The sequence below is a fragment of the Molossus molossus genome, unplaced genomic scaffold (assembly GCF_014108415.1).
Source record: "Molossus molossus isolate mMolMol1 unplaced genomic scaffold, mMolMol1.p scaffold_m16_p_24, whole genome shotgun sequence".
Classification (NCBI taxonomy): Eukaryota; Metazoa; Chordata; class Mammalia; order Chiroptera; family Molossidae; genus Molossus; species Molossus molossus.
The window spans coordinates 2,758,263-2,880,158 of NW_023425360.1; the positions used below are offsets into that span (position 1 = coordinate 2,758,263).

Consider the following 121,896-nt stretch of genomic DNA (forward strand, 5'->3'; position numbering starts at 1 on the left):
TAGTACATCAGTCTTTTGGTTACTATGTACATGCAGACCCAACCCACCTAGAGGGAGAGGAGACTGTCTTCCTGTGGCTGGTGGCAGTGAGGACTTGGCTTAGAATCATTCCCGCAGACTTTTCTCTGTGGTTTATTGGGCAGAATAGGGCCCACATGTCCATTCCAGGAGCAGCGTCTGGTAGTATAAGGAGAGTCAAGCACAGGGTCAGGGAAGCGGAGATGGTGGCCTTCCTGTAGGCAATGAGGCTCAGCATTAAGCATGACCTGGGAGCTTTGTTCTAAGAGTCTTAATATTATAGTGCAAGTTAGTCGAAAGCAGCAGGACTGTTTTACAAAGTATCCCACAGGAGAAATGTGCTCGTCTCTATTAAGAAAAGATGTCTAGCCCTGGCCACGTGGCTCAGTTGCTTGGGTGTCCCCCTAAACCAAAAGGTTGCAGGTTTGGTTCCCCGTCAAGGCATGTGTGAGAGGCAACTGATGGAGGTTTTTCTCTCCCATCGATGTTTCTCTCTCACTCTCCCCCTGCCCCGATCCCTCGCTCCTTTTCTCGCTCTCTGAAAATCAATAAAGACATATCCTTGGGTGAGGATTTTAAAAAAAAGAAAGACTTCTAGACAAGCAGCTTATTTTGTCATTGAACTGGTCTTATTCTATTTTTACTTTGGCTGCTAGGAAACAGCTAAATTTGCTGCTCACTTGTAGCAGTTATGGGACATTGTAGCTCCTTTTATCCTTGCATTAGCTTGTCTTCTCATCCTTTTCCTCTTATTTTAAATTCTGGAAATGACTAGTTGTGGGAATGGAACATATTACAAATAATGCTTTTAATTTTTAAAAGTTAATTTTAAGGGAGACTTGAGTCTTTACCCTTAATAAAGTAATTTGGGAGGGAAATCATCTTTATTTCTTCTGAAATAATTTTCCTTCTGGGATTTCCTGTGGGAAGTAGGGCTTTACATCAGGTCTGTGGACAAATCACTAGGTATTTTGGGGATGATTCGACCTGAACATGATCTGAGGCCAGTCTCTGTGTCCGGGAGGAAACTTAATTTTAATATCTGAAAATCCTCAGATGAATTCTTAAACCATCCCTTCTGCTTCTAGAAACACTGCACCGTCCGCCCTCCAGCGACGTGATTCGTACTCGGGCCCCTCCCTCCCTCTGCCCACACCCCCGGGCCAAGCTGCTGCGTCGGTGTAACAGGCACGTTCCAGGCAGCAGGGCTGGGCCAAGAGGCTGGTCCACTAACCGCTTAGAGAAGCGAGGGGCGCAGGGCTGAGGGAGGGAGCAGACACGTCCGTCTCTCTCTCTCTCTCTCTCTCTCTCTCTCTCTCTCTCTCTCTCTCTCTCTCTCTGGCAGACCACGTGAGTGGCGTGAAGGGCACGTGATTAACTGTATACAGTGGTGGTTCCTAACGTTCTGAAGTTTCCTCTCTTTACAGCAGGATGAGACACATTGTTCAAAGTTTATTTAGCTTCTTCCTGAGCTGATGGTGAGCTGATGGGTGTAATCATTCCTTCCTCCATTGTTTCTGATCCCAGCCCTTGGGGAAAAGGTTTCCTTGTGACTCAGAAGCCAGTTTGCACACATCTAAGGATGTCTTTGTGGAAGACTGGGGAGCGCTTCCTCCTCTCTGGTCATTCCCTGCCCTCTTTGGAAAGGTTGAGCTCAAGCAAGGTAGGCAGACAAACCTGTCTTTTTCCAGGGTGGTCACTTTTGCTCCGATTTAAAATTTCATGGTTCTGCCTCTCATTTCCTGAGGGACACCCTAGCAGAGATCATTCACCACTGTCCTTTCCAGGTGGGGGATGAGCGTCCTCTGTGAGGTGGACACTCATGGCAGAGTTCCTTTCCAGCCTCGGGGGCCCTTGGGCCTCGGGCCTCATCCAGGAGCAGCAGCCAGGGATCCACCTGTGTCCTGAGCTGTCTCCTCCCCACCTTTCGCTTGACTAGTTCAAGGCTTGTGTCATGTCCTGGAGCTAAGCGGCACGGTGTCCAGGGTCCATTTCCAGCTGGCTCCTGTCCTCAGATGTCCACAGACCCTCAGACTCAGTTTTTACGTAAAAACGCAGCCTTTGGCCCTGGCCAGTGTGGCTCAGTTGATTGGGCGTCATCCATGCACCAAAAGGTCCTCCAGCCTTCAGGGCACATTCCCAGGTCCGAGCCCCAGTAGGGGGCATGCAGGAGGCGGCTGATCTAGGTTTCTCTCCTCCTCTCCCTCCCTCTAAAAATCAGTAAGAAAAAAAAAAAAAAATATATATATATATATATATATATTTATTTATTTATTTTATTTTTTTAATCCTCACCCGAGGACATTTTTCCATTTTTTGTTCAGATACAGTGGGAGGGAGAGAGAGGTAGAGAGAGAGAAACATCGATGTGAAAGGGACACATCAAGTGGCTGCCACCCGCACGACCAACCAGGGCTGGGGACAAACTACAACCGAGGTACGTGCCCTTAGTGGAAACCGAACCCGGGTCTCTCTGGACCGCAGGCCGACGCTCCAACCGCTGAGCCAAACCGGCCAGGGCAGAATATATATATATTTTTAAATGCAACCTTGAGGTTACCCATTTTATTGAATGAGTTCCTAAGTCATCATTTTTAGTGACTGCAAAGAACTCAAAAGTTTGGAATCATACCAAACTTTTCTTCTTTTTTTTTTTTTTGATATTTTATTCAGATAGAGTAGGAGGGGGAGAGAGAGAGAGAAACATCGATGTGAAAGGGACACATCGAGAGGTTGCCACCCACACGACCCAACCAGGGCCGGGACAAACTGCAACCGAAGTACGTGCCCTTAGCGGGAGCAGAACCCGGGTCTCTCTGGACCGCAAACCAACGCTCTAACCGCTGAGCCAAACCGGCCAGGGCCCAAACTTTTCTTCTTAAAAGTCACCTATTGTTGGGTATTTTGGTTGGTTCTAATTTCTCAGCCTCATCAAGAGCTGTGATGTGCACCTGTGACACTCCCTCGCGGTCGCATCTGGCTGACTGTGGTTTGGGTTAGTGCTGGTCCAACTCCAGCACCCTCTCCACCGTCCAGGCTTGGCCAGGGCCCATGGTCTTTTTTCTTAAACGTCGGCAAAATTAGCAGGGTTTTATGTGCCTGAACTCTGGGTTTATGTCAGCCCTTTCTCCCCCGTGAGATGATAAAGCCTTTTTCTTCATGGTTTCTTCTAGTACTTTTATTTTAAACCATTGGCACATCAAGAAGTTATTTCTCAGGTGGCTGCCTACTTGTCCCAATGCCATTTGTTGAAACCCACCTTTCCCCCAGTGACGTGAAATAGGACCTTCTATCATCTGCTAAACCCGTGTGTGTGTGTGTGGGGGGGGGGTTACTGCCAGGGCTCACTGTCCTCATGGCCGGGTCAGAATGTTTTCTCACCTTGGAGCAGTCTTCTTTCTTTTCTCTTCATTTTCAGGATTTTCCTGACTTTCCTTCACACATACTCTATGAACATTAGGATGAGTTGACTAGATTGAACATATTTTACTTCCAGCTGGGAATCATGCTAAACTTGTAAACTAATGTAGGGGAAAAAGTGACACTTTTACAAAACTAACTCACCCTGAAAGTGGGGCTCGGCTCTTCACTTTTTCAGATCTTCTGTGTCCCCAAGAGCGCTGTTCAGATTCATAAGGGATGACCAGACACACCCCCAAGTCTCCATCCAGCCGTGTCCCCCAGTCACTGGTTCCGTCTCCACAGACCACCCGTTTGTGTTGTTTCTTCTGTGCACATCCAGGGGTTTTACGCTTACTTAGCCCTTAAAGGCTAGCATCGGTGTGCATCGTTTTGTGTTCAGCTTTTTCCCACCTACCAGCGTACGCCGGCGTTCTCTTCATGTCAGCACTCGAAGGACTTGCTCGTTCTTTTCCACACCTCCATCGGGGCATAGCACCGATTTACTTAACTCTTCCGAAGTCTTAGACGTTGAAGGCGTTTCCAGTCTTTCGCTATTGCAAGCAAGGCTGTCATAAATAACTCTGGCTATGTACCATTTCCCACATGTGTGAGGATACCTTTAGGAAGGTGTTTCTGGAAGTAGAATTGTGGGTCACAATGTACACACATGTGTGGTCTGCATGGGTTTGGCAACGTCGCCCTTCATCGAGGCTGTGCTGAGTTGTGCTCAGCTGCCATCGTAGGAGGGTTGCCTGTTTCCACACATTCGCAGTGTTGTCCGATTTTCTGTTCTTGACTCATCTTAGTGGTGAAGAATGATATCTCAGATCGGTTCTGAATTACGTTTCAATCACTCAATGAAGTTGAGCGTAAACTTCAGTTTAATAAACTTTCATAGTTCTTTTTTCTATGAATTTTCTCTTCGTATCATTTTATTCTACTGAATTGCTTATTTCCTTTTATGAAAAGTTTCCAAAAATTAGTATTGTGGAAGTAAGCTTTTTTTTTTTTTTCAATCCTCACCTGAGGATAGTTCTGCTTTCTTTCTTTCTCTTCTTCCCTCCCTCCCTCCCTCCCTCCCTCCCTTCCTTCCCTTCTTCCTTGCCTTTTCTCCTTTCCATTCTATTCCATTGAGTGTGAAGAAGGGAGGGGGAGAGAGAGAGAAACACTGATGTGAGAGACACATTGATTGGTTGCCTCTGGCGCGACCCCGACCGGGGGATGGAACCTGCAACCCAGGTACATGCCCTTAACCAGGAATCAAACCCATGACTCTCTGGTCCTCAGCCTGACGCTCTAACCGCTGACCCAAACTGGCCAGGGCTGGAAGTAAGCTTTTTATAAAATGAATGACATTTTCCTGTTTCTTTATAAGTGTTGTGGTTGGTTTATAGAAGATTTTCATTTTTATGGCTGAGTTATTTTTTTTTTTTTCATATGGCTTCCTTGCTCTGTATCCTACTGAGAAAGGCTTTCTCTACTTAAAGAAGTTCTCCTAGCTGCCCTATCACCGGGCATGCTCTCCACATTAAAAAAATATATACTGTGAACTATCTCAACATATACAGAAAAGTGTAATAATATATATTTTTTAAAACTCGATATAGCCTACACTAGAATTAATAAATGTTAATATTATGCTGCGTTTGCTTTAGGTTCTTTCCTGTAAACACAATGCATAGTTTCCTTTGAAAGTCTCCCTACTGCCCGTGCTCCCCCGGCCCAGTGGTGACGTGGTGCCGGCCTCGGTGAAGCTGGAGTCTACCCGCTCTCGGTCAGAGCCCTTCACTGCAGGCGGAGGAGGCCCGGGGCTGGCGGAGGGGCTGCAGAAACGCTGTGACCCAGGGTCCTGGACAGTCTCCCTCACTGAGCCTGCTCCCCATCACAGACAGACAGTTGCCGCTAAAGCATTTCAGGTGCTCAAACTGGATGCTCTGTGCTGGTGTCCATTTATGACTCGGTTCTTTGTTGTTGTTGTTAATCCTCACCCAAAGATATTTTTCCATTATATATTATGAATTATTTATAGTTTTTTAAAGACCGAGTGAAGGGGCAGGGGGGGACATCGGTTGCCTCAACAATCCCGACCGGGACCGGGATCAAACCTGCAACCCAGGTACGTGCCCTTGACTGGAATCGAACCCACCACGCGTTGGTCCACTGGCCGACACACTAGCCACTAAGCCAAACCCACCAGGGCAACTCAGCTTTTTTTTTTTTTTTTTTAAATAAATTTATTGTGATAACATTGGTTAACATATAAATTTTAGGTGTACAATTCTATAATTCATCATCTGTAAATTCTGTTGTGTGCTCCACACTCAGAGTCTAGTGTCCTTCCATCCCCATATATTTGATCCTTCCAGTTACAACCATTCTGTTGTGTCTGTGAATTGGTTCCATTTCTTACTTTTTGTTTCATATCCCACATGTGTGAAATCCTGTGGTTCTTGTCCTTTTTCATCTGACTTGCTTCATTTCACATGATACACTCAATATCCATCCGTGTTGTGGCAAATGGCAATATTACATCAGTTTTTATGGCTGGGTAGCAGTCCATTGTGTCTGTCTGTCTGTCTATCTATCTATCTATCACATCATCCAACGAGGGACATTTAGTTTTCATGTCTTGGCTACCATGAAGAATGTTGCAGGGATACATACATATTTATGGGGTGTTTTTTAATTTTTCAGGTAGATACCCAGCAGAGGGGTTGCTGGGTCATATGGTAGCTCTATTGTCAATTTTTTTAGGAACCTTCATACTGTTTTCCGTAGTGGCTATAACAGTGTACATTCCCACCAGCGATGTGTGAGGATTCCTTTTTCTCCAAATCATCTCCAACACTTATTTCTTGTCTTATTGCTAATAGCCATTCTGACAGGTGTGAGGTGGTCTTTCATTGCGATTTTGATTTGTGTTTGCCTTATAGCTAGTGAAGTTGAGCATCTTTTCATATATCTGTTGGCCATTTGTATGGCTTCTTAGGAACTGTCTGTTTAGGTCCTCTGCCCATTTTTATGTACTTATTTTTTTTTATTCTCACCGAGGACATTTTTGCATTTATCTTCAGATAGAGTGGGAGGGAGGGAGGGACAGAGAGAAAGAGAGAAACATCGATGTGAGAAAGACACATTGAGTGGTTGCCACCCACATGACCCCATCCGAGGCAAGGACAAACTGCAACGGAGTTATGAGGTACGTGCCCTTAGCAGGAACCAAACCTGGGTCTTTCTGGTCCGCAGGCCGACACTCTAACTGCTGAGCTAAACCGGCCAGGGCTCTCTGCTCATTTTTAAAATTGCATTTTTGTTGTTGTTATGAGTTCTGTATATATTTGGATATTAGCCCCTTATTGGAGGTATTGTTAGCAAATATTTTCTGTTGTTTGGTTGTCTTTTTGACTTGTTAATGGTTTCTTTTGCTGTGCATTTTTTTTTTTTCTTTAAAGATGTTAGTAGAGAGAGGGAGGGGAAGGGAGAGGGAGAGAGAGAAACATCAATAGGAGAGAACATTGATTGGCCGCCTCCTGCATGCCCCCTACTGGGTTTCAGGCCCACAACCTGGGCATGTGCCCTGACCAGGAATGCAGCCAGTGACCTCTTGTTGCAGGGTCGACGCTCATCCATGAGCCACACCGGCCAGGCTGTGCAGTAGTTTTCTTAGTTTAATGTAATCCTATTCATTTATTTTTGCCTTTACTTCCCTTATCTTTGGGATCAAGTTCACAAAAACATAGTACTTATGTTTTCTTCTATGTATTTTATTGTTTTAGGTCTTATTCAAGTCTTTCATTCTCTTTGAGTTAATTTTCGTGTGTGGTGTCAGACTGCAGTCTACAGTTTCATGCTTTCACAGTGTCGTATTGCATGTCAGCCTTTTTAGTCGATGTCATTGGTAAGCTTTTTCCCAGTTGACATCTGTATGTCTAGTTCATTCTTTTTGACTGTGATGTATAATACATGTATTAGTTAGTATTACTATGTAAAATATTACCCTAAATTTACTGGTTAAAACAACATTTAGTGTTTCACAGTGTCTCGGTCTCTCAGAGGGCTGGAATCAAGGTGTCTGCTAGAGCTGTGGTCTCATCCGTGTCCGGGACACGCTGTCTGTAATTCAGCTCATAGTGGCTGTGGGCTGGAGGCTCCCTTCACCTCCACGCCACATGGGCGTCTCCACAGGGCCTTTCACAGCATGGCAGGGCTTCGTCGGAGCCACGGAGGAGGCCATATGGAGGTGGAGCACGAAATGGAGCCATGTCTCTGCGGGAGGAGAGGGTCGGACTGCTAGCAGCTGCCAGGCGCTAGCGCGGGGTGGTTTCTCCCTCAGTCTGCAGAAGGAACCACCTGTTGACATCTTGATTTCAGACCTCTGGCCCCGGAATTATGAGAAAAGAAATTTGTTGTTTTCAGCCATCCGTGGTAATTTATTACGGCAGCCCTAGGAAACGAATACCTTTCGTAGCCATGTTCTTGGATGTGACCCTCCTCCTCCACTGTTGCCATGCGCAGTGGGTCAGAAGCAAGCTGGAGGCCCAGCCCCCGCGGTGCTGCCAGAGGCAGGGATCGCTGGGAGCCAGCCTGAGACTGCTCCAGGAACCACAGTCTGAGTGTAAGGCTACAATTTCTTTTTTTTCTTTTAAGCATTTTTATTGAAATATAATTCACATAACCATACAATTCACCCATGTAGAATATACAACTCAGTGGCTTTTAGTATGTTCCTCGGGTTTGTGCGTTTATCACCACAATGTAGTTTTAGAGCATTTTTGTCACCCCCAAATGAAGTCCTGTACCCACTAGCTGTCACTCCCTATTTTGTAGCCCTAAGCAACCAGTTAGGTACTTTCTGTCCAGATATTTGCCTATTCTGGACATTGAACATTGTTTCTTTGGGGGAGAGGGGGAAATCTTATAACAGGGGTTTGTGGTTTACAGACTTCCAAGGCTTATCCTGTGTGACAATTTTTTTTTAAATTTATTTTTCAATTACAATTGACATTCACTATTACAATAGTTTCAGGTGTACAGCGTAGTGGTTAAGACATTTATATACCTTACTGTGTGATCCCCTGAGAAGTCTAGTATCCACCTGACACTGCATATAGTTATTACAATTATTATCTTTTTTAAAAATGTTTTTTTATTTTTCAAAGAGAAACATCAATTGGCTGCCTCCTCTATGCCCCCTACTGGGGATCGAGCCCACAACCTGGCATGCGCCCTGACCAGGAATCGAACTGGGGACCTCTCCGTCCATGGGACTGACGCTCAATCCACTGAGCCACACTGGCCGGGCACAGTATTTTTGACTGTATTCCCTCTGCTGTATTTTACATCCCTGTGACTGTTTCCTAACTGCCAATTTGTACTTCTTAATCCCCAATCCGCATCCCATCTGGCAGCCATCAATTAGTTCTCTGTAGCTGAGTTTTAGTTTATATTTTAGATTCCACATGTAAGTGAACTACGATATTCATCTTTCTGTGTGACTTATTTCACTGAGTGTAATACCTTCTATGCCCATCCATGTTGTTGCAAATGGCAGGTTTAGTCCTCCTTATGGCTGAGGAGTATTCTCTTATGTATATATGTACCACATCTTCCTTATCCATTCATCCATCAATGCACACTTAGATTGGTTCCATGTCTTGGCTGTTGCAGATAATGCTGCACTGAACATAGGGGTACATACATCTTTTCATATTAGTGTTTTGGATTTCTTGGGATAAATGCCAAGAAGTAGAATTGCTGGGTCATAAGGTTATTCTGTTGTTTTAAAAACATTTTTTCTTTATTGATTTTAGAGAGGGAGAGAGAGACAGAGATATCGATCAAAGAGAACATCGATTGGCTGCCTCCTGCATGCCCCCCACTGGGGATCGGGGCCACAACCTGGGCAGGTGCCCTGACCGGGAATCAAATCAGTGACCTCTTGGTGCAGGGGCCGACACGCAGCCACTGAGCCACACCAGCTGGGCAGGTCATTCTATTTTTAAAAGCCTCCATGCTGTTTTCCTTAGTGGCTGCATCAATTGACAATTCCATCAATGGTGCATGAGGGTTCCTTTTCTCCACATCCTCGCCAGTACTTTAAATTCCGTATTTTTTTGTTCCTTTGACAGTTCCCCTTAACTTGTAAGTCATTGCACTGAAGGTCTGATCTGCACTACGTGAATCTCTTCTGCCCCCTGAACATGTAGCAGGTCCTTGTTTGGGCACCTTCTCCTTCTCCTCCGCCACTCAATTCCCTTTTTGCCCTTGTGCTTACCAGTCTCTTCATTTGCCACTGGTTTCTTGAACCACCTCCTCTTTCAGCATTTCTTCCTGCAGGGTCTGTGTATAATGAGCTGTGTGCATGTCTGGAATTACAGCTACCTTCTCTCTGAAGGCTGGTTCAGTTAGGTATGTAATTCCAAGCTCGTGGTCTCTTTCGGTATTTTGAAAACATTATTCCTTTGTCTTCTGCAGATGAGAAGTCTGCTGACAGTCTAACACTAGTTCCTTGTAAGTGGTCTGTCTCTTCTCATAGCTTTTAGGTTACACTCTGAACTGAGTGCTCTAGTTTGTGTGTCATGGATTTATTTATTTGTTCAGATAGAGTGAGGGAGAGAGAGAAACATTGTGAAAGGGACACATCGAGTGGTTGCCGCCCGCACGACCCAACCAGGGACAAACTGCAGCCGAGGTACATGCCCTTAGCAGGAACCGAACCCGGGTCTCTCTGGACCGCAGGCCGACGCTCTAACCGCTGAGCCAAACCGGCCAGGGCTGGATTTATTTTATTAACCCTACTTGGGACTGGCGTGCCCTTTAACTCTGGGGAGTTATGCGTGTCAAATCCTGAGGGCCCCTTGGGCTTTCTTTGGATGGTGTCTCTCTCTATATATATTCTCCCTTCCGGATCTCCTAGTATAGACATTTGGAAACATGTCATTCTATCTTCCCTATTTTAACTTTCCTCTTATTTTCCATTTTTAATCTCTCTGCTGCATGATGACTACTTTAAGCCTTCCGATTCACTAGTTTTGTGTGTAGTCGAGTCTGGTCTTCTGTTAAACCTACAGAGCTTTGTTTGTTTTGACAGTGATGTTCTTCATATCTAGAGTGTCTATTTGGTTCTTTTTGTAATCCACGTCGGCTCACCTTACATATGTTCAGCATACTCGTGCTGTGTTCCAGATACTGCCTGAACTGCTCTCACCTCACGATGGCTGAGCCCTTGTTTCAGGAGGAGGGGAGAGGACTACCTCCCCACCTCAGGCAGCATGTCTTTCCATAGACACAGAGGTCCCAGAAGGGTGCCCAAAATCCATGTGGTGAGTTAAGGTAGTTCTGAGAATTTTTCAACATATTCATGACCTTTTGTGAAGTTGAAATAGTCATTTAACTGTTAACCTTTTCTATCAGTAAAGGACTTTGCTTCATTGAGAGGGAGAAAAAGAGGAAATAAAGTCTTATAAAAACCAAAGAAAAGGTAACACATGAATTCTTAAAAAGTTTAATTTCATTTTTATCTTTGAAAAAAAGCAATGTAACTTTGATATGTCATCATGTGTCATTTTTTATGGTACTACATTTATTGAAAGTGTGAAGATACAGAACCTTTATAAATATCTGGAATTTAAAACGACCACTTACGTGGGAGTGGGGAAGGACGGACATCTATAATTCTTTCAACAATAAAGATACATTTTAAAAAATTACCACTGAAGGTGAAAACAGATTGGTCTTAAAAAGTCAACTTAGGGGATCAATGGGACATCTGTAATACGTTCAATAATAAAGATAATTTTTTTAAAAGTCAATTTAGTAAATATTCCATGTTTGCTGTTTGTTTCTATGAGAATATTCTGTATAAACACTCTACAAAGTAAGGCAAACTTTTGGAAAAGTCATTAATAAAATTTTACGAAAACAGTGTTCAGTCTTAATTTCTTTTAATTTGCAGAGTCATTGGCAAAGCACATCAGGTGGGTAGAGTGGTTTCAGAGGCCCAGTTTCTATACAGGAGGAGCTCTTCCCCTGTAGAAAACAGGTTTTCTTGATTAGCATAAATTTAAAAAATGAACATATACAAATATTTCTATAGTGCCCTGGCTGACGTGGCTTAGCTGGTTGGAGCCTCGTGTGTACACTGAAAGGTTGTGAGTTCAATTCCTGGTTGAGGCACATATGGGAAGGCAACAGATAGATGTTTCTCTTTCCCTTCCTCTCTAAAACCAATCACATCCTCAGGGGAGGATTAAAAAATATATATATATCTTTAGTGCAGTAAAAATGTCATTTTATATTTTTAATTTGCATTATGAAAATAAGTGTACACTAAGTATTACATATTTAATGAACATGAATCATGTAAATTTGGTCATGGCATTTAAAGTTGACTTTGAAGTATTTTTTTTATCCTCACCCGAGGACATTTTTCGTTCAGATAGAGAGAAACATCGATGTGAAGGGACACATCGAGTGGCTGCCACCCGCACGACCAACCAGGGCCGGGGACAAACTGCAACCGAGGTACGTGCCCTTAGCGGGAACCGAACCCGGGTCTCTCCGGACCGCAGACCGACGCTCTAACCGCTGAGCCAAACCGGCCAGGGCGACTTTGAAGTATTTTTAAAGTCATAGAAAATGTTGAAGTTGTAATAAAACATTTTAATGATTGATATTGTAATCAGTTCCTTCTCCATTTACAAATTTTGAGGCTATCAGTACTGCTCCAAAGTTAGTGATTATACCTTCTAGGAGGTGGAGAAAGGTTAGAATGCCATACATTGTTCTCAGTGCTGAACCATAATTGTGAGACACTTTGCCAGAATGCAGGATTTAAGGTGAGTTTTCACTTCCTTCACCTTTTACCTGCTTCACCTTGACCAGCACAATCAACGCCGCCAAACCATTGCAGCCTTCACACTCACTTTCTTTTTTATCCTCACCCGAGGACATTTTTCCATTTTTTGTTCAGAGTGGGGGAGAGAGAGAAACATCGACGTGAAGGGACACATCGAGAGGCTGCCACCCGCACGACCAACCAGGGCCGGGGACAAACTGCAACCGAGGTACGTGCCCTTAGCGGGAACCGAACCCGGGTCTCTCTGGACCGCAGGCCGACGCTCTAACCGCTGAGCCAAACCGGCCAGGGCCACACTCACTTTTAACTTCACCACCTTCTCCTACCTCGACTTTTCCCTACTTCCACCCACCTCTGTAGCTCACCTTGCCCTGCACCTTCATGCACACTCTCCACTTCTCCACTCTGGCCGCCTCCGCATTCTCGCACCTACTTCACACCTCACCTTCAGCCCTTTAACCCTCCTCACGCTGACTCTGACCAGGTCCGCGCCGCCTCCAGCCCTGCACACTCCACTCGGCCTTTTCACTGCCCACCCTGCTTCCTAGTTCACCACCTCTCACCCTTCACTCCTCCACCTCTGCCTGGACCTTGACCTGCACACCCTTCGTCTTTGCCACCTCGACCGCTTCACACTCAGCCTCACTCTGAATTTGACCACTTTCTTCTTGAACTTCTCCGCCTGGACCACCTGCCTACACCTTCTCTTACCACTTCGCCTTCCCCACGTGCACCTTCACACACCTTTCTCCAGCGCAGTCTCCCCTGTGGCTTCCTTCACCCTCAGCCCCCTGACCTTCAACACAACTTTCAGCATCCTTGAGACACACCATCTTTACCTCCTTGGCCTGAACCACTTCATCACCATTACCCTCACTTTGAGCTGTATCACCTACACCCCTTTCACTACGACCTTCTCCACCTTGGTCACTGTGTTGATGAAGGCAGTGAGAGTCAAGGTGGCAGAGGTGTAGGAGGTGGGTGAAAGTAGGGACCCTCTGCCCGGCACACTCAAGTGTTGGCTACAGAACGTGGCTCCGCACAGCTGCCTACTCTTCTCATTCTGTGTCGCAGAACCGACAAAACCAAGGAACAGGGTCACGTACTATTTTGGTTCCGGGGGTGGAGGTGGTCGGAGGCTCCGCAGCTTCATCTTGTCGAGTCCTTCCCAGTATTTGAAGTTGTTGTCCAGATGCTGCAGTAACTCTGGCAGGTTGACAAAGGCTGGAGAAACAGAAGAGGATGTGAAATGTTTTCACAGCCTCGGTTCAGAGGTTTGGGCTTTCTAAGGAGAGAGCCTTCAGAAGAAAAATGGGATAGGAGTAGGCATTACAGATCACTAAGAAACACTAAGTTACATGAGGGGGCACACGGCATGAACCCAGGTTTACTGAAGGGAAGTCCTGTATTTATGCCAGCAGCATCTCCAGGAGCTGTTCAGCTGACAACTCTGACGAATAAAACAGACGAGCACATGTGCTTCATTCCCATCATCAGGAACTGATGGTATCAGGAACAAGGTATGGTGAGCCCCCGACCCTACGGCACTGCCAGGAAGAAGCAGGCTGTGCGCGCCCCTCCCCCCTTGCAGTGCGGACCACATCTGCAGTCTATCTGCCTTGCAGCTCTTCCCGAGTGCGGTCCCACGGCGGGCAGGACAGGGTCCCAGGGCGAGGTCGTGGGGCCTCCTTCCTGAGAAACCTCCACCTGACAGGCCCCTTGGCTGGCACTGGAGGTTAAGGAGAGTGATGTGCGTGTCCGTCAGGGATGAGAGCTAAGCCTGGGAGCAAGTGGCTCCCAAAGGAACACTGGGTGTGGAGTCCATGTTAACTTCTCCACTACCAGCTGTGTGGCCCCAAGTTCAATTCTCTCCCCTATGAAACGAGCATACAACATCCACGCGGGAGGGGGTCAGTTAACGAGGAGATGCACAAATAGCCCAGCCTTCAGGGGCTCTGGGTGATAGCTTTTCTCAGTCTTCCTGGAAAGTCTCGGCCCCAAGCATAATCTGGAGTCAAGTGCAGGTTTTGCGACCCCCGCGCCCTCTGTTCGGAAGTCTTACCGTCCCAAGCATCGAACATGCCTGTGATGAAGTAGTCCATGAAGGAGATCTGGGCCTTGGGGATGCTGCAGGTCTTTCTGTCAAAGGCCGGCATCACCACCGGCAGGTCCCGCTGCTTCTCTTCCTCGGTCTGCAGAGCAGAAAACGCCAGAAGCGCAAGGTTCAGCATCGGCTCCATCTCTGAGCACCAGACACACACCAAGTTGTTCCCAGGGTGGGGACTGACGACACCCCACCCACATTTTCGACACCTGGAAGCCTCCTGCTGAAGCTCCTCAGTTAAGATCCCGCATGGCACCCACAGCACACCCACGAGCTGCCACCGCCCAGGCCACTTTGTCCTATTTGGAAAGGTTCTGAACACCCTTGAGATCCTTGAAAGAAAACAAACACTCGGGAATGAAGAGCTTGTATGCACTGCTTTATGATGGGGATACACGCCTTGGCCAGTTTGGCTCAGCAGTTAGAGCGTTGGCTTGCAGACCAATGAGTCACGGGTTCGATTCCAGTTAAGGGCGCGTACCTCGGTAGCGTTTGTCCCTGGCCAGGTTGTGTGGGAGGCAACCAGTAAATGTGGCTCTCATCATGTCGATGTTTCTCTCTCCCACTATCTGATGATAGATAAAAAGTGATGGAGGTATGTTCTGAGACAGGCATTGCTGGGTGAACATCCGAGTGCACTTACCCAAACCTCGATGACATAGCCTATTGCAGTGCTCCTATGCTTACGCGCCTGGGCAGCACGTTGCTGTCTGAATTGTAAGGCAATGGTAACTACTTGTACATCTAAACATAGAACTGGTACACTCGTACAGGGCACTTAACCATGAATGGAGCTAGCAGGACTGGGCATTGCTGTGAGTGAATATGAAGGCCTAGGACATTACTCTTCAAGACTACAGATTTTATAAACACATCCACAAGCCCTTCTCCTGTTTCCTTTCCACAGGATCAGAAATAGAGTGTGGAAGTGGACTGGATTTACCGGAGTACTGAGGGGAAACTGGCTGGGAGAGGCAGAGCACCATAATACTGACTGTCGGGAAGGAGTGAAAGGGGGTCTGAGGATCAGGAATAAAAAATCAAGAGAGCCCTGGCTCAGCGGTTAGAGCGTCGGCCTGCGGTCCGGAGAGACCCGGGTTCGGTTCCCGCTAAGGGCACGTACTTCGGTTGCAGTTTGTCCCCGGCCCTGGTTGGTCGTGCGGGTGGCAGCCACTCGATGTGTCCCTTTCACGTCGATGTTTCTCTCTCTCTCTCTCCCACTCTATCTGTACAAAAAATGGAAAAATGTCCTCAGGTGAGGATTAAAAAAAAAAAGAGAGAGAAAGAAATACAGGGGGCTGTCGTGGCAATGTGTTTCTTGGCTATTGCATGTTGGAAGAGTGTCAGATTAAGGAATTTTATGTTACTCATAAAAAAGAGGGTGTTTAACATGGACAGGGTATAGGACTGAGGACCCAATATTTAGACTTTGGAAATTTACTTTTAGTTCCATTGACCCTATCATGCATAGGGGTTCTGCCCGGTACTGAACTGATGGAAGAAATGAACCTTATCCATGCTTTACAGCGTTACATCCGGAAAGTATTTCGGCCGTCTCCGAACTACCACAGGAAGCTTTTACTAAAGTGGCAGTGGCATTTAGTTCTTGTCCAAGATCACAGGTCCTCAACAAAGAATTACGGCAATGTACCCTGAGGACCATCCAGCTAGACGTCGAAGGGCTATGGCAGCAACTGAATGAGTAGCACTGGGAGGACAGGCTCCTCTGTGCTGAGTGAACGGGACGTAATCTGTGCTCAGAATTGAGGTGGTGAGCGGCATCGATTGCCAACCCCCCAGATATTGCTTCCATCAGAGAAAAAAAATTAAGAAACTTAAGAGGCCATGACTAACCTGAGAAAAATATTCTTCTGAGATGCGTGCGGCCCACTCAATACACTGCTCCAAGGGTCTGCAGGGATTGGACACATCAGCACACTTAATCAGCATTCGTTTGATCAGAGTTCGGTTCTCCGGAGTCCTGAGCACAGTGTTTATGGCTGCTTGGTCTTTGTCAGTTACCTAAAATATATAAGTGAAATTTAAATCAAAATGGATCCCCTAGTGCCCTGCCTTGTCTTACTGGTGTGGTCCCACCGTAAGCACGGAGAGGCACCGCCTGGGGTCCACAAAACAGTGCGGGGGAGGGACTGAGCACTGAGTGGGGCCCCTCACTTTTCAAAGGGGAAAACCAAGGCCAGTGAGGTCCCAGCAGGACCTAGGAGTAGAGCGTAGCCCTGCAGGGTGATGTATCTACTCCTGACCTTCTTCTTGGCTCTTTCTTCTTCTTTCTCACTTTACATATTTCTCACACTTGCCTTTTCTTTCTATCTTATCACTCTCCCTTGGTAAGAACTCAAAGACTGGCTTTATCTTTTAATATTTTTTCAGTTCACTTTTTTTCAGTAAATAAGAGTTTTCTGCCCTCACAGCAGAGTCTGCGGCCCATCCGGCTCCCTGCTTCTCCGACTCTGCCCTGCGGCAGCTGAGATCTTGGGAACAGCAGTCAGTGTACCAAGGTTGCGTCTGGTACTTCTTTAACACTGTCTAACATTTCGTGGTGTACAAAAAAGGACTTAACCGTCATTCTCTTTTGATCTGCATGAAAAGCAGTATTATTTACTTTGACATTTCACAGTTGAAGACCCTGGGAATCAGGGGTGAGAGGCTCACCCCAAGCTACCCAGCTGAGCTAGGGTAAGAACCTAAGTCCTACCCCCAGTCCTGGGCTCTGTGCACCCACAGAGCTATCGGATTCACAAGGAGCCCCTCTGGAGATGAACTCTCAATCCATGGAGTGATGACCTCCTGAAGCAAATTCAGGTTGGAAGAGGGAGTACTGGGCAAAGAACACCCTCAGAGAGAGAAAGCAAGTCTCATTCTGATTTTGCACCTGTCAAAGCAACCTTTCAAAGTAGTTGTGTGATTTCAGTCAGTACTCACAGTGGTCTAAGAAGGCCTTCATGGTCCCATCTCAGTGGGGACAGCTGCCACTAAGCTGGGTCGGGGACGTCCTGAGCCTAGGCGCTGGTCTGCTGGAGAGGGCCGGAGTGCCAGCCAGCACGGCTGCCCAGTTCTCCCTGCTCCATGTTCCAGCACCGACCAGCTGTGTGCTGACCCTTCTCTCTCCAGATTAAGGCTTCAGTGCGCTCCAGTTCTGCCGGCTGGAACTGATTCTTCCCTGTTACTGCCCCTGCTCTGACCCACTGCATCAGAAGTAACTAGTCTCCCAAAAGTAATTATAAGTACTGACAACAGAGGCGAGAAATGTGACGGTCAAGTGGAACAGGGGACTGGCTGGGTCTGAGAGTATGAGGCTTCCTTGGCCTGAGCGGTGGTTCAGGGGACAAGCAGCTCTACCAGGGTGGCAGGGGGATGTCTGCACCTGACACCCTTGGGGAGGGAGTGAAGTCGAAGGTAGGCCGACAGACAGGGGGAGCAGGGGGAAGGGAGCCGAGTTCTCAACAGGATGTGAGAGGTGATAAGCTAGACAGCGACCAAGGCCATGGTCAAACACAGGAGCTGCAGAAGAACTGTGGTCCTAGCCTAGGAGCACAGGTCATCCCCGTGCACACCAGAGACCCCCGGGGAGGAGGAAAGCAGTGAGCGAGTGTCTCGATGCACGCGGGCAGGCGGTGGGCAGACAGGTGGGCCTCAGGGGAGATGGCCCATGGCAGCGCCCTCGGTGCTGCCCTCGCCGTGGGCCTAGTATCACAGACGCACTTGTGAAGCGCCCGCCTGTGCCTTGAGATGAACTATGTCCATTCTCTAGGCAAGGGAATGGTGAGCAGAATTAAGTGGGAACTTAGATCTGTCTGCTTCCGCAGCTGTGGATTCCGTACCTCAAATCTAGAAACGAGGGGCAACCATGTCGCCCTCCTGTGACAAAGCCAACAGAGGATGGTGCTGGCACCACAGAGTGTGCCCGGTGGCAAATGGCTGGTGGGAGACCCCACGGGCTCCAACCCCCCCCAGAACATCCAAGACGGGAAAATAGACCTCCCTTCTATTTTTGGATGTCCTTTTTTTTTTCCTTCCAAAATTTTATAAGTAATTTTTTTTAATCCTCACCGAGGACATTTTTCCATTTTTTGTTCAGATAGAGTGGGAGAGAGAGAGAGAAACATCGACGTGAAAGGGACACATCGAGTGGCCGCCACCTCATGACCAACCAGGGACAAACTGCAACCCAGGTACGCGCCCTTAGTGGGAACTGAACCCGGGTGTCTCTGGACCGCAGGCTGATGCTCTAACCACTGAGGTAAACCAGCCAGGGCTATAAATAATTTAACCAATGGAAATTAAAGTCAATGAACTAACAACACATAAGGATAAGGGCCCCAAACGCAGTCAGTCTCCCTTACCATATTTTCTTCTAGTTCTGCCAAAGGCTTGTTGACGCTGTTGATAAACTTGTTGACATGCTCGAAGTGCTTTGTCATCTCTGTAGCCAAGACCATGTCAATAATAGTGTGGCGCAGTGTCCAGTAGTCATTCCTGTTTCAGATGACAAACGAGGCTGTTGAAACCACAAATCCAGACCAGACAGGTAGAGACTCCTGAAAACTATGTTATTTGGAATGTGTGTCTACTGTGGCTGAAGTTCTAATGTCACTTGAAGGTGCACTTTAAAAGAAGATGGAAGTGCCCTGGCCGGTTGGCTCGGAGGTTAGAGCGTCGGTCCAGAGAGTCCGGGTTTGGTTCCCACTAAGGGCACGTACCTCGGTAGCAGTTTGTCCCCAGCCCCAGTTGGGGTTGTGTGGGTGGCAGCTATTCAGTGTACCTCTCTCTTTCTCCCTCATGCTCTATCTGAAGATAAATGCAAAAAGGTCCTCGGGTGAGGATTTAAAAAAAAAGAATATCAAAGTTACAAAAGACATATGACACCAAGATCTGACAGAGCTTAAGAATTAAATCAGCCCTGGCTGGGAAGTTCCGATACAACCAAGGCTGCAGGGTCCATCCCTGGTCAGGACACACACACAAAAGTCAGCCGATGAATGCATAACTAAGTGGAACAACAAATCGATGTTTCTCTCTCCCTTCTAAAATCAATACATAAAAATTTTTAAAAATAATCAAATCACACAAATAATAAAAAATGGTTACTTAAAAATGTAATAAGTACTACAAAGGAACTTGAGACTGAATAATGAGTGTGAGGGGTCAGGAGAGCAGCGTGGACAGAGACGGTGAGAAATGTGCTGGGCACAGGAGAGCAGAGGGGAGTGCTCTATGCAGACGACAGGTTCTCTGAAGCTCTCAAAGCTCAAGATGTCGGCATTGTATGTCCTTGCCTTAAAGTGTCAAGACACAAAGGAATTATGCGCAATGAAAGAACCAGTCATAAAAGACCACATACTGGGTATGCTTCCATTTTTATGAAATGTCCAGAACTGGCAAATCTATGGAGAAAGAAAGCAGGTCAGTAGCCTAGGGCTGAAGGAACTGGGTGAGTGAAGGGTGGCTGCTAATGTGTGATATTTTGGGAGGGTGATGAAAATGTCCTAAAACTGATGGTGGTCAGGGCTGCACTACTCTGAATGAAGAGCACTGTACACTTTAAATGGGTGAAGAGTATAGTATGTGAAGTCATCTCAATAAAGCTGTTAAAAAAGAGACAGAGGGACCGACCCTTTCCCAGCTATCCCCACCTGGCCATGTGCTTGAAGATGTTGCACTTGTCATCGCCAGTGGTGAGCTGGAAGGCCAAGGCGGCGTGGTGGCTCTCCAGCACGGCGATGTCGTTGTACAGGATGGCCAGCTCGCTCCCGGCGTTGCACAGGAAGGCGCTGGTCCTCCCGGGGTGGTCCACGTCATGGATCGTGGCTGCAATGAGGGCAGCGGCCTCGTCGACGGAATCTAAAGTTTGCTGAAAACAAGAGGCCTTTTAAAAACGGGCCCTCTGAGAGCAGGGCCGCTGTGCACTTTCCTTTCGGCCCTATTGCTTTAAGGCAGGGGTGTTTCAGATTTCTGAGAAAAGTATTTCCGTTTAGTAAATCCAGCTTCCCTAGCTCTTCTGTGAGCATTGTATCTTTGCATGTCTTTAGGAAACATTACCAGATTGTCGGTCTCTCACAAGTTAAGGACTTACCAAAATACAGGGTGTCCTCAACACAGAAGAGTAAATGGCTGAATTGTATGATGTGAATTATCTTAGTAAATGCTGTTGAAATTGTTTTAAGTTAGCTTTCTGAATATCTATATTTGTATGTTACAAAGTAGTTCAGAAACAATAAATTACAGCAAAATCTTGGTCGTCTCTATATGCTGATCCGTATTGACACAGACATCTCGCCTGCCATGTTGTGCTTTTTCAATCAGTCCTTGCCCTTATTCTGTCTAAGTCTTGGGAATGATCTTTCTTTAAAAACAAAACAAAAACCCTGGAGGGAGCAAGGAAAAGACCCAGCTCTGAGGTTTGCCCCATAGGGAGGGGAACTAACATTTGCTCAGTATGTCCATGTTTTAGCCATGACCTCATCCTGCCCCTGACATCGGGGGGATAGGCCAGGGCCCTAAAACAGTAATAGCCAACATTTAGTTGGCTGTACTTGTAAATTCAGAATGACACCCCCAGAAACACAGCCCCCTCCTATTCCTACTGGCTTCCCCCCGGGGACACCTCCTGTTCTTCGTACTCCCACAGGCTGGCTGGGCTCATGTCCTGAATGAACGTAACTCCCAGCGCCATGCCTGGGCCAGGCCACACACGTGGGGGCACTCGGAGCAGTCGCGCTCACTGTGCGGCACCTTGGCGAGGGCGGAAACGCAGCTCACCTTTACCCTTTCTCTGCAGAGGAAGTAGGCAGTGGCGTGAAGCACGTCGGCAGCATGCGTAGAATTGTGGTAGGGGTTAGAAGAATGGTAATGGGCTTCAATAATTTGTAACCATGATCTCAGTGTTGTTTCGGAGCAGTTTAAGAATTCACAGATTCCAAAGCGAGCAAAGATTTTGAGACCGAGATAAATTAAAGGCCTGTAAGGAAAAACATTCATAGCATTAAAGCAAAGTAACAGGCAAGGTGGAGCCCCGAACAGGTTCAGCTCCACAAGCAAACCCGAGGCAGACTTCAGAGAGTGCGGGTGGCAAGGTGGTGCTTGCGCCTCCCTTTCTCTTGGGAGCCAGCACCCCGACTGGCTGGAGCCCGTTCTAGTTCTGATGTCAGAGCTCCTGTCTACTGCTCCTCACTGGCTGAGGGTTCAGACTCCTGCTTCTGGCCAAGCTAAACTTGTGCCTGAAGAGAGTAACAGTTTCTAATGACTGCACATGAGCAAGACACTGTCACAGGCCATGTGATGGTCTCGACAATCTGGAGGTGGGGGTTGGATATGAGGAGGTCCCCCCTTGGAAGGTGACCAACCAGCCACCAAGTCCACGACCTGGCTGTTGGCTTGGAAGTCAAGAGATTTGGCTCTGTTGAGGCGGTATCCACAGGGATCAGGCTCACAGAACTTGAATGGACCTGCCCTGATTCACGTAAATGCCTTGTCACTACTATTTCAACCAGGAGCTCAAAGATTTGTCTGCATGGGCCCTGGCCGGTTTGGTTCAGCGGTTAGAATGTCAGCCAGCAGACCAGAGAGTCCCGGGTTCAGTTCCTGCTAAGAGCACGTACCTCGGTTTCAGTTTGTCCCCAGCCCCTGCTGGGGTCGTGTAGGCGGCGACCACTCAATGTGTCTCTTTCGCACTGATGTTTCTCTCTCCCCCTCCCTCCCACTCTAACTGAAGATAAATGCAAAAATGTCCTTGGGTGAGGATAAAAAAAAAAGATTTGTCTGCATGGGGTATTTTTTCCCCACGGTCTTTGCCCATGCCAGGGACATGGGAGTAGAATGTACCAGAAGGCTGACTCATGGTGCACATGAGCAAGGGCCGGGCTACCTTTGGGACAGTTCTCCCAGATTGGGATGAGACCTGATGAATTACCCCACGGTGATCCCAAGCGAGCACACCTCTGCTGTCCACAGTACAACCGTCCATGCTCAAGGGCAGTCTGACCAGTGTCAGCTCCGGAACATCCCTCTCCTTTGTGCCAAGTCAGCCGCTCCCCTTGGTTGACAGTTCTTTTCCAGCAAGATACAATATTAAAGGTATAATCCACTCCTCCCCACGTCTGCAGGACACCCAGTCCAGGATGACTCGAGTTTTGGGTGTCCCCATGCCTGTTACCCACACAGCAGCCGAGATCTGGGGAGAGCTCTTCTTAAATGTGTTGGTATGTTTGTAATTTTTCGTTCTAGGTTCTGAGTGGGGCTCTTTGCTGCTATCTCAACATATTACTACCTACAGGAGAAATCAATATCTGTATTTTACAGGAAAAAACTCCCCTGCTATTTGGAGACACTTGCTCAATTTCATGCTTCCATGAGTCTACTGTCTCCTCGGGTGGTGACCAGGCAGACTCTTCCCCTGGCTTCTTATGGGTTCCCTCCCTGGGGCCTCGGCCCTGGTGAGTCAGGGGCACTTGCTGCTCTTACTCTTTCCTGAGCCTCCTCCCCAGGGGCCAGGGACCAGGGACCAGGGACCGCCACAGTCCTCGGGTGGCTTTCTGCACACAGGCCGCTGGCATCGAGCTCCTGCTGAGCTTCATGTGAACTCACCTCTTCTGAGTGGCTGCCTCCAGCTCAAAAATGTCAAAGTCCCAGTAGTCCTCGTGTTCCATGGCCTGAGCTATCTGCAGTGGGACGTCGTGAAGGGATATGGGGGTGGCTGCATTGCTCGGAACTTGAAGGTCTGGAGAGAGATGTAATTTGGAGAACAGCATTAACACTTTATGGTATTAACTGTTCCTGAGGGAGGACAGTGATTAGTTTCTGAGGTTTTACGACATATCAAGAAACTGCTTATAGATGAGAAAAACAATTTGAAAAATTTTCTCAAATGTATTTTCATCACTTAAGCTTGATTATGTTACTAGTGATCCAAAAAATTAAAAAGAAAAACTTACTTTTTGTTGAAAGAGCATGTTCATTCCCAGATAGTCTTCGCAAACCATCCTGATAAAAATCAAGGACACAAGAAAAAGAAGTCACAGCTATTCTTTACATCTCGATGACCCCAAGGCAGTGGGTCCGAGAGGATAGTTAAGGGCCACACTCTCCATCATGCACCCCAAGGATGCCTTGTCCCTTCCTGGGGAGCAGGGAGAGCAGCTTGAGAGAGGACCCAAGGCCCAACATTCTTGCTGGGACAACGCCCTCCGCCCTCTCCCCTTCCCTCCCTTTTCCGGCCACCCTCCTCACCCTAACGGACACCAGGCTTCCGTGTCCTCTGGAAGCCCAGCTCTTCCTTGCCCTCTGAGCACCTTCACTCTGCCCAGCAGCATCTGGGGTGACAGCTGCCCCCAGACCGCTGCCCCCTTTCTACCCTTCGGTAGAAACTCCCCTGCCGCTCTTCTCCTCGCCCCGGGACACTCCCGCCTGTCCCACGTTATTCTCACCCTCACCTACAGGACCTCTGTCTCCATAGTTAGATATCAGCGTCACTGGGAACCACACTACCCTTTCTGAAGTCTTAATACCTTAACAATTAGGTTTTAGGCAGGCACCAGAATCTGCCTACAACCTAATTTTCAAGACATCAAGTTACATCAGAAATTGGGAACTGGGAGGGAAGGCGAATTTTATTTCTGACCAACACAAAGATGACAGAAAGCATTGGATTGATGTGTTTCCCACAGAGCTGTTGTTGCCTTGTTGGACCTCTGTACTAGATGGGCTGGAAGAGGCAGCTAGGACCCTCAAGAGCCCACGGCACAAAGCCCCCTCTAACGAAATGACTCCCGAGCCCTTCTCCCCCATCAAGTCACCGAATCTGTGTAGGATGTGTGGATGGGAACTAGGCCCCATCTCCTAGGGGCCTCTTTAAACATATATATTCTTTTTGTTTCAATACAATATTGAGCATTTCATTTTTTTTTTTTTTCCTTCCCCCATTTTCAAAATCTTTAAATCATGTTACCTAAGCAAAAATGGAGCCCTGGCTCAGCAGACTTCTAGAACATGCTCCTCCCTCTCTGCTCCAAGCTGAGGTCCCCGGGTGGGAGGCAGCAGGTGGACAATGGCTCTGGACAGAGCAGCCAAGCCCGGCGATGGAAGGGGTGAGGCCTGGACTAAGCCCAAGGACAAGTACCCGGAGACAAACAGAAACAGCAGGCTCCAGCCAGCGGCCTGGTCAATACACTTACAGACATCAGGCCCCCAACGAGGTCACTGCCGTGAGGATCATCATCCTTAGCACCGAACTGTGGTGAGTATAATTCGGAGGTTCTTAGAATCTCCAGCACACGGTCTAAGGCTTCTGTCACGGAAACGGGGCCGTTTTCCTGGGCAGCGTTGATGATATTGATCACCTGCAACATGCAGAGAAGAGCTGCGTCTCATAACCGCACGAGCCAGGAAAGCAGCCTGGGGGGCGGGCTGCAGCGGGCTCAAGGCCACCCCGAGACTTGCGAGCTGTGCATGTCGCACGCCCTCTCCTCAGAGGACGCAGCTGCACAGACTTGGAGAGTGTGGTAATGACTGTGGTCCCTATTTCTTCTCGTTGGAAACAATCGACTGGGAGAACAAGGGATGTCCCTGCGCAGTGGAGACCGACCACCAACTGCCTCACCTTGTTGATGGGCGCCTCAATGGTCATAGAATGTATCCGGGCCATGGAGGAGTGTCGTCTCTGGCTAGACACTGTGGGGAGATGACACGAGCAGAGATCAGGGCAGGCACAGCCTCATGCACCTGTTCAGCCAGGGCTCCAAGGCCTCAGTGTGCCCAGCTACACAATGAGGGGGTGGAACCAGAACGACCCGGGTCGCTGAGCTTCTTCCCATCCTGACAAGCCAAGTCTGCTTCCTTCGGTTCTAGGCACTAGGATGCATTTGCCCCCCAAGACTGAACTTCTGATGTCAGAGAGAAAACAGGAAACAATCTAGCACGCCAAGGCCGAACAGCCTCTTTTTGTATTTATAATAATGAGGCTTTATCACTGTTCAGCTTGCTGCTGTCCAGGAGTAAGAATGCTCTGGAAGACAATGCCACACAGGCTCTTTGTGTCATACACGGCAGGAGCTATAAATACAATTCACCATCAACTGAAATACACGACTTTCAGGTGACAGTTTTCAATGCATCCTTTGGTGTTTTCCACTGTTAATGCTTCATCTTGACTAATTAGGTAAATACCTTAACAGAGGCAAGTACAATTCCTAGGCTCTAGAGTTTTTCTTTTTCAATCCTCACCCGAGGACATTTTTCCATTTTTTGTTCAGATAGAGTGGGAGGGGGAGAGAGAGAGAGAAACATCGATGTGAAAGGGACACATCGAGTGGCTGCCACCCGCACGACCAACCAGGGCCGGGGACAAACTGCAACCGAGGTACATGCCCTTAGCGGGAACCGAACCCGGGTCTCTCTGGACCGCAGGCCGACACTCTAACCGCCGAGCCAAACCGGCCAGGGCTCTAAAGTTTATTTTTTGTTGGTCCTGCAAGAGGTGGTCCTTCCTTCGGGTGGTGGGGGGGAGCCTAGGCACAGTCAGGAGGGGTGTCCACACGGAGTTCTGTGTGTCTCCTGTGAGCCCCCGTCAGGCCAGACGCTCTCGACTAGCAAAGGGTCACGGAGTGTCCCACAGCCTCACCTTACCAACGCGAGGCCCAAGGAGAAACACGGTGGGACAGACCAGCTCAGGGGCTCTCAAAGCTTCAAATGCAGGCGACCAACAAAACTCAATCTAAACTTTCCCAACATAGTCATTAAAAAAATAAAAACCACTCTTTATCACGATGCCATAAAAGGTCTTGTTCTCATGAAAAAATATGATAGTGACATATGCTTACAAAAACCAAACGATACAAGGGCAATACACAAGTCAACTGTAATTTTGTATGCTAGCAACAATTGAAAAATTAAATAAATAACACTATCACAACATGAAAGAACTTCAATATTTAGGAATACATCTAATGAAAGATTTTAAGATTTATACACTGAAAATGTAAAACATTGCTGAGAGAAAATAAAGATAAGCTACAGAGACATAGAGCATTTCATGATCTGAAAGACTCGGCATTATTGTGATTTCAGTTTTCCCCAAATTGATCTTCAGATTCAAAAACACTCCTAGATAAAATTCAGGAGATGGTGGATGTGTGTGTGAGCTAACAAGCTGATTGTAAATGTTTTACAGAAATGCAGAGAATCTAGAATAGCCACTGCCAGGTATCAAGACTTCCTATAAGGCTATAGTGATCACTGATGGCAATGGTACAGGCACAGGCTAGCAGACAATGACAGACAATCCAGAAACTGACCATATATATATAATCACCTGATTTACCAATAATGGTGCTACTACAAAAGATTCTTTTTTTTTAACCCTCACTGAGGACTTTTTTTTTTCCATTTTTGTTCAGATAGTGTGGGAGGGAGGGAGGGAGAGAAACATCAACGTGAAAGGGACACATCGAGTGGCCGCCACCCGCACGACCCAACCAGGGCCGGGGACAAACTGCAACCGAGGTACATGCCCTTAGCGGGAACCGAACCCGGGTCTCTGGACTGCAGGCCGACGCTCTAACTGCTGAGCCAAACAGGCCAGAGCAAAAGATGTTTTGTTTTTTTTTTCAATACAGTGATGGCCAACCAGATTTGCATGTTGGGGTAATATTCATCCTTGATCTCTATCCTCGCCTGATTAAAAAATCCTATGAAATGGATCACAGACCTAAAGTGAAAAAAAGGCTTTAAGAAGAAAACATGGGAGAATATTTATGACCTTGGATCAATAAAAATTTCTTAAACAGGACACAAAAATACTAGCTATAAAAGAAAACAATGATAAAATGAACTTTGTTAAAATTAAGAACCTCTGTTCATTAAAAGATCACTAAAAGAGTGAAAAGGCAGACCACACACAAAATATTTTTGCTATATACATCTAATACTGGCCCCATATCTAGACTATATTAAGAATTCCTAAAGAAACAGATGAACCACCCAATTATAAAAATGGGCAAAATATTTGAACAGCACTTCACAAAACAGGATATCCAAATGACTAATAAGCCTATGAAAGGGGTACTCAACCTCATTAATCAGCAGAAAAATTAGAATCACATCTACCAGAATGGCGAAGAGGAACATGATACAACCCATGTTGGCGCTGTCTGCAGCTGCCCAAGGGCCTAGCAAACACACGTCCACAAATTAGTAACAGCACAAGGTGGAAAGCCTGTTCGCAGAGTGGGTGAACCATGTGGCACACTCACATACTAGAGCACTAGTAAGTGATAAGGAATAAACTACGGACGCACCCAACAACATGTATGAGTCTCAAAGCCAGACCCAAAGAATGCACACTGTACGATTCCATTTCTAGGAAGCACAGAGGCCAAATGAATTTACAGTGCTAGAAATCAGTGGCTGCCTCTGTGGTAAAGGGTTGTGTGTGTGTGTGTAAATGTGAATATTTTCTGTATCTGTATTGGGTAGTGGTTACACAAGTGTAGAGAACTGTAAAACTCATTGGACCTATTTGTGGAATATAATGAACAAAAAAGCTGATAACCAAAACACCCAGAGACATAAAGGAGGGGGGGGTGGGGAGAAATGAGATAAACCAAAGAGCTTACATGTACATATGTATAACCAACGGACATAGACAACAATGCGGGGGGGGGGGGGGTGTCTAGGGGGGAAAAAGGAGAAACATCTGTAACAAAAATAAATTAATAAAAATTGCAAAGCCCTGGCTGGTTTTGCTCAGTGGTTGGAGCGTCGGCCCATGGACCAGAGAGTCCCAGGTTCAGTTCCTGCTAAGGGCACGTACCTTAGTTGCAGTTTGTCCCCAGCCCCTGTGGGATCGTGTGGGTGGCAGCCAGTCAATGCGTCTCTCTCTCTCTCTCCTGCTCTATCTGAGGATAAATGCAAAGATGTCCTCGGGTGAGGATAAAAAAAAGAAACAACACAGACTCATTGGGCCGAGCACTCAGTATCTAAACTTTATTATATGTAAATTACAACTCAAAAAGAACAGTGGTTAAAAAGCCAAAAATATCAAAAGAAAAATGTTTAAAATGGACCAAGTCCTCCAAAAAATGAAGAGAAGTTAGATGCCTGGCCGGTGTGGCTCAGTAGTTGAGCGCTGACCCATGCACCAAAAGGTCGCCAGTTTGATACCCGGTCAGGGAGCATGCCCAGGTTGTGGGCCCAAATCCCGGGGGGCGGGGGGCATGCAGGAAACAACCAACTGATGTTCTTTCTCATCCATGTTTCTCTCTCTCCCCCTCTCCCTTCCTCCCTTTCTCAAATCAATAAAGAAAAGAAATTTTTTAAAAGAGAAGCTGGAGTGTGGAGTGAAGGCGGCTGTGTGCAGAGGATCACGGGGCTGTAACAGTGACAGCGACGATGATGATGGCGGCTACCTCTTCCCTTACCGGGCACCGCACACTCATGCAATCCTTACACACTCCTCTGTGGACAGCTTCATCATTCCCACTTTACAACAAGGAAGTGGAAGCACTAAGTGTATCCCCAAGTTCGCACAGGAAGTCGATGATGCTGGGATCTGCATAGTCCTTCCAGGGCAGGGACACCCGGCACGTCTGATCCTCACAGGAACCCTGGGAGGGGTGTGAGCGCAGCACTGGAGCCCCGCCCGCTGTATAATCTGAGTTGCTGCTAACCTGGGAAGTTTTGGTTTTTCATCTAGTAACTACTCCATATGCTTCCCAGTTCATCTCTGGGTCAAATAAAGGACACAGCTAGCACTCTATAAATAATTCTCAATACATTTTTAAACTACTAAATCACTCAGGCTACACATCTACATAATCTTTAAAAATTATATGCCAATTAGAACTTAAATAATATTTGCTTAATAAGTCACATGCCAAAATACAGCTCACCTCCCCACCAAAAAGGAAGCATGTGGCAAACTGCAACCCACAATGAAATACGTAAGACCTCACTTAACACCACTGAGAGATTCTTGGAAGCTTTTTAGCAAAGTGACATCTAAAGAAACCATTTTTACCCTAGGCTAATTGATATAAATAAGAGTTGAATTCCTACAACACATTTCTGGTCATAAAAACATCACCAAACTTCTAAATAAAATCCCCAAACACTTCTAATATTAAACACTGCAATAAGTGAGAGCTCTATGCACATTTAAGGAAAGTTAATAAAAACAAATGAGATTATTACTTGTTAACCCACTTATTCCAGTTCAGGGTCAAGGGTGGCCACAGCCTTCCCTGCCAGCTAAGGGCAGTCAGGACCCCCACCCCCACCCGGACTGGGACGGGTTAAACGCACCACTTCACCTCGTATGCACATCTTCAGAACACGGGAGGAAACCAGAGGACCGGGAGAGAGCCCACGCAGACATGGGAGAACTGGCGCACTCCACACAGACAGTGACCCCGCCCATCAACACTGAACAATGTTGTTCCAGGCCCTGCTGTATATTGTTAAGAATCTCCAAAGACACTACTTGTACGGTTACAGCAGATAAAACTGACACCTGCTGTTCCATTTGAGGACTCGATGTCAGAACAGACAGGAAACTGCCTGAGCTTTCCTCCATGGCTGCATCAGGGGGCTCAGTGCGGAGCCCGCTGGCAGAAGTCAGAGGAGGAGAATGACACAGGGTGCTGGAAGGTCCCCTCCCTGTGCTGACCTGGAGATGGGCAGTGACCCAGAGGAAAGGTAGGGAGGAAGCATCAGGTCCGCGTATGTTCCACACGAGGTAACATCTCCTCTTGTTTTGGGGACCTACCTTCACTTGTTCGAGAGGAAACAGTTCTGACATCTAGCGAACTTTTTCTGTTGTCTTTATGTTTGCCTGACTGATTATCTGTGGAAACAAATTATAAATCATCTCACCAAAGGAATGTTAACACCATTAGAAAAATTACCAATCTAAAAATGTTTAAAACAAAATTTAAGAATTAGAATACCATTTAAGTTGCCACAGAAATCAACACAGTGCAGAGAGAAGACTATAAAGATGAGGTTTTCAAGGCTGACTTTCTCAGGTGTCCCACATGACACAACCAAACAAGTGCTTTCCAGACAGAATTAGAGTCCCAGGACGTGAAGTAAGAATGAGTAGGAGGAACTCAGGAGAGCAACTCCTGTTACACTATATAACTGAGTAAAATGAAAAAATTTTGATCCCCATCCACACTTGCCCCAAAAGAAAAAAATCTCTTCTGTATTTTTTCCTATAACAGCAGCTCTACAATGTCCGGGGAAGAACGTGCCTCTCGCCAGGGGTCATGCAGGGAACACGGGTTGGGCCCGTCAAATGACAGCCCATCTCTCTCCCTGACCCGCGTTCTGTGAACAGCGCCACTCTCTTCCGGCTCCAAATGGGTTGCCCCACCTCTCCCCGACCCCACACTGATCGACCACAAGGCAAAGTTAACTGCTGTTCCCTCCTGCGCCCTGCTGGGTGCCATACACGGTGCTGAGCCTCTCCGACCTGTCCCCATTCCACAGGCAGGGAAACGGGGGGCTGCACCGGGCTCAGGCCTTCCACGCGCAGGGCGCGCTCCCTGGCCTGTCTCGGCTCCCTCGGCTGGGGCCCTGCTGACAGCCAGCGTCTGGATGCAGGCCCTGGCATCCCGCCGGAGACACTTCTTCACCTGCTGTTTGCTGTACTCTCTTCTACACGGGCACTGACCATGAACTTGTCAGGGTCGCTGCTAACTTCTGTGTCACTACATCTGAAGGACACAGACTCTTACCCGACTGGACCTGTGGTACCGGACACAGCTTCCATCACTCTTTCTAGAACGGGTGAGCACAAGCCCACACTCCCGGTTTCCCTCCCATCTCTTCCTCGTTTCCTGCGTGGCTCCCCTTCCTTAAACAGCCCAGCCTTCATGTTCCCAAGTGTCTGTCCTTAGCCGTTCTTCTCTTAGAAAACAGTCTCCTTGGGAGATCCCACCCTTCCTTCAGCTTTGAGTAATTCTTGTACTGCTGTCTTATCCTGAGCTCCCGAGCTCCAGACTTACATCTTAACTGGCCACCGGTCACCTCCATTTGAGCACCTCATGCACTTAAAATGAACTTGTTACCTTCTCCCAAACCCATGCTTTTTCCCAGGTCACTGAGCAGCATCTATCTATTTTTTTTTTTTTTTTAAATCCTCACCCAGGGATATTTTTCCATTTATCTTCAGATAGAATGGGAGGGAGAGAGAGAGAAAGAGAAACACTGATGTGAGAGAGACACATCAACTGCTTGCCTCCCACATGATCCCGACCAGGGCTGGGGTCTGAACCGCAACCAAGGTACATGCCCTTGACTGGAATCAAACCTGCAACTCTTTGGTCCGAGGGCCAGCACTCTAACTGCTGAGCCAAACTGACCGGGGCAGCACCTACCTTTTTGCTTTAGTTGGAGACAAGTCTTCATCCATGACTCCTCCCCACTACTCCCTTCTCCCTCCACTGGTCAGCTGAATCTATGGATTCGATCTCCTAAATACCTCTCTAATCTGCCTGTCCTAGCTCAGAAACACATCATCCCCCCGGATTATAATGGCAACTCCCTTCACTGGTCCCACAGCCTCAATGGAGACATTTCAATGGCTCATCCTTGTTTTTAGGATATGATTTAAGCTCCTCAGTGTCACCCAGGGTCCTGTGATCTCTGAACCCCTCTCTTCAGCCATCATGGACTAATGATGTGCTGGTTCACCTCCCAACCTCTGCCTTGACACAGACTGCTCACCTCCACTTGGGAGTGTACATCTCCCATGCTACCTTCTTCACCTGGTGAACTGTCAGTCTTCTTCAAAGATGCAGCACAGGTACCACAACCCTAGGGGTATCTTCCGCTAATGCCCCACAACCCCACCCAACACTGCCAGTAACCACCTGCTTCCTCACCAGCTGTGAATGACATGAGAGCAGAAAAGTCTTCCTTCTCCTTTCTAGGTGACCAGCAGCGCCCAGCATATAACGTGCTCAGTAGACACGTCTGCTTGTCCCAACACCTGCACAGTCCTGAAAGCACCTCTAATGTATCCCCTCGCCTCCTGGCTCCCTCACACAGAACCCTTGGGCAGCTTAGAGGGAGAGTCACTTGCTGCAGTCAAGGACGGGAACGGTCTGCTTGCAACAGCCTGCCTTTCCTCGCTCCCTGGTCTTGACCACACGTGGGCTGTCAGCCAGCTGCTCTCCCTCTGCCTCGGGAACAGCCTTGACATCTGCTTCTGCCCCAACACAGAACACTGCGTCCTCTCCAAATGCTCGCTCCTTTACATCACCCTCCTCTCAACCGCACAGACCCGTGGGTCCCCTTCCTCAGCGTCGTGGAGATTCATGTCCACAGCTCTCTGCAAGCCTGCGCTGTGAACTTGACTATTCCTTCATTCCTCTTCCTTTGTCCATCAGCACACACTTACTGGGCACCATGTGTCAGCCCTAAGCCAGGCACTGGGATGTAAAGGGGAAAAGGTATGGTTGAGGGACCAAAGGCGGGAACCTCAGAGTTACAGCCGTAATTCTGGAGCAGAGAAGCAGCCCCAAGAAGGAAGTGGCAGGTTCTCTTCGGGGGAAGGGGCAGAGAGGAGGTGAGCCAGGAGAAAAGGAACCGGCCTGTGCAGGCAGAGCCAGGTGTGGAGGGAGAAGCCAGCAGCATGTGTACCGGACAGGCCATGGCAAGAGTGGAGGGAGATGGAACAGGCTTTCATTTCTACTTCACATTTTAAAGTGACCTTCTCTCCCTCCATGATGCTCCCTTCCTGTCCTGACCTCTGGTTCTGCTCCACTGCTACCATCACCATCCCTGGGAAGCACCCCTACATGCGGTAGCACAAAGTGCAGCGTGCAGAGCAGCGCACACCACATTCACGTCTGTGTGCCTGACGCCGGGCTTAGGGCCTGGTCCAGACCAACCCAAGGTTTACAGACCAGACACTTGTCACACAGAGTGTCCTTGGTGAGACAGTATCATGGGGAAACGACATACAGGACAGTTAAAAGGGGACATATGCTAGGAATCTGCTACTTTCCTGGACACCCAGAATCTGAGCCCCTTTTCTTGTGACTCCCACCACAGAAGGGGGAGGCCAGACCCCTCTGTTCTACCCCCTCAGGAAGCAGCCGAGAGCCTGCATCAGGCGAGTGAGGCCGTGAAGAAGCCCTTCCGCCCACAGTGGGCGCAGCAGCACCAGTGCCGGGGCCTCCGCGGAGCCCGGGCGGCCAGCAGTGGCCCCACCACACTCCCATGGCGGCAGGGACAGGTGCCCAGTTTGGTCCCTGACCTTCTCAGAACGGGTCTTCCGCTTTCTGGTCCAACCTGTGAGACACCCCTTTCCTTCTAATAAACTCCCTTTCTGCTTCAGAACTGATCCCTGTGGTGTGACCAAGGACCCCGGCTGGTACATTGCCTCCAACTCCGCCACCCTCCCAAGGCAAGACAGTCGGCTGAGTCTGTGGGACACAAAGCTGCTTAGGTGCGGAGGGGACAGCAGCTGGACAGCCAGCCAGCTCATCCAGGTGAGGTGAGCAAGAGCCCTCAGCGGGCATGATCTAGTGAAATGACAAATGACCCAGCACAAATGCGGCTTGAGAGATTCCTCCCCAGCTGCACGTCTTCTATGACTATGTCACTGATTCTGCCTTCTAGTCCCAGCTCTGTCATATCCTGGCTGCCTGACTCTAGGCTGTCATTTAACCGTTGTGCTAATAATAGCTATGCTGCCCTGGCCAGTTTGGCTCAGCGGTTAGAACGCTGGCCCGTGGACGAGAAAGTCCCAAGTTCGGTTCCCACTAAGGGCACATAACTCAGATGAAATTTGTCCTCAGCCCTGGTTGGGGTCGTGTGGGTGGCAAACACTTGATGTGTCTCTCTCATGTCAATGTTTCTCTCTCTTATTCCCTCTCTCCTTCCCACTCTATCTGAAGATAAATGCAAAAATGCCCTCGGGTGAGGATAAAAAATAATAATAGCCATGCCTACTTCACAGGACTATTCCAAATACTTTTAAAAATCCAAGCAAAGGTACTCCCTGACCTTGTGACGTGAGGGTTACGGTCATGCTGGCCCTGTGTTGGCAGCTCCCACTCCTGCCTCCTCAGCCCGTCCTCACCTCTCCCCTGAACCCGCACGTCTCCACGTCATGGATGAGCTCCTGGCTCTGCACCCCCCTCTGTGCACTTCAGCCCTGGCTCAGGGCCACCCACCAGGTCCTGCTCCCTCTGACCCGATGCAGGTGGTCTCCAGAAACCTGCCTTCTCCCCGCCTTTTCCTGCCCTCTCTTCCTGGGTCACCTCAGAATCTGCACCCCCTTCGCCGCCCCTGCTCAATCTCCTCAGTTCCACATCTGAGCTACTTGCCGATGCTTTGCTGGCAGCAAACCCTACCTCCCCAGCCCTCTCCTCTCCGAGAACAGAAACAAGGGCGTGGTGCCCAGCAGGCACTGGACAGAAATCTGTGGAATGAATGAGCAGACAAGTGAACAGACCCAGGGCCTCGCCAGGAATGCCTTCCACATTCACCTGCCCGTCAGATCGCGACCCCTCAATGTCCAGGCCTCACGACTACCTTCCAACTGTTCTTTCTTGTTCTCCTCGCTCTGGTCCCACACCACCTTCCCATCTGCCTCCCTTGTCTTCCTGTTGTCGTCACCCGATTACGGCCGGGCTGTTGTTTCCTCTGCTGAGACTATGGCGATACTGGCATTCTGTCTCTGGTCCCGCCGTCCACACAGTGTGTGTCACACTCATGCTCCAAGAGCTGCCTAGAGTTCGGGCGCCAAGCTGCTCCCTGGCTCAGCACAGTCCGGCTCCCGCTGCCTAGGTGGAAACCCTCATTTCTTATCTAGCATCCAGGGATCCTTCGTAAGCCAATTCCCCTCTCCACACTGACCCTTCATACCCGTTACATTGAATCCTTGCTCTTTCTGAAACACACTCTGAACTTTTCCTCCTCTGTGCCTGTTTTTATTTCTGGAATGCTTTTCCTTCCATACCCTCTTCTTTAAAAATTTTTTTAAATTGATTTTGAGAGAGAGAGAAAGGGAGAGGGAGGAAGAGGGTGGAAGGGAAAAGGAGATAGAAATATGTTTGTTGCTCCACTCACTGATGCATTCATTGGTTGATTCTTCTATGTGCCCTGAGGATCGAACCCACAACCTTGGTTTATTGGGATGATGCTCTGACCAACTGAGCTCCTGGCTAGGGCTCCACACCCTCTTCTTCAAATCCACCTGCCCCTTTCTGGAACTTTTCCCTCTTCCTCCGAGGCACCACGGCACCCCTGGTCCTTTCTCGCCCAGTACTGATCATTTCTTAGCACTTGCTATGTGTCCCTTGGCATCATCTCTCTCCTTTTCCCACGAAAGCCCGGAGTGCCCCTGGGGCGCCCACAGAACAGGTCCAGCGTGCGCTCAAGGCTTCTGAGCCGAGTGCCGGCTTCACCCCTTCTTAGATGGAGATCCTTGGGCAAATCAGTTACCCTTTCAGTTTCCTTATCTGTAGAAAGGGAACTTCATCTATAAAATGTCTACCCACTGGGGTACTACCCGGCTTCAAGTCAGCACACTTAGCACAGTGCCTTGTATACAATAATTGCGCAGAAAACACAGGGGTAATATTCCCAGAAGGAATGAATGAACTGTCTGGTGCTGTGGAAAGCACGCCTCCAACAGCTGAAGGAATGGAAGACAGAGTCTTCTCCCTGAATCATTTGCAGTAACACAGAGGAGCAGATGGTGTCCAAGGCACAGGAGACAAATACCAGGTAAAGCAAGTATGGAGGTGTCCGCTCCCCCTGCCCCCGTAGGCTGGCAGTGACTACTGTCAGGGGTGAACGTGTCCCTGCTAACGTGCTGCAGTCTGACGCCCAGCACTCCTGCCCCTAAAGTATGGAGGTGTCCGACCCCGCCTCCCGTAGGCTGGCAGTGACTGCTGTCAGGGGTGAACGTGTCCCTGCTAACGTGCTGCAGTCTGACACCCAGCACTCCTGCCCCGAAAGCACAGGTCGAGCCAGCAAACCACACTTCACTCAGCACATTTCCACACTGATTCATGCATGTGAGGGGCCAGTTTCTCCCCACAGGACACCTGTCAGAGTGCCCTCAAGCGCCCTGGTTCTGGGGAGCTGGGGAGGAGAATGCTGCATGGTCCCAGGACGCATTGTCCCACCAATGCAGCAGGCAAGCTAGTCAGACTAAGGGTCTATTTTTACTTTATTTTCTTCAAACGCTCAATAAGCCCTAAGAATGAATATGGGGCACCATACCTGTGTGAGTGTCACACTGAACACATTCAGTTATTTTCTCAGCCTAAAAGTAAATGTTAAAAGCCGTTAGTCATGATTGCCTAGGGAGGGAATGAGGGTGATCTGCTTGGGCGCAGCCGGGGTCCCCGGGGTCCCCAGGGGTCCCTTACATACCTTATCGTTGCACACTCTGATAATGGATACATAGTGTCTAATTTTTCTGCAAGGAGAAAACAATGCATTATTTCTCTCCCAGCTCTCTATGCTGATGAATATGTAGCTATTTTTTTTCATTATGAAAAGAACATCTCTCTTCAACAATACACAAAGTGCTTTGAGAAAAGTACTTCTATGGTTTACCGCCAAGACCACCAATAAACAAGTCTATACAAACACCCTTTTGTATCTGCGGTAAGGTGTCTGTGGAAGGGAATTTGACTCTTCAGTAAAAACAACAAAATTCTAAGTCATTATAACATACAATTAAAAATATCCATGTTTTTAAAAAATGTACTGCATGTTAACCAACCAAAAGCCTGTAATCTCTCAATGTGTCTCACTTCCCCCATATTGATGCTCTTAGGTTCCCATAGCGACCTGGTCAGTCACTCATGGAAACAGAGGCCGCACTGAGGGCTTCCGATAGCTGGGGGTCGACGGCAAAGCAACTAGAGCTGCTGACTCCTCACTTATCGTTCCTCCCACTTTTTTTTCGGTTTTTCACCTTGATAATCAAATCTTTGTATACTTAACACAAAATAATTTGGAAAGGACATGAAAAGGCAAAGAATCAGAACAGAAGCCCACACAGACCCGTTTCCCTGAGGCCACTGCCAACTGGCAGCAAAGCCCAGTGACCAAGCACATGACCGTGCAGTCAGCACAGAGGCCTCAGCCTGGCTCCACCAAGTGCTGCAGCCAGACCTGGGGCCAGGAACCTCAGCCCCAGCCTCAGTGTCCCGATCTGGACTGGAGATGTCACAGCACACGGGCTGTAGTCGGGACGAGACGAAGTGAGTCTAGCAGCTCTGGGAGTTGAGCAGCAGCAGGTGTGAAGACCACCACGGTCACACCTCCTCCTGTTCGGTTTTCTTCTTTCATTTTCGTGACTGGGATCATACACTAAGTATGATTTTACATTTTTACTTTTGCTTTTATTGTAAGTATTTTCCTTGTAATTTACTTTTCCACCATCATTTCTAATGGTTACATTTTATTGTTGGGTATTCTATAACATATTGATACTTTTCCATTGTTCCTATTACTTGAGATGGATTTTAAGACAAACCAGAGGAGATTTTTAGACTCCTGATATATACTGCTTTCCAATCTGTAATCACATCTGTTTTACATGAGTTTCCATAAACAGTAGTATTAAAAATATTTTTATTTGAGAGGTCTATGCAGCAATAACACACAGGCTATCAGATGAGATAGAAATCTTTTAAGTGTGGGGAGTCCACCAGTCAGTATTCTTGTCACACAGCTTATTAAGGTGACATTCTAACTTCAGTACGTTAGTTTCCTGTGTGTCTGTGCAGCACAAGCAAGAGGGTCCGAGTCTGGTGGCGCTGAGTCGCCAGGGGAGGGTCAGGCTGCAGGCATAAGGAGGCCACCCTGGAAGCCAGTCTTGGATGACACCTCACCTATTACAAGTCTTTCTTCCAAATTTCTGTATGCAGTTCTTAACTTACTTAAGTATTCGGACACATTTTACAATAAGCCAAACACAGTATGTTGAATGAAGTACTTGTTTTTTCCACTTACCCTCCCTGTCCAATGACAGGTATTATCTTCACACTTTGTTGCACATTATCTCCATTTTTGGCGTAGTAAATTCCGTGCCACTCCTATAAATGTAACGTAAGCATCATCATACTTTATGTTCAAAACACATCACAAGAACATTTTCCACTCCAGGTTCCAATTCATTTCCAATTGCTAAAGTAATAAGCATAAAAATAATCCCAACCTCAAATTTTGGGTAATCTGAAAATTCTTCCTCTGCCTCCCAAGTCCACCTCCTCCCCGGTTGCTGACAAAAGCCAAGGTACCACAGTTGAAGTGGTCACACGTTTTAGTAGCTGTCTGCTGGCTCACGAGAGCACCCCCCACGTCCCCACACCCTCCGGCCTGCTTCCGTGAGTGGGGGTGTGTGGCCTCTGGCCCTGCATTTGGGAAGGGAAGAACCAGGACTAGGCAGCGAAGGGAACATTCTGTGGCCACTAGCGAGGTGGTCTGCTAGCACCCTACGGGCTGTGGGAGGGTTTCAGACCCTCTGCATCTGGGTGGGCATGATGAGGTAACAGCGAGGACTGGGCTCAGGCAGAACAAACAAGTGAGACCTTAAAAGCCAGGGTTGCAATTGTATTAGCACTCTCAGATCAGACACAGTGGAGGAATTCCTTCCAACAAAACTACAGGGTTAGAAAGCAGGTCTGTGGGGGACACGACCACAGTGAGAGAACAGGGCTGCAGGTGGCTGCCCGCTCTTGGGGTGGTGGGGAGAAGCCTGGGGTGGAGCTAGGTTTGTTACCACCTAAAAGGTTCTGAATTCTCCCAAGAGTCACCAAGGGCTCTCAAGCTATAAAAATTTCTAAAGCCCACTGCAGAACATGACTCCCGGGGTGGCCTATAGCTTCCTTGACTGTCCAGCCCCACAGGCCCGCGAGCTGAGTCCAGAGGGGAGAGGACCACCACGGTCAACCCTGAAATCTCTGCTTGGGGCCTGGCGACCCACACTGCAAACGCCAATGGTAAAAGCCTCATCCTCAGACTCCTCTGGCAAAGTGGATCCAAGAGGAACCAGGGTACTGACAGAGCTAAGGACGGTCACTGGTGCTTCCTGGGCACTTCTGGAAACACTGGGCACAGACAAGGGCTGAGTTAAAAAAGAGCCAGGGCCCTGCTCGGTGTTCACTTGCGCAGGAACAGAAGGGAGGTGTGGGCGTCACTAAGCTGCGGGGAAACTGGCCAACTGGGAAATAGGCAAGGGCTCAACGGAGACCCTGAGCAGGAACGTGCGTCCTGCCCACCACATCCACGTCTCCTCAGAAGGCTTCAGGAGGCAGGTCTGAGAGCGACTTCTGAAGCTCACTGTCAAGAGAAATACGGGGGATTGACTGTGGTGGTGTTTGCAGAGCTTTGTGAACAAACCGACCCCACTGAATTGAGCACTCTAAATGGGCAAACTGCAATATGTGTGCATGCTCTCTCGACAGTTTAAAGAGCAGGAAAAACACGAGGGCCCAAGTCAATTTGTCAATCAGCATTTGAAAAAATATATTCAGGGTTTTTTACTCCAGTCCTTTCTGAACAGACATGGGCAGCGGCCAGATACTGGGCAGAGTGGAGAGGCCACTCAGACAAAGCTGCCCAGGCCAGCTATCAGCAAGACCATTTAGCAATGACTTTGTGGGATCACAGGGTTGCCTGTAAGTTTTCCAGTCACCAATGGAAACAAAAAATATTTACTTGTCATAGATATTTTTTTTATCAAAAAATGTATTTTAAATATTGATCTACATAAATTCATCATCTGTATTTCGTTCCTGAGAATACCGAAGTTCTGCCTCCGCACGCTGTTAGGAAGCCTGCATCTGGCAACGCACATACGAGCCAAGCACAGTCCTGACCGGGGCAAACACTCAGCACGTGGCCGTTTCCACACGGGTGCTCTGCGCGGCCTCTCTCTGGGACGAGCCCCTCAGAACCGCACCAAGGCTGCACCGTCCTCCTTCTCCAGGGCAAGCAAAGCCCCTAGCCGGGCTTCTCGGACTGCTGGGACAATCCCTTCTCATCTCCCTCGGTCTTAAGAATTAAGCCATCATCACTCGCTGTCCTACCCCCAGGGCTAGCGCAGGGCCTGCACGGTAAACAAAGAACACTGGGGGCTTCTGTTTCCCGAAAGGAGAAGGCAGGCCAAGGTGAGACTGCAGAATCCTAGCGACCCGGCTAAGTGGTTTGCGCTCCATGCTGAGGGGGTGACAAGGTCAACATGATGACTGGTAAGACTAATTACCAGTAGTGTAAGTGGACTGATGGAGGTGGGGGAGGAGGGATGAGACAGGGACACCCAGCTGGACTCGGCCACCATAATCCCAGGGTGTGAAAAGAAGGCCCTGAACAAGGTCAGGCCAGGCAGTGGACACTCAAAGGTAGGGGCTTGGCACACATCAAGGCTTAGTGATGAATCTGATGAAGAGACTAAAGGATGGGGAGGAACTAAAGCCGTCCTAGGAATCCAAGTCCAGGCAACTGTGAGGATGAAGCACGAGCAGAGACAGCAAGGGCTGGAGAGACGCTGGTCTTTCGTGAACGGGGAACAAGAGAAGACTACTGTTAGACAAGCTGATTCCAACATGACGGCAGCATGATGAGCCCAGCCTGGAGGAGGCTGGGCTAAAAGTGGGGAGGAGTGAGACATCAGGGGGAGCAAGAAAATGCCTCAAGGCCAAGGGCATGGTCCGAGGAACACGCAGGGGGAAGGGGCCCTGGTGAACTGGGAGGCACAGGCAGAAGAGGCAACAGAGAAGATGGGAGCAGGTGGGGGAGGAGAGCAGAAGAGTCAGGCACTTGGGAGGTAGGAGTTGTGGAGAGAGAAGGGCTCTGCAGCCATACGTCCCTGTCATGGGCAGGCATGAGCAGCCACTTGTTCAGTGCCTACGAGACCGAATTTCTGAGGGAAAAATATTCAAAATTTCTGAAAGAAAAGAGCAATGTAAGAGCCAGTATCTGAGAAGACGGGAGACTAGGTTCTAGAGCTCCAACAGAAAAGTCCTGGGGAAGAAGGAAAGGGGAGTCCAGAAACTTCCATGTAGGGGTAACGGGGAAGCACGAGTGTGGGGGCTGAAAACCAAGGTGCCTAATAGGATCTGTCAACTATCCCCAAAGGGGCGTCATTAGCCGAGAACAATGGGCAGAGGGGTTTGTAGAGAGCGGTGCCTGCAATATTCTCTCCTGGAACATCATCAGAATTTCTCCTCTACCCCCAAGAATATCTGACTGCTGGCACCCCTAGAATCTGACACTCTAAAGCCCCCACCCCATCACCTAACCACTACCTGAGCCTCCATTCTGGTTTCCGGCACATGTCTGAACTTTCCCCACTACCAGGGTGCACTGCCACCCGGGCCCCTATCCTCCTAGGGAGACTTACTAGAAAGGCCACACACTCTTTCACCTCGCAGAGCGGCCCAGCCAAGCACCCGTCCTGCTGCGGTGCTGCCGGAGAAGGAGCACACTGCGGAAGGACAAATGGCTACTTTTCCCCTCTCCCCAAGAACTCTGAACACAAAAAATAATCAGGTTCCTTTTATATATTTTTTTATCCTCACCCAAGGACATTTTTGCATTTATCTTCAGATAGAGTGGGAGGGAGAGAGGGAGGAAGAAAGAGAAACATCAATGTGAGAGAGACACATCGAGTGGCTGCCACCCACACGACCCCAACCAGGGCCAGGGACAAACTGCAACCAAGGCACGTGCCCTTAGCGGGAACTAAACCCAGAACTCTCTGGTCCACAGGCCGACGCTCCAACCGCTGAGCCAAACTGGCCAGGGCCAGGTTCCTTTTTAAATAAAGCACTACAGAGGTAAGAAAATATGTTCATATTCTCCACTCACAATCAGTACAGAGTCTAGAGAACAGGTCTCCTGTGTTCGAGTCTGAGGCCCTTTGTACCCGGTGCCCAGCAGCACAGCTCAGAAGGTGAGACACTGCCCACCTGGGTCTGGCAGGATCCCAGGGCCAGGAGTTCATCCACTGCATGCCCCCCTCCCCCGCTTCTTGTCCTCCCAGTGTAACTTGCAGATCGAGGTGCACGAGGGCCAGCATCTCTGGCTCACGCCCAGAAGAGTCTCACGACAAACCACAGTGGCAGCAGGGGACCTAAGTGCCAGGACTGAGAAGGCCATAGCAAAGCCCCTCAAGGAGGCTGGGTCTCAGGTGACAGTCTTCCAGGGGCCCGAGCACGTGGGGATACAAGCTCTGCATGGCCCTCCTGCCCCTACGGTAGACCGTTCTCTCCGCAACGGGACAGCACTGGCCACAGGGGAGAGGGCCTCCGCGGTGAGCAGAAAAGCAGGTCACCAATTTCTCAGAACTTTTTAATAATCATATTAATAGTCCCCACTCAACTTCCAAAAGTTAAAATGAGCCCAACAGAAAAGACTAAGAATGACTAGGAAAACTAGGAGCCTTTTACTTATCATTTTTAAAAACCTAGTCACAATGTCAGAAGCTACTGAGAACAATCTCTCAGACTGCGCCTGCCTTTCTGTCTGCCTTCGGCACCAGCACTATGTGGCTTCTCACTTCACTGAGTAATGATTCCTGTCATCTGTCTGTATGGCACCTGGAATATGACTTCTCCAAGGCAGGACTTTCTGTGTTTTTTCCCCCCTAATTTTTATTCATTTATTTTTGTTACAGATATTTCTCCTTTTAAGGCAGGACTTTGTATTTAGTTTTCTGTCTATCCCAGAATGCAGCAGAGTGCCTGGCATATAGAAGGCATTAAAAAAAAAAAAATGAATGAATGAAGCTCAGAGAACTGTTAGACTCAGATGTGTTCTAAGAATGTGTCAACTCATTAGCAATCCTTTACCCAGAACCATCTGCCCATATCCATCACTTAGAAGATCAATTATTGGAAAGATCAACTTATTACAAAGATGAAAACAATGACTTCCAGTATCAATTAAAGTTACTGAGATTACTGGCTAATCATTTTGTATACTTTCTTGGCCTGTTTCCTCATCTGCAAAATAGGAACAACATGAAAAATATCACTACACTTCTGCCCTGGTGGAAAAACTAAGACTGAGATTACCTGGCATGTGCAATGCTCAGTGAGCACCAAGTCTTCTTCCTCCTCTGTTATGTGAAAGTAAAAAAAGTATTAACCTCTTAACTTACCTTGCCCAACTTGATGCATGAATTTATAGTATCGAGCAGCTCAGCCTTTTTTTCATGTATAGGCACTTCTCCTAAGTCCTTCCCTATTAGTTCACCTGATGCATAGCCCATTGTTGACTCAAATGCAGGGTTTGCGTACTAGGGAGGGGGGAGGAAAAAAAAAAGGCATCAAGTGAATTAAAAGAAATTCTGAAAAGAGAACAATAAAGACTGTCTCCCCGGAAGCTTAGGAGCCTGGAGCTCACCACAGCAACTCTGAAACCACAAGAGCACAGCCCCGAGGTCCCTGGAGTCCAGAGGAGCCTGAGGTCCCGAGGTCCCTGGAGTCCAGAGAGCCTCTGGCCCAGGGTTACCTGGCTGGGCTTTCTGCGTGTTCCCCTGAGGCTCCAGGAGGTTAGCAGGTTCCCTCCCGGTGAAGAAGCCCATGGAGACAGACCAGGGGCTGCTCAGACCATGAACAGTGGAACAAAGCACTAGACTGGGATCTGAAACACCCGGGCTCTACTCCCACAAGTCCCTCAGCCCCTCCATGTCTCAGACTTCACATCTGTTTAATGATAAATGTTTAACATTTATCTCGCCTTTCAAGTGATGCAAATGAATAATGTATTTGGAAAGCAGGCAGTGAACTAGGAAGTGTTTGTAAATATAAGGCTTTATGGTTAAATTTCAAATAGGCCTACAAGATTTAAAAAAAAATGTATGTGCTGCCCTGGCCAGTTTGGCTCAGCAGCTGGAGTGTCGGCCCACGGACCAGAGTCCGGGTTCGGTTCCCGCTAAGGGCACACACCTTGGTTGTGGTTTGTCCCAGGCCCCAGTTGGGGTTGAGTGAGTGGCCACCACTCGATGTGTTTCTCTCACATCGATGTTTCTCTCTCTCTCCCTCTCCTACTCTCCTTCCTGCGCTATCTGAAGATAAATGCAAAATAAAAATATGTATGTGCTAATAATAATAATGTGAAGATGATAACAAAATAATTGATACTATTGAAGGTCTATTTTCCTTGAAAAGCACTAAAATTAACTCATTTGGTTCTCAGAACATCTTAACAAAAGGTAGGTTGCTGTTCATTTTAATGTTTCTCTCATTCAGATGAGAGCAGATTCAGACAGATTAAGTAACTTAGACCAAAGACCCTCACAGCTGGGAAGGGGCCTGACACCAACCTGTGCCCTCAACCACTGACCCCTGTGCTGCCTCTCAGGGCACCAACTCCTGAAGGTCTACCTCCGCAACTCCGAATCAAGAAGGTCACCAAGTTAGGCTAAAGAGAAGAACTGGGGTACGCAGAACCAAATCAAAGTGGAGCTGTTCTCAGCTAGAAGAACATTCTCTAGTACAACACCCTCTTCTGCTGTTGTCTTAAGTCACCGACATAAACCCACTTTGCTAATAACGAGTAATTTGTTCAGTAATTACTCGGTTACTTTTTTTTTTCTTTACTGGTTTTAGGGAGAGAGGAAAGTAGAAGGAAAGAGAGACAGAAACATCAATGAGAGAAACATCGATGGGTCGCCTCCTTCATGCCCCCCACTGTGGATCGGGCCCACAACCTGGACATGTGCCCTGACCGGGAATCAAACCAGCAACCTCTCGTTGCATGGGTCGACACTCAACCACTGAGCCCCACCGGCCGGGCTTACTCAGCTATTTGTGAAACTCAGGAGTTTCTCACGAAGTTCTGTAGGTGTAAACCACCCTCACAGACCGTGAGAAAGGTGAAAACGGCAGACCTTATTTTATGGTCAGAGCCCCACCCCCCCCGCAATAACCCTTCTGGGTCTCTCCTTAAACAAACAATAATTATTAGTACCTCTTCGTACCTACAGGGAACTTACTTCAAATTACTATTTTATAGATTTTGTTCTGATATTCCTCTATGGAAAACCTGGTCTCTTTAACTTCAAAAAGAAAAAAAAATCATATTAGAGGGGTCCAATCCTAAAAAATGAGAAAAAACAAAACCAGAAATCTAGAAGGACAAAATTTCCAAAATGACAAACCTGTATCAGGTTGGTGTCACTTATAATTTCAACGGCTTCTTGACTTTTCTCCACTGCAGTGAATACTGGGTTACAAGCCCTTTATGGGTAGGAAAAAAGAAAAAAGATTAATGTAAATACTACAAAATCTAATAGAATCTTAGGGTATTACATTAACGTATTTAAATGTGTCTTTTGTCTGATTATAAAGGTAACAAACGCTAATTCAAAAAAGTAGGGAGGACATATTAACGAGCACAAACAAGAAATAAACACCTCCCACACCACCACTGCTTGGAATCGTGACCATGCACAGTCTGAGGACCAGTGGACAGGGGTGGGGCACACACCAGGGTTCAAATCAGAGCCCTTCCCCTGGCTGTGGGACCCTGTGCAAGTGACTGAAACTCCGAGTCTCCCTTCCAGCATCTGAAGGGTCCTCGTGAGGACTAAATGAGAGAACAGAGTCAGGAACCCTGCACAGAGCGCAGCAGAAAAGAGGCAGTCAATCATTTGTAGTTATTATTTTAAACAAATGCTTTTCACAAAATTGGGCTTGTCGGGATAAGTGACTTTATCCACTGCTTTGTTCACTTAGCCTTATTTCATGAGCATGTTCCCATGTCCTTACTGTTCGAAACACTTTAAAAAAATGGCCCTGCCCGAATTGGCTCAGTGGTTAGAGCATCGGCCTGCGGACCAGAGTCCCAGGTTCAGTTCCCGCTAAGGGCATGTACCTACCTCAGTTGCAGTTTGTCCCCAGCCCCAGTTCGGGTCGTGTGGGTGGCAGCCATTCGATGTGTCTCTCTCACATTGATGTTTCTCTCTCTCTCTTCCTCCCCCTCCTGTTCTGTCTAAAGATAAATGCAAAAAAAAAAAAAAAAAAGTCCTCAGGTGAGGATTAAAAAAAAAAGTTTTGCCCAGCCAGTGTGGTTCACTGGTTGAGCATCAGTCCACGCACCAACAGGTCAGCAGTTTGATTCCCAGTCAGGGCACATGCCCAGGCTGTGGGCCAAATCCCCAGTGGGGGGCATGCAGGAGGCGGCCAATCAATCTTCTCTCTCACATCGGCTCTGTCTCCCTTTCTCTCACCCCTCTCCCTTCCACTCTCTCTGAATATCAATGAAACCCAAGCTGGTTTGCCTCAGAGGCTAGAGCCATCAGCCCGCGGACCAGAGTCACAGGTTCAATTCAGTCAAGGGCATGTACCTAGGTTGCAGCCCCGGCCCTGGTCGGGGTGGTGCAGGAGGCAACCAATCAATGAGTCTCTCACATTGATGTTTCTCTCTCTCTCCCCCTCCCCTCCCCCTCCTCCCCCTCCTCCCCCTTCCTCCCCCTCCCTCTCTTCCACTCTACCTGAAGATCAATGGAAAAATATCCTCAGGTGAGGATTTAAAAAAAAAATTATTAGAAAAATATCCTTGGGTGAGAATTAAAAAATTAAAACAATTGGATCATACTCTATAGTTTTATAATCTTCTTATCTTACTGAATATACATCAATACCTTTCCATATCAATACCTTTCAATATCAATAATTACAAATATTAACTTTCCATATCAATAATTGTTTTTAAATTTTTCAATTACAGCCTGCATTGAATAATTTTGTATTAGTTTCAGGTGTAAAGCATAGTGGTTAGAAAATCATATATTTTACAAAGTTACTCCCTCCCAATAGTGCTAGTACCCACAGCATATAGAGTTATTACATGTTACTGACTATATTCCCTATGCTGTACTTTACATTCCCCTGACTACTTTGTAACTATCAGTTTGTACTTATTAATCCCTTCACCTTTTTCTAGTCCCCCTACACCTCTCCCCTCTGGCAACCATCAGTCTGTCCTCTCTGTCTATGAGTGTTTTAAGTTTGTTCATTTATTTCGTTCTTTAGATTTCACTTATGTGTGCAATCTTACGGCATTTGTCTTTCTCTGCCTTATTTCACTTAGCATAACACTGTCTCGGTCCATCCACACTGTCACAAATAGTTAAGATTTCATTTTCTTATTTTTGAGTCATATGCCATTGTACCTATGTACCCACTTCTTCTTTATCCATTAGTCTATCAGTGGACACTTAGGTTGCTTCCACATCTTGGCTATTGTAAATAACACTGCAATGAACATAGGGGTGCATATGTTCTTTTGAATTAGTGTTTTGGGGTTTATCATCACTTTTTTTTTTTTTTTTTTTATCCTCACCCGAGGACATTTTTCCATTTTTTGTTCAGGTAGAGTGGGAGGGAGAGAGAGGAACAGAGAGAGAGAGAGAAACATCGATGTGAAAGGGACACATCGAGTGGCTGCCACCCGCACAACCAACCAGGGCCAGGGACAAACTGCAACCGAGGTACATGCCCTTAGCGGGAACCGAACCTGGGTCTCTCAGGACCGCAGGCCGACACTCCAACCGCTGAGCCAAACCGGCCAGGGCTACTTTTGATATCCTATACAATATTCTATATTTAATATTCTATATAATATTTTGTTGTAATGCCATACTATAATTTCAACAAATCCCCCATGACTTAACATTTAGGTTGCTTCCAGTGTTTTCTTGTATATGCCTCAGAAGATGGAAAAAAGAAAGCAATTGCCTACTTGTTAATGAAGTGCAGGGACAGTTAAGAAAATTAACAACAACAATCCTTTTTTTTACATTATTCCTGGTATTACTAAAATGTCTCACTAAACAAGACAAAAACCCTGGCCGGTTTGGCTCAGCGGTTAGAGCATTGGCCTGTGGTCTGGAGAGACCCGGGTTCGGTTCCCGCTAAGGGCATGTACCTCGGTTGCAGTTTGTCCCCGGCCCTGGTTGGTCGTGCGGGTGGCGACCACTCGATATATCCCTTTCATGTCGATGTTTCTCTCTCTCTCTCTCTCTCCCTCCCACTCTATCTGAACAAAATATCAAAAAATGTCCTCGGGTGAGGATTAAAAAATAAATAAATAAATGAACAAGACAAAAAAACCTAGCCAGTAAAAATCAGCTCTGCCCTGGCTGGTGTGGCTCCGTTGGCTGGAGCCATCATCCTGTGCACCGAGGAGTCACGGGCTCAGTCCCTGGTCAAGGCACAAGGCAACCCATCAATGTCTCTATCAACCTCTCTCTCTCCCTCCCTCCCTCTCTAAAATCAATAAAAACATCTCCTCAGATGAGAATTAATAAATAAATAAAAATTAGCTCTTACTTATTGGCATATAAAAATCAAGAGATGGTATAGTAATTACACCTCAAAAAGCTGTTATTTTTTTTTAAAAAAAGAAGTTCCCACTTCTGATTATAACAAGTTTGGAGAAGATGGATCTGTGAAAAGCCCTACTGGTTTTATCACTCTTTTTTAATTTTTATAGATCTGGTATATTTAAAAATGGTATATAATTTTCATTTATTTTATTACTAGTAAAGCTAAATACCTTTTCATGTTTACTGGCTATTAACATACATCCCCTGTGAACTACCTGATCATGTCCTCCTCCTCCTTTTTTTTTTCTTCCAGGTGTTTCCATTTTTTAACTGATTTATCAAAGTTCTTTATGTCTTTAGGATATTAACCTGTCTGTCTTACATGTTATGGATATATATTTTTCAGTTTAGATGACGAGTTGTCTAAATTTTTAACATTATTTAAGGTGTGGTTTTGTTTGTTTTTTTACTGCAAACTTAACATTTTAAAAATTAATTTATTTTTGTTACAGATGTTTTTCCTCCCCCCCGCCCCCAGACACCCTTCTCCCTATCCCCCTCCCCCTCCCCCAGGCATTGTTGTCTGTGTCCATTGGTTACAAATACATGCATATTAAGTTCTTTGGTTTATCTCATCCTTTCCTCCCGCCCCCCTCCTCTGACATTTGTCAGTCTGAACTGTACTACTTTCTATGTCTCTGGGTCTACTTTGTTCATCAGTATATTCTGTTCATTATATTCCACAAATAAGTGAGATCATGTGGTACTTGTCTTTTTCTGACTGGCTTATTATGCCTAGCATAATACTCTCCAGGTCCCTCCATGTCATCTCAAAGGGTAAGAGATCTTTCTTTCTTACAGCTGCATAGTACTCCACTGTGTATATGTCCACAGCTCTTTTATCCACTCATCTATTGAAGGACACTTGGGCTTTTTCCAGATCTTAGCAATTATAAATAGTGCTGCTATGAACATACGGGTATATTCTTTCTGATTGGTGTTTCAGGCTTCTTAGGATATATTCCTAGAAGTGGGATCACTAGATCAAATGGCTGTTCAATTTTTAATTTTTTTTTTTCAATTTTTAATTTTTTTTTTTCAATTTTTAATTTTTTGAAGAAACATCATATTGATTTCCATAGTGGCTGCACCAGTCTGCATTCCCACCAGCAGTGTACTAGAGTCCCCTTTTCTCCACACCCTCGCCAGCACTTGTTTGATGATTTGCTGATGACGGCCATTCTGACAGGTGTGAGGTGATAACCTCATAGTTGTTTTTATTTGTATCTCTCTGATGATTAGTAACGTTGAACATTTTTTCATTTGTCTCTTGGCCATTGTATGTCCTGTTTGGAGAGGTGTCTATTTAGGTCCTCTGCCCATTTTTTTAATTGGGTTGTCTTCCTTGTGTTGAGTTGTATGAGTACTCTATATATTTTGGAAATTAACCCCTTATCTGATGTATCATTGGCAATTACGCCAATGGGTTTACTTTCTGTTTTGATGGTTGTTTCTTTTGTTGTGCAGAAGAAGCTTTTTAGTTTGATGTAGTCCCGTGTATTAATTTTTTCCTTTGTTTCTGTTGCCTTAGGAGTGTATCAGTAAAAATTCTGCTGCGTATGATGTCTGAAATTTTGTTGCCTACAGTTTCTTCTAGGATTTTTATGGATTCACAAATCACATTTAAGAATTTTATCCATTTTGAATTTATTCTTGTGTATGGTGTAAGTTGATGGTCTAGTTTCATTTTTTTTGCATGTAGCTGTCCAATTTTCCCAACACCATTTATTAAAGAGGCTGTCTTTACTCCACTGTATGCTCTTGCCACCTCTGTCAAATATTAATTGAGCGTATTGCCTTGGGTCAATTTCTGGGTTCTCTGTTCTGTTCCACTGGTCTATATGCCTGTTCTTGTGCCAATACCAGGCTATTTTGATTACAATGGTTTTGCAGTATAACTTGATATCTGGTATTGTGATCCCTCCTTTGTTCTTATTTTTCAAAACTTAACATTTTTTTATACCATCTAATCTGATTTCCTTCCTTTATGGAATCTGGCTTTGATGTCGTGCTGAGTTTAACTCACTGGAGTTTATTTGGGGTTATGTGTGAGACTGGGCTATAACTTAATTTTCTTTCCAAATAGTTAACCAGTTGTCACAATTCGAGTCACTGCAGAGTCTGCCTTTTTCTGTGTTGATTTAAATTGATATATTAATCATATACTAAATTCTTAAATATACTTATCTACTTCTAAACTTTACTGATATAGCTGTAACATGAAGGTTTGTTATAGGTTAGTGCATTTTAATATCCAGCAGAACAAGTCTAGACTCTCTTTCTCCCAGTTCTCTACCCCACAGATTCCCCCTTCCCTTCGTGTTTTCCTAGCTCCCTTTTTTTTTCTTTTTGGGGTTGGGAAAGGCATGGGGGAGCTTGAGAGGAGAGAGAGGGAGGGAGGAAGATGGAGGGAAGAGAGAGAGAGAGAGAGACTGTCCTAGCTCCCTTATAATGGACGCCTCCCTCTGGCTATCAGCAGGTGCGCTGAGAACAAAGCAGGGCATGTTGACAGATAAGGACAGAGGGGTAAACAGTGGACAGATCATGGAGGGCCATGTAAGCCCACATTTCAGAGTTTGAACTTTATCTCGAAGGCAGTGGGGAGAGTAGTTGCAGAACAGAAACACAAATGGGTTTATGTGTTACTGCAGTGTGGAGAATGAACAAGAAGGATTCAAGACTAGATGTAGGGAGACTAATGGTTTCAAAATCCAGGTAAGAGAAGGCAGTGGTCTAAAGAGCAAGGTGAGTAGGCACAGTCCACAGATACTTAGGAAGCAAAATGAACAGGAGTTAGGGAGGGATGAAGGAGACACACACAGAGGGGCTTCAGTCCAGGACCTCAGGTAGGTGATGCTCAGTTCACTAAACTAAGGTTTTCAGGAAGAAAGGGTAGGAGGCTCCAGTTAGGTTCAAGGATGGAGGTGGGACAACAACTGCAATTTTGAAAATGCAGGACTACTTTTCCTGTTCACTGCTTGTGAGATCTTGGCTGTCAGTTAACCTCCCTGGGGCTCAGTTTCTGGATTTTGATTGGACAAAATCAGCCCTGCCATAACCCCCGCTCCACAATCTACTCCACTCGGAGAAAGGGCGGTAGCCTAAGTCCCTGTGGGGGTTCAGCAGGGAGCAGCTGGCTTCTGTTGGCTTCTGTCCATTCTATAGTTTTATTAATTTTTCTGCTTTTCTTGAAAGCTCAACAAGGGGCTAGGTTTCCACTAATTTCACTTAAAAAAAAACTTTATCAAGAGCACATGACAAACTGATTACTGAAGAGAAGAAAACATGTCACCTACCAGAGATATAACCAATGTTAAACAGTTGGCTGTGTGTATTAAAAGTATTTTTCTCTTAAAAAGAAAAACCCAAAAAACTAGATAATTCAGTATATATACTTTTTAATTTACTATTATTTTGGAGCCCCATCTTTAAATCTGAGTCTCTATCACTATCATGACAGCCAGGTGGTACGTGGTGAGGAGCCACCCTTTCACCCCACCCCATCTTAGCTTGAGGTCAGTTATCCCCAAAAGGTAGCCATCCCCAACCAAGCACTCACTCGCAACTGCACTGTGTGGTGTGGGGGCCTTTCCGGAGGCAGAATTACCTGAGTTTCAGCTGTGACCGCACCTCTCCAAACTCCAGCTGGAGCAGCTCATTGTAACAGGCCATGAGGTTAGGGTTTTCCACATACCTCTACAAACAGAAAGGGGATTTTGTGGATAAACAAATGTGCACCTTTAAGTTATTTATCTATGAAAAAAATAAGTCTTGTCAACAGACTTCTCAATTTGGTAACTGAAATCTGAAAAATATTTTATCTTCTATGATGAATAGAAAATAAAAGCTAAAAATTTATGGGTACCAAATTCACTTTTTAAAAAATAAGGTTTAAGAATGCTTTTCTTTCAGTACCTTGAGGTAAGAGGATTTGGTTGTGTGCATGTCTCTAGCAGAGGTTAGACAGTGTAGAAAGAAATTTACCAAATAAAGTCCTATATTAACTTTCAGAGAATATTCATTTATTTAAAAGCAGTATGATATCCTCTTTAAAGTTATACATACAATAAGCAAAAATATGCTTGCATCTCTCTTTGCACCTGGATTTCACAAAGGTAACCCTCATTTAGGCAACATTTTCCTTCACTGACCTCTCACCATGGTTCAACTAAGCCGACAAAAGATTACCTTCCAGAGCAGAGGGAGCAAGACGCTGTACATTCCCACGTGCTTGCTCTTTAACCTTGATATCCAATCTACCCTTTGGAGTAAAATAGCTCAGATATATACATTCATACCCAGTGAAAAATCTGGTTACATGAACAGGAGGCCCTTTGTTGACTTGTATAAATACATCTGTCTCCATATCCCACGATCTCACCTACAAAGCAGGTGAGGCCAGCCAAGACCCCAGTGTATCTCCAGTTCCCTACCCCTTGACTGCGGACAGGGGCACAAGCACGGTGCCCGGGTATCTCTCCTCTCTGCAGTCAGCAGGGGGCAGCTATGCAGACAGGCAGCATTCTCGGGTGTTCTGGGAGTCAGGGATGACAGGAATGAACAGCAGCCCAGTGCTCCCTTCCCCTCCCAGGAAGTAGGCTGGTAGATCTGTCACCTCACTCGACTTCTGCGGGTGAAGGGCTGTGCTCTGGTCTGCAGGCATGAGGACCTGTGTTCACAGGTCAGCAGTCCTTGACTTCCCTCCCTGTCTTTTAATGGGAAAATTCAGCCCGTTCACATACATCTAATTTTACTCTTATCTTATTTTGTGTTTATGGCTGATTTCATGCCATTGTTCCCTCTTCCTTTGTCTGTCAGTTTAATCAAGTGGCTGTAAATTCCATATATCCTCTTGTTAGTTTGGAAAGTTTATTAAAGTTTTCTGTTCTATTAATAGTCACCTTCCTTTGCACTGATCTCAAAAGCAGATATCGATTTCATTACCAGTATTTGAAAACAAGACACCAAGTACAAAGCAGCTCCTCCAGAGCAAATACTCTGGTCTGCACCTTTCCCACAAAGATGAAATTTCAAAATACACTCTCGGCCCACCCTCATTCCGTGTCTGCTAGACAAAGGCCGTGCGAATGCTTTCATCTCAGCCTCCTCCCACTGACCCTGCAGACGCCTAGGGTTGGCTAGGATAGTCCAGAAGTTAAATACTGAGCTATTATTACAATTTCCCTTTTGGTATGTCCTCCTGCTATGAGAGTATTATATACGCCAGTCTATATCTTTTCATTTAGGTCTAATTTTATACATAGATCTATTTTACTTATATGTAATGTTATCTAATTACATATAACACATATGCACACCTGTGTATGTACACGTGCAGAGAAAAGAAAAAGAGCACATGCACATGGCAGGTCCATCCCTCACCACATTTCCTTGCCACTTCATCCTCCCTCATCTTAAAGTTCCTGTTCTAGTTCATCTGCTGTACGGCTGGAGTCCTTGCTCATTATTTTCCTCAGCTGGGCTCTGAGGGAAACAGATCTCTGAATTTTATGTGTACCACCAAAGGAAACTTGTGCACTGAAAGGTGACCAATAACCTGGCTGGGGTCTAAGTCTCGGGCTGCAGTCCTCTCCTGCTGTAGTCTCTAGACATCGTCATTACTACTGTTTACACAAGGGATACGTGTGTATATTTACCCCACATTCACCACTTTCTTGTCTGTCATTCCTTCTTGCATTTCAGGCCTTCCACCTGTGTTCACCTTCCTTCTGCCTGAGGTACATCCTTTAGAATTCCTGGTGAGGATTTGCTAGTTACAAACTCTCTCATTTTTCCTATTTCTGAAAGATAGTTATGCTAGGTATAACATTCTAGGTTGGCAGTTATTTTATCACATTGTAATTATTATTTTTATCATCCTCACCCAAGGACATTTTTCCATTTTTTGTTCGGGTAGAGTGGGAGGGAGAGAGAGGAAGAGAGAGAGAGAAAGAAACATCGACGTGAAAGGGACACATCGAGTGGCTGCCACCCGCACGACCAACCAGGGCCGGGGACAAACCGCAACCGAGGTACATGCCCTTAGCGGGAACCGAACCCGGGTCTCTCTGGACGGCAGGCCAACACTCTAACCGCTGAGCCAAACCGGCCAGGGCTATTTTATCACATTGAAAATATTATTTCACCATTTTCTATTTTCCACTTATTGCTGCTAAGAAACTAGCTGTTAATCATTCTTTGTAATCTATTTCTCTGGTTGATTTTAAGATCTTCTATTATATTTGTTTTTTTCACTATGATGTATCCCCTCTTTTTATTGATTCTACTTTGGGCTTGTTGAAATTTTTGAGTCTGTGGACTAGTCTTTTGTCAGTTCTGGAAAATGCTCTGTAAACATTACATTTGCCCATTCTCTATCCTGTCCTTTTAGAACTCGAATTAATCATGTACATGCTAAGCCTATAATCTCCAGCTCCACATTTCTTAGCCTCTCTCTAACTTAAAGTTTCTTATTGTATCTCTGTGCTACATATAGGATAATTTTTTCTGACCCACCAAGTTTTAAGATTTTCATTTATTATGTGTTCATTTCTCAAAATTTCATATATTCTGCTTAAAATTTGCTATGTCACTTTTTTTTTTACCCTCACCTGAGGACATTTTTCCATTTTTTGTTCAGGTAGAGTGGGAGGGAGAGGGAGGAAGAGAGACAGAGAAACATCGACATGAAAGGGACACAGGGAGTGGCTGCCTCCTGCATGACTCAACCAGGGCCAGGGACAAACTGCAACCAAGGTACGTGCCCTTAGCGGGAACCAAACCCAGGTCTCTCTGGACCGCAGGCCGACGCTCTAACCGCTGAGCCAAACCGGCCAGGGCTTGCTATGTCACTTTTTAGAGCTTCTTATTCCTTGCAGATATCTCCAAGATTAGCCTGCCTTTTGTTTTTGTTTTTATCCTCACCCGTGGACATTTTTGCATTTATCTTCAGAGAGAGCATGAGGGAGAGAGGGAGGAAGAGAGAGTGAGAAACATCGATGTGAGAGACACATCGAGTGGTTGCCACCCACACGACCTTTACATATAATAAGCATAATTGCTTTAAAGTCACATCTGATAATCCTAGTATCCGAGAGGCATGGGGTGTGTTTCTGCTGTCTCCCCACTAGTTCTCACTTGCAATGCCTTGTCTCCTCCTGCCCTCCAACAATTATTTGTGGAGATTTTCTGCGGCCAAAGATGAAGGGTCTTCCTCTGGAAAGGATACTTATTGGCTCCTGCAGGTACCTGGGGGTGCTACCACCCAGAACTCTGTAAACTAAATTCACGGTTTGAGATTTCTTAACCTCCTCTGCCTCACTGATATAAATCTCAGCTACAAGTCTCCTCAAGGGTCAGCCTTGCATAGGTTCTCTTCCCCATGATTCCCAAGGCAACCAGCTGACCAACGCCTCCAGCCTTTTGGCTCAGGAGAAACCAATAGCCTGGAGCTGGGGGTGGAGAGAAGGGTTGTTTATTTCCAGAATCCTTGAAGTGACTTTAAGGTTGCATGTATACAAACAAGCACCCTGTGGAATATAACAACACACCCTATGGTATAACTTTTAATAAATAATCTGCCATTAAAGTTATTTTAACAGGCCATAGTTTGCGGAGATTAAGAAAGTGAGGTACTATAGATTATTAGATTACCAGGTTATAAAGTTAAAGCAAACTGTAACAGCACAAGGACAACAAATTTTTTTTTTTCAAATTAGTTAAAAACCTTTGCTGGCTCTGAACTGAGCTCAAATACTTTCTCATGCTGAATTATACTTGTATAATAAAGAAACGAGTACATACCCTCGTAAAGCCAGCAGCAATGAGGGGCATTACTGACGAGTCTTCTTTATCCCTCCTTCAAAAGAATATAGCAAATGGTTACAGACAATTTCTATCAATTACATCTCACCTCTTTATTCACTAATTTATGTAACACTATAACTATCCTAATGAGTATGTTTAGAAGAATTAGAGTAATATCAAAAGTATAAAATTAAAAATAGGCCTTGGCCGGTTTGGCTCAGTGGTTAGAGCGTCAGCCTGCAGACCAAAGTCCTGGGTTCGATTATGGTCAAGGGCATGTACCTCAGTTGCGGATTGTCCCTGGCCCTGGTCGGGGTTGTGCGGGAGGCAACCAGTCAATGCCTCTCTTTTACATCGACGTTTCTCTCTCCATCCCCCCAACTCTCTCCCTCCCTCCTACTCTATTTAAAGATAAAAAAAAAAAACTGAAAAAAATAGTTTTCTGTTTTAGCTTCATATGTAGCTTGTTGGCAGTATATATTAATTCTTGGAATTTAGAGGTTCCACTAACAGCCAGAATACAGGAGCAACCACAGTATGTATTTGATATGTAAACATTTTAATGTAAACTAAATGCTGTCCTATTTTATTCTACTGCCTGCTTTATTAAAAATAAATAAATCCCAGAGGGAGGTGAAACGGGTAAACGGGGTCAATAGTATGGTGACAGAAAGAAATTAAGAGTTTTGCGATGAGCAAGATGTAGTATATGCAGATGTCAAATTATAATGTTGCACTGCACACCTGAAACTTATACAATGTTACTTTAATAAAAATAAATAAATACTTTAAAAACCCCTTCTCCCCTCCCCCCAACAAGGCTCAGGAAAATAATTTAAAGGACACAGAAACATTTATCCTATCTATAAAAATATATAAGCTGAACAACATTTACTGAATACTGCCCTTCTCCTCACATATTTTTATCATTTCCGTACTTCCAATTTAAGGATAAAATATAAGGCTTCCTCCATTTATGTATACTTCAATATATATATTTGGAGTTCGAGGTCCTAGGAAGATAGCTCTGGAAAACATTCATACTTTCAGGAATGGAATTCTCCAGTGCTGTGCCTATTTCCAAAATGAAAGGCAGTCCAAAATCACACACCCAAGCATGAGAGTAGAAGTTCCCACCACAAAGTAGTTGGCAAAGCAAAAGAAAACAAGAAAAAAGAAAAGGCTAAACACTAGAAAGGGTAATGCAGTGACAGCCTGTAAGCTGTTGTTGAGACCTCTGTTAAGATCAAGCATTACATTAACACAGGAATTTCAAAGTAAAAAAAAACTTACCTGCGTACTACACCAATAATAACTGTGTTTTCTGAGAATTTTGATGATCTAATAGACCTATTAAAAAAACAAATTTTAAAATAAATTTAAAACAATTCGTAAAAAATTGAAAACACTTAGATAATTTTAGTAGAACAATGAAAGTTGGGGGGGAGAGGCAGAAAAGGGAACAAAAGCTCCCTTCACACTTTGGATTCACCTTCTTGGCTATTCTGTCCCTTTCTGTCTCCCAACTTCTGACTTATCATCTTAGCTTTGGGTTTTATGGCTGTGGTCAGTTTTGTCTCTTTTGTTGCCTCCATGGTTTTTTGACAGGAAGCTGGGAGGAGGCACTAATAACAGGCACCGCACAAGATGGCTTGTAACACCCGCCAATTGTTCACCTGCCTTACCAGCCTCACCCTGAGCCTGTCCCAAACGTGCCTGATCCAGCAGCCACCTGACATGGAGCAGAGGAGTTCTAGAGACCTTGCTTGTCCCTACAAATAAATGCTGCTCTCTCCACCTTTCTTCCTTTCAAAACTCCTGCTCATCCATCCGGACTCAGCCCAAATATCCTCTGTGAGGCAGCCGTCCCTGACATGAGCACCTGCAGCACTTTGTAGATACATTTTCTGTGGGAACATATGAGCAAGTACTGACATCACTTGCTTGTCCTGCCAACTATAGCCTTCACTCCTCAGAGGCAAGAAACGCATCTTCAGCTATGTGGCTCTGATACCAAATATAGTGCCCACAACTGAGAAGACATGCAAGGTAAGGTTCCTCCACTGGTAGATTTGGAAATACAGCAGACAGAATATTTGGCCTTCAACAAGCACCTGACAAGGAGTATAAGTTCTAAATGTACCCGACAAAGAGATACAGTGAATACTAGTCACTTAGACAAGTCAGCAACTGATTAAAAAAAAAAACCTTTCACAGGCCATGTTGATTAGGTACCCCCAAAGGAAGATGATGGGAAGAACAGGGCTCTGCCAGGGCTAAGATCTTGGGAGCTGTGTAAATCAGCAGAGTGAGCGAGCGGGCAGATTCAGGAGAGACAGCCTGGAAATAAACCAGGTAAGAGCCAGAATCAAGATGAAAGTAACAGGAAACCACATAGTAACCAACCTACTTCACATCCCTTATTTTTAAATTATATAAAAATTTTTATTTATTTATCAAGAAAAATTTGCTGAATGAATTAACACAATTTTTTTAGACTATTCCCAAAATGTGTAACAATTGTACATTTCCCCCCCTTAAAGTACAGCATAATTTTGTGTTCTATATATTTTACCACAATAAAAAAAGTGGAGCATAGCCCTGGCTGGTTTTGCTCAGTGGTTAGAGCATCGGCCCAAGGACCAATGAGTCTTGAGTTTGATTCCAGTCAAGGGCACATACCTCAGTTGCAGTTTGTCCCAAGCCCTGGTAGGGGTCAAGTGGGAAGCAACCAGTCGATGTGTCCCTTTTTCATTGATGTTTCTCTTTTTCTTTTTCTCTTTCCCTCCCTCCCTCTCTCTTCCTCCCTCCCCTTCTATCTGAAGATAAACAGAAAAATATCCTTGAGTGAAGAATAAAATTAAATAAATAAAGTGGAGCATAACTACAACCTAATCTTTCTTTTATAACAATTATGACCTGGTAGAGTCATCTTTACAGGCATGATTTTCCATCGCCCAATACATACCTGTGACACCTCACCCACTTCCCCACCTTTCCTATTGGGCTCTTTGGCCTCCCTTAGGTGCTTCTGCTGCCTTGAGCATCCCACCGTGACTACCAAGCACCAAGGACCTCATAGTTTCTTCCCTTCCTCTGAGTGACAGCCTACTAATGTTGAGATTTTGCTGGAGACCAAGTGTTCCAAATTTACCACTGAGAAACATCCCAGAGAAGGCAGAGTCACCCAAAGGCAAAAGCTGGTCTGGGGAAGAGCCGAATGCAAGACTGGGGCCTCCCTCTGCTTGGGCCAGAGCTCTCCCCATCTCTGGGGCCACGGTCATTCATGGATGTGACAGGCCATACAGCACACCAAACAAGGCTGGGCTCCAGTGACAACGGCTCACTGCAATCAATCGGACAGAGACAGGACACGGGCAGCACAGCGGGCGCCAGGTCTCGGCCGGGGGGAAGCGAGCGCTGCCAGAGGTGCATCACGCTGCTGGAGGCCGCCTACGAAAGGCAGGTTCTCACCGCCAAGGAAACAAGTGCCTGAAAATCACAGCTCTGCAGACAGCCTTCTAACATGTCTTTTTCTTGATATCTCAGTTTTCAACCTTTTGTTATATTTAGTTTAAATCTGTTCTATCTCCTAAAAGGCAAGATTTTAAATGTCTTTAAAGTTAATGTTATATTATATTAAAATTATTATTTGTTTTCCTCCAAATAAAGTTTTCTATTAAGTAAAAATGGATGTTTCACTTTGCCTTGCTTCCATTAGCAGCAAATAACTTTCTTTAAAAAGTACTTTGATTTGTCTGCTACCCAGAATTCTCTCATAACACTGATATTCTGCAAGTACTATAAATAAGGCACATTCACCTAACATTAGAAGACAATTTTCAAACATCTGGAAATAACTCGTTGCAGTAATATGCAGGTGACAGTTGTGGTTAATTACATATTGGATTTTATCTTAACACTTAATGGTTCACATTTATACTTCTTTACCGTTTATAACAAAGCAAAGCGAAACAAAGCAAGAGATAAAGATCAGACCTAGAAACGACACTGTTCTAATCTAATGTCTTACTTATTTTACATGCACAGAAGGCAACTTAAAGGACACTGAATTTAACAACATATTTCTGGGCTGCATTGTTGTCGCAAATGCTGGGGGACCACTTAGGCCTGAGTCTCAGGCTTACCTGCACAGCGCCTCTGCATCCAGATTTCGGGGATTTCTGTGGTCTATGATGATGATGTCGTGGTGTGTGGCCAGGAAACAGGCAAGGACAGCCTGAGACTCCTTGGTAACTGTACATTTAAACCCTGCTTTTTCACATGCCTTACAGAACCCGTTACACTGGTTATCTTCTTTGGTAAACACTAAAAGTACCTGAATCAAAAAAGCATAAACACTTAAAAAAAAAAAAAAAAAGATGTTGGAATCTCGTTTCTTAACAAGACACAAAAAACTCCCAGGTGTTTTAAAGCAAGTACACAGATGTGAACATAATCCGTTGATATAAATCTTTATTTATTTTTATATATATATATTTTTTTCTTTATTGATTTTAGAGAGAGAGGAAAGAAGAGGAAGAGAGAGACAGGAACGATGAGAGAGAACATCAACTGGCCGCCTCCTGCATGCCTCCCACTGGGGATTTGGCCCACAATCTAGGCATGTGCCCCAACCAGAAATCGAACCAGCGACCTCTTGGTACATGGGTCAACGCTCAACCAGTGAGCCACACCGGCCAGGCTGTTGATATAAATCTTTCTCCTACATGTAACTCAGGGATGTTATCACTCAGCTCCTGGAAATCAGTGTTATTCTACCTGCTTTTAGTCTAGGATCACATACTTACTTCTTTTGCTAATAAATCACTGGCAGAACTTAACAAAGGCTTGATCAAGCCCTATATCTTTAAACTACATAAATTAAACCACACAAATATTTGTTCCAGTTAACAGTAAGTTAACTAAGCAAGTCCTTAGATGGGAAATGCTAATATTTCAAACTCCTAAAGTACTTAGTATTTTATGTAATGTATTTAAATGTTTTGACTCAAGATTTTATGTAATTCCTCCAAGTTGAAAACAATTACTTTGATTGTAAGAGAGGAAATTTAAAGTAGACCAAATGATATAGTTTAAAACCTGTCAGTTACTGACAACAGGAATAGCACAGGTACAAGAGCAGTGCCTCTAGCTCTGCCCAGAATGCAGCTGGCTGTCCCCAGGCCGGGCCCGGGTCAGGGGAGGTCTGGATCGACAGTTTCTCCCCTATCCAGCCAGCCCCCCAGCCAGATCTGGTTCAGCAGTGCACTGCTCCGTCAACTTCAGACGCAGACTGACTCCCGGGGCCACAGTGGTAACAGAGACAGGGCAGCCTGTGCAAAAGAGGCTACAGAGCTGAGAGGAGTCCTGTGCCACAGCATTTAGTTCCTTGAAGTTTACCCATGTGAACAAATACTACAAATACAAAGAACTAAAAGAGCACATCTCTACCAGTTTTCTCCCACATTAAAAAAAAAAAAAGAACAGTGAGTATGTTTTTGTGAAGGAAATATCAAATAACTTGGTGTTAAATTTCAATTGGTTATTTTTGTCTAATATTTTGGATTAAATAATTTATATATAATTTTTCTCTGATACAGTTATTCAGAAACATGGAAGGACATGTTTTTACTTTTTTTTGGTCAATCCTCACCTGAGGATATTTTTCCATTGATTTTTAGATATAGTGGAAGGGAACGAGGGAGAGAGAAACATCCATGTGAGAGAATACATTGATTGGTGGCCTCCCACATGACCCTGACAGGGACTGGTGATCAAACCTGCAACCCAGGTACGTGCCCTTGACCAGAAATTGAACCCCTGACCATCTGCTCCACAGGCAGACACTCTAACCGCTGAATCAAATCAGCCAGAATTACTTTTTTTTTTTATCCTCACCCGAGGATACTTTTGCATTCATCTTTAGAGAGAGCGAGAGGGAGAGAGGGAGGAAGAGAGAAAGAGGAACATTGATGTCAGAGAGACACATCGACTGGTTGCCACTCACACGACCCCAACCGGGGCTGGGGACAAACTGCAACCGAGGTACGTGCCCTTAGCGGGAACCAAACCCGGGTCTGTCTGGACTGCAGGCTGATGTTCTAACCGCTGAGCCAAACTGGCCAGGGCCAGAATTACTTTTTTGTATTAGAAAATTTCAAACCTACAGAAAAGTTGTGAATGACAATGAATACTAGTATACCCTTCTAGTTTCATGAGTTGTTAAAAATTTTGCCACCTTTACTCTCTTCTCCCTCCCCCACTCCCTCACTACATATACACGCGCACAAGTGCACTATTACACACATTCTTTCTTTTGTTAATCCTCACCCAAGGATATTTTTTCCATTGATTTTTAGAGAGGGAGGAAGGGGGAGGGGGTGTGGGGGTAAGTGGAGGAGGAAGGGGGAAGAGGGAGAGAGAAAAAAAATCAATGTGAGAGAGACACATTAATTGGGTGCCGCCAGCACGCACCCCAGGGCTGGAAATTGAACCCACAATCCAGGCAGGTGCCCTTGACCACGAATCAAACCCATGACCCTTTGGTGAGTGGGCTGATGCTCTAACCACTGACCACACCGGCCAGGGCTACATTGTTTTTTTTAATCGTTATTGTTGAAAGTATTACAGATGCCCCCCCTCTTTTCCCTCATTGACCCCGTCCTCCCTGCTCCCACACCCACCCCCTGCTTTCCCCACCACATTCTTTTCTTTATTGCTGAACTTTTTAAAGTAGGTTGCAGACATTTCTTCATCTCTAAATACCTAAATGTGTATTTCTAAGAAAAGTACACTCTCTTATATAACTATAGTACTGAGACTGTTATCTAAAATAAAATACTATTTTCTATGTATAACATTAGACCCTCTCCCCCTCCCCACCTCTTTAAAGAAAATAAACATGAGAAAACTATAGCATGGTTTATAATTACCTGGAGTTGATCTGGATGAAATCTCATGGGGCCAATTTGCACATTAGTTACTGTTACCTGTAAGAAAAAAATTTGCACATATATATATACACATACATACACACACACACATACATGTAAGCCTGCTTAACATTTTCCTTCTAATCAGAGCCACAGATGAAGGTAAAATCTCTACTCCAGAGAAAATCACCCAGGTTTGCTCTGGAGGAATCCCAGGGATCTCCTTATGGCCCCAGGAAAGGGAGAGAGCAGAGAGGGAAAAATGAAATAAGTGGGAACCCGGCTTTTCTCTTCCTAACGGTGTGTGACTTTAAGTGAGCTACTCAAACCCTGGCCGGTTTGGCTCAGCGGTTAGAGCGGCGGCCCGTGGACCAGAGAGACCCAGGTTTGGTTCCCACTAAGGGAATGTACCTTGGTTGCAATTTGTCCCCAGCCCCAGTTGGGGTTGTGTGGGTGGCAGCCAGTCGATGTGTCTCTCTCACATCAATGTTTCTCTCTCTATATTCCTCCCTCTCTCCCTCCCGCTCTATCTGAAGATAAACGTAAAAAAAAAAAAATGTCCTCGGGTGAAGATAAAAAAAAAGTGAGCTACTCAACCTCCCCCAGCCTCAATTTCTCATTTGTTTCAAAGATCAAATGAGATTACAATATAAAGAGCCCCCAGAGATTAGACCTTGACTGATAGTGGCTCCCTCCATGTCTACTTCTCTCCTTCCCATGACAAACAGTGAAATCTTGCATCAAAAATGGCACATAAATAATGACACCCAGCAGTCAGAACAGGGGACCTCTGAGCCAAAGAAACCTCTGAGAAATACTTGGCACTTCTCGTTTTACAAAGTAGCATAGTGCTTGCTCTTACGATAAATACTTATCTATTTGAGAACTTTATACTAAAAGACACAAAGAAAAATACAGTGTCATCGCTGAACCCTCATGAACAACCATCATGGTGCCAACGGAGGACTGAGCATATACCTGGCACTGTGCTAACGACTGAACACACGTCACCTCACTGAGTCCTCACAGCAATGAGGTGAGAGGTCACAGCCAGCAAACCAAGGTTCCAAGTACCTTGTTTAGGGCCAGGCAGCCAGCAAGTGGCAGCTGGGACTCCACTGACCAGTCTGTTTTATTCTATAACCTGGGCTGCAAACCCAGGGCCACTGGAAGGCTTGAGCAGACTGTGTGTGGCATCATGGAATCCAAAGGCGGGACAATGTGGGCCTGAAATCCAGACCCCAGAAATGAACCCTGATACTGGGTCCCTATGCAGAGGAAGAGACACATTTTTGCAATTTCCCAGAAATACTGCATGTGTTGAAGGTATCTGCACCTGCTGGGGCCCTGGCGATGGAATGACTCACACCTAGAAGATGGCAGTGGAAGAACTAAATCTGGGAGCCTTCCCACCAGACACTGCCCAGCTGCCGCCCAACCCCCGCCTCTCCCCTCAGGCAGTGACCCATCCCACAGAAAACAAATGGAATGAAACCTGCTTAGCAATGGGGAATGTCTGTGCACATCTGTAACTGCCAGAAGCTGATGTCTTCTAAGTATGGGACACTGGCTCAGTTTCTGATTCACTATGTAGGAGTTTCGTCTCTCAGGAGGCATAAGAATGAGGGGACTGCTATTTCAGGCCTCAGACTGAGGAGGAGGACTCCTCGACAGGGTGGAAAGGTGAGAAGAACAGACTCCCATCTTGCCCCCAGCCTCATACTGAGAGGCACAGCTGGACGCCAGAGCCAGAATTTCTGAGCGATAATCCAAGAGGGTCAGGACAGTCTTCAAAGAGATCATCTTAAAACATTTAAAAAAAGTTTTTTCCCTTTTTTAATTTTTAGAGAGAGAGGAAGGGAGAGGGAGAGAGAGACAGAAACATTGATAAGAGAGAACATCGACTGGCCGCCTCCTGCATGCCCCGCACTGGGGATCGGGCCCACAACCTGGGCATGTGCCCTGACCAGGCATGGAACCGGCAACTTGTTGGTGCATGGGTCGATGCTCAACCGCTGAGCCACACTGGCCGGGCTTAAAACATGTTCTTAAAAGTAAAACGTATACAGCCCTGGCCAGTTTGGCTCAGTGGTTAGAACGTCGGCCTGCAGTCCTGAGAGACCCGGGTTCGGTTCCCGCTAAGGGCACGGAGCTCGGTTGCAGTTTGTCCCCGGCCCTGGTCGGTTGTGCGGGTGGCAGCCACTCGATGTGTCCCTTTCACGTCGATGTTTCTCTCTCTCTCTCTGTTCCTCTCTCTCCCTCCCACTCTACCTGAACAAAAAATGGAAAAATGTCCTCGGATGAGGATAAAAAAAAAAGTAAAACGTATACAGTTTTTATCCTTCAACCACAGTGCAATCAAAGTAGAAATTAGAAACATACACTTAAACAATATCAACAACAAAAGCTCCTCCCTGGAAATTTTTGAAATATTAACTCACATAAATGCTGGATCAGCAAGGGAAATGCAAACTATAACTATAGATTACTTGGAAAATGATAAAAATGAAAATATCATGTAATAAAACTTACAGGATACTGCTAAATTTTTCTCAGAGGCAAAATTCATAATTTTAAATCTTTTTGTCATGATGTAAGAATTAAGTAAATAAACTTCCGAGCCCAGTTTAAGAAAGTAAACAGTACAAAATTAAGGAAATCAGGAAGAAAAAAAATAAAGTTAAAGGCAATAATTAATAAAAATTTTAAATGTTAATGACTAGTATGTTTTTTAAAAAATACATATATGTGTGCCAAAGCCTCTTCCCTCCTGGGAAACAACTCGGTGTATGGTCTACACCGAAAGTGGTGAAATAACAACTTGTACAAAGGACAGCATAACTTTACATCTCAATTTATGAAAATAACTCATCACTGCATCAATTTTAAGAAACCAAAGAAGCTATAGATTAATTGTTTAAGAATTACAAATTTTGCCTCAGTATAATTTTAGCAATATCAGTTAAAAATGTTACTGTTTTGGCAATTCTATTTTACACTGAACACTTTATTTACTCAACGAGATTGCATTTTAACCTTGCATCCTGTCTACAGGGTATATCCGGCTCTCAGGACCTCTGTGGAACAGTAGCCCAGTCAAGTCCTACAACTACTTACCATGGCCCCCCCAAAATCACCACCCCAGGAAATCTGATGACATTACTCAGTGAGCAGACATCAGCAGTGGGCCCTCAAAGAATAAACAACTTCCCAGCGGTTCTGGATAGGGGATCAGAACTACTGGAATTCTTGTATCTGTCCTTTCTTCGTGTATGAAAATCAATTATCAACTGACCTAATGCTTCAGGCCACAGCCCCTTTTTTATAATCCTCACCCAAGGACACTTTTCCATTTTTTGTTCAGATAGAGTGAGAGGGAGGGAGAGAGAGAGAGAAACATCGATGTGAAAGGGACACATCGAGTGGCTGCCTCCTGCATGACCCAACCAGGGCCGGGGACAAACTGCAACCAAGGTATGTGCCCTTAGCGGGAACCGAACCCGGGTCCCTCTGGACCGCAGGCCAATGCTCTAACCTCTGAGCCAAACTGGCCAGGGCAGGCCACAGCCCATTTAATAATATTTATTTTTTTACACTAATATTTAGAAGGGAAAAATCATTTCCCAATTAATTTTAATACTGTAACTTGGATTTACTCTTTCAGCTTCAAAAGCAACTGGTATTTTTAGGTAATATATAAACAAACAGTATGTTCGCAGGCTGATATTGGTAATTATACAAGTTGTTGAGTTTAGCCTTTTGGATTTTTTAATATTTATGTATTTATTAAGATTCATTGTTAGAAAAATATTGTAAAATTAGGAGTAATAGATAAGGATGATGTCTATTTGTATTTTAAATTTTTTTTTTTTAATCCTCACCCGAGGACATTTTTCCATTTTTTGTTCAGGTAGAGTGGGAGGGAGAGAGAGGAACAGAGAGAGGGAGAGAGAAACATCGACGTGAAAGGAACACATCGAGTGGCTGCCACCCGCACGACCGACCAGGGCCAGGGACAAACTGCAACTGAGGTACGTGCCCTTAGCGGGAATCGAACCCGGGTCTCTCTGGGCCGCAGGCCGACGCTCTAACCACTGAGCCAAACCGGCCAGGGCTGTATTTTAATATTTTTAAGTCATTTTTGTAAATATGACTGACAGAAACATGAACTAAATTATTAGAGGCTTTGATGAAACACTTTTCAGATTTTTTTTGTTGTTGCCTAACTGACCTAACATCACTTACATGTGACTCTCGAAGGCAAAGTTACTAGGTTATGACTCTTGATTATGGTAGGCATGGGAGAGGAAATACATATATAATTCCAACCTAAAATTTCTACTCCCATGACCCTCCCTATTCCTTTGCCTGCTTTGTTTTTTTCTTCGCAGCTCTTAGTCACCATTTACCACACTACTAATTTTATTATTTATCTCCTTTATTGTCTGTCTCTCCCACTGGAATGTAAGTTCTACGAAGACAGGGATTTATCTGCTTTATTCATTGCTACATTTCCAATACCCAGAACAGAGCCTGGCACCTGGCAGGCACTGAAAAATATTTCTGAATGAATGTCTACACAACAGCTATTCTTTCTGAATCTATCTAGAAATCATACTCATACCAGCTTTCACACAGACACGTTCTCAGAGTATTTTTACATTCAGAGTGTACTTCATAAAGGAAGGAATCTTACACAGCAGAATCATGTGGTCGCTCTCCCTTCTTCCTACATCTCCTGTATTAGAAACTAAAGCTATACCGGGATCAGTTCACATCAATTGCATGCAAACGCAGGAACTACAGTGAAGACTGAAATCAGATGCTGTCCTGGGCTGTACTGTCCCCAGGCTTCCCTTGTAGGGCCAGGGGCCATCTTGTCTCTCTCTCTCCGGCAAAGAGTGGTCGTTTGATCACAGGGACACAGCCTGGACAAGAATCAGGGGACACAATTCTTAGGTGAGAAGAGTCAAAATTAATCCAGGCATGTGTAAACCACCCACTACTATATTATAAGCCAAGCGCAGAGTAAGGTAACAAGAGTGCAAGAAACAAGTGCCTAACTCTGGCCATGAGTAGTACTAGGGGAAAACATAAATGACAACGTGGTTCAGTTTTAATAGAGAAAGAAGGTGCCTATTGTGTGCTAAATACTTTGCTTCCAATCATATTTAAAACCAGTTTAGTCCTTACCCTGTGAGTAAGGTGAGCTCATTAACTCCATTCTATTGATGAAGAAACCGCAGCTCAGAGTGTGGTCAAACACCTAGTAAGGGACAATGGTGGGGATGGGACACAATTCAACACAATTTAATTCCCATGGTCTTTTCGCGCTCCGTTGAGAAAGACCTAAAATCACCTGACCCCAACCTGCATCTAAATGAAATAAGCCCAAGAACCTGGAAAGCAGCATTCATCCATTTGACAAATCTTCACTGAGCAGCCACATTGTGTTTTTTATTTCATTCTATGTATTGTTTTTAGAGAGAGAGGAAGCGAGGAGAGAGAGATTGGGCCCATAATCTAGGCATGTACCCCTGACCAGGAATCAAACTGGTGACCTTTTTTTTGGTGCATGGGTCGATGCTCAACCACTGAGCCATACTGGCCAGCCACTACATTTTTGCTTTTTATCCTCACCCGAGGACATTTTTGCATTTATCTTCAGATAGAGCAGGAGGAAGAGAGAGAGAGAAACACTGATGTGAGAGAGACACATCAAGGAGCTGCCCGGAGCAGGAGACAAACTGCAACCGAAGTAAGTGCCTTTAGCGGGAACCGAACCTGGGACTGTCTAGTCTGCGGGCCAGTGCTCTAACCACTGAGCGACCGGCCTGGGCCACATCGTATTTTTTAATGCTTTTTAGGCATTGAGCATTCATCAGAAAACAAGACAGGCTCTTTCCTGAACAAGGAGACATGCGGAGAATCGGGACCAGGGCCAAGGAAGGCCTCTCTGAAGCAGCACTGCAGAAGGCAAGGCTGAGCGGCGGAGCCAGGCGCGAAGGACACAGGGAGGAGCACAGGCAGGGGAGCAGCTGGTGCGCGGGAAGGAAAGGACGGCAGGCAATGGAGTCGTGGCTAGGCAAGCTTTCTAAGCCAGGACAAAAAGCTTGAGTTTCATTCTATTTTCATGAAAAGCCACTAAAGAGTTTTATACAAGGAAGTGATCTGATCTGATTTTTATTTTATTTTATTTTTTTATTTATCCTCACCCGAGGATATTTTATTTTTCCATTGTATCTTCAGATAGAGTAGGAGGGAAGGAGAGAGAGAGGAACATCAATGTGAGAAAGATATATCGACTGGTTGCCTCCCGCATGACCCCAACCAGGGCCAGGGACAAACCACAACCGAGGTACATGCCCTTAACGGAACTGAACCCGTGACTCGTTGGTCTTTGGGCCGACGCTCTAACCACTGAACCAAACCAGCCAGGGCTAATTTTTATTTTTTTAAAAGATCCCTTTGGCTACTTGTGGAGAATGGACAGTGGGAGGATGAGAATAGAGGCAAAGATACCAGTAAAAGCTTCTAGAGAGGGTAGCAGCTTGGCCTGCCAGTTTCCATGGAGATGAGTGGATGGATCTGGGGTATGCTTTGGAGGCAGAGTGATTAGGACTTGCTGATGGACAGGACACAATCATATCCACTGATTCCTGGGCCAGAGTTCTGATATAGGATTTGCAGTTTTATATCAGTACTGTGTGGAAAGCTGGGTAGTAGTGTAAGGCATCCTAATAGAAGCTGGTGTGGGTCAGCTTGGTCCTTTCCAGATCCACCCACAAGATGGCACCAAGATCTACCCTGAGGCCAAGTTTCTAACCTCTTTCCCTGGTCCTTCTCCCAGAGCAAGCAAAATACTGCATATATCCATGCCCACTGTCCTAGTCTCTTTTTTCTTCCCTTACCTGTTCCTAATTTTCCTTTCAATCAATTTTAACAGCAAATATTTACAAGGAGCCTTTTATATGTTACTCTAAACTAAACAACAAAATCGAGTCACATGCTAGGGTGAAACCACCCAGGTCCTCTTTCCCAAAACCCAGCGTTAGGCAAAAAATGATGTCTGGATTAAATGAGATATTTAAAGAGAAGTATTAGGTTTACAATAAAGTTGAGAGGGAGGTACACAGATTTCCCTAACACCCCTGCCCCCACATGCATAGCCTCCCCCCATCATCATCATCACTCACCAAAATGGCACATATTTTACCAAAGATGAATCTACATTGACAGATTAAAATCACTTCAAGTCCGTATTTTACCTTAGGACTCACTCTTGGTATGTACATTCTACAGGTCTGGACAAATACATAATGAATGATATGCATCCATCATTAAAATGTAAATGTTAGAATCAGTTTGTCAATATCCATAAAGTAACTTCCTGGGGTTTTGATTAGGAGTGCATTGAATCTATAGATCTTGCCTTATTGCATTAACAAGATGTTAAAAAAGGAGTGGTGAGCCCTGGCCGATCTGGCTCAGCGATTAGAGCATCGGACTGGAGACCAAGGAGTTGCGGGTTTGATTACAGTCAAGGGCACGTATCTCAGTTGTGGTTTGTCCCCGGCCCTGGTCAGGGTCGTGTGGGAGGCAACCAATCAGTGTGAGACAGACACCTCAATGTTTCTTTCTTTCTCTCCACACCCTCCCCTGCACCAACACTCTGTCTGAAAATAAATGGGAAAATATCCTCGGCTGAGGATTTTATAAAAAAAAAGGAATGATGAAAGGGGACATCATTGCCCTGCACCTGATCTTAGCAGGTTTTGTGTTGTTTTTTTTTATCCTCACCAGAGGACATTTTTCCATTTTTTGTCCAGACAGAGGGGGAGGGAGAGAAATATCGACGTGAAAGGGACACATCGAGTGGCCGCCACCTACACGACCCAACCAGGGCCGGGGACAAACTGCAACTGAGGTACGTGCCCTTAGCGGTAACCAAACCCGGGTCTCTTGGGACTGCAGGCCGATGCTCTAACTGCTGAGCCAAACTGGCCAGGGCGCGGGTTAAGTTTTTAAGTATGATGTTAGCTGTAGGTTTTTTGTAGATATTTTTTTATCAACCTGAATAAGTTCCCTCTATCCCTAGTCTACTGAGACTTTCTGTCATGAATTTAAATTTTGTCAAATGTTTTTTCTGTATCTACTGATATGAATTTTCTTCATCAGTCTGTTGATATGATGGATTACATGAATTGATTTTCTAATGTTGAACCAGCCTGGCTTACCTGGGATAGATACAGCTAGTTTGTGGTATGTAATTCTTTTCATAATGTTTATCTGATTTGCTAATACTTTGCTGAGAATTTTTGCATCTATGTTCATGACAGATATTGATTATGTCTTCTTGCAGAATTGACCTTTTTACCATTATGTGGTGTCCATTTTTTATTCCTGCTAACTTTAGTTTGAAATCCACTCTGTCTGAAGTTAATATAGCTACTCTTACTTGCTTTAGATTAGTGTTAGCATCTTACATCTTTCTCCATCCACTTACTTTTAACATATGTATCTTTATATTTAAAGTGCTTTTTTTTTTTTTTGTAGATAGCATTTCCCCGATTATTTACTATGGAAATCTGTTCAAGCTCCTGGAGGTAAACATCACAATATTGTGGGGGCCCCTTATACCAGTTTCCCTGGAGATTTTAACTCTTAGTCCTCCATCCTGAGCCTCCAGCAATTCATCTGTTACAGTTCAGGTTTTCTTACTCTGGCCCAGGTTTCTTCCTGCAGTGGTTTCCGCTTGTGAGTCTCTGGTAAGCAGTGACTCCTTGTATATGCCTCTCTTGAATCTTGGGGCAACAGTTTGCCCTGGGTATTCCCCCTCTCTTATGGATTTAAGAAGAGTTGTTGACTTTTCAGTGTGCTCAGCTTTTTACTTTTTCTTAGAGTGTTGACTTCCAAGCTCCTTAAGTGCAGAACCAGAAAACGGAAGTCCAATATATTTGAACAAAATGATATGCAGGAAATCTCAAATTACAACCCAAATATACCTGTTAGAACATCACAGCAGTTATAACTGCATAAGCATTTTGGAAAGCACAAATGTCAAAAGGGTGTCATCTCCAAAGATGCTGGTGCAGAAAGGACATCCTAGCATCCTCCTCCGGGGGCCACCCTCTTCTTTCCTTTGGCAGATTACCGGGGGGCAGGATAACTGCCCTTGTTAGCTCATTCAAAGCAACTGCTTGTTAATAACCATGCTTTGGGAAATGTTTGAGGTTTTGAGTTGACTTAGAATAAACTGTCATTTTTACCATTTAAAATAGTAGGAAATAGCTAGCTCCTGGTTGAAATGTTCACTCAGAGCATGTGATATTCATTACTGATGTTAAGCCGAAAACACCTGTACTTGCATACTCTGTAACTCAGAACTGAGAATTCTGGGTCTATTCACAAAGATCTGTATAAGGGTACATGTGCAAAGATATCTGTCCAGGGTTATATGTAGTGGCAGGGAGTTTTCAGGTAACTTGGATATATCTAACTGAGGGGTAGAAATATGGTGGATTTAAAAATATATGCTAAGGGCCCGGCCAGTGTGGCTCAGGAGGTTGCCCATTCGATTCCCAGTCAGGGCACATGCCCAGGTTGTGAGCCAAATCCTCAGTGCGGGGCATGCAGGAGGCGGTCAATTGATGTTCTCTCTCATCAATGTTTCTAACTCTCTCTCCCTCTCCCTTCCTCTCTCTCTAAAATCAATAAAGAAAAAAAATTTTTTTAAACCACATATTCTAAGGGCCCTGGCCAGTTCGGCTCAGTGGTTACAGGTCGGCCTGTGGACCAATGAGTCACGGGTTTGAATCCGGTCAGGGGCACGTACCCCGGTTACAGTTGCGGTTGTGGTTCGTCCCAAGTCGGGGTCATGCGGGAGGTAGTCGGTCAATGTCTCTCTCTCTTACATCAATGTTTTCCTCTCTCTCTCTCTTTCTCTCCCTCCCTCCCTCCCACTCTATCTGAAGATAAATAGAAAAATATCTTCTGGTGAGGATTAAAAAACAAACAAAACCCAAAAGAAACCACATAAGCACATAACAACATATATTTTATAATACATGGGGTGTGTTTAATACACCTTAAACATTAGAATTGTTGCTGCTGGTAGGCCCAGAGGGAAAGAGAGTGGAGAATCAGATAAAAATAAACCAAACAACAAAGACAGAGAGGAACATGGGGAGTAGGAAAGCATTTCTTAAACACAAAAAGCACTAACTATAAAGAAAAACATTGATAAATTAGATTTTTTTAATCCCCACCCAAGGACATTTTTGTTTCTGTTTATCTTCAGATAGAGTGGGAGGGAGGGAGAGAGAGAGAACCATCTACGTGAAAGGGACACACTGACTGGCTGCCTCCCGCACGACCCCGACCAGGGCCAGGGACAAACCACAGCTGAGGTACGTGCCCTTGACCGGAATCAAACCCAAGACTCACTGGTCCACAGGCCAACGCTCCAACTGCTGAACCAAAATGGGCAGGGCAATAAATTAGATTTTTAAATTAAGAACTCTATTCATCAAAAGACCCTAGAGCAAGAAAATGAAAAGGTAAGCCACAGAATGGGAGAAGGTATCTGCGAAACATATAACCAATGAAGGATTCAGATCTATACTATATAAAGAATGACTGAAGATCAATAAGAAAAAACTGACAACCTGACTGGAGACAGCCCTGCACAAGCAGATGATGCCAATATGCTAAGAACTGAGAAGGATAAAAATCCTCTGGATTAAAACTCAACTAGGAAAAGAAAGTGAACTCATCAACAATTTTTAAGTTTTAACAATTTTTTAAGAAAGTTTGTAAGCAGGAAATTTGAACAGATATTTTAAATTTTACAAAACATGTAAACAAGTGTCACCAGCTAGTCTCTTCAATTGTAAGAGAGGTTAGAGAAAAAAATGGAAAAAGAAGCATCTGCCATTTTCCTTGTGTGTGTCTACAGGGGAAATGAGTTACTTATGCAACTACTACACAGTGGAAAGCTTTGTTTCCATAGAGATTATGACACAACTGATTTAGGCCTTAAATTAGAATATTCCGATTTGAATTGAGAAATGATCTTTTTGTCTAAATGAATAGTGTATTCAGTGTGAATAAAAGCTCCGCACATCTGCTGATATCATTTCCTCTTTACTTCAGTAATAATTAATAATGAGAATACATCCACACAAGTCCTAAAAAGCAATTCATACCCCCAAAATTTCACAAGTGCCTGAAAATATATAGGGAATGACATACTTCTCTACAGGATGTACAAAAATACTGAACACAAAATATTTTTTGCTCATTTCACATCTATTACACTTAAACATTCCCTTGTGCTAACTGTCTGAATAAGACAAAAGTCAATTCTTTCTTCCTTCTGTCATTACTACCTGAATTCGAAAGATAAACTGTATACTGGGAGTGGGGAGAAATGTATGAAACTATGAATCTGAAGCACAAAAACATCAGAATGTTACATTTCAAAAGGAGTACATAGATGATCTATAAACACAGCCCACGTCAAGGCCTTCAGGGGCTCCACCCTGCCTTAGATAAGGCCTGGGCTCTCGGAGATGCATTCAAGGCTCCAACTGCCCCCCACTCAGAACTCCTCGAAGGCCAAGTCTCTCACCACTGTGCTGCGGCCGTGCGGCTCAGCCAGCATGGCCCGCTCTTGCTTCCACTTCTCCGTTAATCCCTCCTCATCTTCCAAGACTCAAGTGTGAGGTAAGTTCTACCTGTGCCTCTGGCCCCAACCTCCACCTGGATGAGATGCCGTGCCCACATGTTCCCGATGGGTCCTGGGTTTCTGCGTCACAGTAGAATCATGTTGCTTCCCCACCTGACTGAGCTCCTGAGTTCTACTCACTTGCATAAAATTGGAACCCAAAAAAGTACAGTGCCTGGCTGTGAACCCATCACTAACTGACGTCCCCACACGGTTTCATGTTTTGAGAATATATCTTCCCACAGGGAATAGCTAAGAAAACAGGATACATAATCCAAATTGTTAGAGTAGACTGAAGGTTGGCTAGGTTTCCTGACTGGCTTATATTATAAATCATTCTGTTGTTCTTCTCATTTCACTGTGAAGTCTTTCCAGTGAGTGGCTATTTTATCTCATTCTCAAAGGTCTCCAAAGAAATGATGCAATCTTTAATTTTGTTACAGTTGAGTATATCCTCAACTAACCAAATATTCAAACAAAATTCTGTGTGATTAGATTCTTGTCTGTTGCTACTTTGGGCAGTTTGGCTTCCCATATCAAATGCTATTTTCAACCATGTTTTGTTGAGGTATCATAGAATGTGCCTCCTTTGAAAACTTATTTCCCATTTAAATTATAACAAATGAAAAACAGTACTGGTTTTGAACACACATACCTGAACCTGATACGAATCATGATGCACAAACAGGAAATAAACCTTCTAGTTCAATCTAAGGCACAATTTTCGTATAAAAATGTTAGGATGATTTTGTAATTTTGTTTTTATCTTTTTTGTGTGTGTGTTATTTTGTTCAGATAAAGTGGGAGAGAGAGAGAGAGAAACATCGACATGAAAGGGACACATTGAATGGTTGCCACTCTCACAACCCAACCAGGGCCGGGGACAAACTGCAACCGCGGTACATGCCCTTAGTGGGAACCGAACTCGGGTCTCTGGACCACAGGCCGACGCTCTAACCGCTGAGCCAAACTGGCCAGGGCTTGTAATTTTGTTTTTAAAAAAGTGTAAGCCCGGCCAGCATGGCTCAGTGGATTGAGCATTAAACCAGGACCTCTCAGTTCATGGGACGATTCCCTGTCAGGGCACATGCCTGGGTTGTGGGCTCGGTCCCCAGTAGGGGGTGTGCAGAAGGCAGTCTATAGATGTTTCTCTCTCACACATTGATGTTTCTATCTCTCTCTCTCCAAAAAAAAAAAAAATTTTTTTTTTATCCTTACTCAAGGATATTTTTCCATTTTTTTTTGTTGTTGTTGTTGTTCAGATAGAGTGGGAGGGAGAGAGAGGGAGAAACATCGACATGAAAGGGACACATCGAGTGGCTGCCACCCGCACAACCCAACCAGGGCCGGGGACAAACTGCAACCGAGATACATGCCCTTAGTGAGAACTGAACCCGGGTCTCTCTGGACTGCAGGCCGACACTCTAACCACTGAGCAAACCGGCCAGGGCAATAAAAACATTCTTTAAAAAAGTGTAAGACCAATAATAAAAGCAAAAATATTTTATGCATTAATAATACATTTAGAATGTACATCAACATACACTTAACATGTATTTTTTGTTGTTGTTAATCCTCATCCAAGAATATCTAAAAATCAGTGGAAAACTAGAGTGGAAGCGAGGGAAGGAGAAAGAAGGAGAGAGAGAGAAACATCATTGTGAGAAAGACACTTCAACTGGTTGCCTCCTGCATGACACCGACCAGGGCCAGGGATCAAACCTGCAACCCCAGGTACATGCCCTGACCAGGAATTGAACCTGTGATCCTTTGGTCTGTGGGCCAATGCTCTAACCGCTGAGCCAAATCAGCCAAGGCTACACCTAATGTATCTTTGCATATCAAGCAAAATGAAACTCAAATTTTATCATGCTGATTTAGGAGTGTAAGAAATTTGTCCCGATAAAAAGAATACTTAGAAATAGAAAAGATATCAAATGTATATGGCAGTGATAAGTAATAAATCTAAAACATGAAGTTATAATCACCCATAGCTCTGCTCTCTGAGCACTCATGTACTGCTTAGTGGGAGGGAAGGTTGATACATTCAGGTTCAAGCCCCAAAGGCTAAGTAAGGTGGTTCTGCCTGCCTGACATGAAGACTATGTCCTTTAATGTCTAGGGTGTCTTCTGTACACCCATTTTACTTATGGGGACCTCCAAGAAAGCACCTTCATTCACTGCTCAGATGGATGCTAAGAGCTGGAGTCTGAATGAACGTAGAATGAAGAAACAATAGGAAGCTGGAGGAAGAAAAGGAATGCAGTACCCAACCGCTATTAAGAGCAGCACCCACAACGTGCCCTACTGGCCTGTTTTTGGTGCTGTAAGTTTTCAACCTCAAATGATCGAGTTCAAGATTTGGGAAGCTAGTATTAGAGACTGCTAGATGTTACTTAAACTGGAATCCCCATGGGTACTATTGTCTATTATATATGTACACTATTTCCAAGAAAGCAAGGATTAGATAATAAATAAGGCTTTGGAGAGTCTCTCCCCTTTCCTGCCACCACAGGTCAAATGCTCCCTACAAATACCACTGTACAAGTCCTCATTCAATTCAGCTTCCTCTGCATCTTGGAATCAAACCGAATCCTGTGAAGCTCCTGCCACCAGCTCATATACTTACTGCCGCTACTTCAAACACACTTCGGCTCTGACCCTCACACCCCAGGGTGTACCTCTCATCTTGGAAAGTGTGATTTGCTGGTTGTTTTTCCTTTTCCTGAGACCTGCAGCTGCAAGTGATCTCTGTCCACTTCCTCTTCCATTCCCAGTCCAACCCTCAAAACCCTTTCCACTCATTTTCTGGCTTGGGGTTTCAGACATCTAATGTCTTCAAACATAAAGTTTACATTTCTCTTTCTGTTTCTCCTAGATGCTTGGGATAATTTCCCAAGAAGGACGGAGAAAAGCTGGCTTTACCATATTTAAATCTTAAGTTCTACTTTTTTCCCACCAAACGAAAACAGCTCTATAATTTCTTTGAATATAAAGTAATACATGATCATTCCAAAATCCAGACAGTACAGAAGGGATACAGAAGAAAAAGTAAAATGGTATTACCTCAAATCTCATTAACCTAAAGTAATCTCTGTTTAACACAAGAGCACATATAATGACGTGTATAAATCAGCCTTTTCCCATGCTTGTCCTCACTTAAAACTGAGAACTTTCTTGGAAATAAAGATCTAAATTATAATTTTAATAGCTACACGATATTCACAAGAACTTCCTTTACCTAGAGTATCATGAGACACTAAAATGTGTAAATATTAAGATAAACAATTCCATAAACCAGAAGTCATCCCCTTGAAAGATCAAATTTTCCACATTTTAATTTCCTTGAATCAGAGAAAATTAGGGCTTATTCCACCAACTTTTAGAAATAAAACAAGCAGACCTAAGTCTTTAAAAGCTAGGTAACTAAGGCTTCTTTTTAAAAGTTACTGTTTCTACGACCTTTGTTCCTTATATAATAAATACACTGTGTTTTTCTGGTTTTTCATTTATAAGACAAAGAAAATCCAAACAACCAAATTATCTAAGTCTTATACCTAGGACAGACGATCTCTACAGGTTATTAATTAGGAGGATGGTCAAGAGCATTATAGACTGCTCCTTTTACAACTTGAGGTGAAATTGTACTATGATATCAAACAAGGGAACGTGTGCCATTGCGTGCAGTCTGAGTTTTCATTAAACTGTCTTTCCTAATCCTTTCCCTTAATTTTTTTTTATCTTCACCCAAGGACACTTTCCCATTTTTTGTTCAGGTAGAGTGGGAGGGAGAGAGAGGAACAGAGAGAGAGAGAGAAACATCGATGTGAAAGGGACACATCGAGCGGCTGCCACCCGCACGACCGACCAGGACCGGGGACAAACTGCAACGGAGGTACGCGCCCTTAGCGGGAACCGAACCAAGTCTCTCAGGACCGCAGGTCGACGCTCTAACTGCTGAGCCAAACCGGCCCTTAATTAATAGAGACTTAGAGCTATACAAACACTGAACCTCAAAGCTGGTTGTAGCAGTGAAGTAAAAAGAAAACATTCGGTTCCTTCTCTCAGCAGACCACAGAGACAACAATTTTTCCAACAAGACATCCCTCACACAAATGAGCAAAATTCCAGATGGCAGAGTGGCATGCACCAGGGTCCAAAGACTTTAAGAAAATGTTATCCATACAAATATTCCAACAAGCATGTAAAGGTAAGTAGCCTGTAAGTTAACATATGTCCCTTGTAAAACTGGGTGACCTTGGATTTGGCAATAAGCAGCAGAACTGGAGCTAGAGAAAGCCCGCAGTCAGCCTTCAGTGACTTATTAACAGTAATCAAGCCACCATTAACAATAGCGTGTAACACATAGGAAATACCCATGTATCTGACTTAATCCTCACATCAACCATATAAAGTAGGAACTGCTATTATTCTTCCTAATTACAGATCTGAAAACAGAAACTCTGCAAGGTTAATCTACTTGTCAGTCACATAGCTAGTAAGTAGGGGTATGGAACTTGGACCCAGGGCTGTGTGACTCTTAAGGCCCATACTCATCACTGCACATATTGCCTCATGTGCTGCAGAGCCACGGGAACACAGAAGAGGGGTAAGCAGTTTTGACTGAGGAAGGCAGAAAAGGCAGCAGTCAGAATGGGTCTGGAAAGGCAGGTAGGACTTAGGTAGCAAAAGTACCCAGAAGAGAGCAGAAGCACAGTCTTTGAAAGTCACATGGATGATGCTAAGTACACCCCACCTCCTAAAACTATCTGGCAAGGCGGTGTTACAGAAATTGGAAGAAAAGGTATGTGCGAGACGAAGACAGAAGTCTAGTCCCAGGTCTGTTTCTCGTCATTATGTGGCCTGAGCTTAGTACTTACCACTCTGGGCCTCAGTCTAGGGTGCCAAATAAGAAATATAATGTACACAAAAAAGAAAATTACAGGCTAATAGCCCTAATGAACATAAATGCAAAAATCCTCAACAAAATATTAGCAAAATGAATTTAGCAATACCTTAAAAAAGAGCACACACCATGATCAAGTGGGATTTATTATTCCTGGGGTGCAAGGTTGGTTCAATATCCACAAAGCAATTAACGGGATACACCATATAAACAAAATGAAAGATCATATGATAGCAACAGATGCAGAAAAAGCATTTGACAAAATCCAGCATCCATTTATGATTAAAACACACACACACACACACACACACACACACACACACACACAACCTCTCAGTGAAGTGGGAAATAGAGGGAATAAACCTCAACATAATAAATGCCATCTATGACAAACCCACAGCTAACATCAAACTCAACAGTGAAAAGCTGAAAGTGTTTTCCTTAAGATCAGGAACAAGACAAGGATGTCCATTTTCACCACTTTTATTGAACATAGTATGGGAAATCCTAGCCACAGCCATCAGAAATAAAAGCCATCCAAATTGGAAAGAAAGAAGTAAAACTGTCACTATTTGCAGATGATATATACTATATAGAGACAACCCTAAAGCTTCCACCAAAAAACTATAATAAATGGATTCAGTAAAATAGCAAGATACAAAATTAATATACAGAAATTGGTTGTTTTTTTAATCCTCACTGGAGTACATTTTTGCTTAATGTCCTCTTCAGATAGGGCAAGAGGGAAAGAGGGAGGAAGAGAGAGAGAGAAACATCGATGTGAGAGACACACATCGACTGGTCGCCACCCACACAACCCCAACCTGGGCCGGGGACAAACTGCAACCAAGGTACGTGCCCTTAGTTGGAACCAACCCCAGGTCTCTCTGGTCCACGGGCCAACGCTCTAACCTCTGAGCCAAACTGGCCAGGGCTGGTTGCATTTTTATATACCAATAATAAACTAACAGAGAAAGAGAAATTAAGAAAACAACCTCATTTACAATTACATTACAAAGAATAAAATAACTAAGAATAAATTTAACCAAGGAGGTAAAGGACCTATATTTGAAAACTGTAAGACACTGAAGAAAGAGCCCTGGCCGGTTTGGCTCAGAGGTTAGAGCACTGACCTGAGGACCAAAGAGTCGTGGGCTCGATTCCAGTCAAGGGCACGTACCTTGGTTGCAGTTCAGTCCCTGATTCCAGTCAGGGTCATGCGGGAGTAAACCAATCAACGTGTCTCTCACATCAGTGTTTCTCTCTCTCTCTCTCTCTCGGACTCTATCTGGAAAAAAAAAAAAAGAGGGGGAAAATATCCTTGGGTGAGGATTTAAAAAAAAGACAATGAAGAAAGAAATAGAAGAAGATACAAATAAAAGGAAACATATACCATACACATGATTAGAAGAATTAACATTGTTAAAATGGCCATACTACCTGAAGCAATCTAGAGTTAATGCAATCCCTATCAAAATTCCAATGGCATTTTCAAAACTAGAACAAATAATCCTGAAATTCGTATGGAACCACAGAAGACCCTAAATTGCCACAGTGATCTTGAGAAGGAAGAACACAGTCTGAGGTATCACACTACCTAATATTAAACTGTGGCAAGGCTGTGGTGGTCGAAACAGCATGGCACTGGCATGAAACAGGTACATAGATCAATGAAACAGAACAGAGCCCAGAAGTAAGTCTGTGCCTATATGGTTCATTAATCTATGACTAATAAGGCAAGACTATATGGGGTAAAGACAGTCTCTTTGATAACTGCTGTTAGAAAAACTGGACAGAAATATGAAAAAATAAAACTAGAACACTTTCTTACACCATATACAAGAATAAATTCAAAATCAATTAAAGTCTTAAATGTAAGACCTGAGCCTTCAAAATCCTAGAAGGGAATTTATATGCATACATGTACCGCCCATGGACACAGACAATAGTGTAATGAAGGCCTGGGGGGTGGGGTGGGGGCTGGATGTAGGGGGGTAAAGGGGAGAAAATGGGAGACATCTGTAATACTATCAACAATAAAAAATATATATTTTTAAAAAACTCCTAGAAGAAAACAGGCAGTAAACTCTAAGAGTGACATCGCTCTTAGTAATATTTTTTGTATTTGTCTCCTCAGGCAAGGGTAACAAAAGGAAAAAATAAATAAATGGGACTACAACAAACTAAAAAGTTTTGCGCAGCAAAAGAAACATCAACAAAATAAAGACAACCTACTGAGTGGAAGAAGATACTCGCCAGTGATACATTCAATAAGGGGTTAATATCCAAAATGCATAAGGAATTCATACAACTTAACACCAAAAAAAAAATCTAGTTAAAAACTGGGCAGAGGACCTGAATAGACATTTATCCAAAGAGGACATACAGATAGCCAACAAATATGAAAAGATGCACAACATCACTAATTATCTGGAAAATGCAAATTAAAACCACAATGAGATATCACCTCACATCTGTTGGAATGGAAATCATCAATAAATCAACAAACAAGTGTTGCTGAGGATGTGGAAAAAAGGGAACCCTTGTGCACTGTTGGTGGGATTGTAAATTGTTGAAGCCAAAATGGAAAACAGTAGAGAAGTTCCTCAAAAAATTAAAAATAGCCCTGGCTGGTGTGGCTCCACTGTTAGAACATCAGCTCAAACACCAAAGGGCTGTGGGTTCGATTTCTGGTCAAGGGCACATATCTGGGTTGCAGGTTCAATCTCCAGTCCTGGTCAGGGAGCGTGCAGGAGGCACCAATCGATCTATCTCTCTCACACTGATGTTTCTTTCCCCCCTCTCCCCCACCCACCTCCCTCCCTTCCACTCCCTCTTAAAAAAATAAAAGGAGCCCTGGCCAGTTTGGCTCAGCGGTTAGAGCGTCAGCCCGCAGAACAGAGTCCTGGATTCAGTTCCCAGTAAGGGTGCGTACCTCGGTTGCGATTCGTCCCCAGCCCTGGTTAGGGTCGTGCCAGTGGCAACCAGTGGGTGTTTCTCTCTCATGTAGATATTTCTCTCTCTCTCTCTCTCTCTCTCTCTCTCTGTGTCTCTCCCTCCCTCCCGCTCCATCTGAAGATAAATGCAAAAAAATGTCCTTGGGTGAGGATTAAAAAAAAAAAAAGGAAAACATATTCTTGGGTAAGGATTTTTTTAAAAATTAAAAATAGAGCTACCATATGACCCAGCAATTCCACTTCTGGTTACTTATCCAAAGAAATCTAAAACATTAAGCTGAAAAGATATATGCATCCCTGTATTCATTGAAACATTATTTACAATAACCAAAATATGAAAGCAACCTAATTGTCTTATCGATGGATGGATAAGGAAGATGCACAATGGAATATTACTCAGCTATAAAAAGAATGAAATCTTGCTATTCATAACAACATGGATGGACCTAGAGTGTGTTATGCTAAGTGAAATAAGTCAAAGACAAATACCATATGATTTCACCTATATGTGGGGTCTAAAAAACAAAATAAATGAACAAACAAAACAAAGTCATAGATACAGAGAACAAATTGATGGTAGCCAGGAGAAGTGGGGGTTTGGGGGCTGGGTAAAAAAGGTAAAGAGATGAAGAAGTACCAATTAGCAGTTATTAAAAATAGTTAAGGGGAGCCCTGGCTGGTTTGGCTCAGCGGATGGAGCATCGGCCTGCGGTCCTGAGAGACCCGGGTTCGGTTCCCGCTAAGGGCACGTACCTCGGTTGCAGTTTGTCCCCGGCCCTGGTTGGGTTGTGCGGGTGGCAGCCACTCGATGTGTTCCTTTCACGTCGATGTTTCTTTCTCTCTCTCTCTCTCTCTCTCTCTCTCTCTCCCCCCCCCCCACTCTATCTGAACAAAAAATGGGAAAAAAATGTCCTCAGGTGAGGATAAAAAAAAAAAAAGAAAATAGTCAAGGGGATGTAAAGTATAGCATAGGGAATAAAGTCAATAATATTGTAATAACTATGTATGATGCCACATGGGTAACTAGTCATTGGGGTGATCACTTTGTAAATTATATAAATGTTTAATCACTATGTTGTATAGTTGAAACTAATATAATATTGTATGTCAAATGTCATTGTAAAATAAAAAATAAATATTTTAAAAAAGAAAGTGAAATTATCTGATCCTTGTCTTTCTCTGACAGGCTTAACTTCACTTAGCATAATGTTCTCCAGGTCCATCCATGCTATCGCAAAGGGTAAAATTCATGGGATCTAATGAACAATCTGAACTAACAAGCAAAAGAGAGACAGACTCAAAGATAGAGAGCATGCTGACAGCTCGGCTGAGGGGTGGAGGGATTGGGCAAAAAAGAAAAAAAAAGAGAACTCATGGACAGGGACAACTGTATGGTGATTACGGGGTGGTGGGTGGAGGAGGAGATGAGGGGATAAGTGGTGATGAAAAATAAAATAAAATAAAGAGAAAAAAGAACCTGGCCGGTGTGGCTCGTAGGCTGAGAGTCATCCAATGGACTGAGAGGTCCTGGTTTGATTCCCGCACGGTCAGGGCACATGCCTGGATTTCGGGCTCAATCCACAGTAGGGGGCATGCAGGAGGCACCCCATTGATGTTTCTCTCTCACACTGATGTTTCTACCTCTCTCTCCCTTCTTCTCTCTTAAAAAATTAAGACATAAAAACTTTTTTTAAAAAGGTAAATAAAAATAAATTTAATGGGCTCTCAGATTCTGGTTTAAGGAACATAACAATATCTTCTGTCTTTTGTAATCTATAATCTTTTACATGTAGATCTATTGTAAGGAGGATATAAAGTAGCTGTTCAATGGGCACGTTTGGATATGAAATTGTCATTTGTTCATTTTTTTCAACAAATATTTATAGAGCATGTTTTATGCACTAAATCTATAATAAATGCTGAAGTTATAGAAATAAAAATATAAATTCTATCTTCTGGAAACTAAATATCGAAGGATAGAAAAATATTAACAAATAATTACAATGTTTTGTGAATGTTTAACAACAAATGCTTGTACAGAGCATGACTGAGAAGTGACTGATTAACTCTGCCAAAGTTTTCAGAATAGTGATGCCTGCTGGGGTAAATCCTAAAGGAAGTGTAGAGCTCTGCCAGGTTAGAAGGGGGAAAGGAGCATTCTAGACACAGAAAATATTATGTGCAAGGCAGGTATGAAACTATCCGAGACATTCAGAATAGCAGATGTCTGAGTGTGGTTGAGATGGAAAATCCCACAGATGAGGCTGCAGAGGGGGCGGGGGCAGGTGAGAGAGAACCTTGTTCATTGGCAGGTCTCGGAAGCTGACAGTGCTGCAGTCAGGTGACCAGGCACAAATACCAGACTACAGTAGATGACAAACACCAGCAGCCAGCAGGCTACCGCTGCTCCTACATTTCCAGCTTGATCATGGCCAGCACTGGAGTAGGTGACCAAGTCAACGGGAGGAGGAGAGCAGTGGCTGGGGACCAGGGAAGCAGTGTCTGGAAGATCATGCCAAAGTGGGGTAGAGTCCATAGAGGCCAGTGAGGTCAGATGCACCCAGGTCACAGGTTTAAGGAACTGACGATATTCCACAAGCAGGAGACAAAACTCAGCGAGAGTCATATTGGCATTTTCAAACACCTCTAGCACTTCACATGGGCAAAGAGCTAAAATACTGTGGGGACTCCAATGAGCAGAAACTAGAACAGTCCAGTGGAAGTAACAGAGGTGTCTGAGCTCAAAGGGAGAATCCTCTGGGTCGGCCTCTGTAAGGTGGCATTCTCGATAACATCTCCCCTTCCCCTTGATGGCAGTACAGACCACCAGATATCACTACTGCATGCTACTCTGAAGCAGAGCGGGCACAGAACCCCTGGCCAGTGGGACCTAGGGAAAATCTGCTGGGTGTGGGGTCTTATGGGAAACTGCTTCCTCCCTGTTCAAAGAGTGGCCCTTCATGCCTGAGGCCATGTCGTATAAGTGCTTGACACTAGAAGACAGAGCTGCTATCTTGTGTCCGAAGGCAGAGAAGTCACCTCAGAGCTGTGGAATGAACCAGCCTGGAAACTCTCCTCCAAAAGTCTTGTTATGGTGAGAAAAGTTAGTCGCTTTGTAGTTATGAATGCGGTCAGCTGAAGCTGAGAGTCCTGACTAACACAGTCTAGTGCTCAGAGTCAGCGGCTGCAAAGAAAGGTCTGGACAGGGCTTGGCAGGAAGACTGTGCAGTGGGCTCAGACCTCAGAAAACGTCCCTACCCCAAGGTTGTATAGACTGTTTTACTATTGTGCCTGCTCATAATTTTACTCAGCACCACAAAAAACCAACAAACAAAAAAGGGCATTCAAGTAGGGAAAAAGGATTAAGTAGAAATAAAACACTGTATATTTGGTTAGAAGATGATGACAGAAGGCAAAGTGCAATGGATGTTATAAGTACAAAAAAAGAGCCTTTGGTTTAAAAAATAAAAAGTAAAACAAATGTCTCTGCAAATCTGTAAACTGTGTTCCAAGGTTTAAAGTTTAAAAAAGGAAGGGGGGGACTAATGCGGGCAGATCTGAAGAAGTCTGCCGCAGACAAGGTGTAGGGGAAGGGGAAGGCAGTAAAAATAAAAAAGAAATGTAAGTTTCTGACTGTAGCCAACACTAATTTATTCAGAAAATAACATTTAATAGAAAGTTTAGTCATTAAAAAAAAAGTCCTGGCTTGAAGGATCTTACTACCTATGGTTAAATGAAGAAAACTGACTAAATATGTCTGTTATTATTATTATTTTTTCCTTTATTTATTTTACAGAGAGAGGAAATGAGAGGGAGAGAGAGACAGAAACATCGATGAGAGAGAACATCGATTGGCTGCCTCCTGCACGCCCCCCACTGGGGATCGGGTCCACAACCTGGGCATGTGTCCTGACCGGGAATCGAACTGGCGACCTCTTGATGCATGGATCGATGCTCAACCACTGAGCCACACCGGCCAGACTATCTGTTATTATTATCAAAGACTTTCAAGGCTGTGCTGCCTAAATGAAATGCCAGAATTCTGTCCTCTCCAGAGAGCTTTGTGTGGTCTTCAGCTTGATGAACATTTCTCTGTCCCGAGAAACTACTTTCTGTTGCCATCTGTCCTTTTCCACAGACTCAAATTTAACTCAGTATTTACTGCGCCCTAAACACGGGCAATGAAATATGCTGCCTGCAAAGAGACTGAAAATAAGTAAGACACAGTGCCTAATGCTCTCAAGAACACTAGAACTAACTGGAAAGAAAACAGGGCAGAAGGGGCAACTTCACCATCTGGCAGGTGTACGAGAGGGGACAGGTAGGAGGTGACATTTGAGATGGGCCTCTGAGGGGCAGGCAGATTTTGAGAGGCAAAAAAAGGCAAAGGGAAGGTTATAATCCAAATAAATCCCACAATTAAGCAAGGAATGAGTGTTTTCCCTAACAAATTGTTGAATACTAGGAACAGATTACCCTTTTTTTTTTTTATCCTCACCTGAGGACATTTTTTCCATTTTTTGTTCAGATAGAGCGGGAAGGAAAGAGAGAGAGAGAGAGAGAGAGAAACATCGATGTGAAAGGGACACATCGAGTGGCTGCCTCCTGCACGCATGACCCAACCAGGGCCGGGGACAAACTGCAACTGAGGTACGTGCCCTTAGTGGGAACCAAACCCGGGTCTCTCCGGACCACAGGCCGACGCTCTAACCACTGAGCCAAACCGGCCAGGACCCAAGCACAGGTTTGATGCCAGCACTGGTTAGGGTTGTGCGGGAGGCAACCAACTGATGTGTCTCTCTCACATGGATGTTTTTCTCCCTCCCTCCCTCTCTCTTTCTCTCTCTCTCTCCTCTCTCTCTCTCCTCCCCCCTTTCCACTCTATCTAAAAATCTATGGAAAAATATCCTCAGGTGAGGATAGACCAAAAAATAAACAAACAGCCCAGGCCTGTTTGACTCAGCGGTTAAGGGTGTTGGCCCGAGGACCAATGAGTCGTAGGTTTGATTCCGGTCAAGGGCACATACCTTGGTTGTGGTTCATACTCAGCCCTGATCAGGGTTGTGTTGGAGGCAACCAGTGTCCCACCTAAGTCAATGTTTCTCTCTCTCCCTCTCTCTCCCTCCCTCCCACACTATCTGAAGATAGAAAAATATCCTTGCGTGAAGATTAGAATAAATAAACAAACAAATAAATGAATAAATAAAGCTCTAGCTGTTGTTGGCTCAGTTGGTCAGAGCATGATCCTGTGCACCAAAAGGTGGCAGGTTCGATTCCTAGTCAGGGCACATACCCAGGTTGTTGGCTGGCTCCCCAGTCAGGGTGCATACGAAAGGCAACCGATTGATGTTTCTCTTTCACATCTTTGTTTCTCATTCTCTCTCTCTCCCTTCCTCTAAAATCAATTAAAAAATAAGGACATGGGATTATGCAAATTTTCTAAGATATCTGAATAAAAATTTAGTCACTATTCCACAAAAATTGTTGTGCAATGCAATATTTTGTTTGGTGACAGTGAATAGCATTGCTCAATCATCTTTGCACATTTCACTGAAAGGGTAGAAACAACTACAGAAGAAGGAGAAGAAGGCAGATTGTTTTAGAGAGCCCAGTCTCAATCAATATTTCATTCTGGTTTCAACATGGATGGTGGGCACCTCTTCTGAGACAGCACTTTCCTCAGAGAAGGGGGCTGTCTCTCTATGATTGGTTCTTCAGCCTCCCAGTCCTTAAATGTATTCCTCTGCAAAGAGAAGTATGCCCTGTTCCTTTCATATCTGCTTGCCATTCTTTTAGGAAACAGATTGACAAATATTAAATTAAAATTTTAGGGAAGTCTGACTGCCAGTCCAGACCACAGCTCAATCTAAAGTGCAGTGACTCTCCCATGGAGCCTTCAAGTTCTCCTGGTGGGTGATGACAATGGATTAAAAAAGAGAGACCTTCCTTTTCTCCTTACTGGCAAACGATAATCAATTCCTTAGGTTCTTATCTTTCATAATGACTAAAGAACCACGTCATAGTAATCTATTAGTTGAGACAGGGCTGACAGCACTTACCTGCAAAGCTTGGTTTTCATAAACCAAGTTATACGTTTCTACAGTTAGGCAGTGTTTTAAAAACAAGCAGTGCACAGCAAGGAAAACATGCTACACCATGAACCAGAATACAGACACATGTAACCGAAACGCAAGTTCCAAATGTGTATTCTCACTACACACAGAGCACTCTTATTGCATCTCCCACCTCATTTGAGTCACCTAAAGTAGCTTCCAAAGCAGCTGCGCAGGTTCTGGCCCTCCTCTCACGGAGGGTCTGCGCCCCTCCTCTCGGGTCTGGGCAGGCTGTGTAAGCGTCCACCAGCAGGGAGCCTTGCGCTCAGCTTTCCTTAGGAGCCCTCTCTGGGCACCGGACCCCCACTGTGCGAGGCCACACCACAAGGAGGCGCTCTGGTCAACAGTCCCAGCTGATCCCAGCAGCCTTCAAGGACCAAATGTGTCAGTGAAGGAGCCTCCCAACAAGGAGCCTCCCAACAATTCTAACTCACAGCCGTTCAGGCCACTCCCTGCCGCTCGAGGGCCCCCAGCATCAAGCAACAGACACAAGCCACTCCCTACCAGGTCCTGTCCAAATTCCTGGTCCAGAATCCAGGAGCAAAATAAAATGGTTGGTGTTTAGTGTCACTCAGTGTGAGGTGGTTTGTCACACAGCAATAACTGGGATGACAGTCGAAGCATAACCTGAAAAACTAATGTCACAATCCATCAGTGGGCAGCTTGACAAACACTGGTTCGGAGGATACTGATTTACTACTGTGCATGCCCAGACCGAGATGTCTGGCACTGGAATGGACGGGCTGATGGACTGGAGTAAGGCAGACAGCAACAAGGCTTGAGATTCACTGGGGCCAAACTCTGAAGAGAAAGGTGGGTCACATTGTTCTAGTCTGTCTCAAAGTACTCCCAGCTTCCTAAGGATGGTCCGATGTCCCTGCATAACTATTTGCCAAAACAGATATGTAAGATGCCCACACCCCCCCAAAAACATTTCGGTCTAAAGAATGCCTGTTAACTTCTACCCACCTTCAATGCTGTCGGCCCTGTCAACAGTTTCAAACTTTTCTGTTAATGAATAACTTTTATCTAAATATAAGACTCAGATCAATCTGTTAAGGATTAGAAGATTCTTTTTTTAAAAAATGGGAGAGGGAGCAAGAAGGATTTCTGGTGGATGGCAAGTGCCCAGCGGGCCTGGGGCCAGAGACCTTAACCTTAATAAGGATAATTGGGCTTTTCGCTTCTTTCTTTAAAAGTCATTAGTTATGCTAATATTATAGTACTGGCCCTGAGGAAAAAACAGGAAATTCCTGACTAGGATAGGACTCCTAGGAAGGACAACCTCAAATATGAGCGCTGAGCGAAGCCTCCATAGGAAGGGGAAATTTTTAAGCAAGTGTTCCTCATGAAAGTAAGTCTTCTCAAGGAACTGGCCTCAAGGGAGGGCCCCTTGAGAGGAACAGTCCAGACCAGAGAGGAAGTGGGAGTAAGGGCTGGAGGGACTCTCAAATCAGATCCAGGGCTTATGGTGGCCTTGGCATATGAGAAGCAAATTTATATTACATTCTCAGTGACCACAAAAGCAAGAACACATACCTCTGAGCTTGAGACAATGAAAGACCAACCAGAAACCACTAAAAAAGCGTAAACTAACTTAATTTAGTCACAGCATATCTTGACCTGACCCATCAAGGAAAATGTTCTACTATTATAGCAGATAAATCTGGGATTTTTTGTTAACTTGGATGTGCTATTGTTCATACACTCTTTAATGTGTAGTGCACACAAGTCATTAGTTTCTGCAAAACTGTATCTGGGGCAATTGGTAAACTAAAGTCACTGTTCAGGAGGGACAAACCACCACAATGGCAGCAGCAGTCCCTTTAACACATTCGAGCTGACAAGCACCAACATGAGATACATTAGCAGCAGAAAAACTAGAATGAGTCCTGATTTTTGCCAGGCATGTAGGTTCCCAGTAATAATCAATAAGAGAATGAAATGCATGGACAAATAGGCTCGGAAATTGGGGGCAACTGGGGGAGATGGAATACAAACTATTTTGTTTTTATCTCTTCTATCATGTGTAGAAAAAAGCAAAAGGGAAGTTAACAAACAACAACAACCAAAAAAAGCCTAAGCAGGGTGAACAGATGGACTGTGGCACACATAGAACTTAGCTGGTCCTCTGCATGGAACTTGGCTGAGGCCAAACTAAGCAAGGACCTTGTGACTTCAGAAAAAGATTCAAGATGAGCTGACAAAGGAAAGTCACCCACAGGTGGCAATTTCATAAGTGGCAATTTCATACAGTTCAACAAAATATGTCAGACAGACACTGTGTCGGGGATGCAAAGATGTAGTCCCTCCCTCTACCAAGGAAGTCACAGTCAGGAGGAGAACAAGCAGACAGTGATGATATGGTGAGCTACCTGTTAAGTTAGAGGTAAGCAAAGACCAGAGGATTCAAGAAAGAGTGTTGAAAGAAGTGATCTCAGACCTCACACTTGAAGGGAAAGCAGGAGTTAGCTAGATAGAGAAGGGGGCTATAGGAAGAAATTTTTTTAAAAAGACCCAATAATCAGCCTTTGGAAATCTGAGCAAATACTACTCTCCACGTGTTCAAGGCATCTTTGGAGGCTTGTGGAGGGCCAGTTCCAGCATACCTTCAGATCCAGCCATCCTGGATCCCTTGGCAGACAAAATATCACCTTCCTGTACGGTTGTCTATGCCGTTCTGCTATCATGCTTCATTCCTGCTCAGCTCTCCCTCCTTCCCTGAATACTCCAGCACGTCCCTGAACATTTGGAACATGGTCATCCCCTCCCCACCAATGTCCTGCCATCAATCTGGTGGTGTCAACGTCCACCTCCAAGTTTCATTACAACCTCATGATCATTACCTCCACCCTACTTCACTCAAGCCCCTCATCGGCCAGGACTGTCCTACACTGGAAATGCTAAACTCCAACACCCTACTCTATCCTGCCAGCTCTCAGGAACTCTTATTCCTCCTATTATAATTCTCTCATTTCCAATCCTGTTACTCTTCTACTTGCTTCCCAATTCACCACCTTTCCCATCCTGCATAGACCACGTGATCCATTACTTGAACCACCTCTCCAGACAAAATTCTACCCTCTCATCCCACCTTCTGCTTTCCCACTTCCCCTTGCCTTTCCAATACAATATGTAGCAAAACTACCTACTCCAATCAATGCGACTGTTCACTTCTTTGTTTCTACACCTGGGCTCCTGGGTACTGCTGGGGAAAATCATACAGCCTTATAGACTGAGGTCACCAAGTACTCATGGTCTCCACCCCCAGCTGGGAATCTTTCAATGAGCCCCAACAGCTCTTATTCCCTATATCCTTCCCTATTCAGTGATGTCCTTAAGATCTGTACCCTCTCACTCTTGGGACTGACTTCCCACTCTCAGGATTATGGCCTCACTGTTTCATAATGAAAAAGGAGGCAATCATGCAATAACTCCTTAAAACTTGTACCTACTAACCTACAAAAACAACAGTGTTCAAACCCATGCTCGCTTCCTTCCTTCCAGTCTTCCTAAAAGAAACATCCTTCCTCTTGCCCAGAACTATACTGCTATGAGATTCTAAAAAGGTTAACTTTGTACATGAAGTTAAAACATGAAACTCTATTTTTTAATGATCAAATGATCAAAAAAGAAGATTTAGGGTGGGTTGAAGGAATGCAAACCATCTAAATATCCAACAGTATAACATTTAATAAATTAAATTACATTTAATTAATTTAAATTATTAAATTAAATAATAAATAGTAAATAAATTCATGGCATGTCCCTAAAATGGAAATACTAGAGCTCGCTGCTGATTCAAGTATGGCCTCTAAACCAACTGTTAACCAGCCCCCAGTGAAATAAAGAATGTAACTCAACCACAAAAAACTTTTACCAGCAAGATATTAACAATGAAGAGATCAGTGTATTGAGTTATGTCAGGCACACACTCCCTATCTTGTCCTGAAACAATAAGAAACTGCCTGACAACCTTGTATAACACCTTGTATAGACTTGACCTCCAAGTCTACTGTCTGGCTCCAAAGCCCATCTCCTGACTACTTTTGACTTAATTCTGTCAGGTTAGAATAGCAAATGAGAACGTGCTATTTTCTCATATCTAGGTGAAAAAGAATAATTTAAGTGCAGAGAAAATGAATATAGAGGATATTTATATTACTTTCAGAGCTGTTTCTGAGAATAGTTTTGTGGGGGGGGGGGGCAAGATTTCTATACTAAGGAAAGAAAAAGGAAATAGAGACTCTGGAGCTAACTTCCAGGACATAGTTCTCAGGCTTAAAATAGGCTTGACCTTAGAATTGTCATGAGAAAAGCCAGAACAAATGAAGTCATATATAAACTGTTTATTCTGATAACTCAGAAGGCAAACTGTCTCAGATTCAGAATTAAGAACACCTCTCATTATACATTAAAGTGGTATAAATTCTTAAGATGAAAAGTATCTGGGAGCTTGGGCTGAACCCCAGGGCAGGGGCAGCATTTGTTCTGTCTGACTAGTACCTTCCCTTCCTCTGAAAGCTGTTCCTCCCCATCCATCCACCCAGTTCTGTGAAAGTTGTTGCCCATCACAGAGGTCACACTGGCCACTGGGGTGGGCAGGTGTCCTAAGCCAGGCCCATCATGGTCCTTCCCAGGGACTTTCACATTGGAATGAAAGGAAGAGGCTCTTCACTGATGAAATGGGAAGCTGTGGATGGGCACTGTTTCCTGCTGAACAAAAAAATCAGCCTAAAAAATGAAGATGACAGCAAGTGCGAGAGAAAGATAGAGAAAGAATCCTGGCTGCCTTTGTCCCAGAGGCTGGTGCACCCCTGCCCTTCCCATGGTTTGGTTATGTAAGCCAGGCTATAGTGGCCCACAGATTTCACTTTTGGCCTCAGCTAGTTTAGATTAGGTTGGTGTGACCTGCAGTCAAAAGCATCCTGACCAATATAATCAAGAAAATTGATTATCAAGAAATAATCAAAAAACAAACAAAAAATTATGACATCTTACAAATCTCAAAGAGTAAAATGAAAAATACAGAAATAGGAAACTAGTATGAATTTAGAAACCAAGCTACTAGCTAGGTGACCTTGGGCAAATTGTCTAACCTCCCACTTGGCTCAGTTTTCTTACTCTTAAAGGTGAACCATTAAGGTAATACCAAGCCCACTGGGTTTTCTTAAGGATTAAATTAGCAATACACAAAAGTAACTAAGAACAGTACCTGGTATGTAGTAAACATTCAACACATGATCATTTTATTGTTATATCAATCTTAGTTGATTTCTAAGGTTAGTGACCCATGTTTTAGTAGGTTATAGGGTAACAAGCCAGATGAAAATCGGTGTCAAGCTGATCACAGGAATCACAGGAAAGCATGTCTGTCCCACACAACCAGCAGTGCACCATCAAATCCAGATGCCCTTTCATCTATAATGAAGGGTAACCTCTCTCTGCAGTCAGACGCCCCCAGGCAGTGAGCAAGGAGAAGCTGAATCAGTCACCAGCACATTCTCCTGGTCCCTAGGATATCCATTCTCTGTTGAGTGAAATAACCAGGAGGGTAAACACTGTCCCAGAGCAGCCCACAGGGACCTCTCCATCCTCTGAGCATGCATGACCTTGATAGTGTGAACCCTTCATCCTATCTTAATCTTTTTTTTTTAATGAAATGAATTCCACAAACACAAAAATCTGAGGGCATTTGTTCCAGATATAAAATACTTCCTTTAACAGTTACCCACTTCCTTCTCAGAGCTCCACCTTCTCCAAGGTTCTTTTACTAATTCTGCTGATTCAGTCGGAAAGGAATCTCAGCAGAGTGCTTGTGAGGAAAATGCGCAGTCCAAAGTCCAGAGGGCATCGAGTCTCTGCGTGTGTGAGTACTTGAGGTGTTCAGTGTGAGCTGAAGCTGGAGAGGGGCAGGAGCCACATCAGGCTGGGCTTTGCAGGTTGTGGAAAGGAGTCTGGATTTGGCAATGGAGAGCTACAGAGGGCTCTGAGTTTGTCTCTGATTACTCAGCTCCCCCTCTTTGAATCTCCTCTTACAGAGCAGCAGATCGGGACCTCTGTATATGGGAACTAAAGAAAAAAGGTCTAAAGATATGTTCTTCACAGGAATAGCTTAGGTGGGGCAGAAATTCCAGAAAATGTCCTCATGAGGGAGAAATAATAATAAGGTAGATCACCTTAGCAATCTGGCTGTACAGTAGAGAAGGTTAAGAACACTGAGGACAGGGGGGAAAAACACACAATGGGAACAGGCACAAAGCCCTCATGCTACCATTTAGAAACTGCTCACTCCAAAGCAACCTGGTGGGGAGGAGCACTCTGGGACAGGCATGCTGCTCCAACCGGCCAGTGCCTGTATACTGGAAGAACAAGTTCAGTTCATGTTATCCCTGACCAAAGAGACCACATCCACCCAGCCTACATTACTACACTCCAGCAGAAACTGCGCACAGTAACCAAACTCTCACTGCAGCAAAGCCAGCCCTAGAAACAACTGAACCTAAACCAAAATCATGTGATTACCCAAGAGAGTCACTGTGGGATCTGAAGCTGTCCTACATGGCAGAAACATTCTTGGCCTCTCAAGACAAACACAGCTTTTGGCACTAAGAACTGTTTTTTGGTTTACAGGCCAGAAAAGCAGTACACCCCTGTTTATTTTTCCATTATCAGTATATTTGGCTACACTGAAAAAATTATAACAGTGTCCTTCTCTAATGACCCAGTGGTGAGGAACAATTCTGATTAATAACCAAAGAAAAATAACAAAAGTCTGTCATTTCTATAGTCTCTTCCTGCACCTTCTTGCATATGCTCAGTTTACATACAAAAAACTGGGGCTCTAAAATGAGTTACATGACTTGCCCCAACTCACAGTTAAACAAGTACCAAAGCCAGAATTCAAACTCAAGTCTTCTGACTCCAAATCCCCTGCCCTCTTTGTACCACAGCAAACAGTATGTTCAGATTTCTGTAAAGGCCCTGGAGAACCAGGATACAGGGAGACATACACAATTAAAGGCAAGCCTACTCTCTAATTAGTGCATCATCCAAAAAGGCAGCTAATTTTACATCTCCACATTACTTACAAAAGCCAAGTGCAGCTCCTGGCCCAGAGCACTAAGTGAATGTTCACTGAATGAATGAAGTAATACTTCATTGATCCAACAAAGAATGAGTGACCTCCCTATCACAAAACTTACCAAACTGGAGCTCTCTGTATGATGGAGACTTTATGACAGAATGCCTACAATGGGGAGAAGTGAGACTAGAGACTACAAGTCCACTAAAACACTGAAGAGCAATTTAATAATATGTATCATGAGCTTTTAAAAGTTAATAGAATACTATGAACTACTGATACATAAAACAGATAAATCTCAAAAACATAATGCTGTGTAAAAGAAGTGTTAAAGAGTACATAGTATATAATTCTACTTATATGAAGTTCTAGAACAAACAAAGCTAATCTACAATGGGAAAAAAATTAACACAAATATAACAATTGTTATAATTTTTGGTATGTATTACCTTCCAGTGTTTTTTCACATGCATATATTTATATGTTGATAATATACAATTATATTTCATATATCATAGCTTATTAAATCATTCTCTTGTTTTGCATTTTTAAAAAAGTATTAGAAGGGTGGTTGCAGATGGCAGGGAGAAACTGCCTGGGAAGGGGCATGAGGGAACTTTCTAGGTGATGACAACATTCTATAAGTTGAGAGAGGGTTTTTTTGTTTTTTTTTTAATCCTCACCAGAGGACATTTTTCCATATTTTATTCAGATAGAGTAGGAGGAAGAGAGAAAGAGAGGCATCATGGTGAAAGAGACACATCAAGTGGTTGCCACCCACACGACCCAACCAGGGCCGGGGACAAATTGCAACTGAGGTACGTGCCCTCAGTGGGAACCGAACCCGGGTCTCTCTGGACCACAGGCCGATGCTCTAACCACTGAGCAAAACCGGCCAGGGTGAGAGAGGTTTTGATTACACAGGCTTTTGTATACATTTGTCAAGACTCTGCAAATGTACAATAAATATTTGTGCTTTTTTTTTAATCCTCACCCAAGGACTTTTTTTTCCCATTTATCTTCAAATAGAGTGGGAGGGAGAAAGGGAGGAAGAGAGAGAGAGAAACATTGATGTGAGAGAGACACATCGAGTGGTCACCACCCACATGACCCCAACCAGGGCCGGGGACAAACTGCAACCGAGGTACACACCCTTAGCAGGAACCGAACCCGGGACTCTCTGACTCGCAGCCCTCTAACCGCTGAGCCAAACCAGCCAGGGCTGCGTACTTATTGTATGCAAATTATACCGCAAAAGAAAAAACTCTAAATAAATATTGAACACTAATTAATGACATTCATGCTACAATACTGAAGGGATTATAATTAGTTTAAAATGCATAAGAGAAGATGGAAGTGGCTAGATAGGATAGATGGATATGTGATCAAGCAAGTACAGTAAAATGCTAATGTAAAATTCCTTCAGGAATGCTGTATATTTCAGATTTTTCACAATTAAAATGTTAAACCAGGCCGGTGTGGCTCAGTGGATTGAGCGTCATCCCATGGACTGAGAGGTCCTGGTTCAGTTCCCAGTCAGGACGTTTGCCCAGATTTCGGGCTCGATCCCCAGTTGGAGGGGGGGCGGTGCAGGCAGTGGCCAATCAATATTTCTGTCTCACATCGATGGCTCTATCTCTCTCTCCCTTCCTCTCACTAAAAAAAATTTTTAAATCAATTTTTTAAAAAAGTTAAAAATATGTTCAGCCAGTGTGGCTCAGTTGGCTGACCATCGTCCCATTCACTAAGTGGTCGCTGGGTTGATTCCTGTTCAGGGTCAGGGCACATGGTCAGGTTGTGGGCTTGATCCCCAGTAGGGGTCATGTAGGAAGCAGCCAATCAATGTTTCTCTCTCATCCATGTGTGTGTGTGTCTCTCTCTCTCTCTCTCTCTTCCTCTCCCTTCTTCTCTCTCTAAACTCAATAAAAGTGTATTTAAAAATATATATATCCTGGCCAGTTTGGCTCAGCAGTTAGGGTATCAGCCCGCAGACCAAAGCATCTCTGGTTCAATTCTGGTTAAGGGCACGTGCTTCGGTTGCATTTCAATCCCCAGCCTTGGTAGGGTTGTGCGGGAGGCAGCCAGCCAATGTGTCTCTCTCGCATCTACGTCTGTCTCTGTCTATCTGTCTCCCTCTCTCTCTCTCTCTTGCTCTCTCCCTCCCACTCTATTTGAAGATAAATGAAGAAATATCCTTGGGTGAGGATTTAAAAAAAATGTTAAGCCCTGGCCGGTTTGGTTCAGCGGTTAGAGCGTCAGCCTGCGGTCCTGAGAGACCTGGGTTCGGTTCCCGCTAAGGGCACGTCGTACCTCGGTTGCAGTTTGTCCCCAGCCCTGGTTGGTTGTGCGGGTGGCAGCCACTTGATGTGTCCCTTTCACGTCGATGTTTCTCTCTCTCTCTTCTTCTCTCTCCCTCCCACTCTATCTAAACAAAAAAATGGAAAAATGTCCTCCAGTGAGGATAAAAAAAAAAAAAAATGTTAAAAACACTAAAAAATAGTGAACGGTAATGAGGCAAACTTCTGGAGTGCTGGAAATGTTCTATCTTGAACTCAGTGGTGGTTACACTCAGCATACATGAGTAAAATCTTACCAAGCTGTCCACTTTAAGATTTTGAACACTTTTCTGACTGCATTTCAATAAACAGCAATCAGAATAGGACTTTAAAGTGTGTGTAATTTATATCCTCAAAGAGATAAAGGAATGTGCCGCAACCAAAACACATGTATAAGCAGTTATGAAGAGAACAAACCATAAATCTTGAACACAAAAATTGTCAAATTTTAAAACTCAAAGGGCAGAAAAGCTGAGCAGACCTTGAGAAATGAGTCAGTGAGCTGGAAGTGGACTAAAAACTCCTCCCAGACTGTGGTGCAGAGATGGGAAGTGAAGAGGAAAGTGAAGAGACGTGGAGGGCAGACCACCACGTGTCAAAACTCTCTCACTTGGAGGGAGCTGCAGAAGAAGGAAAATGAGGAAATGGAAGGGAGACATTTGAGGATATAACAGCTAAGTGTTTCCTAGAACCAAAGAACAAAACTATTTTAAAATCATTTTGAATTACAGTTATTTCAAGTTATCTACATGGAGGGAGGAAACATGCCACCATTTTATGGGAAGCTCTCTCCCGAATATGCAACTTAACTAATTGTGCAATTTAAGTGACCCTTGTTCTTTTCTGTATTTTTCAAGCTTTCTACAATGAGCATCACTGTTATGAGGAAAAATAAAAGTTTACTTTTATGAAATGAATCCAGAACCAAGAGACAAGAAAGGCCTTTTAAAGAACTCCCTAACCTCTCTTTCCTCTGGCTTCTGTCCTGTGCTATTACAGTGAACCTGTTTCTGGAAGTGGTCACCACAAACTTGGGCGAGTCATTTGATCTCCTTAAATTTCTGCTTCTTTAAGTATCAAGAGGGAAAATGAAATCCCTCCTTCTTACTTCACAGAAGTTTGGGGAACATCAAATGAGAAGATGTATAAAAATAACACTTGGTAAACCATAAAGCAATGCACAAACTGTGGCATGCCATCAGTCCTTCTACACTCCTAAAAGCCCAACCTCCAAATCACCCTCCAGTTACCTTATCCTTTACTCCCCAAATCCCTCTAGCACGTCAGCTTTTCCTTCCCTCCTTTCCTCATTTCCTCCTTTCCCAAACCACCGCACAACATAAGCTGTGCCTGGTCATACCTTGTGCCTGAACCACTAGTGCCCCCACTTCTAGCTTTTCCTCACCCCACGCACTGCAATTTCCTCTGAAACCTAATCTTCATCAAATATGGTTATCCTGGAAGTACCCTGATGAAAATGAAAATGTCTTTGGGAGTTCTCTGAGGTTTACAGGACAGACTTCAAAACTCTTCAACCTGGCTTCAGGCTCTCCCATCCTATCGCTGGTCAGCCTTCTCAGTGTGCAGAACAAGCCCGCCCCTTGACCCCATACACATGAGTACTGCCCCCCTTCCTGTCTCTCTACTTTATAACCAGTCCAGACCAAGCTCCTGGCTGTGCTGAGCACCCATCCGCCCCCGGCACTACCACCGCTTCCAGGTCAGAGGCCTGCCACATCTTCCCAGAGAGGACTTTACGTGCCCTGTGGGACTGCCCTCCTATAACCTCTATACTAGGCACTCAAATTAACCTGCTAATCATTTTAGTCCTTAAAATAAGTTTTCTGTACCCAACTGAGTTTTATAGTAATTTTTCTTTATAGCTTTAATATCTATGTGTATATTATACATATGTCCACATAATATACTGTTTAGCTATCCAACTTTAAATAAAAGGAATTATGCTTTATAAATTCTTATATAACTTCTCTCAACAATAAGTTTTTGAAATTGATCTGTGTTGATACATGTGTCTATGGATTCATTTTTGGGGGGGCTATTTTTTTTTTTATTACAGATGTCCCTCCTTTTTCCCCAATACCCTTCTCTCCGCTGCTGCCCCCCTCACCTTCACTATATGGTTGCCTTCATATAAGTTCTTTCAATCCATTAATTTTTCAAAGCTGTAAACTATTCCATTAAGTGTATCACAATTTATTTATTATGTTGTTGATGGATATTTGAGTTTAATTTTTAAAAGTTTGTGCCTTGGCCGATTTGGCTCAGCGGTTGGAGCGTCGGCCTGCGGTACAGAGAGACCCGGGTTCGGTTCCCGCTAAGGGCATGTACCTCAGTTGCAGTTTGTCCCCGGCCCTGGTCAGTCGTGCGGGTGGCAGCCACTCGATGTGTCCCTTCACATCAATGTTTCTCTCTCTCTCCCTCTCTCTCCCTCCCGCTCTATCTGAACAACAAAAAAAAAAGTGTGGAAAAGTTTGCTTATTAAAAGCAATGCTGCTATGAACATTCTTGTACATGTTTCCAGTTCATGAGTTCCTAGGAGTGAAATTGCTAGGTCACAGGGTAACATGTTCAACCCTATTTGGTAATAATGACAACGGCTTTGCCAAATGGAAGCACTTATTTACACTTTTGTTTGTTAATTCTCATCCGAGGACATTTTTTTCCAGTGTTTTTTACAGAGTTGGGAGAGAAGGGGGGAGAGAGAGAAACATTGATGTGAGAGAGAATTATCAATTGGTTGCCTTCTACACACGCCCCAGGGCCAGGAATCGAACCTGCAAACCAGGTACGTGCCCTTGACCGGGAATCGAACCTGAGACCCTTTGGTCTTTGGTCAGTGCTCTAACCGCGGAGCCGCACCGGCCAGGGTTGATTTACACTTCTACCCTACAGTGTTGAAGAGTTCCTCAAAGTACTGTCGGGCTTTTTAATGTCTGCTAATTTGGTGGGTACATAATGTTATCTCTTTGTGGTTTTCATTTGCATTTCCCCAGTAAGGTTGAACATCTTTTCATATATTTATTACCCATTTGGCTTTCTCTTTAATGATATGCCTGGTCAAGTCTTTGCCTATTTTCCAAATGGGCTCTTTTTTATTGACTTGTAAGAGCTCTATATATATTCTGGATACTCATACCTTATTATGTGTTACAAATTTCTTCTTCCACTCTATGGCTTTCCTTCATTTCCCCTCTTTTAATGAGTTCTTTATTTTAAGGTAGCTAAGTTTATTAACCCTTTCCTTTATGGTAGTTTGTATAGCTTGTTTAAAAAGTCCTTTCCTACCCAGAGGTCATGACAATATTTATATTTCCTTTTAAAAAAAAGTGTTAAAATGAGAATTTCAAAAAGGATGTTATATAAATGATCAATAAGCACATAAAAAGTACTCAGAATTATTAGCCATCAAGGAAGTGCAAATCGAAACCATGAAATCACACACCCACTAGAATGGCTAAAATGAAAAGACTGATAACACCAAACAGTAGCAAGGATGTGGAGTAACTTATACATTGTTGGCAAGAGTGTGAAACTGTATAATCATCTTGGAAAAAGGTCAAGCAATTTCTTTTTTTTTTTATGTTTTTATTGATTTTTTTAGAGACAGAGAGATAGAAACATCGAAGTGAGAGAGAAACATCAATCAGCTGTCTCCTGCGCACCCCCCACTGGGGATCGAGCCCAAAACCTGGGCATGTGCCCTGACGGGGAACCGAACCGGGACCTCTCAGCCCACGGGAGGACATTCTATCCACTGAGCCACACCAGCAGGACAGGCAATTTCTTTTTTCTTTTTTAATCCTCACCTGAGGATATTTTTTCATTGCTTTTGAGATAAAGTGGGAGGGAGGGAGAGAGGGAAGGAGAGAGGGAGGGAGAGAGAAATATCAATGTGAGAGACACACATCAATTGGTTGTCTCCCACAGGACCCCCACCAGGGCCAGGTATCAAACCTGCAACCCAGGTACATGCCCTTGACCGGAATTGAACCCACCAACCTTTGGTCCACAGGCCAACACTCTAATCGCTGAGCCAAACCAGCCAGGGCTGGGAAGCCAATTTCTTAAAAAGCTAAACAGATAGCCTGGCAATTCCATTTCTTGGTATTTACCCAAGGGAAATAAAAGCATATGACCATAAAATAATACATACCAGAATATTCATAGAGCTTTATTCTTAATAGCTCACAGATATAGAAACAGCCCTAGTTTCCATCAACAAGAGAATAGATACGTAAATTGTGATCTACTCATACAACAGAATACTACTTAGCAAGAAAAAAATAAACCTACTGACTCGCTCAGCCAGTGTGGCTCAGTGGTTGAGCATCGACTCATGCACCAAAAGGTGGCCAGTTCGATTCCCAGTCAGGACACATACCCAGGTTGTGGGCCCAATTCCCAGTGGGGGACGTGCAGGAGACAACCAATCAATGTTCTCTCTCATCAATGTTTCTCTTTCATTCTCTCTCTCTCTCCCTCTTCCTTCCTCTGTCTCTAAAATCAATAAAGAAAAAAATATTTTTTAAAAAACTACTGACTCATGCAACATAGATGAATCTAAAAAATACTATGCTGAGTGAAAGAAGCCTTATATAAAATACAAACTTGAAGATTCTATTTATACAAAACCTAGAATAGGGGGGAAAAAAGTTATAATGGAAAAAATCAGAATAGTGATTGCTGTTGGGTGGGAAAAGGAATGGAAAAGAAGCAGAGAGAACTTTCTGAGACAATGGTAATACTGTGTATATTGACAAATTTGCATTACACAGGTGTATACATTTGTCCAAAATGAAATCTGAACTCTAAGTGATATGCATACTAAAGTGTTTAGGGGATTAAGTATATTGATGTGTGGAACTTACTTTAAAATGCATCTAAAAACAAAGTAGACTGCTGAATGGATTAAGAAATGGAGAGATGTGATAAAGCAAATATAGGAAATTTTTGGCTGCAGAATCCAGGTGGTAAGTAAGTAATCAAACTTTGCTGTATGTTTGAAATTTTTCACAATAACTATTAGGAAAAAGACAAAAATATATATATCCTCTTAATTGTTATTGATTTTTAGAGAGAGGGGAAGGGAAACGGGAGGAGAGAGAGAACCATGGATGCCAGAGTGCAACAGCAATCAGCTGCCTCCTGTGCACCCCCACCAGGGTTCCGCCCCAAAAACCTGGGCATGTGCCCTGACTGGGAATCAAACCAGCAACCTTTCAGTGCATAAGCTACGCCCAACCAACTGAGCCACACCGGCCAGAGCAACAAAAATATATTTTAAAAAGGAAGAGATTTGTTTAAAAAACAAAACAAAACGACAGAGATGTATTTGAGAAAAGTTTGCCTTTGAGAAAGGTAACTGAAAGAAAAGACCAATATTTACATATGATGGTCCCTTGGAGTTTACAATATACTTTCACACAGATTATTTTAAGTGATCCTCACCAAAACCCAGGTATTCTAGTTCCATCTTATGCTTCAGAAAATTTAGGATCAGAACTTGGCAAACATCCCACAACCAGTAGCTGATGGAGCTGGACCTAAAACCACTGTCTCTGGCTCCTCCTTCACTTGTATCCTTACATACACACCTCACTGGGAAGCTGCCATCAGCTCCAAGCATTTGAAGACAACATGGACACTGATGTGCCACCAGTCCTTTGGGTTGTCCCAGGAGCAGATGAGAAAAACTAAAGTGGCTGCTGTACTCACTAGCAGGACATGAAAGGGAGACACACAGACAGTAAAAGAGCATGAAACAAGAGACCAAAGGTTTATTCCAATCCACACAGAATAAAAGCTCTGGCAAGCCCTGCTCCTTGAGTTCTTTAAGGCCACCCTCAAAGTTTGGGGAGATTTATGACATCCTTCCTGTCTGTGTGGATGAACAAACTGCAAATGATGCCTGCGCTGAGAAACTGCCATGTAAGATGTGTCAGGAAAAAAACGTGTCAAAGCAGCTCTCTGACAACATATTCAACCACACTTCTCACCAGAGCAGATCAGATGTAGAAAAGGAGATCCAGGAACAACGCTCAACCCTAAAACGGCCAAAATCAGAGGCAAAGCTTTACTAACCACTCCACTGGCTTAAGGTATAATGGCTTTTTGTTAAAAAACATACAACATAACCCAAATATTTTTGTTAAATTTAAACAAGGTGAGATAGGCCTATGGAACATGAATAAAAGCCCTTTCAGCCTTAGAGATCGGTGTATTTACCCAAACATTACTTCATGTGCCACCATTCGGAGAACTGTAATGAAACCAGAACACAGTCCTCTCTCAAGCGGCCTTTAGTCCAGCAGGAGGCTGAAGGCAGAACTCCTAGGCCTGAAAGGGCTATAGGGCTGGCCCAAAGAGCAGAGAAGAGAGTACAAGTACGGCCAGTGGCTAGAGAAAGGTTTCAGCTATGCCTTGAATGACTCTGGGAGGATGTGTGCATGTGGATTTGGGTAGGGGGTTGCACTCTAGGCAAAAAGTGACGATGGCAAGAAGTGACTCTTAAGGGAGCTCCTGGCTGAGGAAGGCTACCTGCAGCCTGAGCAGGAGGGAGAGGGATGCCTGCCAATTCAGAGAGGACAGGACGCCTGACTGCAGAAATTAATTGGCACAAGGCTGAAAATAGCTGCAAGTTCCACAAACATGGGGACCTAAGGTAGGGCTGAAACCAAGTTCCCCAGGAAGTAAAGACTTGGCAAAATCCTGACAGTGGAGATGTAGGACACCTGCTTCAAACCCAGGTGACCTGTGACATCTGTAGCCTAGCAGACAGCCAGAGAATGGGAGATCTAATGGAGATAGGTGGTTAATGACAGCAACAACCCAGGGGGTGACAGAACAATGGATTTGAATCTCAGCTTGACTTGCATGGCCTTGGGTGAGTTTCCAACATCAGCCAGCTGCCTGTCTGCAAAAGGGAAGTGGCAGCAGCAAGGATTAAATGAGGTAACATCTGTAAAGCATCCAGCACAGAGCCTGCCACAGAGAAGGCATCCAAGAAATGGTGGATATTATTAATATGAGTAGTCTGCACTCTAAGAACTTCAGAGTCCAACACCTCCTACTGCATTGAGAAACCAGGCTGGAGTCAATGACCTTGGAAAAGACTAAGGGATTACTCATGTCCTAAGTAACTTCTATGTTCTTTGATTTTTTTTTTTTTAATTTTAATTTTAAAAAATATTTGGTCCTTTAAGGCATTTTAGGTTATTCTGAGATGTCTGCCTCACCCTGTGGCCTCACCTTACGAGTCTTCCCCTATCGAAGAACCCAATCCAAATGGGCAAGCCATCCAAGGGAAAACCAGTGTCATAAGCCACTTCACAGGGAACCTTTATGCCAGAAGGGGCCTGTGGCCCCTTCAGCAAGGTGAGGGTCAAGGCCAACCCAGGGCAGGTCTGAGCTGATACAGTTGTGACATTTATAACATCTATCTTAAGAACTAGACTTAAAATTACAGTGGTACTATTAAGCACTAAAATAACAAGTGATACAACTGCAAATTATTTTATGCATATAATAGGCATTCAGGAAAATATAAAAAGCCAAACCTCTAGCTAGGCCTGGCAAAGGCATAAGTACACAGTAACAAGAGAACTCACAGCCATGAGCGCCAGAGATAACAGTCACTTATTTCAGAAACAGAAGGAGAGAGAGTCTCATTTTCTCAACTATACTTTCAGAGGGAAACTTTCTGCACTTCCATATAATCTACCAAGGGTCAATCAATGACCTCTAGTTGGGGGGTGGGGGGGAATCAGTCAGGGAAATATAAAAATTTTATTAACCCACTTGGTATATTAAGAGCAGGCAATAAATTGTATTCCATAGCTCAGAAATACTGGAAAAAACTATCACCTTTGGCTGACTGAGATGGTTAGTTTGGCCAGTTTTGTGGAGGAAGGTGGGCTGACAGGGAAAAGCAGGGAGGGACATGGGGAAGCAGGTGGAAAAAAGAGAGAAAACAAGGTGAGCAAAAGAGAATGACAGAAGCAAAGACTAGACACAGACTAAATAGAGTCCATCTGAGGACTCAGTGCTGTAGGCAGTGACCCTTGGTTAGTGTATGGTCATGAAATTATCTGTCACCTGTTGTGCTGCTTATCCAGCTGCACTAATCCTTAAATCTTTATAGGGAAATCTACTCTGCTCACCAAGGTAGAAAACAGACGTATCCCCTAGGTACAAATAACCAGAGATTTCTTCAAAACCAAATGCAAATTCTACAGCATCCACTCTGGTTAAAACGGGTTTCTAGTTCTGATTTTTTATGAACTGAGTGGACTTTCCACTTCTACAACCCGATTCACAAAAGTCTCCAATTCAACAAACAAATAGTTGTAAAGGCATTGGGGGGGGGGGTGGTTTACAGCAGTGAACAACAAAACAGACATGACTGCCATCTTGCAGAACTGACTAGTGACACAGGATGGGGAGGGCATCAGTCACTGGAAGTGCTTTGGGTGTTTGCAAAAAGGGAGGGAAGGTGACTATATAGATACAGGGTCTCCTCTGACACTCCTCCCCCACGCTCGGCTCTTTCAAGGGTAAATCAAGTCCTAGCTAAGGAAAGGGAAAACAGAGGAGATCCAAAGACTGACAAGAAAACACTGAAATGTTACAGTTGATGTTCACCCTGATTAAAAACAAAACAAAACTTTATGTGTTCAAACTGAACACAGCATTCATCATCTGTAGTCACATAGACTATAACTTCCAAAATTAATCAACAGAGTATTTTTAGTTATACTTAATTAAGTTCATAAAGATGACCCAGACTAATGTATTAAAAGATCCTAAAGTACCCTTGGAATCATTAAGAAGCATATTATATTTATTGAGCTTTACTGTTAAGTATATTTTGCATACTTTGAATAGGGGTCTCTCATGTCCCAACACGTGGCCTGCCTAAGACACATCACTAAAAGGGCTACATAATCAAAACAAGTTTGAGGAATGTTGCATGCTCTAAACCATTTGAGGGTTCACAGCGTACTTTAGAAAATTTAGTTTTGTGACAAATCCTGCCATTAAAGAAATTTGAACTTAGTCTGAGCCAGTACTTCCCAAACGTTTTAGCCATGAACCTTTTTTCATTTAATACTTGTTAAGAGTACACAAATTGGCCCTGGCCGGTTTGGCTCAGCGGTTAGAGCATCGGCCTGCGGTCCGGAAAGACCCGGGTTCGGTTCCCGCTAAGGGCACGTACTTCGGTTGCAGTTTGTCCCCGGCCCTGGTTGGTCGTGTGGGTGGCAGCCACTCGATGTGTCCCTTCACGTCGATGTTTCTCTCTCTCTCCCTTCCTCTCTCTCCCTCCCACTCTATCTGTACAAAAAGTGGAAAAATATCCTCGGGTGAGGATAAAAAAAAAAAAAAAAAAAAAGAGTACACAAATTGCTGCAGAGAACACATGTGGGATACACTACAGTGTATGGGATACGCTGCTTAATTAATCTGAAAATGCAATTAATTATCAATCTTCCAAGCATTCTTTTGAACTGGTGTTTACTATGCTATAGGAGTATAAGAACAACCCCACTGAATTTTTTGCTGAAACTCAACAATATGGTGACTTACTATATTTTTAAGAATTTTTAATACACTAAATTGGATCTTGATAGATTAATGAAAGGAACTCAAATTAACTGTAAAATAATATGATTTTGCTAAATTGCTGGATGCTTATCTTCTTCTCTAACCATGAATCTTTAAATTTCCAGAGTATATTTAATACATTCCCTTAAAGAAACAATATTAAACAGCAACAAAAAAAAAGGCTAGTATTTGCCTCTACATGTCTAATAATAAATACCTGTAACTGAGATTTGGTATCAACATATACATTTCGTGAATTACAAGCAGAAGACTAACATTTCTGTGGTTGTGGTGTTGTTACTTATCATTTGACTCCTCCTCTGGATATAATATAATATAGTCTCAACGCCTATATTGGAGGGTTTACAGAATCAAATTCAGTGACTGGAAAAGTTTCATCATTCAGTTAACAATAAAATAACAAATCCAGCAAACATTTATTTAGCACCTACTATATGCATGTCACTGGATTAAGCACTGTAAATGTACTTTTATGGTAAATGTACTTTCGTGGGACCCAAATCAAGACAATGGTCTGACAGTAGGACAGAATATTTAAGACTCTTAGAAACTCAGGAGACATCCGGGCACTGTGGATAACATATAAGAGTACCTTGTTGCACTGGAGATGTACAAGACACCTAGGTGAATTTTAGGACATCCACATCACCATAAAAAAGGCAAATAAGACACAAAGGCCTCTTTCTATTTTATTATTTTTTAAATCCTCACCCGAGGACATTTTTTTGCTCAGATAGAGTGGGAGGTAGAGAGAGGAAGAGAGAGAGAGAAACATCAATGTGAAAGGGACACATCGAGTGACTGCCCCCCACACGACCAACCAGGGCTGGGGACAAACTGCAACCAAGGTACGTGCCCTTAGCGGGAATTGAACCCAGGTCTCTCGGGACTGATGTTCTAACCATTGAGCAAAACCGGCCAGGGCCAAAGGCCTCTTTCTAAAAAGGCTACTTTAGTGACCTAGAAGCTTAATATTAGCCAGTGCAAGATAACTGATATTAGACTTGGACCAAAAAACTTAAAAGCTGTTAAAAATTTCCATATTCAACCTCACTTGTGCAATGCTTTATTTTTTAAGCCACTTAGCTAGGCTTAATGTATAAGCATTACGCTGATATTTAGAGCAGCTTGGGTTAATAGTCTAAAACCATTACTGGTGTGGGTAATTGAAGAAGTCTATAGAAAGAACCCAACTTCTTGATAAGGAGAAAAAGGTGAGTTTTCACATGGAGCACAGGAGGGGTGGGGGGAAATCACTTCATCTATGTTACGCAATACTGAAGAAGACTTTTCACTTCCATATAGAAAAAGTATTATGACTACTGACACAAATTTAAGACAGAAAATGAACCAAACTATAGCTCTCAAACTTGGGAGATGTAGCAGTCCTCAGTAAAAAAAAAAAAAAAAGAAAAGCAGGTTCAGTTCCCAAAAGACTCAAGCAGCAGCAGTGAGAGGGATGAACTTCAGCCACCTGCGGCCATACACACTGATCTGTCTTCCCTAGTTTACTAAAACATAAAACAACACAGATTCCGGCTGTAATATTTAAAATCAGAGAATTGGAAAACTGCCACTGTGTGCCCTATTGAACTTTTTTTTTTCTTTAAAAAAAAATCATCATTCTAAAAAACAAACAAACAAAAAAAACTTATCAAAGATTAAGCCCCAGAAACTTTGACAAAACATAGCCAAGGTGCCCGGCTGGTGGGGCTCAGTGCTTGAGCATCGACCCCTGCACCAAGGGGTCGCCGGTTCGATTCCCGGTCAGGGCACATGCCCAGGTTGTGGGCCCGATCCCCAAGTGGGGGGCACGCAGGAAGCAATCAAATGGATGTTCTCTCTCATCACTGTTTCTCTCTCTCCCTTTCCCTTCCTGTCTCTCTAAAATCAACAAAAGAATAAAAATTAAAATTAAAAAAAAAGAAAAAAAACATAGCTCTGGCCGGTTTGGCTTGTGGTTAGATCGTCGGCCCGTGGACCAAAGAGTCTCGGGTTCGATTCCAGGCAAGGGCACGTCCCTCGGTGGCGGTTCGGTCCCTGGCCCTGGTCGGGTCATGCAGGAGGCAGCCAATCCATGTGTCTCTCTCATGACGATGTCCCCCTACTCCCCCCAAACGCTATCTGAAGATTTTAAAAAAAGGAAAAAACATCCTCAGGTGAGGATTGGAAGAAAAAAAAAAAGAAAGAAAGAAAAGGAAAATACAAAAAGACATAGCCAAGGCAATACGCGCTGGAAAAGAAATGCAAGGTAAAGAAAATTTAAAAAGTCACAAATGTGCCCCCCGAGCAAGACTGCGTCATCGAAAATTCACTTTGCTCTGGCGAATGCTTCCAACGCCGCGTTTCTGCTCACACTCTGTATGACGTGCACTTTAAAGACACCCAGGCTGGGAAATCCGAACCTCAGACACGTGAAGCCCGAGCAAAGGGAACCGCCACGGGGCGGGAGGGTCCGGCACGCCCCCTGCCCCCTCCGGGAGACCGAGGCTCACGCTGATTCAGGGTTCCGGGGCTCCCCATGCCCGCTCGGTGGGAGGGAACGGACTCGAGCGCCTCCAGCTGACAGAGGGCCCAGAGGCTCCGGACGTCGGATGCGCCCCGAAAACTCGGACGGCGTCCCTGCCACAACGCCGCTAAATCGGGGCGCGGGGCCCCGGCCGGTCCTCCCGGGCACGCTGCCCGGCCAGACGGGCTGCGAACGTCCGCCAAGTGCCCAGAGCCGGGCCCTGGGCACCGCGGCCCGGAGGCCAGCCCGCCCGGCCCCGAGGGCCAGTTTCCGCCCGCCCGGCGCCCCTTACCTTCTCGCTGGGGCCGCCGCGAGCCTGGGGCTCCCCGCGGACGGCGCCGCGGTCCTCGGCCGAGGAGGTGGTCCCCGAGCTGGCAGGGAGGCGCGGCCCGCCCGGCGCGGCCTCGGCCTCTTCGCAGCCGGGGCACACAGCCCGGCTTTCGAAAATGTGGGTGCTCGGGGTGCAGCCCATGCCGGCGCGGCTCCGCGGACTCGCTGGCGGGCGGCCGTTAACCGGTCAGCAAACGGCCCGCCCGGCGCCTCGGGGCCGCCGCGGGCGCCGTGTCATCGCAGGCGGGCGGCGGGGCGGCGAGCGGGGTCTCCCGGCAGGAAGCGCGGCCCCCCCTTTTATCGCGGCGCGGGCGCGGCGGCGGCGGCGCGGAGGGCGCTCGGGGGCGGGCGGCGCGCCGCGGCCGCCCCTCCGAACATGCCCTTCGGAAGGCGCTGGCCGCCGGCCGCCCTCACATCGCCCGCTCGCCGCGGCCGCGCTTCCGGGGACCGAGGGGGAGGAGATCCGCCCGCCCGCCCGGCCTCGCTGCTCCGCCCGCCGGGCCCCCAGCCCCGAGAACCGCGCCGGCCCGAGCGCCCTGAGGGCTGGGGGCTGCGCGATGCCCGTCGGGGCGCGGAGGCCGCGCCGCCCCGGGGAGCGGCAGACAGAGCGGGTCCCGCCGGCCCGGCCGCGCCGTCGAGAACCGCCGGGGCGGACGCGCTCGCCAGCAGCCGCGGGCAGCGGGGCTCCGGTCCGCGCGGCGCCGGGTTTCGAAGGCGCACGCCCCGCCCCGCCCGCGCGGCCGCCACCCGGCAGCTGGCGTCAACGCGAAGCACCTGGGCGCCTCCTCGCGCCGCCGCCACTGGGCATGCGCGGCCGCGGGGGGCGGGCTCCGGGCGCTGCCTGCAGAGGGGAAGGGACTCGCCCAAGGACGAGCCGCCCGGCCGCCGCGTGGGCGAGGGTTGTGACCTCGAGCCACCCAGACCCTGATCGGAACAGGGAAACAGTCCGTCTCTCCGACTCCGTCTTGTTTGCTTGAGTTTGGCACAGACAGCCCCTCCCGTTTTCCAATTTCCCGGACCTAAAAGAAGCCCGAATTCTGTGCTTTCTTACGATGGATTTGAGGAGCTCCAAGGGCTCCCGGATCCTTGGCGCCTTCTCCATCAATAAACTTGACTGACTCAACACTCTGATGTTTGGGGGCTGGCACACAGACTTTGGACCAGCAGCAAGATCAGCGGGGTTCAGATTCCCAGCTCTAAGGACTATCTCTGAGTCCTTAAAGTGGCCCGTGGAAGGACCCCCGTTTGCGGTGGCGGTGAGGGCCGGGAGGGTGCCGCACTAACCCCTGGCGCCAAGCCCTGGAGCCCCTGCAACGGGGAGGCTGCAGTGCTGAGAAGCTACCTCTGTGGCAGGCTCCTCTCCCAACCCCCCACCCCGGCCTTCCTCTCATTTTAACCACAGGACTGGTCCCGCTTGGAGACTCCAAGCGCATCCTGCTTGCAGGAGCAGAGCCAGGCCTCTGCCGTTCAGGGAGAGACCTATGAAGACTCCACGTTGTACCCCCATGCACCCCTTGACCTACGTGCTGTGTGACCCTGGGCAAGTCACTTTAACCTCTTTGTGCCTGGAGGGCCACCACCTGGAGTGTCTATAATGTGGTACCCCAGAGTGGCAGACCTCGGACCCACCCCCTCCCTGCGACTGTGGCTCCACGGGGACCTCCACTTGGCTGGTCCCTTCCTTTCCCCTCCTACAGTCCACGCCTTTCCTAACGTGGCCCTGGAGAGACTTGGAGTTTCCAGCCATGATACGGCCTCCATCTGGCTGCTCTAAAGACCTGTAGGCGAGCTCTGGGCTGAAGTCCCTGCTGCAGAGCTGGGATTGCAGCACAGCTCACGTGCTGGGTCTCTGGTGGTGGCTCAGGCTCCAGGGGCCCCTGGGATCCACAGCCGTGGCGCCCCTCAAGCCTCAGTCCTCCAGCTGAGGTTGGAAGTGAGGTGTGCACAGGTGGTTCCCCGACAGCAGCGGAGCAGAAAGTCCAGGAACCCAAAAGCAGCTTGTGCTGTTCACCTTTATTACTAGCTGAGCTGGCAGGAACAACTAGCATGTGACTCCATTATCAAGTTGAAGTACATTGAGCAATAGTAATATTTATGCCTCTGAGCCTTATAAAAGTAGCGGTGGGTCAATGAAGATGTCTGGGAAAATGATTTTTACGATCACCCATTATTCCACCTCAATTGTAGGGTGTTTTCTACCTTTGTTGTGCATATTTTAGAAGATAATTGTTCCAGGCAAAGTCTGGACTCTTAAATAAAGAGTAATTCATGAAGAAAAACGCTTTGAACCACCAGAGTGCATGGAAGTCTACCACACACCCTCTGTCCTACGCTCCCCGCCTTGCTGAGAAGCCGGCCTTGATGATTCCTACTGACCTTGCCTCCCCCTGTGGCTCCAGGCTGCTCCAACCCTCTGGGCCCTCCCCTCACAGGCACCCAGGCCTCTCCTTGGAAATCCTTGAGCCCTGTGCTAATCTGGAGGGAGAAGATGCTTTTCTCCACCCCCACCTCACTGACCCCCTGGGCTGCCCTGTGCCATCCCAAGCTGGTCACTTACCCTCTCTGTTCCCAGAGAACTGCTGGATAGCAGCACTGACTGATTCCATGTCTACAATTTGGGGTCCCTAGACTTAGAGACCTCAGACTATGAATGATATAGGAACAGACAGGAAAGGTAGAAGTCATCTGCCTGCTTCTGGGGTCACAAAGAGCAACTCCTAACACACACACACTTTTTTCATACTCAGAAACTTAGCCTGGGACACTCCAGAAATCACAGGCCCCCATCTCAGCTTTAACCACCTGACATCAATTCCACTCCACCCCTCCTTCCCTGGCGATATAACCTGCACCTTGAGGTCCCTGAATACTTCTCTACCCTGTGAAACCAGTCCCCAGGCCTCAGCAACAGTGGACAAGAAAGAGCTCACACTAACAAAAGTAACCGATGTGCCACCCACCAGCTCGCCTGGGACTCCCAGGCCCCTACAAAGAATCCCACCACTTGGAGGTGTCTCAGGAGTTCAATGATCCCAGTCCTGCTGGAGGGGAGGAATCCCCACTATGCCAGCTATGTGGGCACTTCAAAGCTCTGTGGCACACAGAATACACCCCACCCAACCCATTCCCCCTGGGTGCGAGGATCCCCAAATAGAGCGGCTTGACCCCCACATGACTCAGAGTTGTAGTTGAATGTTGGCTGCAGTTCTTACTCCTAGGACTCACCATGATGTCAGTGGGCCTGGGAAAGGAGTCAAACCAAGGAATAGATGCCAGCCTGTGCCCAGCCCCCACCCCGCTACCACCGTCCATTCACAGGAGACTCCTCAGCCCTCACAGCCCACCTCACCAGTTCACTAGAGACATGAAAATGCCCAGTACCACACAGCTTTGTTCATCTAAATCCAAACCTTGTCCAATTCTACACCTCTTCCACCTAAGCTAGCCCTTCATACAACCATCTCCCTCCTGGCTTTACTTCCTTCTCTAGCTGGGGGTTCTCATTCAAAGACTGTGCCAACGGCACCCAGTTTCCTACTCCTCCCCTTGCATTCTCCACTGAAGTGGGCTGGAAGCAGCCAAAAGAGGAGAGCACTTGCATCCTGAGGTCTGAACCCAGCCCTGCTGTTCCTCTTTTCTCTGAGCAGCTTTTCCCCTTGTAAATCTAGGATTAATCGTATCTACCTCACAGGGATTAAATGGACTAACTGATGTCAAATGCTTAGAATAACTACTGAGCCCTGGCACCTTAACTCACCACCTTCTCCGGGGTCCATTCTACATCACTTCCTCCAGGCGTGCCTCCAGACTGCTAAAAACCGGGGGTGGGGGGTGGGGAGGGGGTGTAAAATTACCGTAAGGATTAACATCCCTACCAATCTCCGGCATCAGACTTCATCAGGTCCATTCCTCTAACTTCCAAAACTTTGTAAGATGTAATTTTGTGTTATTTAAAAATGACATATTCTAGCCCTGGCCGGTTTGGCTCAGCGGTGAGAGCGTCGGCCTGTGGTCCAGAGAGACCCACGTTCGGTTCCCACTAAGGGCACGTACCTTAGTTGCAGTTTGTCCCCGGCCCTGGTTGGGTCGTGCGTGTGGGAGGCAGCCCCTTGATGTGTCCCTTTCACATCAATGTTTCTCTCTCTCTTCCTCTCTCTCCCTTCCTCTATCTGAACAAAAACTGGAAAGATGTCCTCGGATGAGGATAAAAATAAATAAATAAATAAAAATGACATATTCTATAATTTACAAATGAATATGTGCTGGAAATAGTAAAAAAACAAAAATCAAACTAAGCAGAAGTATATAAAATGAGCAGAGGCAAAGGAAAGTTTCTCTTCTTTCCCCCTTCCCTTCTGTGGAGGTAAGTGTTGTTTGGACCATATGCTTCCAGACCTGTTTTTATGTTAAATATATCACACACACACACACACACACACACACACACACAGCTATTTTAATATCATAAACAGGCCTGCAGTCAGCATCCTTGAATACATCTTTTTCTGTAGGGTAGACTCCTAAAAGTTGAATTGCTTGGTCAAAAGGTGTGTTCTCCCACGATTCCACCCCACCCCTGCTTCGGAAAGGATGAGAGGAAATGAAAACACAGAGCCTGGCTGGGGGTTGAGAACTCCCTGGGCACCCCCTCTGCTACTGGGTAAGGGGGATCTAACCAGACGCAGATGCAAGGCCTTTGTTGATCATCTTTTCTATATTCACGGGCTTCCTTATCTTTCTTTTTCTTGGTACTCCTAAGCCTTTAGTGACGTGCACTTGAATGTTCAGCCTTTCTCAGATAAGCGAGGGACTGGGTGGTCACCCTTAGGCCAGACCGGTAAGGAGAGAGCAGTGCCCCCTAGAGGCCAGATGGTGGAGGAGTAAGCACGCGCCGGTGACAGTGTTCAGAATTCAGGAAATGGCACCTGCATTTCTCTCCTCTATTTGGCTCCAGACCTTGATACTGTGGTTCACCTAGAGCCTGGGTCTGACAAGCCAGTGTGGACTCCCTTCCTCAAAATGACCGTATTAACTCCTGTAATCTCAGGCTCCTCCCCTTCCGACAAAGCGCTGAGATCGCACAGCTGGAGGGGGCAGAGCCAGGACCTGCGAGGTCCTGCCGCTTTTGGCCCTTCCCTTGGAACTCATCCCAACCCATATGGCCTCCTGACCGCTCAGCTTGTGGCTTTTAGCCAGATGCCACCTGCAAAGAGCATCTGGCTTCTGGGGGTCAGGATCACTGTTGGCTACCCTTCCTTGAGTTGGGGGAGCAGGGGAGAAACACAGGGTCTAGTGGTCTGGAGGAAGACAACAGTGAGACAGCTCTGAGACGGGGCCTGTGACAGCGATGCCACCTGCCAACCTGACTGTTGGGCTCTCCGCTAAATACTTCATGTGTGTGAGCTCACTTATTCCTCACAACAGTCCCATGAAGTGGTTACAATTATCCCCCACTTCTCTACCCCGCCTCCATTTTACAGATGAAGACACAGGTGTTTTAGGACCAGGGCTAATGCAGGGCTTTAATGAAACCCAATATCCATCCCTTATAAAGACTCTTTTAAAATCAAAAGGGTGCTTCTTTAATACAATGAAGCATATTTATTCCCAGCTAAGAGCTTTCTAGATATTGAATAGCGAAGTATTAGAACACAACCCAGGGCTGGGACTCAGCAGGTCTACTTCTAAGGAGTTTCCCAAGACCAAGAAGCACTTGACGGGAGCACAGCTAATAAAATCAAAGATAAGATGTAGGGCAGCCCCGATCACTGCTATTATCCAGCGTTGTCTAGATATTCTGAGAAGGGCAACGAGATATGACTTAGAGATTCGAGCACAGATAATGGAACTGGAGATAAAATGTATCATTCTTAGCAGGTAACATAGCATTGTGTTCAAGACACTTAAAATCAACTCCAAAGTTATTAAGATGAAATATTTCTCTAGAGTGACCAGATTCAAGGTTGAAAAAAAAAAAAGTAGCACTGTGGACTACCCATGACTAGTTAGAAAATCCAATGACAAACGTGACACCAAGTGCCAAGCACTGGGTTGGCCTTTGCAGGGAAGCCAAGTTTCCCCAGGCCTTGCCTGAGATCTCACGTTTTGCTGATTCTTCCCCCCTCTGCTAACGCAGCCCTCCAGCCCCTACAAACGTCACCCAGCTACTTCTGGGAGTGTCTGAGGTGAGAGGTGAGGGAGGGAGATCATCCCATCACTGCTGGGCTCCCCGCATGGACCCCCAGTGCTATAAAAGCTGGAGCCCTAGAGTCCTCAGGGGGCTGAAGCTCCTTTGGGCTCCAGGCACAAGTGGGAAAAGACACACTTACAGGATGGCCAGCTGTGTCTCTGTTTGCCCAAGACTCTCCTGGTTTTAACACGGAAAGTCTCCAGTCCCAGGCAAACAAGGCTGGTTGGTCACCCTACACATCCTTCATGACTCCCTCACACACACACACACACACACACACACAAATGCACACATGACGTCTTTCGTCTCTAAGCCCTGAAGCCATGCTGCTTGTGCCCTATGTCCAGCAGCATTACTATCTGGGCAAGGAGTTCTTTCAGATTCTGTACACAGGCTTTTTCTTGGGTACTCAGACTCACGCCCACCTCTGGGCAGAACTCAGAAAGAACAAAGCCCTGTGGATTCTCCATGCTCCTCCTTCACACAACACACACGTCTCTTCCCATTCCTTCCACCATCCTGCCGAAGTTTAGGTGAAACTTGGAGCTCCCTCTACCCAGAAATATCCCCATCTAAATCCTCCTAAAGCCCTGTGAGGTTGGCATTATTATCCCTACTTTATTGGAGAGAAGGTGGAGGCTCAGAGAGGTTAAGTCACTTGTCTGAGGTCACACAGAAAGCAGAACCAGCTTGAAAACTGTGCCCTATTTGACCCTAAAGCCCAACTTGTCTCTACTGTGCAACAGCGTCCATGAACATCAGCTTTGGCAATAATGAGTTATACACTGGAAACCGAGGAGCCAAACAGCACTGGTGTTTGAGAAGCACAAAGTGAAATATGATACACCCCAGAGCAACTGAAGGCTGCTTCATTCCCAGGACAAATGTGGTGCAAAATGCAAAGTGGCATGCTGGTTACCAAAAGTATTCAGGGCTTTTTAAATATCAGCCGCAATGATCATGAATCACTCCTCTTAAAGCGCTTAATCCAAAGTCACCCTCCTTTCCCCCAGCTCCTCTCCTGATTCATGGCGTCACTTCTGCCGGCCTGAGTCACTCGCCCAAAGTTCTGGGTCTCAGGCGGCCCCTGGGAAAAAACTGTCATTCTCTTCTCTGGGGAGTGCATCCTGTATAAGTGTCCCCAAGCCTGCTTGCAGGGGGAGGAGACTTTGAAGGGGGGAGATTATGACATAAGAGGCAGTACAGCTGGAAAAAGTCAAGGTAGCAGGCTGGGCCGTGTCATAACCAGGGTCCCAGAGTCATCCCCTCGTGGACAGACTCTATTGAGTGTCTAGCATGTGTAGGCACTGGGCTGGACCCTGCAGATATGCTGATGACAAAAATAGCCCCTGGAGCTCATAATCTGGGGTGGGAGACAGGCGTCATTCAAGGTCACAAGCGTCTAATTACAAGCTGATGAGTGCTGTGACGTCCGAGGAGCTCTGAGTGTGTATCGCAGTCGGAAATGACTTCATCTTGGGCAGAGGAGAGTGATCACCAGGAACTTGTCCTGATCAAAAACAAGAGTCCACAGCTGCTTTTCATGCCCAGCACCCATTCATCCCTCTTATAATTATACCAGATTTTCCCCCTGGGAAACCACAGTCACCCTTAGTATCGGCTCAAATTATTTGGGTGGAACATTTAGCCTGGGCCACTTCCTTGGCCACAGAAACTGATTTAGAAATGAGCCAACCCAGAGTCCATGAGTGTCGATGGCCCTGGTTGAGCCCCTGATCAAGCCACACCTGAAGTAAGACTAAGCTTGGACGTTTCAGCGTTAATAACAAACAGCTTTCTTTTGCTTAAGCCTCTTTGGGTCTAGTTTTTTGTTTCTTGCAACCAAGAATGTCCTAACTGAACCAGGAGAATGAGTCAGAAGCAGTGAGATAAGAAATCAGGCCAGAACATTCCAGGCAGAGGTAAGAGAAAGTACAGAGTACAAAGGCCCTGGAGTGAGAGGAAGGGTATGTGCAGGAATCTAGCGCCTTCTACGCTGCAGGCCACTGTGCTAAGAGTTCTTTATAATACTTTTCTTTTGAGCCTTCGCAACAATACTCTGAGATAGGTGTGTCATCACTCTTATTTTACAGGTGAGTAAGCTAAATCTCACACAAAGGAGGTGATTGGCTCGAGGTCACAGAGTAAGGACACAAACCCAGACCTCCCTGACTCTGAAATCTATGCTGTTTGTTAATCTTCATGTTATAAATTCTGTTCCACATGGAATCTGTTGGGACCTTAGTCCGTTCCACTGCTCTGACCGGCTGGCTTCTAGAGGGTTCAGCCAGTGAAGGTACTTCAGAGATTAGAAGGATGGAGGAAGGGAAATGCTACCTAGGCTGTGGCAGAATCACAGGCTGGTTGGCGGCAGCAGTTTTATGGGGTGGGCATAGAAGGCCGCACCTCTAGCAGCTCAGCAATGAGGTGTGTGGACTCCTGGGGTATACACAGCAGCTTCCTGCCCCCTGGGTACTGCAGGCACAGCTTGAAGGTATGGTGTAAATTAACCTGCTCCAGAACCTCCCAACCTCCGAACTCCTTATTAGGTGGAAGATGAATTTCTGTTGTCCACACTCTTTTAGTTAGATCTTCTGTTATCTGCAGCCAAACTCATCCTACCTTACATACTAGGCCACCTGGCCTTTATCACTCTAATATTTTGTGAGTCAACTTCTCTTTTCAAATAAAAAAGCCAAGGCTGAGCAAGAGAGGAATTGTCCAAGGTCACACCGGAGGTGTGTGGCAGAGCCAGGCCCCGGGTCTGCTGCATTCTCTCCCTTTACACAGGGAAGGAGATGGGTGCTCAGCAGCTCTTATTTCTAAGAAATGATTCATCGTCCCACTCACCTACACTTCCCTGAGTTGTAGGGGAGTCCGGGATGGGATGAAGGTGACCCTAGACAATTTCCCACCCTGCAGCCTGCCCCTCTGCATGTGTGCCCTTGGGGCCCAGCAGAATACAGAAGTCTGGGTGGGGGCAGGGCTCTTTCCCAGCACATAATTAGCGTGCTTGGCTTGGGGGTGTGCCAGCTTCTGTGGGCCACCCAGCTGCTGTGCTCCCAGCTACAGCTGAGCCAGATCAGAAGGGGTGAGTTCAAAAGGCTCCTCATCCTTCTGAAATGTGAAAGTTTGCCAGTGCCCACAGGAAGGCAGCAGAGCTCGGTGAGTTGGGATTTTCTGGCCTACCTTTGGGAGGAGAGCAGACTTGTGTAAATTCGGTGTTGTCCCGGACCCCGGTGGAAACTTCACAGATTCTCCTGGTTGCTGGCCATCCAAGGGACGGAGCCTGGGGATTTCTGCTGGAAAGAGTCCAATCCCAAAGTTAAGCAGGAAGTCTAGTTAGGAGAGAAAGAAGGAGAAGGATTTAGTTCCTCCACAGAGAGTCAGCCACAGAGCTAGCTGGAGACGCAGAAAGAACCAGTCATATCATTACAGCAAGCCTTTTTCTTCCTCTGTTTTTATTTTTAACTCACCAGGACTATTTAGGCATGCTGAAGCTGGCTTTTCTTTCCCCTCACTGTGCTCTTGGATCCTGGAAGACCAGGGCAGACTTGTGGGGTTCACAGTGACAACCCAAGAGCACACTTTCTCCTCTTCCCTAAACAAGTCTGACCGCTGGGGCTTACTCTGTGTATCAACCAAGGGTTTCTGGTGTAAGTCAGAGAATCAACTCTGGCTACTGTAAGCTAAAAAGGAACTTTGGGGAAGCGATAAGGATGTTTTGGGCTACAAATAACACAGTAGCAATAGGTAACACAATTGTTACATAGCAAGTCAGGCAACAGGTGTTCCAGGATTGGTTCAGCAGCCCAATGAAGTCATTTTGGTGCCAGCCTTGAAGATGGTCCCAATGATCCCCACCTCCTGGTACTCAGGCCCTGGTGTAGTCCCTCCAGCATTAACTAGGGCTGCCCTGTATAACCACCAGGAAACTGCAGAAATAACCGTGTTCAACTTCAAGGCTAATCACAAAAGTCACTGAGACTTCTACCTGGTTCTCTCCCTGGGGTCACTCACTCTAAAGGGAGCCAGCTGCCATGTGGGGAAGACACTCACAGCTCCAGGGAGAGGCCTATAGAGAGAGGAATCGAGGTCCCCTGCCCCTCATCAGGCCTTCAAAGGACCGCAGCCTTCACCGACAGCTGGACCGCAACCTCGCAGGAGAACCCGGGCCGGAACTACCAGTTCAGCCACACCGAACTGGGCGTCAGACTAAGTGTATGCATCCCACCCTCACGACAGCTGTAAAGGAGGCTTTATTCTTTCTCCATGCTGCTGAACAGGAAGTGGCCGAGATGAGACACAACAAAGTCCTCTCTTCAAGGGTTGGGGTGGGGGAGCCGGCCCAGCTCTGCTGACCAGTATGTCCTTCAGAAACCCTGTTCTATGCCACTTGTCCTGGGTGCCTTGGCCCCCAGTTATTCCTGTAGAGGCCTCTGCTACTACCTCCAGACCACCTAACAGTGGGCCAGAGGGAAATCCTGGCTCCCAGGTCCACTAAATCTGCGTCTGCACGTAGTCCCGCCCTGTGCACTCAGCCCTGGCCTGACAGCTCACCCTCGGTCTAACTCACAATCCCAGAC

General features: G+C 45.3%; 1 protein-coding gene across 4 annotated transcripts; it reads right to left on the bottom strand.

Annotated features, from left to right (window-relative positions):
* Window positions 1-10,965: 10,965 nt before the first annotated feature.
* PDE8A (phosphodiesterase 8A) lies at window positions 10,966-111,128 on the bottom strand. 4 transcript variants are annotated; one of them, XM_036277980.1, is made up of 23 exons: window positions 111,083-111,128; window positions 63,516-63,572; window positions 60,729-60,919; window positions 57,874-57,930; window positions 56,578-56,632; window positions 52,382-52,470; window positions 45,544-45,622; window positions 43,540-43,677; window positions 38,388-38,470; window positions 36,795-36,840; window positions 36,642-36,684; window positions 30,160-30,237; window positions 24,997-25,067; window positions 24,572-24,736; window positions 23,333-23,381; window positions 22,986-23,118; window positions 21,162-21,360; window positions 20,036-20,253; window positions 18,746-18,878; window positions 16,236-16,403; window positions 14,340-14,469; window positions 13,384-13,501; window positions 10,966-11,448 (listed from the first exon to the last, which is right to left on the bottom strand). In XM_036277980.1, coding segments are annotated over exons 2-23 (2,271 nt in total). In that variant the 5' UTR covers window positions 63,543-63,572; window positions 111,083-111,128; the 3' UTR covers window positions 10,966-11,447. The 4 variants fall into 4 exon arrangements, with proteins under 4 accessions (XP_036133873.1, XP_036133874.1, XP_036133875.1 ...); XM_036277981.1 differs by lacking the exons at window positions 60,729-60,919; window positions 111,083-111,128 and having other exon boundaries at window positions 63,516-63,575; XM_036277982.1 differs by lacking the exons at window positions 52,382-52,470; window positions 60,729-60,919; window positions 111,083-111,128 and having other exon boundaries at window positions 63,516-63,575.
* Window positions 111,129-121,896: the final 10,768 nt, after the last annotated feature.

Coding starts and splice junctions, on each gene's coding strand:
- PDE8A (XM_036277980.1), bottom strand. CDS start 63,542: ATGAGATTTCATCCAGATCAACTCCAG. Junction 38,471..43,539: donor CATGCATCAAGTTGGGCAAG/GTAAGTTAAGAG, acceptor TTACATTTATAG/GAGTGGCACGGAATTTACTA. Junction 36,841..38,387: donor CCTGTCATTGGACAGGGAGG/GTAAGTGGAAAA, acceptor TTCTCCTTGCAG/AAAAATTAGACACTATGTAT.